Below are 144,179 nucleotides of genomic sequence, written 5' to 3'. Positions count from 1 at the left end.
GTCATTACTTGCAATTAAAAAGGAGCTGTACAACAAAGTTGTGCCAAGAGGTCAAAATTTTGATATTAGTAGTTCATCAAAGGTTGTGTTTAATCTTTACAAACTAGGAAAACTTTATACTGTAGAGGTTGACAAAAAATTTCCTTCTGACGGAAGTGAACTAAAATATTGCACAAGTTGTAACAATAATCTAATAGGACCATCACTAGAAAAAGCTCTTGTCAAATTACATTTTGATGGGAATTATGAATCAGCAGATGTTGTTCCTGCTTCTTTTGTTATGTCAAGCCTGTCAAACAACTTTTTTGAAGATATTTTTTTTCCTGCAAACAGAAATATTTATGATATTAATAAACTTATCAGTTATGGTTTAAAAACTAAATCTCAAATGACAGTGTCATTTAAAGACCCGCAAGCGTCACAGTTAAATTTAAAAACTAATCATTGTCATTCTTTACTTGATGTAGAAAAGTGTGAAACTAATTTAGTAAAACTTTATAACCCTCATGGTAAGACTATGTCAATCTCGAAAAAGGATTTTGTAAAATCAATAGAAATATTTGAAATATGTTACTTTGATAACAAAATTTTCGGGATACCAGAAATAAAAACAAACGTAAATTTTATTCATAAGTGGGCTACATTAAAAAGTAAGGAAAATATACATTTATTTCATTACGACGTGATAGTTAGGGAAGATGAAACGGAAATTTTGGTAAATGTCATTTTAAAAGAAATTAATGATAAAATAGAACCAATAATATTTATTTTTACCAATTATGACAAAATTACAATGTTAAAAAATTCATTTTCTTTTGTAAAAGAAAAGAATAAAACAAAATGTTTTTTTGCGAAGTCTTTAAGAAAAAGTTTAAAGTCTGGAGAATACAAAATAGTGATTGTAATGTCAAAATGGGACGCATTAGAAAGTTGTGAAGAATGTAGAAAGTATTTAGAAAATGGTGGAAATGAATTTCTTTTTCGACTTGCGGCTTCGAAAAAATGCATAGCTGCAGACTCTATGAAAATAGAAACTGATAAAATTGAAAAAGTTCTATTTGACTGGCGTGATAAATTGAGAAAAATCAAATCACAAGGAAAATTTGTATAACATATTATAACTTTTATTGAGTCGTTTGATCTAATTTTGTAAACTATTCAAAAAGTATTTGTTTTTGTAGTTGTTAAAGTTGTTAGTTTTCTGATATGTGTCGTTTTAAGTTTGAATGTTGTTTCTAAATTTTGTCAATTTTTTTTTTTGTTTTTGTTATCTTAATAGATTCAAAATAAACTAGAAGATGTATTTGAACTAAACTAAATATTTTTTGTATAATTTAATTTTTTTGGCATGCATGTTATTCTTTTATATCAAAAGGCTTAACTTACAAAACTAAAGTTTTTATGATTTTATAGTTAATATTAATTATTTAATAAATTACTGCAACATTAACGTGATTTGACTTATTTTTTGTAAGACCCTTAGAAATTGAAAAAATTTGATAAAAACAAAATTAAGTATACTTTTATTTTGTGTGTTTTACTTAAAATTCATACCAATAAGTTGAGATTTATAAAAAACAAATTTTGGGTCAAATACTTTAAATAAATTACTTCAAAACTTACTTGGTTTTATAAGTGTTTTGTAGAAAAAATCACATTAACTAAAAAGAAATTGTAAAAATATGTTAATTTTACATTTGAAAGATGAAATTTTTTATTTTAAGCTAGCTAACCAAATGTATTTTAACAAACTAGTTTTGAACGTTTTTAAAACTAAAAGGGTTTCATTTGTATTTTAGAAACTTTTGACTAAATTACTTATTGTTTTTAATTAGATAAATTAAAAAATACCGTGTTTTCATTTAGATTTGATAAACTTGTACAAAAAGGTTCACGTCAAGAATCGTTTTGTTTTAAAATTATTATTGGTTTTTGATATTAAATTAATTTTTAACTACAATGTTTTTTAACTAGAGCTGTTAATCTTAGTAATTTTATTACATATCATTGAACATGTCTTTCTCCTATTTTAACAAATAAATTAACAGTTTTGACTAGGCGTTTCTTATTAGCTTCTTATGCATAGAAAATGTTTTATTGATGATAATTTTACAATATAATGTTTGATTTTCACGTCGTAAATAAAAAATATCTTAGGTTTATTTCAAATGTTTTATTGAAATAAAGTAAGTGTATTACTAATTAAGAACTTTCATTCTTTCATACAGGTAACTTAAATTGCTATAATTTTAAAGATTTTTATATACTTGTGATAGTTTTATGTACCGGATTACTGTTATGTAGTAAGCAGTAATGTAATTTTCTAATGTGCGAAACTAAAACGTACTAAACAAGCTACTCTATTATTAAACAGAAAATTATGTAACCTCACTTAAAAAACATTTTGCCATGCACTTGTATTGCAACTAATTTATTTTTGTATCCTTCTTTTACTACATTATAAAATCTATTTCTAAATACGTTCTGTCTCACATATAAAACAAATGACTGTTATCACTAAACTGTTTCCCATATAAGCATAAAAGTTATGTATATTAAGGTAAAACTCGTGTATTTCAGTAAAGAACTGCGCTTAGTTTAATATCTTGAAAGCATAAATACTTTTATAGTTGGTCGTATACATACACTGAAATATTTTTAGAAGATTTATTTTGAATATTTTACTATTAACCAAGTTTTACAAGTTAGTTATAGTTTTTTTTTATCTTTAATCTCATATATAACTAGATTTCTAAGTTTAAAATGTTAAATTAACTTCAAAACTTGTTCAAAGATAGTTTCTACAGTAGGAAAGAGCTAAGTGTCTTCTAATTTTAATAAACACTAATTAACCTTCCATAATTAGACAATCAAAAAGTAATTGATTTTCAACAAAACAAATTGTGCTTAACAATTTAAAAACAATATGCAACTATTTTTATAAAAAACATTTTTTGTTTGTTTAAGTAGTTTTATTTATAACTAAATATGTTTAAAACAATTGTAAACCTTTTTGTTGATATTACTGTAGCTTTAAACTTTGTGTTTATACTTCGTTATAGTTTTTTGGTTTTTAATAAACATATAACTAAGAAAATTTAAAATTGTTTTAAACATAAAAAAAATATAAGGTTTACTTATCCTAAGGGAACAGGAATAATTTAAAACTTAGAAGAGGAAGTTAGCAGTTTAAAATAAAATTCATTATAAATATTAGTGATTATTCTGAAAATTACTGTTTTTTTATTCAAACACATAGTTTATCTATGCTTTTTTATAAGGAAAGTAAAAATTTCAATACAAGTTATTTTATTAAAAGAAAGTATAAGAGAGTTTTAATTTTGTTTGTTTATGTATTGAACAAGCTAGTTTTGGTTTAAATTATATGGTTGTTCATTACTTAAATGTTATTTTATACTCATCATATTAATGTTTATTTATCATAATGTTATTATTAAAAAGATAATGTTTTCTTTAAAATAACTAGTAGATTTTATTTTAACACAAACTTTGAGTTGAAGCTTTTTGTTGTAAGTTAATTAAAGCTTTTAACTTATAGTCTACATGTTGAATACTTTATTTTTTAACTTTTAAACATAATAGTATAGATGTTATGTGAGCATGAAAAAATGTCGGTCCATGTTAAAGTGACGCCGTGCAAAAAGGTCACTTCGTACAAAAGTGTTACTCTGTACTAAAGTGTCACTTCGTGCTAAATTGACGCCGTGCTAAAGTGTCAGTCTGTGCTTAAATTTCATTCCGTGCTAAATTGTCATCCCTTGCTAAAGAGTCATAAGGTACAAAGTGTCAATCAGTGTTTTAGTGCTCTCATTGCTAAAGTGAAGCTGTGCTTTTCAGACAATTACCCCTACATTAACTTCTTGTATTTGTATTTTTATATCCTTGTATTCATATTCTAAATCAGGGGTCGGCAGGCAGTTGGTGCTCGCGGGCCAAATTTCAAGTTCCTAAAATCTTTGCAGGCCGTAGTTTTAGTTTTAGTGAAAAATTAATAATATTTTCGTTTTAGTTTTAGTGACTAAACAGAAAGTTTTTACTATTAATTACTTTATTATTTTAAATTGAATTTTAGTTACTCATAGTTTAAATTTAAAATATGAATATTTATTGAAATAAATTTACATTGACTAAACAGAAAGTTTTTACTATTAATTACTTTATTATTTTAAATTGAATTTTAGTTACTCATAGTTTAAATTTAAAATATGAATATTTATTGAAATAAATTTACATTGACAAATGTACTTTAGTTTTAATAAAATAATAACTTTCTTAAAGACCTAATAAGCTTAATGTTTTTCTTATTTTACTCTCAACCTAACTATCCGTTATAACCGAGCTTAAAATAAACATTTTTGGGACAATTTTATACATTTTTTATACTATGAACCATTTTTTCATATTCTATAAATATTAAAATTTAAAAATAATTTTTGTATCTAAAACAACGCGTTTTCACTTTTTTTTAAATCGGTATTTACTTAATCGAAAAAAAATAATACCTATTTGTGTTATAGAAAAGCTGAAACAAATTCTAAAAAATAGTTAATTGTCAAATACTTTAGTAAAAACGTTATTATTTACTGGTTAGTCTTTTTCATGGTTACTACTTTAAAAGCAAAAAAATGTCTGAATTATATTAAACCAGCTTAAATTTATTAAAGTTAAACAAGCTAAAAACTTGCTTTTAATCAAGGTTAAATACCTAACCTAAATATAATCATTATAAAATAATACATAATACTTAAGAAGACAAGAGAAAAAAGTTATTAGCAAACTATACTACAGACATAAAAAATATTCTGAGATTTCGAAGATTTATTCAAAGTGTTTGAAATTAATGTTTAACACTCACCTGAGTTAAAAACAAAATAAATTTTTTAGGTTTAAAATTGTCTTAGTTTTTTTAATTTAAAAACTAGCCTGTTTGTTTGGCAACGCTGTTTAATAAAAGTTCTGAAAATAAATAAATTACAAAGTTTATTAATATTAAAATAAAAGTATAGCAAAAAATTTAATTTAAGTCAGCTTGGATGGATAATTAAGTTTCTTAAAAAATTTAACATAAATATAAAAGATTATTATTAAGCATTAATAAAGCAAAAACAAAATTTTTAAGCATTATAGCAATCTTTATCTGCAATAAAAATATTGCACTTAAAAAAAGTAATTGTGAAATATAAAACGAGCTACAAGAATTTAAAAACGTTAGTTAGGAGTTTTCGGAGAAACAAAAAAAAAACGCTCAAGTCAGTTCCAACAAAGCACATGATTATTTTCAGTAATTACAGACTGATAAGAAAAAAAAATCAGACGAAGTATAAAGCAGCTAATTTAACTTTTAAGATTTTTAAACTTTTTTAAAAAATTTGTGTTGGTGGTAGCAATATATTTTTGTTTACTTATTCAATGACAACAAGAAGTTGTGTTTAATACTTCTGAAAATTATAAAGCTTATAAATCAAATTAGGACTTTAATCAATCTTTTAAGATAACAGCACTGATATAACAAAAATTGTTCATTTGATTCTAAGTTCTACTAAAATACCTAAATTCTACTTAGGGTGTTTTTACTAACTTTGACATTTTAGAAAAACGTCTAGGTTTAGTTCACTGCAAAGCACAGCAATAGGCTAAGAAGTTAAAAAGCAAAGGTGCTATGCATAAATATAAAGTTTTTGAAAGTACAATTTTTTACTTCTATTATCAGTATAAAATAAAGTGAAATGTAAAATAAACTGTCTTAAATAACAAAACAATATCAAAAAATACTGTTAAGCTACTTAAGATGTGTTTTTTAATAAAAAAAATATTTGTATGGTAGATTTTATGTGCCTAACTGAAAATTCACTACTTTATATGTATAACATGTTTAAAATTCAAGGTTTTTTCAATAAAACTCTCAAATTCAAGGTTTTTCTAGATTTGGTAAGCACAAATTGTCAAATTTCAAGCTTTTCAAGGTTTAAGTTTTTTAGCAACACTGATTTTAACACCTATGTGTATACAATTAATTCAATAATATTTCAAATTATGTATATCAGTTGCAAGATTTTAAATTCAACTTATATTATAATGAAAACGAACACTTTAAATCGAACGAAAAAAACATCATTAGTTTGATTTACCACTCTTTAAAGCAAAAAGCCAGCTCAAGTTACAAAAAACTAGCCTGATATTTTATTATACAAAAAGAAAATCAGTCCAAAAGCTAAAAAAATTACAAACTGGCATGAGATTTGAAGTCTTCAAAAAGTCATAGTGTGAGTGTTTTGCAATGTTTAGTTGTTTGCTTGCTTGAATTTGAACTATTTTGACTAACAATGTACAAACTTGATAAGCTTACCATCCCTATATCTACTTTGTACTAAATAGGTATTTCCAAAAAACAGCAACTGTGTATATCAGTATGCAACGCATAAAAATTAACTTAGTTTGCAAAAAAACATTATTTGTACAATAAAAATATAAACCAGACAAAAAACATTTTTACTTTATGTCTTATATATTGTTTATAAACTGTTTGTACACAATTAGATATTACATATAGAAACAATTATCTTAGAAAGTTGAGCATATACTAAACTTAGTCTAGCTTAGTTATTTAATAAAAAGTTATTTTAGTTATTTTTAGTTATTTATTTATTAAATATTAGCACCTTTGTACATTGGTGTGCATAGGAGTTTATTTAAATTGCACAGAAATTTTTTAAAAAACCTAAACGTGTCAAAACCAAAAAAATAAACTCTTTATTTTATTGAAATTTAATTTTAACTATTTTTGTGCTATCTCAAGTATAACATTTAGTAAAAAAAACATCTATTAAATAGACTTAGGAATAAAAAACTTTAAAAAAATACCTTAACTGTAAATAAATGACATCGTAGTTAATTGCTGCTCATTACTTTTGTACAATATTGATAACATGCATGTAGCTTTTTTACTAAATACGTATTATATAAACAGTTTACTATATCCAAGCACTCTTAACATTGTTTTTTTCAGATAATAACTTGCTGTTGTGAGAAGAAAGTTATTACAATATATAGAAAAAAACTCTGATGGAATGCTTATCTGTCTTTTTCACATTTTTAAACTAAAGTAGTAAAGTGTTTTAATTTTCAAAAAATGTTATACAGGCGCTAAAACGAGATTAAACAAACAATACCATATAACAAAAAAAAATTACTTAAAACTTTTTTTTGCTCAGTGGGCCACATTTACATGCTCGCGGGCCGCAAAATTTTCTTTCGAGGGCCGCATTCCATTTAAAAAAATAACGTGGTCGAGGGCCGCAGTTGGCCGCCGTTTGCCGACCTCCTTCTAAATCAAGGTTTCAAAAACGATTTATTATTTGGCCCCATCCGAAAAATTACATAAAGCAATGGCCCTCTCTGACAAGAGTTATTTGAAAACTGCCGTTATACAGTAGTACACTGTATTTTTATTTAGGTTGTTTAACAAAAAAAATCTAATTAGTAAAATTTTAAGCTTTTGAAAAATATCTATTATAATTAGTTTAAAACTGTTCTTTTTGTGTAATTTTGTAAAGTTGGTGACATTTTATTTATGCAAGTACATATAACATCTTATTTTAATAATTACGAAGCAAATAACTATATTCGTATTATCAAAGCAATACATGTTATATGCACCAAACTAATACAGTAGACAAATCAACTAATATACACACATAAATGTATAACTAAACTAGTTTACGAATGTTGGTAAAATAGTTATGCCTAAATAATATTTTTTATAGGATTTGAATGAAAAAGTTTGTATAGCATTTTTATATGTTTTACTGTTTATTGTTTCATAGTTTATTGTAAATATATAAAACAGTAAAAAAAATAATTTGACCATATTTTTAAAAAATTATTAAAGAATAAAGTTGTTGAAGTTTTGGAATATAAGTTTATGTACTTTAATAAGAAAAAAAAACTTTATAATTCAATAGATCTCCTAAAAGCCTAAGTTATCTATTAATTTAAACACTAATTATTCAGGAAAAAATATTTTTTATAAGCATATTTCTAAATATCTTGTTAAATATAAACTAACGTTTACGTAAATTAAAGCTAAGTTTACCACACGTAACAGAGTAGTAGACAACTTATTCTAAAATTATTTTTAGATACTAAATTTTATTTAATATTATATAAAAACTCCAACTTTGAAGAAGCACTTTAACAACACGCGTCTTTAAAAAGTCTTAATATTTTAAACATAGTTGATTCTCCAATTTTACAAAAAAATGCTAATCAACTGTTTATTTTAGTATTTATTATCCAATGAAAAATTTTATTTAGTACAACTCATGTACTTTATAAAATATATACAGTTTAGAAGTTATTAGGTATAAAAAAAGTGTGTAAAAATTTGTAACTAAGTTCTAAACAAAATAAAGACTTACTTAGTTTGCAGACCTTCATTTAGATTTTATATAGATCTTACTATGAAGGAAATGAAAATTAATAAAAAATAACCTTAAGTTGAATTATTTTTAGTTTTTTTAAAACAAGTAATGACGTAGTATAAATTTTTAGTAATTTTTTTTCTAACATTTTTCAAAAGTTCTTAAAATGACTTATTGATATTCTACAAAGACTTCATTAGGTATACTTGTCGTCTACAATCAATTGTTAGACAAATGTTCAGAAACCAAATTTTGTAAAAAGAAGAGTCGTATAGCGCCTATTGTTAAAGAAAAAAATAAGGCAGCCATAACAAAATTGCTTGTCCCTGATTGTGAGATACTTAAAGGAAACAGATTGTAGCATCTAGGATTTGACATAACCCCTTATGGATACAACCAAAATATAGTATTCACAAATAGCCTAAAGTATGATAAGAGTGTTCGTGGTTATTTGTATAATTACAGCAATACACATGAAAGAAAATGCCCATTTGGTGTATATGCACAACTTTTACAAAACAAACAGGCTCTAAATTGCTATAAAAGCTGGCTGTAAACAACATAAATTGAACTATTTAAACCATATCTGTAACATTTAACATAAAAGTTCATATTTTAAGAAAAAGTCAGCAGACACAAGACGTTGACAAATTTCATTTAAATGTTGGAAGGCCGCCTTTGTAGTTTTAATTTTAGTTATCATAACATACAAGTAACGCGACACGTACAAAATACACCCAATCAAATTTAAGAATTGCTTACCGAACGAGGAAAAGGGTAAGGGATAACAGTGGTAGTGAAAAATAAACAAAAAATAAAAAAAAAAATTAGTAAATAAAGAAAATGTAAAAAAATCGGGTAAATTTTGAACGCTAGATAGTTAACCACAGGTTAATTGGGATTATTAGTTTGTCGATATGTGTTTTTGCTTTGAATTATTAGAAAACTGATACAATTTTCAAAAAAAGCAGTCTAACTTAATCCTGTAAAAACATTTTAATAAATATCAACATACAAGTTGTTTAGTTTTCAACATAATAGATACTAGCTCGCTAAATTTCTGATTATTAAAATTTAAATCATGCAAACAAAGTAATCAAATGTTTGAGATAATCTTAGTCCAATGAAACTTATTATTTTAGGTTATTTAAGAAGTCTGTAGGCAAAAAAAAAGTTTAAAATAAGAACTTATAAAAATTAAATTTTTTGAAATGTTTGTAAATTCTAAGTATTAAAGATTATATTTATGAGACTTTTCATCTACATCTTGTAAATAGCTTTAACATTAATTTACTTAGGCTGTTACTAAGACTAGACTTTTAGCTATAAATATAAGCAACCATGATAAAAATGTTATAAGGTAGTTATATTTTAATGATATTAAAAAGTAAAAATTATTATTTTTTTTGTTAAAATTGGTTTGAATCCAGCCTAGTTTGTATTGAATTTTTGTTTTTTGTATTTGTTTTTATAGAACATTTAAAAACTTTTCTCTAAATCTTAAAGCCTAAAGTTTTTTTTTTTTATTTAAACTTTCATCACAGTTATTATCTTTTAATATATTCAACTTTGATTTTTTTACATCAATTTGTTGTAACGCAGAGTCTGACTATTAGACTGCTCTTTTTTGTTTCAAGTGTTAGCAACCTTCTTAATATATAAAAAAAAAAATCATGCCAAGTCTGGCTGGTTTTTATTAAAGTATAAAACCAAGCCTACTCATGATACTTAAAAACTTACTTTTATTAAAAATTCAGATTGAGGATACTTGTAATTCAAGTCAAAATGAATTATTCCTAAATTCAGAGGAAAACCTAGTATGATTTAAGGAAAGTTATATAGTTCAAACTTTTTAATTAAAAATAATACATAGTTGTAAAAGCTTTATTATTAACTTTAAAATTTGAGCTTACAAATTTGTTTGGTTATCAAAGTAAAATATAGGCCAAATCAATACAATCAATCTTTTTAGTAAACCACATTCCAATGTAATGAAGTTTAAGTGTTTTTCAGGTACTTTGAGGATATTTGTAAGTCACAAAATTTTTTGCGCTCACATGTTTGAAAATCTGTTATCATTTTAGCAAAAATCAGACTAACTTAATACAGTTTTAAACTTCTTTTAAATAATTAAACATTGTTACTTAAACTTAATTTATGATATATAAATTCAACTTAACTTAGTTTTATGATTAATAAAAACAACTCAACAAACTTTAGATAACTAGATGTCTTAGTGAAACCGAGTCCATTTTAAATTTGTTGAATTATTTTTAGGTTTATTCAAAAATATGTATGTAAAACTTCTCTTTTTCCTTAAAACTTAAGTTTATAGATCTTAGTATCTTAGTTATTTCAATAAAAGTCTTAGTTTCTTAAACTTTTTTATCGAGATTTTTTGGTTAAGTTTAGACTTTTTTACTTCATGAGCCATATTGTAGCTCAACCACCAGGCACCTATTATAGTCGTAAATTTAAATTATTTTATTAGGGAGAAAAGTTTTAAACGTATAACTAGTAATTTATAAATACTTTTTAAGGGACAAAAACTTAGTTTACTTAGGACTATATTAGTAGTTAACTATTAAGAATTAATTATTAAGATAAATCAAAAACTAAGAATGTGAGTATTAAATAAAAATTTATGATACTATTATAAGATTACTATATTGTAAAAGAATATAAAATTGCACTATATTTTTGCACTATATATTTAATTTATTGTATGTTTCGAGCTAAAATAATTTGTTATTCAACCGTTTAACAGAAAGCTTGCAAGATCAAGAATAATTCTGATGCAAGTTTAGATAAAGAGAAAACAAAGAGCTGATAAGAAGTTCACGTTGTAATTGCTATATAAAGCTATAACAGAGAGTAAAAGAGGCATTCTAGCAACAGCCTGCTGCAGTAAACATGCTATTTTAGAATGAACATTTATGATGTTTACTTTTTTATTTAAAGTCTTCTTTATTTTTTATATTAGTTTGTATTTAAGTCTTAAGCATTTATTATTTATTTTTTTATACAATCTTGCAGTATATTCCTGTTAGACTGATTCTTTTGTAAAAATTTGATTATAAAAAATTAACAAAATATGTTACTGTGTTAAATTATTGGTCAATAAACATTAATGACCATTTAAATTTATTTTATTAATAAAACTTTAATACCTAGCAATTTTACACAATAAAAGAAATAAGTTTATTTCTCTTTGAATTAAACAATACTTTAAGAAAAATTTAACAAACTTTGACAACACAATAATTATAGTATTGGCAGTTTTTGAAAAAATACTAAAATTGTTTATCTTACTGAGACAAATAACTGCTAAACTTGTATTTTATAAAAATAACATTTAACAGTTATTTATAAAAGCATTAGAAAAATTATTTACAACTTTTTAGAATTCTTTATAAGATTTATACCCTTTATAAACACTATTAATTTAACGATTAAATAAACTTTATAACTGGCTGAAAAACTTTTACTTCTTAGAAACTAAAGACAAGTAAAAAAAGTAATTATATAATAAAAAATGACCACACAGTCGAGGATTGGTTTTGCTGTTTACTTATGTGTGTTCTTCACCTTCATTCTCTAACAAATAGTTCCAGGGATCACCGAACATAGACTCTTTGAAATAACTACTAGCATTACTGTTGTGTTGATAGTTTTTGTTGCTCCTAGATGAACTTGCTGAGTTGTTGAAACATCCTTTGCTACTATTGAAGCTAGGGTAAGGGGTTTTTGAGATTTGGTACACTTGTTGGGGACTTTTGTATCTCTGTTGAGGACTTTGATATCTTGATTGAGAATTTTGGTTCACTTTTTTAGGACTTTTACACCTTGGTTAAAAACTTTCATGCTCTTTATAATTGGCTTGAGGACCTTGATATCTTTGTTGAGGACTTTGATATCTTTGTTGAGGATTTGATACATTTGTTGAGGACTTTGATACCTTTGTTGAGGAATTTGATACCTTTGTTGAGGAATTTGATACCTTAGTTGAGGACTTTGACAACTTCGTTGAGGGCTTTGATACCTTTGTTTAGGACTTTGGTACCATTATTTAGGACTTTGATACCTCTGTTTAGGACTTTGGTACCTTGCTTGAGAATTTTGGTACCTCTGCTGACTACTTTGGTTTAAACTACTAAAATTTTGGTTTAGTTGATTCCGACCTCTTGTTTTGTTATTCCCATCTTTCGGTGTACTGTGTGCTTTGAAATTATTATGATTGTCCCGCTTAGAATTAGGACTTTGTTATTGTGATTGTTAGACATATCAGTGAGTGATAAAACTAGAACTCTAATAACATAATAGAACAAAAGAAGAACATTTTATAAAGATTTTAGATTCAAATTTCTTAATAAAAACTATAACTTTACTTTTAAGAAAAACTGTGAAAAATAAAACTATAAATATGTATTAAACTAAGTAAATATAAAAAACCTTTGAAAAGTTCTCTTTTTCTAAAAACTCACCTGAAATAAAACATTAAGAACAAACTATTTCAATATATCAAGTATACCTAGCTCTGAAGTTTGTTATTTTACAGTTAAATCTTAGTAAAAATTGCAACACCTCTAGGAAACACCATAACATTTAAATATCATCATTTAAAAATCACCTTTAAAATTGCTTTTTTAGCATTAACAAATTTCTAAAAAAACAAGTTTCAAACCTCTTGAATTATATTCTTTGGTAAAAAAAGAATCTAGTGTGGGTCTGCTGTTATATAATTTGAACTTTTTTATTTCGGACAAATAAATATATTTAAGGTTTTCAGATCTTAAAATATCCAACCACTAACATTAGTAGTATTTTTCATACCAGTCTAAACAATCCAAAAAGTAGTCAATCTCCTTAAACCTATGTATACTTGTTACAAAAGTGCATGAACAAGGGCATTCAAGTAGACCAACTAAAGTAACAAAATAAATTTTAAACTAAATATAATTCATTTATATAATTTTTGAATTTGGTTTTTAAACAGAGTTTGATAATACTGTTTAATTTTTCGAGGTGATTAACGAAACTAAAGTTGAATTTTTTCTAAAATTATTTCATTAGAACAGCATTTAAATGTATTTAGATAACTTTTGTTGCATGTTTTACTTAAATATGCTTTGAATAACTTTTACTGGTTTTTAATTTAGGTAACATTTACAGTTTATAATAACAAGCTTTATTGTATAAAAAACTGTTACTTGGTTAAACCCATTCGTATTACAAGACTCGTAAAAAAAGTTTCAAAACGATTAAAATCAAAACTAATCATATATAATATTGTGATAGGTTTAGAAAACAAAAATTGCAAAACTAAGTAAAAAATTAAATCTTTCTACTAAATAAATAGAAAAAAATTAATTAAGTTTAAAAAAAAAATTCAACGCCTAACAAACAAAACCAACATGACATAATGTTAATAGACTTGATATCTAAAAATAGTTACCATTTTTCGATGCTTACCAAAATAGCTGATTTTGCTATGGTATATGTAGCCTCATCAGCAAAAACTAAAAATTGTTTACAGTTAATGTCTTTTATAAGTTTTTTTTGCACATTAGCATGAGAACACTCTTCACTACTGCAGTACATTTTGTTCTTGCAGATGTGCAGACTGAACGTCCTCGTGCTTTAAACAAATTTTTAAGCACTTTATAAGACATGTACGAGTGGCCATGTTTCTATGTATAGCATTGTGCAATGCAATATTAGCTTCAATTACAGCTGTTTGCAGATACTGTGTATCTTCAACTGATGTTGTAGAAGTAGAAGGAACCTGTTATAGATGTATTAAGATTTCTTTAAGCAGAAATTTAAAGTAAGTAAAATTTTATTTTAATGGGACCTATATTTCCCCTTGCAACACAGAATGTTTAGTTTACAGTTTATGTTAAAAAAAAAGCAAACGTCAATTTTTGTCATTTAAGCACAGGAATTTTTAATACCTAAATAAAAACAATATATAGTTAATTCAATATTAAAAAACTGTTACAATTTGTTAAAAACTTTCATTTTTATTTTTTTTTTCAGAAATTTAACAAAAAACGACTTGTTTTTTTGAAGTGATCTAAATAAATTAACAAATAAAATTTTCAAAAAGTTTTCCTGATATTTAAAAATTGAATTATGTTTTAAGTGGTGTACTAAGTGAAACTAAAATTAAAACAATGTCTAGATAGTAACGTAATCTAATTTGCTAAATGTTTGGAAGATTTTGCAAGAGGTTTTAAGCAAAGTGTTTTTTTGCTTTAAGGCATTTTATACAAAACTTACATTTTGCAGAATAAATGTTTTTTGGATCCGGTAAAATCAACCTTGGATGAAAAATAAGTATAGTATGTATATAAAAAATTATTAGAGTCAATAACTATGATTCCTTGTAAACTCTCGGTTACTGTTTCAGTTATAATGATTTTTTATTTTGGTTTTTGGTTCAGCTAGGTTCAATTATTTGTACAGTTATCATTTTACAACAAAAATGAACTATAAAAAGGTATGACTGTAAAAAGTACCAAAGTCTTTAAGTTTATGTTTATTTTATTTATGATTATTATGTATTTTAAAGTTTTAAATTTGTAATCCCATTTATTCTTTTTTTTATTCAATTATAACGTTGAAGATGTTTTATATTGTTTTTAAACTTCATTAGCTGCTAACTTTCTGATTATTTTATTCACGTGCTTACTTTTGTTAAAACTAAGCTACTTTAAGAAAATAAATCTTAATAAAAAATTCATCTATCATCAACAATAATTCAGTATACTTTTTTTCTTTGGGAAAATAATTATCTAGTCTAGATTTATCAGCTGAAGTGGGTGCTATATATATATATATATATTTATAAAATACATTTTTATTTCTTTAGTGTAGATATTTTAACTTTAAATAAAGTTGTTTAATTTTTTAAAATAACTTAAAGTTTATTGTATTGTTACTGAAATTGAAATTATTCTATTGCAATATATCTTTTCAATCTTGGTCAATTGAGTAAATGGTTTATGTTTATGCTGTAGTGGAGTTGTTCTTATATATGCTGTTTCATTGCTTTAGTGTTAATTGTTAAAATAATGAATATTGAGTTTACATTATAAGTCCAACTGTTAAAGCATGTAGGAACTAAATACACTCTATCGAATACTGCACTTATACATAACAGATATAAGGTTATTTTTGATATCAAACTTTGATTTAAATTATAGTAACTTTAAGAAATGAAAGTTGTTTTATAGTCAGTTGTTTTTTAGTTTAGTATTAAGAGTTGTTATTTTAAAAGTATTTTAACTATTCTAAGTATTCGTGAGTTAGATTCAAATAATTTTTAGTTCCTACACTAGTTTAAGCTAATAAAATATTTTTTTACTAAAACCTGAAATATTATCAAATTTATTTCTCCCAATATATTTATAACAGTATATTTATATTATTATTAATAAAATAAAAACAAATATTGTATTAGTGTTTTGTGTTTCTTTTTATAAAAGATACATTATTTATTTTTTCATTTCTGACCTGAACAATGCAGTTTCAAACAGAATCTGGTATTTGTAAATTAGTAAGTCAAAAAGATAGGACGTTGTAATGCATTGTATGTTTCATATACTATTTCGTTGTTATAATACAAATTGTTTAAATATTGAATGTTGAGTTTTACTATATAAGCCCATCCAATGGTGCATGTAACTCCGCTTATACATTACAAAGATATAGGACTTGTTCTATTATTAATGTAATGTTGTTATTGATTTCTAATAAAATAATAATAACTAAATTTAGAACAGAAAGCAGCTTTATTGTTGTATTTTTATTATCATTATTATGAGTATTATTTTAAAATACTTTAATTGTTCTCAGTACTTTAAAGTTAGAAATAAGTACTTTATAGTTTCTACATTAGTTTTAGTTTTTTAAGTAATTTTTTTAATTAAAACCATACTCTTAATTAGTTTAATTTTAATATATTTCAAGTCGATATTTAAAAAAAAAATTAAATTAATAACAATACTAATAAAATATAAAGTTTTTGTGTAAGTAATTTTCAGTTCTTATTTGTAATAGATACATTGTTAAACTTTTTATGTCTGATTTAAACAAAATAGTTTTAAAAAGAATTTAGTGTTTAAGAAGAGATAGTAACTAAATAAGGTACATCCATAATTTAAAATGCTTAAAAATTTTTTTGTTTAATTTGTGTACTTAATATTATTTCTGAAAAACCACAGAAAATAGTTTACCTAATTTACTGTAACTTAACATTTTTAATAGATAAAAAATGTTGTAATTTTTTTCAAAATATACGGCTAATATTTCTTGTATTTATTTAAATCACTCCCTTAGGGAAACCCAGGTTTTTCTTAGAATAAAATTATGAAAAGAAGTTGAGTAATAGTAATATAACCAGCTAGTGCTAGGCAATAGAAACTACATAACCCTTTTTTTTATTAACAAATAGTGATTGTACATATGACTAAATACATATATAAACTGATGGACTGTTTTAATTTTGATTACTAAATTAGATAACATTTGCAATTTAACTTAAAATAAAAGGTAATGTCAGATAGTCATGTTAAAATATAATTTATAAAGAAATTTATTCTAAATTATATTTCATCTGTAAAGTAAACTACTGTAAAATTAGGTTTCATAATTAAAAAACAGTTACTTTATATTTTCTAAAAATAGTAAATTGATATTGAAAAATTGAAAAACTCAGACTAGGTTAAACCTCTTTAAGACATTTTTTAAAGCCTTAGGTATGTGTTAAACTTTAATTTCAAACACTTTGGACAAATATTCGAAATCTCAGAGGACTTTTTATGGCTGTAGTAGAATTTACTAATTGTTTTTTTTTTTCTTTTTTTCTTAAATATTGTATAACTTTTTTAAATGATGATATTTTACTTAGGTTTAAAATTTAATTTACAGAAAGTTATTAGCTTTTTGAACTTAGACTGGTTCGACATAACTCTAGCATTTTTTGCTTTTTAAGTGGCAACCATGTAAAAGACTAATTAATTACTACAAATGTATTTTATTAAAGTATTTTAGCATTTATTATGTTAAAGAATTAGTTTTAGTTTATCTACAATACAAAAAGATATTAGTTTTGTTTAGTTTACTAATTACTAAATTTTTAAAGTAGTGAAAAATATTTAAGATCCAAAAATTAATATCAAATGTTATTACTTCTAAAAGTATGAAAAAGTAGTTTATAATATGAAAAATATTTGAAGTTGGTCGAAAATTGTTTTTCAAGCTCAGTTTTTGTAGAAAGTTTGGCTGTAAGTAAAACAAACAAATCTTAAGTTCAGCTTATTAAGTGTTTAAGAAAGTAATCGTTTATAAAAAAATAGGTTTAATAGTCAACGTAAGTTTTGTTTCAAAAAATATTTATAGTTTAAGTTTAAATTATGTGTAGCTAAAAGTCATTTAAAGTAATAAAGTGAATAAAAGTAAAACTATCTCTAGTGTGACTAAAACTGAAACCAAAAGATTCTTCAAATTTCACTTAGATTAAAACTTCAGCCTGCGAAGACTTTGGAAACTTGAAATTTGGCCTGCGAGAATTAATTGCCTGCCGATCCCTCGTCTAATGTAACTTAATCTTCAATATTTCAGATTATTTAAAAAGCTTGTATGCAAAACTTTTCATTGAAGTTAGAGTTTAGAGAATTTATTTTATTTTTTTTTCCAATATTCCAAATATTCATGATTATGTTTAGAAGACTTTTTATCTACAACTTATAATCAGTTTTAAAAAAAACTGACTTTAGCTGTTACCGAGGCTAGATTTTTGGCTTTAAATATTAGCAACCAAAATAAAATTGTTTTATGGTTGTTTGATTCAGATGATTAAAAAAAAAAGGTTATTATTCATAAATTTTTTTTTAATGCTTTAAATCCAACCAAGTTTTGCTGTGCTTACAGTGGTTTTAATTTATTTTTGTTTTCTACATATTATTTTGAAATTTGTCTCTAAATCTTAGAGCCTAACTAAGACATTTTTTATATATTTAAACTTAAATCACAATTATTTTTTTATATACATTAAACTTTAAATGCCTCATATCAGTTTGTTGTAACTGAGAAACTGATTGAAATTTTTGCTTCAAATATTAGCAACCTTGTTAGTATATAAGAAAAACCATGCCTAACTCTTGCTCGTTTTAACTATATTAAAAATCCAAGTCTTCTAATCATACTTAAACACTTAGTTTTATTAAAATTTAGTATGAGTATACTTGTAAGTCAGGTCAAAATGTAATTTTCCTTTAAAAAGTGGAAAACCTGTTACTTTTTTATAAAAAAGTATTTTATTTTAAATTTTTTTAATAATTAGTAACACATAGTTGTAAAGCTTTATATTTAACTTTTAAATTTAAGCTTTCAAAATTATTTTGTTGTTAAAGTAAAATACAGGTCAACCTGAAACATTTAATTATTTTAGTAAAACTCAGTCCCATGTAATAAAGTTTCTTTTTTTTTTCAGATTGTTTGGGATTTTTGTAAGTCGTAATGTATATTTATTAAATATTAGAAAATCTTATGTCATTTATGTAAAATCAGGCTTATTTTATCTAATTTAAATTTTTTGTTAATTATAAAACATAGGTACTAAAGCTTTATTATGACATGTAAGTTAAAGTTAATATTTTATGATAAATAAAAATAACTCAATCAAGTTTAGATAATAAGATGTCTTAGTAAAACCCAGTCTATTTTAATTTTGTTGAAATATTTTCAGGTTCGTTAAAATGGTTGTATGCAAAATTTTTCTTTTCTTTAAAATTTGAGTTTGTAGGTATAACCTTTGGATATCTTTTAAAAAATTACACACAAAAAAAAAGTTTAAAAATTGATCAAGCTATTGCGTTTGCGTTTGAATATTTTTTTACTGTAATAGCAATCGTTTAACTTGATCAATGGGAAGCTAATATAGCTATGAAATTTAAATTATTCAAATAGTGAGGTTAAATTTAAAACGTATAATTAGTAAAATTTAAATATCTTTACATATTTAAAAACTAAGTTTGCTTAGGACTAGATTAGTTATTAAATATTAAGCGTGAACTATTACAATAAATTAAAAACCATGAATTTAAACAATTTATAAAAGTTCACGAATGCCTTATAAAGTAGGTATATTGTAAAAGAATATGAAATTGCACTTGATAACTTTTAAAATTTATTGTAAAGTTTCGATCTAGAATTCTTGTTTATCCAAGCGTTTAACAGAAAGCTCACAGGATCAAGTGTCATACTGATGCAAGTTAAGATAAGGAGAAAATAAAGAGCTGATAAGAAGTTCGTGTTGTAATGATGATTATTGCTATATATACCATCAACAGAGAGTGGTGGGTCATTTTAGCAACAGCCTGCTGCAGAAAACATGTTGTTCTAGAATAGATATGTTGCTTCCTTTTTTAGTTAAAGTATTTTTTTTATAATAATTTGTACTTAAATTCTAAGCAGCTATTATTAATTTTATTTTATACAATCTTAAATTATATTTCTGTTAGATTGATTTGTTTACAAAAGTTTGACAACATTAAAAGTATTTTTCAAAGTATGATAGTCTTTATATATTACTTATTATTTCCAATTGTTTTTCTATATAATATGTTCATTTACTGCAATGCCTAGTTTGTCATAGAGTAGCTGTAAGTAGTATTTAATATTAGATTTTAGCATAGGTTAATTATAGTTCTAAGTGAAAAAACTTGTGTAGGCTTGTTATATATTATAAATACTAAAGTAGCTATACAAGTTATTATTTAAGTATCTTACCTCCATAGGTTACATTATGTTATTAAAAGATATTGTAGATGTTCACAAATATTTGTTATATTAGGCAAATTTGAGACACTTTGCTTTATTTACCATATTTTTTGTACTTAACACGATTCTCATTTTTTTTCATATTTTATCATATTTGGCTTTTTTCCAAAAAAAAAAATACCATAAATTGTTTCAATAAATATTATTTTTAACATATACATTTCTACTTTTTGTCCCTCAAATACTTTACAATTATATATTGCTAATATATTACTTATACTTAAATCTTTCAAAAGAGTTTTGCTTGAGTTATCAAAGGACACTTATTACTTAGTACAAAAGTGGCTGAAATTGAAAATACTAAATTGGTATATTAAACAGGAGTCCGATTGAAACGTTAAAGTCTTTCCCCTTACACTTTTTTGTCAGCTTTTTTTTCAATCTTTTTTGTTATACCCATACCCCAAGCCTACTTTACCCAAACATTTTAAAAATTAAAAAAAGTAAAAATTATATAACTTTAGAGAAAAAAATCATGAAAAAAATATTTTTTTTTGCAGAATCAGCAATATTAAGGAAAACACCTTAACGTTTCAAAATGACTCATTAAACAGATATTGATGATTTATTTTAAAATAAATATTAATGTGGAGAGAATTGAAACGCTAGAAAAACACTAAAAGCCATTATAAATTAAATGATAAATAAGAGAAAATTATATCATAGCTTTTAACAAAAAATATGTTTTTTTAAAACTTGATATCTTAATTTTGAAAGTAGGTAAATAATTGCATAATGACATTATAAATATTTGTTCACAAAGAAATTCAATAAGTAATGAATATTAAAATATTTTTTTTTAACACATGAATCTTCATTTTTAATAGATTTCTTTCTTAATTCAATTTATTTTATATTTAGGTTTTTTTTTGTTATACTACTTATGTTAAGTTTTAACATAAACAGACACTAGCGGAAATTTTTTAGCAAAGAGTATAGCAACTATATTATTTAAATTTGATTTCAAATTTATTATAAAAATTATTTATTTGATTATTATTGGCATAAGGTTTGTTTTAATGTGTTCTAGGTGATGGCATTTTTGATTTAGATATATATGTATAATCTTATTTATAAGAAAACATAATTTTACTTAAGTAATTTTATTATTGTGATTGTTTTCTATTATTTACAATGATAATAAAATTAAATTCACGTAAACAATATTTAAAAAATTATATTTTTTTTAAAAATAACATTTTAAAATTATTGAAACATCAAGATTATAGTACGTGGAGTTTAAATATTTAAATTTTTTTTAGCATATTTACAAAATCTAACTAAAAATCAAGCTATCATTAGTCAAAAATGGAAAGAAAAATGAATATTGATCAAATTAACCTAGATATATATTATTGCAACGAAAAGTATATTGAAAATATCACTGTTTATAACTTCAAACAAGGTTATCTAGGAAATTGTGGTATGATATCTTCAATGTCAACATTGGCAATCAACAAAGATCTATACAACAAAGTTGTGCCAAGAGGTCAGAACTTTGACAGTAAGAGTTCATCTAAAGTCGTGTTTAATCTTTATAAACTAGGAAAACTTCATACAGTAGAGGTCGACAAAAAACTACCTACTAAAGATAATGAATTAATATATAGTCGTAGTTCAAATGATTTTTTTGTCGGACCATTATTAGAAAAAGCTCTTGTTCAGCTACATTTCGATGGGAATTATGAATTATCACAAGGTGTTTGTCCAACTGTTGTTATGTCGAGTTTAACAAATAACTTTTTTGAAGATTTGCTGTTTTTGCCAAACAAAAACTTTTTAAATTTAGAACAAGTTTTAAAACATTGTTTAAAAACCAAATCCCAAATGGTTGTAAGTTTTAAAGAATCAGTACCTAAATTACATCTAAAAACTAATCATTACTATAATTTACTTGAAGTAGAAAAAAGTTATAATAATGATTTGGTAAAACTTTACAATCCTCACGGGGAAATTTTATCAATTCAAAAAAATTATTTAATTGACAGTAATTTAAATTGGGTAGAAATATGTTATTTTGATAACAAGATTTATGGAATACCAGAAATCAAAACTTCAGTAACTTTTACTGGTAAATGGCCGAGATTAAAAAGTAATGAAAATATTCATTTGGTATATTACAATTTGATAATTAAAGAAGATGGTACAAAAATTTTAATGAATATAAACGTGAATAATAACTTAAATGATGAAATAGAACCAACAATTTTCATTATAACCGATAATGAAAGCATGAACGTTGTAGAACATTCACTGTCTGAAGTTACAGAAGATGACGAATACGTACTGATTCATAGAAAATCTTTAAGAGCAAATTTAAGAGGAGGAAAATACAAAATAGTAGTTGCTATGTCAAAATGGGACGAGCTAAAAAGTTGTGAAGAAAGTAAAAAGTATTTAGAAAATGAAGAAAATAAGTTTCTATTTAGACTTGCTGCTTCAAAACAATGCTTAGTTGAAATACCTACGAAGAAAGAGACTTATAAAATTGATAAAGCACTATTTAAATGGTTTTATAAGAATGAAAAACCAACTAGTTATATAAGAAATATTATTTTTGTTTTACTTGTTTTACTGTGTTTGTACTTGTTGTTTAAATATTGTCTACTTTAATAAATCGTATTCATAAAATTTTTCTGTTTACCAATATTTCCATGTTTTTGTTAAAAATAAACAAAGTAGACATTAGTTGTGAGCATTAACTTAACATTTAGATTATAAACTACTTATTTCTAAATAAAAAGATTATGTTTTGAATGGAGTTCTCTTACATTGTTTAAGGAAGTGCTAAATATAGTTATTGAAATATGTTCACAAAACAAAACTGTTCAGTGTATTTTAGGATCTGAAAAGTACCACAAAAGACTAAAAAAAATCTGCTAATCAAATTCAAACAACTCAAATTCTGACATATCAAATTCTAAAAAAAAATTTTTAAGGGCCAAAACTCAAATCTTTATGTGTAAACAAATAAAATAAAAATATGTAAGTTATGATGATGTATAAAAGCTTTTTTTTGGTTTTTTAAATTATCTGTTATTTTTTCTTAAATATAGCAAAAATAAGTTTGGTCGTTAAGTATTTTTTTGTAATATTTTAATATGTAAATAACTATTTAATATTATGCGTAATTAAAAAATGGCTGGTTTATATTGATAAGACCTGCATATTTATATTAAACTTATTTAAATATAAATATAATTTTAATTATGGTTTCTTAGCTATTTAAAAATAATTAACGCTAAAATTTGAGTTTTTTCGAATTCAAATCGCATGTAACTATAGATTTTTATTTTGTTAATTATATTTCATTGCAAACAAACTTAATTTCTTTGTATTGCATACTTATATACGGATATGCCCTTTTTTAAACTATCTTTTTAATATATACTTGATTTAGATATGTTGAGTTTATCAGGTTGTAATGAGATCTTTGTAAAGTTAGCCAAGATATTCAGGGGTCTATGACCAGCAAAAGGGCCAAAGGGCATTAGCAGTAAACATAGGCATGATCAGTAAAATAGCCACACGGTGTCCATAAGGTCGTAATTTGAAACTTAAAACAAATATTCTTGAGTTGTAGATCAAGAGAAAAAAAAAGTCTTTTGTGATTTAATGAAAATTTTAAAGAAACTTACACTAAATATACTGGAATTGCTGATAAAAAGCAAAAAAGGTTTACGGAGTAATTATTGTTCTTTTTTTTTATAAATTTGTAAGAGAGGGCCATAACTTTTTTAATTTCTTTAAAGCGGCCTTTTTAAAAAAGTTTAGAAAACCCTGGTGTATAAAAATAAGTAAAGTAGTTTATATTATTTTTTTAAAATTGACGATAAAGCAATGAAAAAGTGCCACAAAGTTTAGTAAAAATATTTTTTTTTATTATTAATAGCTAGAAAACTGTAATACTTAAGAAAAATATTTTAAAAACTTAATTTGTCGTTTCAAAGCTAACTTATAGTATTTAGATTTTTGTGTACTCTCTGTATTTATTTATTATACTTCTAATAAACTTCATTAATACTTTATTTTCTGAATTTAAATTACTTTAAAGAACTCAAGTGTTTTTGAAATTTCTATTCATATTACGTTAGATAAATATCTGACTTCTGAAATTTATAAAAACACTGACAGTTATAAAGTGTAATTATTTTCTAAACGTACCTATTATGTATTTTTTATGACAACTGTTTTTAGGTATTTAAGCTCGGTTAACAGAAAGTATTTTACTTTGAGTTTAGAAAACAAAATAACAAACTTAGGCTGGTTTGAGGAATATTTAATGGCAACCATTTATAAGACTGTACTGATAATAAAAAAAAAGTGTTTTGCTTAGAGTATTTAAACATAATCTATCTTTATAGTTGTTTTAAATTTTATCATACAAACAAGTATGAATTCATTTTACTTAACTAGATAAAAGATTACTATTTTTTTTAAGTAGTGCAAACTATTAAGCTGGTAAAGATTATTTTAATAACTGACATTTAAATCATACATAAATATATTTTTGCTTGTTACAATTTTTGTATGCAAAAATGACACATAACTCGGTTTTTTTTTTTTAAAAGTTAGGATGTAACTAAAAAATAAATTTTTTATGATATAGTTATCAAATATTTTTATAGTAAACATTTTTAAGACTTAAATATAAAGTTAAACGTAAATTTTTTCGAATAATGTTTTCTATATGTCCCTAAAAATCACTATATTTTAAATGATGATAAAATTAAATTTTCTTTTTTGTGTGACTAAAACTGAAACCAATAGATTGTCAAACGTCGTTAAAACTAACCTGAAAAACTTAAAACTTTAAAACTTGGCCAGCGAGCACTAATTCTTACTAAGTCTTGCTCTAGAGCAGGGGTCGGCAAACTGCGGCCCGCGAGCACGATTTATTTTTTGAATTTAATGCGGCCGGTAAATGAATGTTTTGCAGCCCGAAAGCATGTAAATGTGGCCCACTAAGCAAAATTATGTTTACACTATTCTTTTTTTGGTAATTTGGTTTATGTTAATTAATTCCGTTATAAGTCTTTGTATAACATTTAACACTTTTTGAATACTTTACTGCTTTAACTTATAACTGTTTTAAATACGGATTAACATTATACTAGGATTTTTTCTCAGTTTATAATTTTTTTTTCTCTTTCATCAGCAAGTGATTATCTTCAGAAAGAGTGCTTGGATTTAGTAAGTTTTATAATACCGATTAAGAAACAATCTAAACTGAAATGTTTTCATTTTGTACAAAACTAATGCACAGTAATCAACTAAAATGTAAATTCTTTACAGAAAATTCTAATTTTAAATGTATATCTTAATTTCTTCATAGATGTTTAATTTCTAAATTTTATATTTTAGCGTGCAAAAAAACATAAAATAACACAATAAAAAGAAATAAAGTTTATTAAAATTCATACCAATATGTTAAGATTTATAAAAAACAAATTTTGGGTCAAATACTTAAAGAAAACTACTTCAAAATTTACTTAGTTTTATAAGTTTTTTGTAGAAAAAATCCATTAACTATAAAGAAATTGTAAAAATATGTTAGTTTTACATTTGAAAGATGAAATTTTTCGTTTTAAGCTAGCCAACCAAATTCGTTTTAACAAACTAGTTTTGAACGTTTTTAAAACTTAAAGGGTTTCATTTATATTTTAGAAACTTTTGACCAAAATACTTATTGTTTTTAATTAGTTAAATTGAACAAATATCGTGTTTTAATTTTAATTAAATAAAATTGTACAAAAAAGTTCACGTCAAGAATCGTTTTGTTTTAAAAAATATTATTGGTTTTTGATTTTAAATTAGTTTTAAACTACACTTTTTTTAACTAGAGCTGTTAAAGTTATTAATTTAGTTACATATCATTGAATAAGTCGTTCTCCTATTATTACAAATAAATTAACAGTTTTGACTAGGCGTTTCTCATTAGCTTCTTATGCATAGAAAATGTTTTTATTGATGATAATTTAACAATTTAATGTTTTATTTTCACGTCATAAATAAAAAATATTTTAGGTTTATATTTCAAATGTTTTATTAAAATAAAGTAACTGGATTACTAATTAAGAACTTGCATTCATTTATACAGGTATTTCAAATTGCTTCAAGTTTAAAACTTTTTATATACTTGTGATAGCTTTATGTACTTGTTTACTGTTATGTAGTAAGCAGTTATGTAATTTTCTAAAGTGCGAAACTAAAACGTACTAGACAAGCTACTCCATTATTAAACAGAAAATTGTGCAACCTCACTTAAAAAACGTTTTGCCATGCACTTGTATTAAAACTAATTTAATTGTGTATCCTTCTCTTACTACGTTATAAAATCTTTTTCTAAATACGTTATGTCTCAATTGTAAAACAAATGGCTGTTATCACTAAACTTCCCACATAAGCATAAAAGTTATGTATATTGACGTGAGACTCGTGTATTTTAGTAAAGAAATGCGCTTAGTTTAATATCATGAAAGCATATTTTTTTTAGTTGGTCGTATACATACACTTAAGCATTTTTAGAAAGGTTTATTTTGAATATTTTACTATCAACCAAGTTCTACAAGTTAGTTTTAGGTTTTATTTCACCTTAATCTTAAATACAATTAGATTTCTAAGTTAAAAATGTTAAATAAACTTCAAAATTTGTTCAAAGATAGTTTCTACAGTAGGAAAGAGCAAAGTTTCTTCTATTTTTTAAGGAACAGTAATTAACCTTCCTTTAATACACAATCAAAAAGCAATTGATGTTCAACAAAACAAATTTTGCTTAATACATTAATAACAATATGCAATTATTTTTATAAAAATATTTTTTTTGTTTGTTTAAGTAGTTTTATTAATGTTATAAGTTTCTGTAGAAATTAATTTTGATAGAGAAAAATGTGTAAGTTTTTTTAATTGTTGTTTAAAAAATAGAATAATTAAATATTACTATTTTATATTTAATGGTAAAAAGTCTTTACTGCAATAAGGACAAATACTTGATGTGAAAACGGTTTAAAAAATGTTTATTACAAAAAGTATGTCAACATTTTAGTTTGTTTTGTAAAATTAATTTTACCTTTTTGTTCTTTTAAGCAAACTTAGCAGTTTTAAAACTCATTTGATTATCTGAATTTTAAATTAATTTTTAAATTTTTTAAATAAATTTACTCTACAGTCCTTTTTAAAGTCAAGCATCAATTTTTTTTACTATCAACTTAAAGTTTTCATACTCATAAATGTGAATAATTTTCAATATTTTATTAAACCTTATCAATAAGCATTTAAAAACTTCTATGTCTACATTAACACCTTGTAAGTGTATTTTTATATCGTTAAGCGCATTATATCAACGTTTTCCATATATGTTAACAAGGCCCTAGTCAACAAACACTAAAAAAAGCTATGGCCTGCTCTGAAAAGATTAATTTAAAAGTAAGTGGGATTAGAGATGGTAACAAGGTATTTTAGGTGACTTTGAATCAAAAAAATCAACTACAATAAGTTTGAAATCAAAGCAGTTTGAAAGCTTGCCTTGTTTGAAATTTTTTTTTTATGTTTTTAGTCTCTTTTTTTAAGTTAAAATTGCTTGGTTAACGAACGTTTTGATATGGTTAAATTTACTTTTTGCTTTTAACTGTTTTGTAGGTATTTTATAATTAAAATTTGAAAAAAAGCAGTTAAAAAATTTAATTATTGAGTTGTTAAATTAATTGAAAGATCTTACGTCAAGCTTAGATTTTTATTTGTTTTAAGTATTTTATGTACAACAAGTTAATTTAAGATTTTTAGCTTAACTATGAATATATTTTATTTAAAATAGTAAAGTAATTATGTCTGAAATTGTCTTAATTTTTTATTTTCAGTACTAACTGAAATATATAAACATATCTAACTTCAAATAATTTCAAATGTTTAAAAAAATATTTTCTTCAAGTTTTAAATGGATGAAACAAACTAATAAAAATTTACTTATATTACAAGTTGTAATTTACATTGTAACACTGATTGTTTATATAGTAAAGTATATATCAGTTTCATTAAGGTTTATTCTTTAAATATCTTATTTAATAGTTTTTCAATTTTTTATAGAAACAAAAGAATTATTAACCAGATTTATATACGTATAAACTTTTTGAATGTTTGACCTAAGTGAAATTTAAAAATATTATGTTATATAAAAAATTACAATAACGACTCATTATAATTATGAAGCACTTATATTTTATATAGTTTTACGTTTTTAAAGTTGTGTAAACATTGACCCCGAATTATTTATATTATGAACTAATAAGCTTCATTAAACTTAGCTCTGCTTTTGTTTCTTAATTTGAAATTTTATTGACATTTGTAGTTATTAAGTATATGAATATAAAAATTTAGTTTAGTAGTGACTAAACAAGTAAAAAAAGTGCCTTTATTTAATTTTTTTTTAATTTTGTTCATTGCCTGTGATAATTAGATATTTTTAGAGTTAAAGTTAGAAACTTAGGTAATTAAATTGATAATATCTCAATACATTTTAGTTACTTAGAAGTTTAAGAAATTAACTTTAGTTTGCAAGTTTAGGTTGTCTAGTTAGTACTTTAAAAGACACTTTAAATCAGGGTTTCCCAAAGTGGGCGATATCGCCCCCCTGGGGGCGATTTTAGTATTTTGGGGGTGCGATAATTAGTAAAGGGCGAAAGGGTGGGCGATAACTAGTAAGGGGGCGAAAAGGGGGCGATTTTAAAATTTTGGGTTGTCATAAGATTTTTACTTTTTTGCTTGCTATTTTAGTATTTTTAGCTTGCTATTAATTATTTGACCCTGAGGTAAAACTTAAACAAAAAAGTTTATTTTATTTATGAAAAAAAAAAAGAAAAAAATCTAGTGCTTATGACTCCTACTTTCAAGTAAATACTTATTTTCATTTATATATTTCCATATTTAACATTTACATATATCATAGACGATTGGAATCCCTCTCACTATTTTATAACCTGACATATATGTTATTTGGGGTTATAAATGGTTTGTAAAAATCTATGTTATTTATTACTATCTATCACCTCATGATATTTCCAGTTGCTTTTTGAAAAGTCACTAAGTTAGAATAAGAAAACTATACAGGGTTGCCAATTTACCAAGAAACCTGGAAAAACCTAGAATTTGACAATTTAAGCAAAAAAAAACCTGGAAAAAATCTGGAATTTTTAACAATTTTAACATACTAAGTAGTAATATTTAGATTTGACACAAAAAAGCTATCATATAGATAAAAGTATGGATCCCTTGAGGCAAATACTTTTGAAGTAAACGACTTACAGGAAACCTTCTCAGACTTACAAACTGACCTTGAACTTAAAGTAAATTCTTCCAAAGAACGATATGAAAGCTTTTGGAATCAACAAAAACTAAGGCAAAAGTATCCAATCATTTTAGAGGAATTTAGATTGTTGTTTATAGCTTTTCCTTCTAGCTATGTTGTTGAGAAAGCTTTCAGTTCAGTTATCAACATCTTGAGCAAAAGGTCTAATCTAGATATTTATAAAGGAGGTGACTTAAGGCTCTATTTTACTAATTAAGAATCAGATTAGAAAAACTTGCAAGCAGTCATATTCCTCATCCTCCACATTATATTAGACTTCAGTAGCAGACATTATTTTATGAAAGTTTTTTAATTTTATTTGATCTTTTGAAGTATTTCTTATTTCACCTGGTTTGTATTGTATTTAAGTAGTTTTTTTATAATAACAACTTTATTAAGCTATTATTCTACAACAGGTTTGCATAATGTCTAATAAATATTATTTACGGTAGACTTCCTCTTGAGTTCGCACTTTTTACCCATAAAAAAGTGCAAATTTATTTTTTATTAAATTTAACTAAAGTAAAGTCTATTACTAACTAAATATTAATAAAACAAAATATATATAATATTTAATAGCTTATATAGGTCTTTTTTTTATGAAAGTTTGTTTTATGTTTTAATGGATTTCATGTTTATTCATAACATCATTGCATATAACATATTGAAATTTGTCATTTTGTAAAAAAAAATATGGTAATAATTTTTTGATTTTGCACTTTTTGATTTTTTTCAAAGTGCGAACTCAAGCGGAAGTCTACTATATTTATTAAATGGTTTATGTTTTAAAGATTTTAATAATTTTATTTTGACCTGGTTAATTTTGTAGTTGATATTCGTTGTTTTACATTACACTAAAAGTTTTTATAGCATAGTGATTAATTTATTTGTTTGAAAGACCTTTATTTGACAGGTTTTTGTTATTACTAGTATAATATGTAAGCAACTTATATCACTATAAAACTATTATCTGATTGTAATATTTTGACACATTAAAGTTTTTATTTCTAATAAGATTTTTTTGGTTTTAAAAGAGTATAAATTTGAGGTTTCTATTTGAAATGACTTCTACTTTTTCATTTAAAAGTATCTTTAACACAATTTTATTTTCTAACTTGATTTATTATTGTTCAAAAGTTTATTATAATATAAGGAGTTTTAAACTATTAATACAACTATTTTTTTGTTTTATCTTAATTCAATATATACAAGCAATTAGAATATACTTAGTTTATTTTAATACTTGAACACTAGCTTTTAGTTTTTCACTATTTTCCTCTGTTAAATTATTGTGGGCTAATAGCTAGAAAAAAACTTTTTAAACAGAATTAAATAAGCCATCAAAAAGACTGCTACAATTACAAAACAAAATTTAAACCTAGTTAAAAGTTTTTTTTAATTGATTACTTTCTGTTCACAGAATTAACTGTAAAACATTGGATTTTTTTTTGAATTTAAATAAAGAAAAAAAAATTGTTAGAATTAAGGTTCAGTTCCCTAAAGATTATTCCAAGTCGAATGCTATTTCGTGGTATTCTACTACGAAACAAATAGTTTAAAAAGTTAAAAATTATTTTTTTAACTTTACAACTAACTTGCTTACAATATATCTTAGCATTGAAATTAGTAAATTTACTGCATTAACTGAAGCTGTTGATGAAACCACTTTTCATGTGAGATAATCAACCAGTCGGTCAAACTTCCTTTAACTAGATCAGAAATAATGTTTTAATATTTATTTCATTTAGTGTAAAATAAACTGTTAATTCTTTTATAGTTTTTTAATCTCTGGTTTAGATATTAAAAAAAAGCCTATTTATAAATTAATCTAAGTATTTTGTGCGGCTTAAATAAGTTACTTAGTATTAACTTCTAAATGTCCGAAATTTGTTATATGAGATATTATTAAAATGTCAGGTTTAAGTTAAGATTTCAGGTGGGTAACGTACGGCTCAGATCTAGTCGAATTTCGACCCGCTAAGTAAATTGAAAACTACTTGTGCAAAATAAATAAAATTTAGTTTTTTGATATTTAATATTTTGATATACGCTTTCATTTCGTTTTCAGTTCACAAATGTATTTCCTAGATCACAATAATACTAAATCATTTTATTACAATTTTGCTCGAGTTTTTCAACTTTCTTATTTGTAATTTTTCTAAATCATGCAGCTCGCAATTACATTTTCTAACGAGTTGAAAACAGAAAATATTTTTTAGTAAATATGAATTGCTGACTACAAAAGTTGTCCACCACTGACCTAAAAGTTTCAATAGTTTCAAAACAGATCATATTTAAACAGGATTGATTACAGATTACTCAAGGCTTTTTAATAATTAAGTATTTTAATACACTTTACTGGGCTTCTAAGAAAATAACTGTAAATTATTTTCTCAAGCCCTGTAAACTATTTTGAAGACAAAAGTGCGTGCATAAGAAGTACAAGACTTAATTACATTTCGAACACAACTTTTTTTAGCTCAAAAGTTTGTACTCAAAAGAAAAACTACTTTGTAAAATCGTGGGAGGCGATTTTTTTTTCAAGTTACTGAAAAGGGGGCGATTTAGTAAATGAGTTTGGGAAACCCTGCTTTAAATAGTAAAAACAATATAATTTTTTACATATAATTTTGTTAAGTAGTTTATATGTTTCTTAATGTAAATAATTTTGTAATTTACTACATTCAGGTTCCTAATATGAATGTCCGACATGCTGTTATATTATTAGCTGAATAACTTTTTTTTTTTCTACGTTAAAAACAATGTTAAATATAAGTAATGAAACAAAGTTTGGATAAAGTGCTAAAACTGTAGATTTATACTGCAAAGAGTATATGATAGAATGTGATACTAGCTTTAGGTAAATTTATTTAAAGTAAATGAAACTGTTAAATATTTAAATAAGTATCTAAAGTATACTTATTATTCTCAGTACTTTTATAGAGTGAGTATAAATTGTTAGTTGTAACAAAGGCCGTTCTAAAGTAATTTCTTTTATTATTTCATAATTTTTACTTACTTAAAGTTATTTATTGTTTTCTTAGTTTTAGTAGAAGTAATATACTATCTCTAAAATTAACTTTTATACTTTAGATATTTAGTTTTTAAAATATTAAATTGTAAATTGTAAAATACGAAGTGTATAAAATTGGTCGAAGTATTCTAGCTAGATGTATTTTCCTGAAAACGCTAGAGTACTGTAGGGATAACAAAAGTATCTTCACGTATAAATACAACAAATTAAAGATTGCTCCGATACCAATCGGATTCAATAAAGATGTAAATGTATTTTGTACTTTTGATGATAATTATTCCAGAAGCAACAGTAACGACAGTTTATCTGTTTTTAATTTACAACAAGGTAAATTAGGAAACTGTAGTATTATATCTTCAATGTCAACACTGGCAATCAACAAGGATCTTTTACAATAAAATTGTTCTATCAGGTCAGAATTTTAATAGCAAGAATCCATCAAAAGTTATTTTTATCTTTATAAACTAGGAGAATTTTATAAAGTTATAGTTGATAAAAAACTATTATATGATGGTTTCGAACTAAGTTTTTGCAGTAATTCAAATTGTAACTATTTACGACCATTATTAGAAAAAGCACTAGTCCTTTTACACTTTGATGGACATTATGAATCAGCTAAAAGTGTTCGTGCATCTTTTGTTTTATCAAGTTTGTTTGTCAAATTATCAAAGTTAAATTTAAGAATTCATCATTACTATTCTTTATTTGATGTAGAAAATAGTGAAAATAACTTAGTGAAGCTTTATAATCCTCATAGTAAAAATATTTCAATTCGGAAAATGATTTTGTTTATACTAGAAAATAGTTGAAATATGTTACTTTGAGAACAAAATATTTGGAATACCAGATATAAAAGCTTTGATGAGTTTTAGTGTTGAAATAAACCCATTAGTTTTAATTATTAACAAAAACAACGAATTGGAAGTTCTAAATAGTTCACTTTTCGTCCGTAAAGTTTGATAATACAAATACATATCATTGGCGTGTTTTGACTGGTTTTCTGTTTCCTGTGAACCCCCTGAAAAAAAAAGAAATAAAAAGATTCTTAGAATATCACAGGATTATAATTCTTTCACTATTAGAAACCCTGGTGTATAAAAATAAGTAAAGTAGTTTATATTAATCTTTTTCAACAATGACGATAAAGCAATGAAAAATTGCCATAAAGTTTAGTAAAAAATGATTTTTTAAATTTATTAATGGCTATAAAACTGTAATACTCAAGAAAAATATTTTAGAAACTTAATTTGTCATTTCAAAGCTAACTTATGATGTTTAAAGTGTTGTGTACTCTCTGTATATATTTATTATACTGCTAATAAACTTCATTAATACTTTATTATATAAAATTTTAAGTTACTTTAAAGAACTCAATTGTTTGTGAAATTTCTATTTATACTAATTTAAATAAGTATCTGAAGTCTGAAATTTATAAAAACATTGATGGTTATAAAATGTAATTATTTTTAAACGAGCAGCTACCTTTTATGTATCTTTTATGACTATTGTTTTTAGGTATCTAAGCTCGGTTAACAGAAATTCTTTTACTTTGAGTATGAAAAATATTTTATAAACTTATGCTGGTTTGAGAAATATTTAATGGCAACCATTTATAAGACTGTATTAAATATCATAAAAGTATTTTGCTTATAGTATTTAAACATATCCCATCTTTTAAGTTGTTTTAATTTTTATCATACAAGCAAGTATGAATTCATTTTACTTAACTAGATAAAAGATTATTGATTTTTTCAAGTAGTGCAAACTATTAAGCTCGAAAAGATTATTTCAATAACTCATATTTAAATTAAGACATAAAATAAGAGTAGGGAATACAGCACATTTTTTTGGTCATGTTGTAAAATCCATATAAAAAGTCTTGATTTGGATGTGTTTTGGTATCATTAAGAAGAATTTAAAAAAAAAATTTAAAAATTCCTAAAAAAAAAACTGCAACCCAAAAAACTGATCTGGACCCCGAAAATCACATAATTTTTGATTTTTTGACTTAAATAGTAATAAAGTCACTCATACACGTCCTAGACTTATATTTTATATCTTAAATTTAAGTTAATAATTATAGGCATACACTTAATGACATTTCAACTGCTTTTTAAATATTATGACGTCATAATCACACAAGATGTGTAAATTTTATATGTAAAATGGTGCGTTTGGAAAAATTAAGAAGCATAGCTGGTTGTCTAATCTAATTAAAACAAAATATTTAAAAAAATTTTTTTGTAGATTTACTTACTTACCTTTAAAATTTAGGTGATGTTGTATATATATTAATGGGATATTTGATGTCATAATTCATTTAGCTATAAGTATTTAAAAATAACCTAAGAATGTTATTCAATTTGCATTACAACAACATAACGAAATACAAAAAAGTTATAATTTATTATAGGCAACATAATGTTGTATGGCATTAAACATTAAGTTAATGATTGCAAAATAAATAGAGACTAGTATAATAAAGAAATAAAGAACATTGCATAATAAAACGAACATTGCACTGTATCATTTAGTATTAACACTTAAGATTACTGCAAAATTGCTGATACTTTTAAAAATACTAGTATAAAATAACTGTCAAATGATTGATAAAAATATAACTGACTATATGTACATAATACTCATAAAAATACATAAAAACTACTTTTTAACTTTATGTAAAAGACATCTGTTCTACTATTAAATCTATTTGGCCATGGTTTCTCAGTGAAAAAGTAATAGATCTTTCATTAGAAACATCCCATTCCCCATCAACTTTACAATCAACAATAGAATCTAAATGCAAGTTTAGCAAATCACGTTTAGGTGGGTGTTTCCACTTCGAATTGTGGAAACTGGAGGTTCAACTTCAACTTCCAAAATTTATGACTCCTCACTCCTGTCTCGATTCAGAGCTGCTTCTGCTGATTCCAACTCAGTTTGCTATTCAGCTACATATTTTAAATCAACATCTTCACTTATACGACAACAACGGGAACTTAGTTGATCAGTATAAAACGATACTTCATCTCCAGTAAGAGAATCCATATTTTTGCCTATGTCAAACAATTTGTCAACAATTAGAGTTACCTTCTTTTGTCTACCTTTAAGCATAGAAGATTTTCTCCATTCTTTGTTGAGCTGCCTCAAACTCTTTTTGACAAAAGGGACACCTTATTTTTTGATTTCTTTCGGGACTGCTCCAAATACACTTTACTATAGTAATCATTTTCTACTAATAACAAGTTTGATTTTACTTGTTTTGTTGTTTAAACATATTCTTCACCAAATGCTTTGGTCCACTGTAAAATGAGTGCTTCTGAATATGCAAAAACACAATTGTTCATCCTTTCTGATTTTGGTGTACAACAAATGCTAAAGATATCTATAGCAACATCATAAGTTGTTGGTAGGCGATCTCCCAGAATTATATTAAAACTTTTATTACTATTATTCATCTGAAAAAACAAACATTGAATATTACATACTTAAACTTAACAAAAAAAATACAAACAAATAATTTTTGTTTTTTAACTAAATGATAAATCTTTCAGGGTTGCCACTTATTTAAAAAAAAAAATTTCCAGGTTTTTTAAAATTTCTTCCAGGTTTTAAAGGAACACATTTTGGGTCTATTTTTTGTTTAAAATAAAAAATTAATTAAATTTAATGTAAAAAACTGTGTTAAATAGTATAAAATCATTTAAAAGATACTGTAAAAATACTTTAAATAAAATTTCTGATATAAAAATTTTTTGATGATGACAAAAAAATCCTATTTAATTTATGATAGATTTTTTGTGTCAGATTGAAATTTTACTACTGAACATGTTAAAATTGTTAAAAATTCTAGGTTTTACCTGGTTTTTTTTTTCAAAATTTATCAAATTTAAGGTTTTTCCATGATTTAGGTAAAGTGGCAACCCTGCTTTATAATGAAAAAATAAAATAACACTAATTTTAATAAATTTTCATGTAGTTCTTATAATATATTTCTAATTCTTTTACTTTTACTCAGATGCTCTCAATAAACATAATATCTAAAAATGGTTTTTATATCTTTATCAACAAACAATTAAATGACTTAGTAATATCTTTCTGGTTGATTGACTTCAGAAATCGTCATTCAAAATCATAGAAACTAAAAGTAAAACCAGCAGAAGAACTTGCTTTTTATAATAGAAAAAATTCCATTTTACAGACAAAGTTTGCGTATTTTGTGTAATTATGACGTCATAATATATCAAAAGCAGCTGAAATGTCAATAAAGGTATGCCTAAAATTTTTAGCTTTCATTTAAGATATAATATATAAGTCTAGGACATGTATGAGTGACTTTATCACTATTTAAGTCGAAAAATCAAAAATTATGTGATTTTTGGGGTCCAGATCAGTTTTTTGGGGTGCAGTTTATTTTTTTAGAAATTTTATTTATTTTTTTTTTAAATTCTTCTTACTTAGACCAAAGCATATCCAAATCAAGACTCTTCATGTGTCTAGCAAACATCACCCAAGTACTCCCTACCCCTACATAAAAGAACTTTTGCTTATATGAAATTTGTAGAAAAATAACCTATAACTTTCAATTATTTCTATTTGTTAAAAACTGAATCTAACAGTAACTGAAGTAAGATCTTGACTGATGAGGTAGCAATAATGTATATAGGTGTTGATTTTAAGTTTTTATAGGTTGATATCCAACATATCAAGTGAAAAAAATTTCAATGAATTACTAGCTAGATTTTCTAGTTTTAGAGATTTAAATTACTTTAAATAAATTAAAATATAAGTACTGATAATGCTTGAATAGCTTAGATTTTATTTTATTTTTATTGAAGAAGTTAATAGTTAAATGTTTATATGAGATAAAGAAACCTCAAATAAAGTTATTTAAATTCAAACACATTTAGTAAACTGAATTTTGTTAAAAAAGCTTATCAGTGCCTTGAATAAACATTTCTTATAAACATAAATATATTTATATTATCAATATGAAGTATATACAATAATTTATTTATTAACAACTAAACCTTTAACTAGAATACTGTTACCTATTTGTATAATTTTTTTAGTAAAATAAAATAAATATCAAGTCTAAACTTAGGATATATTTTGTTCTGGTTGTATTACAATTTTGTACAAACAATTATTTATAAAACAATTAAATACCATAAAATCAAATACCTAAATATAGAAGTTTAGAAAATCCAGCACGTTTAAATTTTAGCAAACATAATTTTATAAAACAATTTAGAACTACCTGATATTGAAAATCTTTATCTTTTTTTCAATTATTTTATTCTGTTTTTCAAAACTTTAACCAATAAAGAATAAAATATAGAGTTTTGAACTTTTTTCAAAGTATTTTAATTAATGCTTTTTATTTGTGTTGTCATAACATTTTTAGCTATTTTAAAATGGAAAACAAATAATGTCATAATAAGAAAATAACTTAAAATGAAAAATATGTATTTAGAGGTAAATTGAATTAAACAAAAATATATTTTAAAATGTCTTCAAAAAAAAGTTATCTTAATTAAATCTATGTGTTAAAAATCTATTTCCGTATGACATTACAATAAAGTGTTAGTTATACATTTGTTTTAGCTTTTTTGCTTATTCTTTGTAATGCATAAACAAAAGGCTAACTTACTAATATTTCTATGTAAAAATGTATCAAATGTAACATTTAAAATGTTTTGCAAATAAGAAAACTAAAGTTATAAACTTCTTTTAGTTTTCCATTTATCTTTTTTTTAGGGGTTGCAAAAGAAACGAATCAAAACACGCCTTTATAGACCACTAAACTTAAAGACACACAATAAGAAGCATAAAATAGAAATAAATTAGACATGATCATTTCTGTTTAGCTAGTATATATAAAAAATAATAAACAATGAGCTTCGACGCACGACCAACAATGACAGCATTCTACGACCGGTTTTGTCCTTTTGAGGACTATACAGGCAGGACTATAGTCGCGAGAAACCGCTGTTTTGATCTTAACCAAGCGGGCTTAAGTGCAAATATTTCCGAAAAATAGTCCGTTTTGGGGAAATTTCGAAAAATTGACACTAGATATTTAGCTAGAAAATTTTTGTTCAAATTAACAATAAATTTTATGAAAATTAAACATAGTAAAAGATTAAATTTTAATAAATCTTTTTTATAGTTAGAAAAATATAAAATATCAGAAATATGAACAGGACAGTGGTAAAATTCTTAATAAAAAATAAATATTTCAATGATTATTTTACCGTGTCGGCCGGAAATTTTATCCTTGCAGGTAGTCAAACTAATAGTTTCAAAATTTTTTTGGCTGTAGTTTTAGTTTAAATAAATTTTTATCTTATGTTTGTTTTACTTTAAGTGATTTTTAGCTACACGTAGAAATACTTAGAACAGTTTAGGTAGTTTACATAGTGATTACTATAAAAAAAATGCAATAGTGGGCTGAAATGAAGAAATTAATAATTATTTTTAAAAGGAACTTAAGGCCAATGCTTTCCAAAAATTATTGAAGACTTTAACCTATACGGTCGAAAAGAATTATACTCAAATATGTTAACCTTTTCTACATCATTTATTCAGATACATTACTAGAGTAAAATTGTTTATTTAGGTAGAACTAAGGTATTAATAATCACTTTTTAGAAAATTAAGCTCTTTAAGTACTAAATTAATAAATATATGTCTTATTATAGCCAAGTTTATATCTACAATACTACCTCCTATTACAAAAAGCCGCTCATTATATTCAAGGTTAGTAGGTATGGTTGCTACATGTTTGCTTAGTCAAGCTTTTATGAAATTAAAAAAAAAATGTATTAAAACATTAAATCCGGAATATTATTTCAATAATTTTAAAGTTAGTTATTTGTCTAATCATGATTACATTCACTTTTTCTTTTTTTTTTTTTTAGTTATAACAAATAATATTAACATGAGTTAAATATTTTGATTTTGGCATAACATATATTCTGTTTGTGTGTGTGTCAAGAATAGTGTTTTCTTATTTTTTTATTTTTTTATAATTACTTTTAAAGTTATAAGTAAAATCTTTTTAAAACCCAAAGTATTAAACTATTACAAAGAGTTGTTAAATTGTGTTAGTCGATTTAGTCAAGGTTAACAAAAAAACCCATACTAGTTTAAAAACGAGATAAAATTTATGTAAAATAATAAACTTAGTTTGTTTAATCTTAAAACGTTTAAATCTATATTTTCTTTTTGTAATAAACATATATAAAAGTTTTTTTAATTCTATTTTTAACTAATTTTATAAAGTTTGTTTCTAATTTTTAGTACAATATTTAAATTTTTACCAATTAAAAACAAAATTACTAAATGGGCGTTATAAAAACTATAACAACAAAAAAGATATTAAGTACTAATTAAGTAAAACTAAAATTTTTTAGCAATTCTTATTCTGTATCAGAAATGGCCTACTAAGACATGAAGTCTATAATTGAAACAGTACAGAAACAGTACAGTTTGTGAAGTACATTTGCAAAGTCATGATATTTAAAAAATTAAAAAAACTCTTAGTAAAAACAATAAATACTAAAAAATTTCCCAAAATTTTAATATTAACTTTAAAGTAAACTATTGATTACCTAATAAATAAGTTTACTATACTTTTTAAAACTGAAACACTTCGTTTATTAACTTGTGTTCAATATTCAGATTTATTTTTTCATGTGTTCTGTTAGTATTGTTAAGAGTGACTATTTCTTAACTCGATGTTTTATTTTTTAGTCATTATATAAGCTTGTAAGTTGATAAAGCCAAAATGTTAACTAATTTTAGACAGGCCAAAAAATCTTAGTCAGTTTAGAGACAAATAAAAAAAATTCAAGTTGTTAGTTTATTATTGTGTTAATTTGCTTAAATTACTGGAGAACTTTTTACATTACTAGTAAAATTAAAGCTGTCTAAATCTAGTTTAGTAATTATTAACAATAAATTTATTTAAGTTTAATTTATAAATATTAAGGCTTGAGCTCACTAAATCCATAACTATTAAAGTCTGACCAACATAATATAATTTCATAAATTAGTATAACTCATTTAAAAGAAATCTTTTCGACTTTTTTATTTTACCTGATTAGATTTAATGCAAAACTATTTATATTTATGATTGAAGTTTTTACATATGTAACATCTTTAGATTTTTATAACATTTAGAATCCAAGATTATGATGAAATATTCTTCCTACATTTTATTTTATCATAACTAATATTAGCTGTATCTCCGGTCATATTTTTTAAATTAACAAAATGATAAAGTAAGTATTAATTATCTTCTAAGCTTGATAGGGAGAATTTTCTAGAAGTTATATTTAAAGGTCATTGTGAGCTGTAAAAACTTGAAAATAAAGCAGAGTCAGCAGTTGTTTTAATTTTTTTTTTTTATTGATTTTTATATATACCCTGATCTTTAGCTCACCTACCAAAACATATTAAAAATTAGTTTAAAAAAATAGGAATTTTAATTTTCATTATACTCAATAAAAATTTATTAAGCCATAAGTTAAATTATGTAATTTTTAATAGTTTAAGACAAAAAAATTCACATTACATGAGTATTGATGAATTTTAGATTATTTTTCTACAAGACATTTATAACCTATCTCTCATTCTCTTAGTCAAAACTTAACAAAAATGGTGTAAATAAATTGTTTATATAAATTATTTTTTAGTTATTTAAAAAAGTAGTCTGTGTTAATTTTTATACTTCATTACATTAAAAACATTTATTACTAGTTTTGTCAAAGTGTTGTTTAAGCACAGTTAACTTATACAATAATTATTATACGTTTTGATTTTTAGGAAACAAATAAAGAGATCTTAATTACTGGAGAAGAAATAATGAATTTGTTATTAATTTTACCAATGCTTGTAAAATAAAGTCTTAAAAGAATAAATTCATGTCATATATGAGGTTGAGTTGGTAATAGTGAAGTTGGTATAATTATCTATGTAAGCAGATATTCCATACTAACTAACTTATAGTAAGAAAAATGTCAGAAAACTGCTGATTACTCAGTGCAGCTTAAACTTTCTTTAGTTATTTAAAAGTATTTGGCTTTTCTACATTATTTTTTTTATCCTAGCCTGATTTCTTTATAAGAACCTGGCTACTAACAATTTGCGTCTGGTTTATACTTTACAAGCTTTTCCTTCTTAAAATGTTGTACTTTTATTATATAGTTCAAGCTTTATTATCAGTTTAGTTTTTGTTCATACTCTTTTTTATATAATTTTGAATACCTCAGTACAATTTATCGTAAATATATTTGTATTCTTGTATTTTAAATATTAGTACCTTGTTGTTAATATTGTCAACCTTGACTAGTTTTAAAATACTGTAAAAATTATACATACACAGAAAATCAGAATATTTCAACAAATCTCAGGCCAATGGAATTTTCATTGAAAATATAAAGTTATATGTAAGTCAAGATTTATTTGTGTGGTGAAGGTAAGTAAGCAGGGTTGCCATTCATACTATCTAACTTAAAATAATAAGAAATAATTAAGAAAAACTTTTTTAAAATCATGCTTGATTTAATCTCGTTTATTTAAGAACATAAATTAAGTTTAAACCAGATTTTAAAGTCAGGGTGATTTATTTTACATGCTACTAATTATTTAGCTTTTAGTTTATTATTTTCTTTTGTCATGATTTTCTTTAGGGAATGTCTGATTAATATTTTATCTGAACTTTTTAAAAAACTCAACTTTGAAAATTATTTTATAACATGTTTATATTTATTAAACTTTGATTTCCACAGATCAGTTTGGTGAAGCACTGTCTTTATTAACTAATTCTGTCTAGTTTTAAACTAGAGTAAATATAAACCAACACAGGATAGTTAAACAATTTACTAAAACTCAGACAAGTATGATCTCTACAAAATAATCAGCGTATTTGAGGTTATTTATTTCAAATAAAAGATATAATTAAAACAGAAAAACCCTAAAAAAAACTGTTCTGTACTCAGTGTACTGTTCTGTCACCTATGTTTTTGATTTTAAGGTATTCTAACTGTCACAATACTTATGATTTTTCACTTAGATAAATGCAAATATTTAGGCAAATATTTAGTTTTAAGAAATTTTAACTACTTTTGATATACATATTATGACACCATCATCACACGTAATATACATTTTTTTCTGAAAGTATATATTTTTTACTACCCTAAAAGCCAATTTTTCTGTTTTTATTTTAAATTTCTATGATTTTGAATGTCAAATGTGTGAAATCGAAAGATATTATTAATTTTATGTCGTTTTAATTGCATGTTATTAGGTAGGTCTTATTAATAGAATATATGTAAAGGAAACGAAATGATAAACTGCTATGAGTTTAAATCTTAAAAGTATCTAAATCAAAGCTTTTGAGCTAAAAAATTAAATTAAGCACTTAGTCAGGTGCTATCAATAATCATAATATGTAATAAATGTTAAAATTTATAATTAATTTTTATCCATATCAACATACATTCATTAGTAATATTTTTCTGGCTAATTAACTCTACACATTTGACATTCGAAATCAGAGAAACTAAAATTAAAAACAGCAGAAGAGTTTAATTTTTATATTAGAAAAAAGTAAAATTTCACATACAAAATTTGCAAATTTTTGTAATATAACGTCATAATTCATCAAAAATTGTTGAAATATTATTATATGAATACCTGTAGCTACAAGCTTTCTTTTAAGATATAAATTATAAGTCGAGGACATGTATTAGTGAATTTTTCACAGTTAAAGTCGAAAAATAAAGATATATGTTATATTTTAGATTCAAATCATTTTATAAATTAAAACTTTTTTTTGTAAATTATTTTTTTATTTATTTGTTACATAAAAGCCAAACACCTCAAAATTCATATGTGTTCAGATGCGTTCTACAAACATCTCCCACATGCTATATACCTCTGGCTAAATAAATAATAAAGTCAGGAAGAGTGATCAAGCACAGTTATCATAAATTAAGGGAATTTTTGCTGGTTGAAGTCTATTTGAAATTTTTATGAAGTCCTGGCCAAATTTGTGATAAAATAAACCAATGTTTAGAGCTTGCTAATTTCCATTGTGTGGTACTCACGAAGAAATGATAAATTTTATAAATCAACTTCGACAAAGTAGTCTATACTTTTTTTAAAAACACCGACTTGACACTAAGTAGAGTTAAATAAATCATGATCACGGAATAGGATTAATGTTTACAACTTATTCAAAACTAATGATAATAATAACAAGCTCTATAAAACTAGATTTGCAACGTTATATATACTATGACAAAGAGATAATATCTAAAATATTTAAAGTCTGATTTTATTAATAATTGTATAATATAATCAGTATTAAGTAACCATAACTTACAAAAGACTCAATCACAAGTTTAAATTGTATAAAATATCTAAAAGAATTATAAAATAATGAAAGATTATCAAATAACGAATCAAAAATTATATATCATTCTTTCGATTTATTATAAAATTTTTTAAAAATTAATGTCATTTTAAACATTTATAAATAGATAAATATATGGTAGACTAAAAAACTACACCGAAAATGTTTGAAATATAAATTGTTTATTAAAGTTTGATATTGTAATAATTTATTTGTAAAAGAAACATAGCGTTTATTAAAAATTTTTGCTAAATTGTCTTATTGAAGAAGATTTGTTTGATTAAAACTTATAACTTGAGATCGTATTTTAATGTAAAAAAAGATTTTAAAGGTGAAGATAACTCCTTACGATTACAAATAACTCAACCTACTAATTAACAAGTGATAGCTTAAGTTTTATAGCAGAGTTCCTGGAAATGCAGGCAGACTGTAAACAGTTTTTCCTCTTAATCAAAATAATCTTTTTGTAAACATGAGGAACTCTATATTTTCTAAAATAGAAGTTTTGCAAATGTTATGTATGTCTTTAATTTCCTCTATGATTCAGGATGCTTCATTTTATTTCGTAATTGATTTTGTTGTTTTTAATATCCAAATGTGCATTGCTAGTTCAGACGCGATGTATTTTTTGTTTTAAAGCTGTAATTGTGACTGTACTATATACTATTACAAATGTTTTTTTGATGTACCAATAGTGTTCCTGGTTTCCTTTACAAATGATATAGTGGCTTTATAAATTAAATTTCATTCTAAATATTCATTATTCAGTGGGCATAGATTTTTCTAGTGGCAGTTATAGGGTGAAGTATTAGTGGTATTGTTTTTTTTGGGGTTTTCTTATTATATTTGAAGTTCTCTTTTGTGTTTTTGTCTTACGACATTAATGTTGCCCATCCAACTATAAGTATCGAGCTATTTTGTTTAATTTTTCACTTCGAACTTCTTTTTTCTTGTTTTAATAGCAATTTAAAAAACTACTTTGCTGATATAAATATTTACAGATTGGCAGAAGGGGAAGTTAAAGTAAATGGTTTTCCTCGGTCGATTAGTTTTCTTTTTAGTTTAAGTCGGTTATTTTTCTGTGTATTTTAGTGTGTGCCTAATGTTAGCATTATTTAGCGTTTTGGTATGTGGCCACAGAGTTGTTAAATACTTATTCATTTTTTAAATGACGAGTAATTCTCATCTCAATCATCGCTGAAAGGAATCTTTATATGCTAACAAAAGTGTAGTTTTATTCATACATATTGTTATTACAAAACAGTTTAAGAGAAACGAGTGAGTGATACACAATTTTTAAGTTCATAATTTTTTTCTAATTAATCTATCTAAATTAAATATAGTATAAAAAAAAAAATTTGGTATTTTTCTTTTGCTACTTATTTGTTTTTATTTTTACTAAGCAGAAAAAAAGCACTTTTAACACAGAGTTTTTCGGCTAAATATTGCGTACTTAACTGGCAGTGCATACCTAAGAAACGCGGCAAATTAAGAACAAAAAACTGTGAACCCCCTTTGAAAAAAGTCTAGACACGCCCTGTACTAATGTAAAGTTTGAAATATTTATCACAAGATACTAAAGTTATTTTTATGTATAATATGACGTTAAATAAAAAATTAAATTATATTTATTTTTTTTATAAAAAACAATTTTTAGTTAGTTAAGCTATAAATACTAATCACTTATACAGTGTTATTTTTTTGTAACCTATAAAATCGCATGAAATTTGTTCTTTATATCAACTTGATCATAGTTTTTAAAAGTCACAGTATGTTTTTTTATTTTACAGAAAATATTTAAAATTTTAAAGAAAATAGAGTAGCACAATGGATAAGTTTTTATCATCAAATAAACAAAGTAATGCGTATGCTTGGCTAAAAGAGTTAAGTCTGCGTTTAAAAAAATTAAATGTTCATGACAATGTATCTGTATACAATTTTATACAAGGTAAGTTAGGAAATTGTGGTATGATATCTTCAATGTCAACACTGGCAATTAACAAGGATCTTTACAAAAAAGTTGTTCCAAAGGATCAGAACTTTGACATTTACAATTCATCAAAGGCTGTCTTTAATCTCTACAAACTAGGCAAACTTTATACTGTAGAGGTTGACAAAAAATTTCCTACTGAAGGAAGTAAACTAAAATATTGCACAAGTTTTAACAATAAACTGATAGGACCATTACTAGAAAAAGCTCTTGTCAAATTACATTTTGATGGTAATTATGAATTAGCAGAAAGTGTACCTGCATCTTTTGTTTTGTCAAGCCTGACAAACAACTTTTTTGAAGAAATTTCAATTGTGTCAAACGACAAAATGTCAAAGTTTAATGAAGTTATCTATCATGGTTTGAAAACTAAATCTCCAATGGTTGTATCTTTTTATAATAGTGTATCTAATGAAAATATATACATTAATCATTATTATAGTTTATTAAAAACTGAAACCGATTTAAAGGAGTTTACACTTTACAACCCTCATGGTGTAGAAGTAATTATTAAAAAAAAGGATTTTATAAAAAATAGTTTTTCCTTAGATATCTGTTATTTTGAAAACAAAATTTTTGGAATACCAGAAATAAAAACTTACAGAACCTTTACTGATAAATGGCAAGTATTAAAAAGCGGTGAAAATATACATATTGTTGACTATAAGTTATTAGTTGAGGAAGATAAAACGGAAGTTCTAACGAATTTAAATATTAAGCATGATAAGGTAGTGAAACCAATGCTGTTTATTATTACTAATAATGACAAAATGACAGTGATAAAAGACTCACTTACCCTTGTTTCTATAAAAAATTCAATAAAAAAGGAAAACAGAAGATCTTTAAGAGCAAATCTAAGAAGAGGAAATTACAACATAGTAGTTGCAATGTCAACATTTAACAGATTAGAAAGTAGTGAAGATTGTAGAAAGTTTGTAAAGAATAGTGAAAATGAATTTTCCTTGCGATTTGCTGCTTCAAAACAATGCATAATTGCAAAATCATTGAAAAAAGAAACTGATAAAATTGAAAAAGCACTATTTGAATGGCAGGCAACACCTAAGAATGTAAGTTGTATCGATTTATAGAAAAATGCTTAATGATAGTTTCTTAAGGTTACTTTAGCATTAAAAAAGACTTTTTTTAGTCTCAATTTAGTTAGTCTTTTTACATTGTGAGCATTTCAAATTTTCCGACTTTTATAAACTAATGCGCAATATAGTTTTTTTGTTTTTCTTTTATTATCATGTTATAGATTTTATTTAGTGAAAAACTTAGATGGTGTTTATAATTAACTGTTCAAGTTTTGCATTAAAACTATATGTAATTAAAAAGTTTGTACGTAAATTTTACAAATTTTGAATTTATTATGATACTTTGATTTTTTTTTTGAGATTGTTTAAGTTTTGCTGGTTTTTATTGTTTGGTCATTGATTTAAATATTTTAAATGTTTTTTTATGCATAGTATAAACTTACTTTATTTTTTATATTAAGTTAAATTAGGGATTCCTAAAATTAGCAATATCTTCTCTTTAATGAAGTTTTTAAGCTATTTTGGGTCCTTAATTAGCTAATCGATAGAATTTAAATTGGTGATTAACAGTAAAAAAATAGCCACACTTGTAATGAAGTGCTGCGTTTAATTGCACTATTCATTGTTTCGAACTCTGAGTATGTAGAGCCAGATTACAATGACCATATATGGAATAGAACTCTTAAAATTTCTAACCACAATCTAATGAGCCAAACAGAATAATGGTTGGTGAGGTGTGAAGATGCTAACGAAATTCAATATAAAAATAATAAATACAAAAACTTGTACTATAAGTTGTGTGTGCTGAGAGAAAGAAATAACTCTAATCTAGAACTTTATTTGATTGTGCGGTTATTGTAGGTATTGTTTAAATAGAAAATTAATATTTAAAACTGTTTGTTTGTTGACTTTAAAAATTTGACTTGAAATTAGGTGTTTAATAATTTATTGATCTCTGAAAGTTTTTATTTAAGCTATATTTAATTACTTTAAGTCAATTAAATTAGAATTTTTAAATTAGCAGTTCTTTAGTTGTTTCACAGTTTACTGCACTAAAATTTGGTTAATTAATAAGTTTTATTTTGAAATAGAAATTTTGTAAAGTGTTTTTGTGGTTCTTTTTATAATAAATAGATTACTGACAATGTTTGTATGATTTGTATTAAGTAGACTAAAATAGCATCTAGTAGTTATAAAATAACAATTTAATAATGTGGGATGATGAGTACCAGTATATTAAGTGTAAAAACATCTAGACTTTACACACTGAATTATTAGAAGCAAAAAAAATTGGTTAAATACGATTGAGCGATTTTAAAAAAAAGACATTTGAAAACCGTTGTTTAGATCCTTTAATGTGAAATTTATTCAGAATGAAAAAATCAACTGTTGTTTTATTATTGTACATTGTTATTTAACATGATGTCTATGTTAACTACTTTTTTTTAACAAAATTTACTAAAAAACTAATAAAATAATGTTTGTTTTATTAGTTTTTATGATAGTAAAACTTATTTAGATATCTTAATCACATTCATTGAGATTAAAGGTTTATAATTTTCAATTTCAATTAGTTTTCATCCTTTTTTCAATTTATATCAGTTATGCTCGAAAAAATTTGAATTTATTACTATTATTATGAAAACCATATAGTTTTTTGTTGGACAATGATTTGAGAGAAGTATCTTTAAGTTTTGCAATAACTTATTTGAAATTTTTCACGATAACTGAGTAAATTTTTATATTGGTTTTTTTTTTCTTTTAAGAAATTAATGTTTAATTTTTTAGTTTAGCTTTTCAAAAATTAGCAAACTCTAGTCATTCTGATGTAGCCTGATGAAGTACTAAAATAATTTTATTAACATTAATGAAGATATATACGGTATAGTTTCTAAAGTGATATCAGCTATCACAGATCAATAGAAAATAAAGAGGCGGAACATTAAACGGGAAACTGGCCATTAAAAGAGCACTATTTTATTTAAAAGAAAAGTTAAATAATATTTGTGATAATGCCAAGTTAGACCATTATGAAAGTAAGTGACAAAAACTAGATTGTATAAAAAAAATAAATATTAAAAACTTGTGCCGGAGGCATGCACTTTTAAAAGTTTTGAAAAATTAAATTATTTTAAAATCAGAAATATATAAAACATTAACCATTATATGAAGTGTTCTAAGTCTAAACACTAAACAAAGGGTGCACGACTATTCAAATTCAAATAATTAAAATTCTTTAAAAAAAAATTGAAACGGCTAAAAAAAAAAAGTAATGTATATTTGTCTAAAATAAAAAATACATACGTTAATCATACTGATATCTACAGGCCATTCTTTTCTTTTTGCAAAAAATTAAATATTTTTTGAGATATGGCTTCATTAATGTAAAAATATAAATATTTTTAGTAATTTTGAAAAACCTTAAATATATTTTAGGTTTAAAAAAAAAAATGGCTTGTAAACATTAATCAGAATTACATACGCATTTTTATCTTTTTCAAACTAATAATACTTTTTGAGATTTTTTTTAAAACTTTTTTTAAGAATTTGAATTGTCGGAATTTGAGTTGTCTAAATTTGAAATGTTATGTAAACACCGAACAAATAAACAAACTTTTTATTAAAAGGATTTTAATTCTTTTAATTACTCAAAAAATGTAACCTGACTTGCGGAACGCGCACTTTGTAATAAACAGATGTCGCAACGTTCAATGACGATGGTTTACAATCATTTTTAACCCGCAATCATTTCTAACCCGATTATTTCTAATCCGATCTTTTCTAACTCGATCATTTGTAACCCGACCTTTTCTAACCCGTTTTTTTTTCTAACATCGATTATTTCTAACCCGTGATAATTTCTAACCCGATCATTTCTTACCTGATCATTTCTAACCCGATTATTTCTATACTAATCATTTCTAACCCAATCTAAACCAATTAATTCTAACTCGATCACTTCTAACCTGATCATATCTTACCCCTACATTTCTAACCCGATCACTTTTTACATGATCATTTCTAACCCGATCATATCTAACCCGATCTATATTCTATCTATCTATTAAATGGGTAGCTGCCTAAATTGCACGATCGTACAAAAAAGCACAAGTTTACAAAATTGCACAAAGATACTTTTGCCAGAGAGTCACTGTTGCACGAAGTTACTTTTGCACGAGCAGACAATTTTTCACTGAGACAATTTTGCACGGGATATTTCTTTTTATTTTTAAATAATTTTGTTTTATTTATTTATTTTTCTATCACTGTTACCCCTAACCTTTACCCTCAGTCGGTGAGTTATTTATTTTATTTTGTTTATTTATTTTTTACTCTCACTGTTACCTCTAACCCTTACCCTCGGTCGGTTGCTTTTTTTCTAAATTGTTATTTATTTATTTCAATTATTTTAAATTATTGTTATTATTGTTGGTATTAGTTATTTTTTTTGTTTTTTTACTATCACTGTTACCCCTAACCTTTACCCCCGGTCAGTAACTTTTTATTTTTGTAGTTTTTTTTTCAGTTTTTTCTATTTTATTTTTATGCTCGTGCAAAAATGTAATTGGTGCAAAATTTACCCTTAGTGCAAAATCGTCTTCGTGCTATTTTGTTCCCTCGCGCAATTTTTTGCGCTGGTGAAAATTTGGCTTGATGCAATTTTGTACTTTCGTGCAGTTTTTTCTCGTGCAATTTAGTCTCCTCTTGAAATTTAGTACCTTCGTGAAATTTTATCTTTGTGCAACTCAGATGCGTTTCCCTATTAAATATCTATATTTCGATATAAAATGTTTTTCCTATAAATTTATTTATATATATTAATTAAAATCGAACGTTTGTTTAAAACAGCTTGACAATAAAAATATATTTTAATTTCAATCTAATCTTAACATTTTCATAGGGTAATATGCAGCTCATAATATACAATTTTTTGAATGATTTTAATAAAAGCTAGGGATTTTCTTTACCTTACGTTTAACTAACAATAATATGTATTGATCCGTTAAAATTTCTGCTTCAAAAGTCAAAAGTTCTGCTTTTCAACCCAGAAGGTATTAACAAAAATAATTTTAAGAAGCAAACAAAAACTTTACCTTTCAGATTATATCAGGTGTGCTTCATAAACATAGAAAAATAAAAGAAATGCTTAAACTTAACAGGTCTTTGATTTTGCAGGCCTTTGCAGAATGTAAATTTTGAAGTTTAGGTAGCACTGTGTTTAAATTGTTGTTCAATAAGTATTAATGATCATATAGATCTAAAGCTCATTAAATAATATTTGTTGGGAGAGTTATATTTTGTTTTTACAAAAAATGTTTTAGCTGAAATTAGGTGCGTTCTGGAGATTTAAGCTTGGCTTGCTGGATACGGGTCTCAGGCCGTGCATTTCTTATCAATTAAACTTATTAGTAACAATTCATAGTTATGCTACCAAATTAAAGAACTTTATAAATTTTATAAATGTAGTTAACCAACTAAGAGCTTGTAATTTGGTTGTTTTATTTTAACTAATAGTTTGTTTACTTATATTAAAGATACTTAGCACCAAGTAAACATTACACAAATAAGGAAAACAGTTTATTGCTTTTTAAATTAAACTATGAGAAAAAATGCTCATAAACTTTGACATCATGATGATAATATTATTGGCAGTTGTTTTTTTATTTTACTTAGACAAATAACTGCTATGTTTTGTTTTATAGTTAATTACAAAAACATTGTAAAAACTAGTTTTCAAATTTTTTAAGAAACTTTTATAAGATTTATACTTTCAATAAAAACTATTAATTTTACGACTAGCTAAACATTTTAACAGGCTGACAAACTTATACTTCTTAGAAACTAAGGACAAGTGAAAATACTATTTATATAACAAAAAATTTACAGTTAGGGATTTGTTTTGCTATTCAGTTATGTTTCTTTTTCACCTTCCTTCTCACACAAATCCTTCCACGGATCACCAAACATAGACTCTTTGAAATATCCACTCGCATTACTGTTGTGTTGATAGTCTTTGTTGCTATAAGATGAACTTGTTGAATTGTTGAAACTCTTTTGGCTAATATTGAAGCTAGGGTAAGGAGTTTTTGAGATTTGGTACATTTGTTGTGGACTTTTGTATCTCTGTTGAGGACTTTGATATCTTGATTGATAACTTTGGTTCACTTTTTTAGGACTTTTACACCTTGGTTGAAAACTTTTATGACTTTGATAACTAGCTTGAGGACTTTGATATCTTTGTTGAGGACTTTGACACCTTTGTTGAGGACTTTGAAACCTTTGTTGAGGGCCTTGATAGATTGGTTGAGGACTTTGATATCTTTGTTTAGGACTTTGATATCTTTGTTGTTGACTTTTATATTTTGGTTGAGGACTTTGATACTTTGGTTGAGGACTTTGATATCTTTGTTGAGGACTTTGATACCTGTGTTGAGAACTTTGATACCTTTGTTGAGGACTTTGATATTTTTCTTGAGGGCCTTGATACCTTTGTTGAGGGCTTTGATAACTTGGTTGAGGACTTTGATACCTTTGGTGAGGACTTTGATACCTTTGTTTAGGACTTTGATACCTTTGTTGAGGACTTTGATATTTTGGTTGAGGACTTTGATACCTTTGTTGAGGGCGATGAAACCTTTGATTAGGACTTTGATATCTCTGTTTAGGACTTTGGTATCTTGCTTGAGGACTTTGGTACATCTGATGACTACTTGGGTTTAAACTACTAAAATGTTGGTTTAGTTGATTTCGATCTCTTGTTTTCTTATTCCCATCTTTCGGTGTACTGCGTGCTTTGGAATTATCATGGTTGTCCCGCTTAGCACTAGGGCTTTGATTGAAATTATCACTACTCATTTTGCTTGATACTAAAACAACTGTGTGAAATTTTTTAAAAGTTATATTGTAAGTATCCTCATTCATATAAGCTCTTTAAAATACTGCTATTTAAACTATGTATAGTTTGATTTATATATTTGCATATATGTGAAGTTAGTTAATACAACAAAAACTTATCGGTTTATAAAAATATTCATATTCAAAAGGTTCAGGCTAATATTGAGCTAGTTAGTTTCACTAACAATTTTTTTTATCAAAAACTTAGTTTCAAATTTGTTATTTTTTTACTGTTGTTGGACCTTGTTGAATTTTTTTTTCATTCTTGTAAAAACTAGCTTATCTTAAAACTGTAAAACTTATAAAAGTATAGATTACTTTACTAATTAGTAATTTTAGTTAAATGAATCCTAATAAGCTTTTAAATTTGAATAAATAATACATTTTATACATATCATACACTTTTAAGATTTTCAAGAATTTTAAAATAAGCTTTTTTTATGGTTTTAATTCCTGTTGAAGTAAATATAAGGCTTAAACAACTAGTAAAAATAATTTTACTATAGTTCTTAGACAACTTTAATAATTAATGTAATAGTAAAGAATATTTGCTTGATTATTTCGTCGAAACTTAAGCATTCATTTTTAATTTCTAAAAGAGATACTATAATTATTTACGATAATGGACAAAAAATAAATCTAAGCATAAACAGTATTACTTAAATTTATAAGTTAACTTTAAATTCTAAAATGATTAGTTGTAAGTTGTAAGAAAACCTACTTTTTACCTAAATTTATAAACTTTTAAACTCTATAAGCAACAAAAACTAACAAAATAAAGTACATAAGTTTTTTAGTAGTGGTAAAAATAAAAACTCTCAAAATTAAAATCAAAAGGCTAAGTTTGATTTTTTTATGTTAAAAACAAGACCAAAATTGGTTAAAATTATTTTTGTTCAAGAAAATCAATATTATGACATTAGAAAGAACAATAACAAACTGCTATTAAAAACTTAACAGATTTACACTTACTCAACAAAAGTATACATAATTTTTAGATTCTGTATTTTTTTTTTTAATTTTATTCTTATGTTATCCTAAATAAATTTTACATTCCCTAAGCTGTTACTCCTACCTTTTTTAGCTGTAACTAGATTATTTACTGCTTTCGGTTTTTTTTTTTTTTTCTCTAAATTTTCTTTATAAATGTTATTATTACTTCCGATTAATAACTAACTGGAAATACTAAATTATACTTAGGAGTTAATTACAGTTAGTAAAACTTTGTTATACTTTAAAAAAAAGGTTGAAATTTGAAAAATTATGTAGTATGTGCTCACAGCAACACAGTATTTATTTATTGCTTTAAAAATTTGGTAAACTTTAACTGAGTTTAGTTAAACAGGAAAAAATTTAGTTTAAGTATAAGAACTATTTTTTGGCAACTATTCTACAAAATAATAACGTTATATTTAAACAAAATTTTAAAATCAATTTGAAGTAAACTCATTTGAAAGCTAGTTTTAATAACTTTTTTATTTTATTATACTGTAAGTCAGTTTATATGATTTTAAAACTTTTACGTGTGAACTATTAATAAAGTTTTGTACGCTAAATTTAAAGAAATTAAGTTTATCCAAATTTAATAATAAGATTTAGCCAATTTAAATAACTAAATTTTGTTGTATATCAGGTTTTACTAGATGAGTTTATATGAAAAAGTTATTGTATATTTATATAAAATATTTTGTTGAAATGTTTTATAAAATATATTTATCATATTTTAAAGTAAATTTTGTTCAATTTATTCACAATGTATTTTAAACAGTTAACCTTAAATAAAAATTAGATAAGTCGATGACAGATAGTTAATAATTACGTTAAGTTTCAGGTACACAATTATTCTTTTAGTTTTATATTTATCCATTATATATTATTATTTACTATCTAAAAATAAAAAATTATTATTTTACGTAAAAAACATTTAATTTTATTGTCACATTATTAATATTTTTAATTGACCTAAACGTTTTAGCTTTTTTTTTAAATAAAAAAATAAACAAATAACGAATTTAAGGTAAAAACCTATATAGTTGTTATGATACTATAAAACGAAAGAAGAAACAAATAAAATTTCTTAAATTTTTATTTATTCAAGTTGAATTAGGTTTTGAATTGGTCAAAGTTAATCTTTAGCTTACAAAATAAAAACTTTGTTTAACAAAGCTTTTAGTTAAAAGTGAAATTACAAAACTTAAAAGCTAATTAATCGTTTTTATCGGTGCTAGTGAATTTGAGAGATATGGTGGTGTAAAAATCTAACTTTATTTAAAAGTATTAGAAACTTTTTCTTCTTTTACTAGTAATACTATCTTAAATGTTTGGTAAGATAGTAATTAAAAATAAACATTTATTAATTACAAAGAATTTAGATATTTTTGAGTCTAAATTTTGAACGTCTGTATATTCTTAATTGTAACATTTATTTAAAGGTTTCAAACTTTAAAAAAATTTAATTTTTATTACTTTAAAATTTGTTATAAATTTAATCAGCAACATTTTTATTGACTTTGTTAGTTTTTAAATAATATGAATAAGTTACTGTTACAGTTGACAAATTTAAAATAATAAACTACCAAACAGCCTAAATGCCGATTTTAAAATCTTTTCAGCAAAATAATATTGTCCATAAAATTTTTAAAAACCTCTATAAAATAAGAGAACGATTGTAAATTTATACATAGCAGAAAAAGTAAACTTTATTACTATTATCTAGAAAATAAAATTAATACATAAGTTTGATCGGTTAAAAGTCATCATTACAAAAAGTATTTTTTGAATGAAACTAATCTGTCTAATTTCTTTGATATAAACTTATATAAAAACTTATAGAAATTTATATAAATATTTTAATTTTGCTTGAAAAGGTCGCAATCTCTTGCCACCGAAACCGGTCGCGAATAAAATATACAATTTGCATAAATCTATTTATTTTGATATAAACTTTTAAAAATTTTAGTTGTTACATTTTTTAGCCTTTACTACCTTTTTGTCAATTTTGAAATCTTAAAATTAACAATTAATAAAATGTTTAAATGCATATTAACTTTGTTCAAAAATTCCTTTTAAAATTAATTATTTTTTATACTTACTATGCATTACTTTTTATTTTTAGCAGAAGTTCATATTTACTTTGTTTTGAATATTTTTTATTTTTAAATAAAGCTTTAAGTCAGTATCGGTAAAAATATTATTAACTTAGTATTAGTATCAGTAATGTTTAACTTAATTCCATGAATTATATCAAACACAGTAGAATTTATTTAGTTAAGCTTCTCATTGTAATGATTATAAATTAAACCATTGTTTTAGATATTTTTTATTAAAAAAAACTTTTAACCTATAAATTAATTTTAGATTTTCTAAAATTCATAAAATAAAATAAATATCATATCAAAAATTGATTGTTTCCTAATTTTTAGAATTAATGCAATAATATCTGTTTACAGAAACTAAATTTTTTTAACGATCATATTAAGTTATCGAAGTTATAGCTAAATTTAGCTTAAGGATACGAAAACTAAATGTTTTAGAAACTCCTATCGCTAACAATTGTAAAGTTAATAAGATTTCAAACTAAAAACCTAGCATCTGTAATGTTTTCGTTGACAGCAAATATTGGTCAAGACTATTTATTCTTGTATTACTTTTGAAACTGACGCAATTAAATAAAGTGCTGTACACTTAACCTTAAGGTAAACCTAGTTTGTCCAATTTAATATATAATCATTTGTTGTTTATTAAATTTTACTAGACTTTTATAAGTTAAGATGCAAAAAAAATGTATATAAATATAACAAACTTAGGTTTAAGATGTTTTAAGAAAACTTTAAAGTTTAAATAATACTCAGTGTAAGTTAAAAAGATTAAACTGGCGAGCTTATGTTTTTTTCACTTGTGTCGGCTATAGTGCTTTTTAGAGAATTCGTGACGTAATAATCGATTTTGTGCTTAAGTTTTACAAAAGTCATTGTAAGTTTTTCATTCTATAGATATTCTGGGTTCCATTCTTAATTCGTCAAATATTTTTCAAAAGCTTGTAAAGGCTTAAGTTCAGTGTTTATTTAAAAAATAAAACTTTCAATTTTAAATAATATTTTTTAGCTGCTGTAATACTTATAAACCGGCAACGCAAAATATTTTCATTTAGTTTTACTTTTAACTACTAGAAAAAACTATTTTTTAAACAGCTTGAAGTAAAAAAGTAAATTAACTAATATTTTTATTAAATAATCACTTATATAATAATTATTAAATAATATAGTTATCTTATAAATATAAACAATTGTTCAATAACTATAAGGTAGTGTTTTTGTTGTATAATCCTTAATGTGATTATTTAATAACTTTTGTTTCTAAAGAAATATTAATTTTGAAAATGTTTTAAGCTTTTTAAAGTGATTTTTTTGAGTTTTACAAAACATTTTTTTTGTTTAACATTTTCGATAACTAACTAAAAAGTGTTTAAGTCACGATACTTAATTATAATTAAATGTTTATATTTATCTTATTGCTATTTATTGTACAAATTGATTTGTTATTAACCTTTACGTAGAAAAAAAATTTAAACATAACTCACTAATTACCGAAAAAAGTTTATTAATTAATTTCGTTTAGCTCTTCTTCAGAAAAATACTGCGTAAAACTGTTAATATTATAGTTTAATTTTAGTCATATACAATGAATTTGAAAACTCTAACTAAAATAAGTTACATCATTAATTATAAAAGTCTGTTTAGAAAAATTTTGAAAAATAGAATTGAGTTGTATTAAGCTAATTTGAAGTAATTTATAAGACAAAATTGCTAAAACAAAAACATTTAAAATAGTAAAAATTTTTTACCTGAAACTAAATTGTTGTCGTTTTTGTCGTATTATTTAATGTGCTTTTTATTTAACTTAGTTTCAGGCATAACATTTCTACTAATTTAAATGTTTTTGTTATAGCAATTTTTGTTGTATATAGAGGAGTGTCTTTAAAAAAAACATTTTTGTTTATAAAACTACAAAGACTCTTATTAATGATACTTTAAGTAATTAATTCTTAATTAAAATACTTATATAATTGTAGAAAATTAAAATTAAGTTGTTATTGCTTGTAATATTAGATTAAAAAACCAAACATTAAAAATATTTTTGACGAACAGTTTAGTTAGTTCAACAACTTTAAACCATAAAGTATAAAACGCATTTTAGACTGATTGTTATGATTTTTTCCAAATGCGCCAAATTTAAGCTTTTCAACTATTGCAAAACTTACCAACCAAAAAGCAGATGGAACTGAAAATTTTTGACTTCATTTAACACTTTTCACTGAAATATATACTTTTCGAACAAATTCTACTTCTTGGTAGAAAATCCATGATGAAAAAAACCTAACCTTAAAAACCAGGTTGGCCAACTTGAAATCAAAAAAAAAATTAAGTTTGATAATTTAAGCAAAACAATCCAAGAAAAGTCCTGAGTTTGGTACTTTGTATAATAGTACATTTGAAACCACATAATCTAAGTGAATTTTTTATAAGTTTGCTAATTACAAATCAATATTAAAGTTAACATTACAGTATAGTATTAATGTTGTTTTTTTGAATTGACTTAAATCTAACATTAAGTCCTTTACTTAAACTCTTAATTGAAAACTGCTAGAATTAAACCTAGTGGTTAACACATATACAAAAATGACATAATTTTATTAACTTTAAATAATTAGATATGATAAATGTAAAATTTCAAGTTAAAAGTTGAAATGTCACTTTAGAAATGTTGTGAGCTACAAATATTTAAACTGCTTTTGGATATTCAATATATTTGTATCACTGTTAACAGCAAAACACTAGAACAAGCTGAAAAAACCCTGAAACTTGAAAATTTTGACTAAGAAAGCTGAAACCTGAGAAATTAAAAAAAAAACCAAAATAACCTGAAATTTTTAACAATTTCAACATGTTTGGTAGTGAAATTTCTATTTGAATTATAAAATCCATCAAATGAAAGAAAAAATTTTTTCACCATTAAGAACATTTTTATTAAAAAATACATTTCAAGTAGCTTTGCAGTATCTTTTCAATGTTTTCATACTATTTAATACAGTTTTTTACCTTAAACTTAACTTCGAACTAAAAATAGACCCAAAAATGAGTACTTTTAAAAACCTGGAGGAAATTTTGAAAACCTGGAGAAAATTTGTCAAAAACATTTAGCACCCCTGTCATATTTTTTCTTTCATCTATGTTCTCGATTGAAGAAAAACTAGTAAAAAAGTGTTGGTTATAAAATAAAATGCATAAATAGTTTCCTCCTAGTCTAGCTTTAAAAAGACTTAGACCAACATGGCTGATTTGAATTTTTACAAAACTTTTTTATGGACTTTTAATCATCATTTTTTTGTTATCTAATACAAAAATTATTATTTTTGCTATTTTATGATTCATTTAAGTACTTAACTAACCACAGAGTTGGTTTGTTAGTGTAGTTTTTAGTAAACACTTGCTTTGGGAACTGAGCTTTAAGATTCTCTAACAATTTATACTTAATGGGTGTTTTAAAAGTTGCCTTTGTTTAGATCCCATTAATCTTTTATGATAAATTGTTTCTTAAATAATCACCTCAATAGGTGTCTTATGGAAAGCACAAACCAAAAACGCAAAAAAAGACTATTTCATTAAAAATCTATCTTCATCTTCATTTTTTAACCAGTTTTCAAATTTTTGCCAAAACTATAATTTTCATAGACTATCTATTTTTAAATTTAAAAAAGAATGAATGCAGAGATTTTTTAACTTTAAAAAATATTTTTTAAAAATATCTGTTTTTTTTTTAATTTTTAAGTTTTTTAAATTTCTAAAATCATAACATTCAAAGTCTTTCAAACTATAAAAGGATCGTTTTCTGAAAGTTTGAGGTCTCTAGTTAAAAAAATTAAGGAAAAGATAGATTTTAAGTGATTTTAGCAAAAATTTTGTGGTCCATATTTTGTATCTGAAAATTTACAAAAAATACTATATCTGAAAGTTAAATAAGCTTTTTTTATATATAAAAACTGGCTTGTAGTTTGTAATTAATACTTTTATATAACAGCCAATGTTATTTACAGTAAAAAAAAATGCTGACCCACCTATGCCCTTAACAAAGTTTAATTACACATACTTTACAACTTTGCTTTGAAAAGTATGTAGTATATATTTAAAATAAGTTATAGGCTACTTATATGTTAATGAAATTTTATTAGGTTTCTTCAAAAAAATTATACATTTTTTAAGTTTAAAAACCAAGTGCACTGTCTATTTTTAATTGTTTATTTAATTTATTATTATCATTATATTATTTATTGTGCAATGTTGGACTCAGGCATCAAAACCTGAGCCACTTAAACAGGACACACAAAAAGAGAAAATGAAAATGAAAATAAACTAATATTCAAAACTTTAAGATAAATTATATATATATATATAAACACAATTTAAATGAAAACACAAAGTTAAACACAATATGATATACAAATAAACTAAATTAATAATTCAATTCAAAAAATTCAAACTTACATATTACTTGGTACACACGATTAAGAAGTTTGTCTAAAATCATCGCTTATAAAACAAAATTCATAATTACAAAATAAATAAGTAAACTAATAGTTTGTAGGGGGAAGGCGTTGGGAAAAGAGTATTTTTTCTTTTGTTTATAGTGGAAAATTAGTGAATTTTACTGGTATTTATTGTATTTAAATCAAATCTTTTTAGCTTTAAACAAAATTGTTCAACCCCCTTACAAGATACTATATCCTGAGGTATCTGTTCCACATAGCTTTTGCTCTGTGAAAAAATGTCCTTTGCCACTGACTGTTTTGAAAATCATGTTTACATTTTATTTTCAAATTATTTCCTCTTTGTTGATATTTATTTTGGGAAAAACTAAAAAACTGGTTAAAATAACTTTGTATATATATATGATTTGTATCTATATATATTTGTTTCCTATTAAAGAGATAGTATTAAAGTTATTTATTATTTAGTTATTGTGTAACTTAGTTATGAATGTTTAATGGTGAAACTAAACTATTTTATTTTTGATAGAAAGTTTTATAAAACCAATATTTTTTTTAGTTGAATCTTTGTACATTTTATAAAAATATAAAATGGACTCAACAAATGAAAAGGAAGGTAAGAAATTTAAAATGCAAATATATGATTGCAGTTTAGAAAACTATAGAAACTGTTAAAATATTTTCAATTAATAATATGGAAATCTTTACGTCAATTTTAGTTTTATCAAAGATGTTAAATAAAAAAACAAGAAGTTAACAACAAGATACCAATTGCAACTAAAATATTTTGCTTTTAAGCATATAAATTTAAGTTTTAGCCCTAATTCAAATCTCAATCTTTAAACATTAAATAAATATTGCTTTTTTGTTTTGTTTTTTGTTAAATGCAGCAAAACAACGTAAGGACATAACAAATTTGCTAGGCAGCACATTGGGGTCTAACTACGATGAATTTGACTGCTCTTTGAACTCAACAGAGAACAGTGTAAGTTATTTCGTATATGAATTTGTTAAAATTTAAAATAATTACTAAGGTTGCCACACACTCTGAATAACCAAGGATGATATAAACTTTTTTTATAAAATCAGGCTGAATCAGGATAGCTTTTATTTTACAAAATACTATGATAGTTTTAAGGTTTTAAAAACCTCTGGACAGGTTTTTTATAGGTTTGAATGTGTAATAGTTGCAATATTTTATTATTTTATTCTCAGTTTGTTGAAAAACTTGATTTTTTTAATAAAAAAAGTGACAAAAAAGACATTAATGATATAAAAATTCAGGACGTTTTAGGAAAGTTTAAATTCACTCAGAACACATTTTTAGACTTAAAGAGTGAGTAAAAATAAAACTTTGGTTGTAATTTATAAAAAGGTGCATTAAAAAAAAAGACTACCATAATGTGAACTTTAATTTTTCTTTATACTTGAATTATAAAAGTTTTGCTTTTATTAAATAAAGTTTACAATTTGTATTAATAATAAATACTTTTTACTTGTGACCGAAATCACTTTAAAGGTATTGTAAAGCTTTTAAATGTTTAAATGTTAGTGAACCTGCACTGTACATTAGGGTGCATCTGTTGCGTCAAAAATAAACGTTTTTGAATTTTGCATAGTTTAATATTTTGTAGGTGGGAAATTACATAATTAGACAGCACAAAAAAATCTTTCTAGCTTTAAGCATGTTGAAGCTAATTACTTTTGAAAATTTCGCTTTGTATCAGTATAATTAGATAAAAAAAGACTATTACACTAAAAATCTATTTTTCCTACATTTTTTGAGATAATTACTTCAAACGTTTAGGAAATGTTTCTTACCATGTTTAGAAAAATCTGTTGTAACAAGATTAAAGTTAAGTTAAAAAAAAATTATGCAAAAAAAGTTAAAAAAACTGAGTTTTACTTTTATTCTTTAATTTTTTAGTAATTTTTAATTTATAAAAGGTTGTTACAACAAAATCTTTTAAGTATGGCAAAGAAAATTTTCTATATGTTTAAGTAATTATCTCAAAAAAGTAGAAGAAAATAGATTTATTGTGAAATATTCTTTTTTTTGTCTTTTCTAAATATGCCAATATCAGGCAAATTTTTAAAAGTAATTAGCTTAACAGGCTTGAAGCTAGGAAGCTAGTTTTTCTTGTGCTGTCTCTTTGTTTGATTTCCCACCTATAAAAAATTAAACTATGCGAAATTCCAAGGGCTGGGCAATATATGCACCCTACTGTACATTAAACTTATTTCTTATAGTTAAATGTAATTAATTATGTAAAGAGACTTGTTTGTTTAAAGCCATATAAGGTATAAAAAGTTCAAGTATTTGGGTAATTTATTTTAGATATTTTAAGTTTGAAAAACATTTAATAGGGTGTATTGTACGCTTTTATAAAAAACAGTAACCAGCAAAAACAGCTTACCCAGTAAGAGATTTAGCTACACATTATTTATATACTAACCACTAAGCCTGCTAAATAACTTTGTTTATCATTATTTAATAAAACAAACTAAATAGTTAGTAAAAGTATTTTGAAAGCTTTGACTCTCGGATGAACACTTTTAACATGCTAAACAGGTGAACTTTTGAATAAAAAAATTTCTGCCCTACTAAAAGGATTGACAAGCATTTAAAAAATATTACTTTTAGATTTGGACAAATAATGTAATTTGTAAATAAAAATTATTTTTGCAGGCTCTTGACACTTCCACTGTAGGTGAGCTGCTTTCCCCACAGCAGAATGTGAAACAAGCAAGCAAAAGTTCCATGTATGCCAGTAAGTCATTAAGATACTACTAATTTCCTCACGATTAAAATTGTTCAAAATTAGATGCACCATGTAGTTTTTTATAGTTAAAAAAGTTTGAATTTAGCTGCACATTTTGCTTGTAAATCAGAACTTGATGTGTATATTTGAAAAGAAATAAAAAAATATAACTTGTATGAAAAAAGTCCAATTTGAATTTAAATTCAGTAAATACTACCTTAAGGAAGTAAAGATTTTATTGACTAAAAACTAATGTTATTCAACTGAAAGCAATCAGTTATTTTATATTTATGTTATAAATTAGTTTTATGACAATAAATATACAAATAATAAGTATATGTTATAAAATAAAAACTGTTTAAACTTTAAACAGTTTTTATCTTCTAAACAAAACATCACATAATTACTATAAGAACTATCACATTGAAATACTTAATTTGTTCATACCAGCTTACTCGAATTCATTATCAACAGTCTCTACACCTTTCACCAAGCAAAATTTTTTAATCTATGAAATATTGAGTAAATTAAATCAAGTTTAAACAAAACATATATAACTTCATAAGAACTAATATATACAATAACATTTGCGGATACCTGCTAATTCATTAAAATTTTTAACAGTCTCAACACCTTTTATCAAGCAAAACAAATTGTCGAGGACTCCGAAGTTTAGCACAGGTCAGTAACGAAACACCATTAATTTGTTAACCATTGTTTTTTTTTATATGTAAGTGTTTTTTAAATGTTAGCAGTTTTTTAGTTTCAGTACCTTAAAAAGATTTTAATGTATATGTTCTGCTTTTTTTTGTAGTTTAAGTTGTTAAAAAATCGTATAAAGGTGTTGAGTTTTTTTTGTATACAATGTTTTTAAATTTTTTCTTTTTTAAAACTAGCCTCACAAAAAATAAATCTAAATTGAACTGATGTTATGCACAGCAGTCATATTTTGTTTTAAATTCAAAAGTAAACTGCTGTATTTATTTATATTTGAATTTATTTTTTTCAGTTTGTAAATGTTACTCAGTTTTTAATGTACACTAAACAAATGTATTTTTTGATTTTGCTTTTCTTGAAATTTTCTGTTTTGATAACTAAAAGTTATTTCTACTTTTAGTTATTTTGTCGACTATTAGTTACAATATTTTTTTCCTAACTCAATAAGATAACATTATAAAGTTTTGATCTTTTATAAATGCACAGTTAAAAAAAAAGGTGCGATCTAGCTTTTTCAGTAATCTTATTTTAAATCACATCATATTTTTATTCTATCAGTTTTTATAATATGTATAATAATACTTGTTTAGGACAACACATAAAATTCCATTATCCTTTTAGGCCAATTTAATACATTTAAATTTATGAATACTAAATTTAAAGCAATCCAAGATGTTGTTGGAAATTTTATTTTACATCAAAAATGATGGTCATATGTTTTGATTTTTAGATACAAATAAAGAGATCTCAGCTACTAGAGGAGAAATAACATATTTGTTCTTTCAATACTTTATTATGCAACTTAAATTTATTTAACTAGAAAAATGTTTTTAAGTATTCAAACATTTTGAAAGACAAAGATGTTGTTATGATAAATATTTAACAACAAATAAGACTTTTCTTAAAAGTATGTTTTTACTATTTCACCAGGACTAAAAAATTAAATGTTAATTTTATTATTCGTTTTTAAACTTATTTTTAAGTATTTTTTTGTCCAGGATTGAGCCCAATCGCACTGCAAAAAGGAGACCAAAAATCCCCTAGTTTGAAAGTGGATTCTCCTCTGATAAAAGTGAACGAGTTGCATGGTTTGTTTTAATTAATCTGGCAAAAAGTAAAAACTTATAAAAAGTATAATTTGGCTTGAATTAAACTTAACATTTAAATTTTGCAGATAGTTAGGATTGTTTTCAAAAATATTTCAATAAATGTCTAAGCTTTATTAAATAGCTTACAACTTAAAAATAAGTAGAAATGTAAATGTTTCAGAATAATTTTGATGAAAACTAAGCATTGTTTATATTAATAAGTCTTATATTAGTATTAAATAATAAATTTTATTGATATTTCAAGAACAAACAAATCAGTTTTTGTAAACATTTTTTGAAATAACTGTTTTTTTTTTGCACTAGTTTAAAACAATGTCATAAGAGGTATACTTTTGATTTGCCAGACTACAAGGTTTTAATTTTGTAGATAAAAAATCAATCAACAATTATTTAAGATGAAATAAATTAACAATCAGAATACTTCATTCATAAAAAACAAAATTTTTTCAAGACAATTAGATTACAAGTCTCTATTTTTTTGCTTAATAACCAAAACGTCATTACCAGGCAACCTCTCTTCCTGCCCTCAGACCCCGTTGGACCACAAACCGTTGTCGGGGTCACCGTTCGCCATGGAGTCCAGTGGCGGTCAGGACTTCAAGGTGGCATCCAAATACTTGAAGGCTTCTGAGCAGACGACTTTTCAGAGGACATCAGCAGCACTCACTCTCAAGTCGCCTCCATCAGTGGTTCGAGGTAATAGCTTTAATTTGAAAAAAATATTATTATGATAATGACACGATAGTTTTGTGCAAACCTGTTGTTTTTGAACTTGTTGATTTTTTTTAAAATTCTTTGAAATTTTATAAAAAAGATATGTTCATCATTCATATAAGGAATAAAAAGTTAAATTTAAAGTAAAAAAAAAATTCTGTAATAAATTTAAAATATGTTTGCCAATGGTTTTAAGAATATTTTTGATTTTCAAATACTAGTTTTTATATATATTTTTGTTTTTTACATTAAAATTGAACAACTATAAGTATGTTATTATTATTATTATATTGTTTATTGTGCAATGTTGGACTCAGGCATCAAAACCTGAGCCACTTAAACAGGACACACAAAAAGAGAAAAAGAAAATAAACTTATATTCAAAACTTTAAGATAAATTATACATATATATACAAACATAATTTAAATGGAAACACAAAGTTAAACACAATATGATAAACAAATGAACTAAATTGAAAATTCAGTTCAAGAAATTCAAATTTATATATTACTTAGTACACACAGTAAAGAAGTTTGTCTAAAATCATGGCTTATAAAACAATATTCATAACTACAAAATATATAAGTAAACTAATAGTTTGTAGGGGGGAGGCGTAGGGAAACGAATATTTTTCCTTTTGTTACAGTGGAAAATTAGTGAATTTTACTGGTGTTTATCGTATTTAAGTCAAATCTTTTTAGCTTTAAACGAAATTGTTCTACCCTCTCACAAGATACTATATCCTGAGGTAGTCTGTTCCACATAGCTTTTGCTCTGTGAAAAAATGCGCCTTGCCACTGACTGTTTTGAAAATCATGTTTACATTTTATTTTTAAATTATTTCCTCTTAGTTGATATTTATTTTGGGAAAAGTTAAAAAACTGGTCAAAAAAACTTTTATATTTGCCATTGATAATTTTGTAAAGAATTAATAAATCAAATTCCCATCTTCTATATTCCAGTGATTTCAATCCAAATTTAATCATTCTATCATTATATGACGTGTAAGATATGTTGCAACGATTACAAATATGACGGGTAAAACTCCTTTGCACAGACTCAATTTTGTTAATATCCTTTTTTAAATGGGGTGACCAAATTTGGGTACTAAACTCAAGTTTAGGGCGAACGTATGTTTTAAATAGTTTTGTCAGAATTGAAGCAGAATTAGTTTTAAAAGTTTTCAATATTTGATAACATGTAGTTTTTGCAATCTTATATAAATAGTTGATATGTTCATTCCATTTCAAATCTTTGGAAATATGAATTCCTAAATCTTTAAAAACTTTAATTTCTGGTAACTTGATGTTATTGATTAAGAGGTCAGTTGGAGAAAATTCTTTTTTGTTAATGGTTAGAATTTTACATTTGCTAGGATTTAAGTTTAGTTTTCTTGTTTTTAACCATATGTAAATATTATCTAAAGATAGTTGTAATGAAGTATTTAACTGACTAAAGATTTTGGCATCATCTGCAAATAAGCTTAACTCACTTTTAATATCAATGTTTGAACAAATATCATTAATATAAATTAAAAAGAGAAGGGGACCATCTACACCACCTTGTGGTACTCCACTGTAGATTGTTAAAGAGTCAGAAAGCGTATTATTGATGAGTACTCTTTGTGATCTATTATTTAAAAAGTTATCAAACCAATCAATTAAGCTTTCATGTAGCCCATACTGATTTAAAATTTTTAATAATCTTTTGTGTGATACTGAATCAAAGGCTTTTTGAATATCCGTATAAACTACTTTAGTAAATTCATTTTTGAGATAAGGAACTAACCAAGAATGTAAGCATGTTAACAGTTGAATGGTTGATGAGCGGTTTGGAACAAAACCAAACTGTTTGTTAGTTAATAATTTGTTATCAAAGAGGTGATTGAGAATTTTTACAGATACAATATGTTCATAAATTCTTGAAAAGCCACTTGTTAGAGATATTGGTCTGTAATTTAATGCATTGTGTATATTACCTTTCTTGTGCACAGGAATAATAAAAGATGTTTTCCATTGTTTAGGAACATCAGATAGTTCTAGAGAGCAATTAAATATTAATGAAAGTGGAAATATTATTGATTGGATAACATGCTTGATATAATAGGGTGGAATGTTTTCTGGCGTTCTTATGATTTTATCTTTTAAGTGGTTAATTGAACTTATAATGTCTTCATAGGTTATGAAAAAATTTTGCATCTTACTACAATTCTTTTGGGGTAGCTTAAAAGACTGGTAACTCTCGTCTTTTTTAAAAACTTTTTGAAAATTTATGTTAAAAAGTGTTGCTATTTCAAAATCTGAGGTTACTGTTTTGTTTTTATCATTATCATATAAGAGATGTATGGAATTATTTAACTTAAGTTTAGATTATTAATTTGATTTTATAAGATATCTAACTTTTCTGTACCTTTTATCATTCAACAATATTTTCAGAAAAAAAAATATTTATGATAATTACTTGTTTCTTTTTAATTTTTTTTGCAGTCCCCTACTGTAATTCATCATTTAATACAAACTATTTTTTTTTCTTTGGAATATACTATTTTATCCTATAAGCACAACTTGGGAAATATTTTAAATTTAAAATGCTAATACCCACAGAAGAGGAACAGTTTGAGAAGGTTTTCGACGCCGATTCGAAATTCGGAGAGTCGAGAGACTCGCTGATACTGCAGGACATTTCAACTGAAGACGAACTCGTGTTGTCACCAGTTGAACAGGTCAGTATATTAAGTGAAACTGATTAAATTTTACTACCATACAGTTTTTCTATTTTTTATGTGTTTTTAATCATGAATTTTGAGACAAATTTGGCGTTTAAGACTTTCTGAATGGTTTATAAGTAGACTGTTTGGTAAGCTAACTACAGCTGTACGTAAAGAGATATCTATAAATATATTACACAAAAGTTTTGATAACAGTCTTTAACAATTTACCATACATTGAATTTGTATTGAATGGAAATAAAATATATCAATGTATGGTTAAACTTACATATAATGCATAGCTCTTAGCTATGTACACTGACCTAATATTTTTTTGTTTGACTTGTTCGTAAAATAATTGTAACTGTGTTAATAAAATGCTTAAAATAAACTAAACAATTAAATCTTAATGTGTTTGGAAGCTCAAAATTTTGTCAATAAAAGAAATAACTGTTTTGTATTTGTATCTATTTCTCATCCAGTAAAAATAGATTTATATCCAGTGAATGTTTATGACCTTATGTTAATTATCAATATGCAATTAGCTTTATGAACCATATGTACTAGTATTTTTATAATCGTATATTTTTAATAAATTTATATATGTATATATATACAACTCCTTGATATTAGCCCTAATTCATAACAGACTCATCAGCAAACCTTTGATGTCCTTCAAGACGGAACCTTTGATGTGAATAATACTTATGACGTAAATGGAACTTATGACGTTAACCAAGGTTTGTTTTAATATTCTTCGTTAGTGATTGTGATTCAATGCTACCTATTAATTGCTATCTATGTTGTTATAATATTTAATAACTGACTTCTACAATTCAATTAAGTTAAAATCTTGGAGATATTTTAGTTTTATTTCACTTAATATTTACATAGTTTTGACTTTTTTGCTACCATTAAAACAAACTTGATCTTTTAAAAGTTTAAATGAAAATTTTATTAATAATTTAAAAAAAAATAAAAATAGGGTGAACAAAATGTATACTCTATTGTACAAAGAGGTATTTTAAATACGTTTAAGTTTTAAATTTAATGTTAAAACTTTAGTAAGCAGATCTAGTAGTTTCACAAATATTCAGTAATTTAAAATTAAAATATTTATTTTGTTTATACTAAGTAAATCAATGCTTTAACCCTACAATTTGTAACAATTATAACGCCTTAAAGTAACAAAACAAATGTTCAAAAAGAAATGTGTATTGTAAACTTAAGTCTAACATTAAACTGAGCGTTAAAAGTTCTACTCGGTAGAAATTGTTTAAATCCAGTATGCAGCTAATTTTTATTTTGCAAACAAACTAAGTTATATTTTTAATTTAAATATTTAAAGCTTTTCGGCATTGACCAACGGCGGTAGTTGAGTTAATTAATTATTTATGATGTTTTTAACTGACAATAACTGGCTTTGTTAGAAACTAATAAGAAATAAGTAAACAACTCCAACTGAATAGTTTACTAGAATTTATGTGGGTGTTTCTGTAGTTTACAGCTTAGAAAAAATATTAAAATATGCCTTTAGTTGTACATTTTACAACTTTATAATTATCTTACAAATAATTTCAGTAAAAGTTTTTTCTAAAAACTTATAAACGCTTAATTGTTTTTAATTAACTAAAATATTGTGTTTGCCAAAGATAATTCTAAAATTAAAATATTTTAATTAATTTTTGGAAGTCATTGTACTTAATACATGTTCAAAAAACGTGTGTGTTTGTGATAAAGCAATTAGTTCTTCTTATTTTCAACTAATTAAAGTAGTTTAATTAAAAGCAAATTACAGTATCATAATACAATACATTTTTTTTTGCAGGAAATTTGACGCGCAACATGACAAGAAGCAGAATTCTTAGTGACACAAGAAACATGAACCAAACCCACAACTTGAACAATGTCACCCAAAATATGACCCACAACTTGAACAATGTTACCCAAAATATAAACAATGTCACCCATAATATGACCCAAAATTTAAACAATGTCACACAAAGTATGACCCAAAATTTAAACAATGTCACACAAAGTATGAACAATGTAACCCACAATATGAATAATTTAACCCACGATGTAAAGAATCTCACCCATGATGTTAATAACCTGACCCATAATGTTACCCGTGATGTGAACAATGTGACCCAAAATATGGCTAATACGACCCATAACATGACTCACAACCTGACCCGTGATGTGAATCCCAATGCCACCCACAACCTGACACAAAATGTAGACAGCAACCTGACGCGCGAAATCAACTGCACAGACACGACAAAACACGTCCTGCCTTCAAACTACACCGGAATTGGAAATGTCACCTACGATCAAAACAACCAAAATGTCACCTACGACAACAATATCAACAACCAAACTCACAATATTGATGACAATCAGGCTGAACAAGATTTTTTGAACCTCACTCAAAATTATACCAGCACCAGCGTTGAAATGAACGGTGAAAATACTGAAGACAAAAAATCCCCTGACTCGCAACTCAACATCACGAAAGACATCAACCAGAACCTGCTGGTCGACCAAAAAGTGACCTGCCAAGAACCGGACAATGGTAAAATGACCTGCCAAAATGAAGAAACAAACCTGGATGAACTCGTACAAGACATTGTGAACGAGATCGTCAACAATGAGACAAAAGAAGATAACTATGACGTAACAGGGGTGTTGAACGAGACGACTGAAGTTGTGAACACGACGCAGGCTGTTGAGGAAAAGTTTGAGAAAAGCAAACCGTCAAACGGTGAGTTGTTTGGTGTGTAAATATATTCTAATGATTTAAATTTATATTTGTTTTGTGTAAGTAGTTTGGAAATGTAGATAATGTTAGTGATTTAATATTATAATTTTAAAATTTAAGCTAAGTAAAGTTTTACAAAAAAAAAAACTTGAGTAAACTATAAACATTCGAAATTTAACCTAATTATATGAAATTAATCTTAAACTGCCGTCAGAATAATACGAAGTCGGTGTGGTTATAAAAACTTGAATATATTTTTTGCAGTTATTGTTTTTAAACGTAAAGCTTAATTATAATTTTTTATATAGAATATTAATAGAGACAAAAATATTAACACAAGCCAAATACAACAAGTGCGTAACATCATTATCTATAAATAATCACGGCTACGGTTTAGCTACTAAGTTATCAAATAAGTAGTAGAGAAAGTTATTTAGTTGGATAAAATAATAAAAACTTATAAGAAGCTAATAATCTATTTTGTTTTTAGATTTAAGTAAATCGTAATTAATTAACTTTTTATTATTAGCATTAACTTTTTTTTTTGTCAGTAATGAGAATGACCAACTACATATACTAGATAATCTGGAACAAAGTTATTTTGGATAAGCTTGCATTTATTACACTTAAAATATAGTTTCAGTTTTTGTTTAATTATTTTGACCATTTATAACAAATCAAAACTAAAAATATTTTATTTTCTTTCAAACTGATTAAAGACAAAAAAACTAATGAAATTAATAGATTATTGCATTCTTTTTTGGAATTTTCTACCAACTTTTTTAAATTAAAGTTCTAATAAAATTCTTAAAACAAACATAACAGAAACAAGTGATAGACATAATAAAATTCCAAATAAACACCATTATTTACTTGTATTGTAATTAAAAAGACAAGTTTAAACCTGTACCAGTAAAAATGTGTGTTTTTATTGCACAAGCCTTCTATAAGTACTACTTATCTGAGTATTGTTGTAAATGTATATTATAAAAAAACATTTATTTATTGTTGTTTTTATTTTTAGTTTACAAAATAATTTGCAAAACGTTTTATTTTGTAGGTTTTATATAGATATTTTAGTTTAAGTACAAAATTAATATATACCATTTAAATTAATAGAAAATATTTTACTATAAACATAAAAATCAAAATTTATAAAGTTTTCTTTTTTAGTTACTTGTAAAAACTTTGAAACTAAGTCATTTTTAATTTAAACTTGATTTAATAAGCTAAAAAAATGTTTGATAATTCGATTTGTGCATAAAATATTTAATATTGTTTTGGTACTTAGTAGAATTATGCTCTTATAGTGCATTATAAGTACCACTTAGAATTGCCGCATTGAACCAAGTTAAAAAAATTAATGCAAAAAATTATTTTTATGAAACATGTTTTTATAGTGAACGTAGTTTATTTTAAGAAATTTTAAATTATTTTTTTTGTTTGTTTTATGAAGTTTCATTCACTATTTAAGTAAAATTAATAAAACTTTTTTTAATATAATTTTCTATCTATTTTAATTGAAAACTATTTTGTTTTAATCTACCTTTGATTTATGAAAGATTTAGCTTAATTAGTAGTTTTTTACATAAAATTATTAAAATGTTTAAGTATTTAAATGAGAAATTGAATAAGTTCTACGTTTAATTTTACAACAATTTTCGCTTAAAAAAATTTAATTCAAAAATTTGTACGGTCAATACACGTACAGTAAATTAAAATAACACAATAAAATAGGTGCAGTTAATTAAATAAATATTTGCTTATTGTCAATTTAATCTACTCGTACTTATAACTGAATAAACAATAACATCTGGTAATGTTTTATACTCATAATTTTTATTTTTCTATGTGTAAAATATATATATATTAATAGATATTTTTTTATTATCATCTACATGTAATTATAAAACTTACTAAATATTATATAAGTTGAATAAAACAACTACAAATTTTATATTTTATACTTACATAAATATTACCTGCCTTTTTTAAAGATTAAATAAGGACTTAAATTTAAATCATAGTATTTCTAAATATAAATCCAATTTTTACTGTTAAACGAATTAAAAAAAAAAGTATCATAGTATACCGTCTTTTACACTGAATAATAATTATTTCCAGTTAAATTAAGACCCTAAAGAAACCTTGAAAAGTTGTATTGGATAAAAGTATATTTTGTTATCCTTATATCAACTGTAAGATAAAGTTAAGTTTTATACTTCTGTTTAATTTCAAAGTCTAACATGTTGATTGTCACGTTACTGTATTTACGTGTAAATTTAAAACTGTTAATTACATTTGTTGGTTATTTGTTGTTAAACTAGTAAATTAGTTGGTGTTTAGTTTAGTTTAAGTTTATCTGTTTGTCCAAAGTGTATTTTAGAAGGTTGTCAAAATTGCTTGATTAAAGATAATGCGTAAGTTAATTAGTTAGTTTATTTTCTTATTTTTACAAAAATAAAGTTTCTTAGTGTTATGTATAATAAAAAAAAGCTACTATTTATATTTTAAACAGTTAAATTTATAAGTAATTTCTAGTTAATTGGTGTTAGAACATTACATGATAACAAACCATTTCTTAATAACACTACTTCTGTATGACTTTTAATTAATTAAAAGTAACTAAATTGTATAAAAAACTTTGAAACGTGACTGTTATAGATTTAATTGAAACTACCTATTTGTTTAACAAGTGTTTATCTTTTTACAAGCTTCTTATTTAAAAAGTATTTCATAGGCCATATAATTTTTAACAATAAATGCAATAAAAACATAATGAAAAATCAGCTATTGTTTACCACTTTTTTATTGTCCCAACACCAATAAACTGCATATTTACGACCGGTTATGTTGCATGCGTTTGCTGTTATGTAACTTTTATAAATAGTTGAGGTAAGTTAATAAGTTTTAATAGACAATACTTAAATGGGAAACAAGTGCAATTTTTTAAAATAATTTGCGCGCTATATATAAAACTAAATAGGGGTTTCAAGTTTTATATTATATGTTTCTACCTTTCAACTTTTTGTAGAAAAAATAGTTTGTTGTTTTCTGAAGTATAAACTCTTTCGTTCTATATTTACAATGTTATTGAAATGTACTATATATTTTATTTTTTACGAGAATAATTGTATATAAATTTAAAATAAGCAAAAATTTAAAATTAGAAGTTAAATTATTATTATTCTAACATAAAAAGTTAAAAATACTTAACATGTTTTTAATTAAAGAATAATTTTTAAGTTTTATAGTAAGTGTTCATTGCTTAGGTTAAAAAGTCCAGTGATTTTAAACTTTTGTAAAAAATGACAAAAAATAAGTTTTGTATCAGTGTAAATATTTTGAAACACATCATTTAACATATTAAATTATCAGTATCGTATCTTATTTATTTTTCTTATTTATTAGCTCGAATGACTGGAATATTTTTTTATATTTTAACCTAAGACTTTTTTATTTTTATTAATACCTAAAAGTCGTTTTAATTTATTATCATCCTGTAATTTGTTTCAATGAGTTTTGAAAAAATTCGTTTTCAAAACTTTTTTCAAAACTTGTTTCTTCAAAGGATGTTGTTAAATTCTTTTTAAGTTGTAATGTGTCTTAATAACTTATGCAAACTTGTTAACATTTTAATAAAAAAATTATATTCACATTTCTTAATTTCAATCTATTAATTTACACAGTTTTATGCAAGCTTTCTTTTCCCGCTTTGTATTATTTTTAGCACACTGTGTAACTGGGTCAAAATATTAAGAATTAAAAAAGTTGTTTAATACTAGGGATTAATAGCAAAGCTCTTTTCTGTGCCAGACGTCTAGCAATTAATCGTGTAGTGACGTGTCTTTTGAAAAAAAAAAATTAAAAGTATTTATCATTGTTATTTAAAATATGAATAGCTAAATTTCGTGGATAATCTAAATCGATCTGCGATCATTTTTTTCTAAATTTTTTGTTAGTTTTATATATTTAAAACAGTAATCAAGATATAGAATCACATTAAAAACCAACTTTAGAGAGTTTTTCTCTTTGTTCATCTAAAGTGTTGTTAGAAACCATGTAAACATATCTTCAGTAGTTTGTTTATAACCTAACTGGTTTGTTTATTATATACAGTTAAGTAACCAGTAGCAACAAAACACTTGGCTCTGTAGCGCCACGTATATTTCAGCGGTGGAAATAATTACTACTTTTATTCACGGTTGACTTAACACACGCGTATAGGAATATTCATGACAATAAGTCGTATTGTAAGCTGGTATCTGTAGCAGGGGATGTTTAAGAATTGTTATTTTATCACGTAATATTTATTGAGTTTTTATTGTTAGTTTTTCTTTGAACTTGTTTTTACTTTAGGTGTGTGTAATGTTTTATGTGGTTTTATTACTTTACTTGTGTTATTTTAATCTTAATAATATTTTTTATGTAGTTTGTATGTATTAAAGTGTAAGTTTTGAAAATTGTAAACAAACCTTTTTTAATTTGTTTTGGTACTGTTTATTTAAACCATTACATTTTATTGGTCTTATGTTATTAAAAGCAGACTGTGATTTCAATTATATTATATTTAATTCATTATTAAAATACCAAAGTTAATTTTAAATTCGTTTGTAAATACAAATTACTTTAATAAATTGCTCAAGTTACAGTTTTAGAAGAACTCGATTTTTTTATAGTTTTTGCAAAGACGTGTTCTAGAAGCTAATGATCAAAATATTAGTCGACAGACTTAAAAAGAAAATTTAAAATTGTACAACAAGTAAACTCAATAAATTGTATTAGTTGGTCAGAACTTATTACAATTGATGTGTTTTTTTTATTTGAAAAAATACAAATAACACTTAATGACATTTAACTTCTACGTTACAAGTTATTCAAATTAACCACAATTGCTCAAGTATGTCAATTTAAAAAACATTTTTGTACAAATGTATATATAATACAAGGTAAAAAACATTAAATGAGTTATCACATAACTTTAAATTGTATTTATATTTTGTTGAAATTCTTTCTTTCTTTTAAAGTTCGTAAATTTAAATTTAAGACATAAAATAAAAAAAACTAATTAATAACTGAAGTATAACTTACAGTTTAGTAGATGGAAAAAGTTATGATAACAAAAAAAAAGGATTTATATAAATAAACTTCTATATCAAATGTATCAAAATATTAATAATAAAAACAAACATTACAGATGTAGAGAAGTCAAAGTTAGCAACCAAATCGCCTAAAGCAGATAAAGAAGTTTTCAAAGTTAGTTTTTTTTCATTTGCTGAATTTGTTTTTCATCCGTAAAATTGCTGTTCATCGTATAATCCTTTAAAAGTCGGTTTACGTTTTATACATTATCCTTTAAAAATGTATTTTTTGATTTTCCACTCTCAACTGGTTTTTATAACCGTAAAAAGTTTATTTATCTTCTTAATTGAAATTAATTTTTTGCAGGATATATAGAAATAAGATTTGTTTTTTTAACCATAAAATTTGTTTATCCTTTATGTCTTTTAAATTTGATACATATATATAGAATATTATTTACACCTGGGAAAAAATGTAAAATGGTTTTTAACCGTGAAATTTGATGTTTACCTTATAATACTTTAGGTAAGCTGAAATAAAAACTTAATAATCTATATAGTTTTTCAAAAGTTGTTTTTTTTTACGATAAACTTTTGTTTTTCTGCCTTATAGTTTTCTTTTTATGAGATCAGACTTAGTAACTAGTATTGCATCAATAAATTTGATGTCTACTATAATTATTTTTAGACATATTTAAAAAAAAATTAAAATAGTTTTATTATTATAGTATAGTTTACTTAAAGATTCCACTTTTATTTTTGTTTTAGCGTGAAATAGTTTTAAGTATTTAAAACAAAAAGATAGTTTTGGAAGAGTTAAATTTGATTTTATTGTTTTTATTTTACTTAACATGTATGTTAATAAAATAATAACTTTATTTTCTAAATATTTTGTATTTTAATATTTGTTTAAACTAAGAAAAAAAGTCTTTATAATGATTTAAATTATGAATATACAATCATAGTAAATCATAATTTCGACAAAGATATATTCAATTTTTCAGAATTTTATCGCGTATTTATCACAGAAACCGGCCAGTCTTCAAAAGAAAGGATTGGTGAAACCATCGCTTGCAAGAACCAACTTGACGTCCAAACCAGGTCTCAAGAAACCTGAGATTCAGAAACCTGAAATACAGAAACCAGGACTCAAGAAACCTGAAATACAGAAACCAGGTCTCAAGAAACCTGAAATACAGAAACCAGGTCTCAAGAAACCTTCTGGTGTTTTGAAAAAACCTGCATCCGGGTTACAAAGACCTAGCGGAGGGCTGCTAAAACCATCGGCCGGTACTGTTAAGGTTTGATAATGAACATGTTTTTAAAAATTAATTTTGATTACTTTCAATTGGTTTTTATAACAAAAGTTAGTTTTTTAAAAACTTAAGTTTGAGTAATTGTTAATTTTTGTTGCATAAACCCAAATAAATATTATTTCTTAGACATTCAGTTTTAAATTTAAGTATTACGTGGTGTGTGTACAATGTGTATGGATAGTTTAGTATCAAATCAAATGCTTTTAAACAGTTTGATGTTTTTAAAGTTTACAATTAAAGATTGATATAGATATTCAGCTAGTATACGAGCTCTCAAATTGCTTTTATATTTAAATGCAGGAAAATAATAAGTCGCGAATAACTGGTAACTGTTAAAAAACGATCAAAAGTATAAATTTAAATAGCCTAGTAGATAAAAATTTTATAAATCGATTAATAAGTTTCATATATCTAACCTAACTTTCAAAAAGTAGTAAAACACATTATTATTTTTTGTTGATTTACTAACTTTATTGATAGGTTAAAATATCTACAATAATAATGATAGTTCAAGTATAATTTTTTTTTTTTGATGAAACTAGCTAACTCTTGAAAATTTTGAATAGACACATATTTTCATTACGATTGTTGTTTTTTTGCAAGTAGGGTTTATATTTTAATTTAAAAGCTGTAGAAAGTAAAAAAAATCGATTGTTTTCACAGTCAACCGTAGTTGATTGTTTTTGTTTGCTTTGTCTGAGTGCGAAAAACTTTTTATCAGTTTTATCACCTGATTTGCCAGTTTTAAAACTTTATTTTTATAGAAAATAATCATGCTTAATTATTGTTATAAACTATTAAAGATTTCAAAGTAAATCAAGTTAAGCTTACATAGAAAACTTAATTCAAAAATGAAATAAAATATTTTGGTCTTAAACCAATGTTCATTAAAATAAAAATATGGATTTAAACTTATAAAATAACTAGTGCCCAAAATTATTACCGAGAAATAAAACACCAAACAAATCTAGTTTATATTCACAAAAAATATAAAAAGTGCAAATATTAATTTTAGTAGTAAAGTTTTTGTACGAAAACGGTCGGAACTGACTTATTATATATAAATCCATGTAAAATTAATAACAAAAACTAATTAATTTTAGTCTTTCACATTAACATGATTATCAATAAAGTACCAAAACAAATAAATTTGCAGCCGAAACCAAAGATGGCAGTGCCAAACAAGACGAGCTTGCTTAAGCCACCTGGCGGACAAAATAACGCGGCGAGTAATGTGAAAACATTGAAGAAACCTGCAAGCGGCTTGAAAGCGCCCACTACCGGTTTGAAGAATCCAACTTTGATGAAAAGCACTAAAACGCTCACGCTCAAAAAGCCCGCAGTCGGTTAGTTTGTGAAATTGTTGTGAAAAAATTAAACTGTTTTTTAACTTATAAAAGCTTGAAGATTCTTAATCAAAACTAGACATATACAATTAATAATGTATTTTCTTATTTGTATATTTTCTAATGTTTGTTTTCGTTGATTAATTATCGGTTTTTAAATGGTAAACAATCAAGTGTTTTTTTGATATAAAATAGGGTATGCATTAGATTTTTCTGATATTTTGTACAGTGAATGATAAAAAAAAATCTTTATAAAAAAAAGTCACTTTATTGACGTTATTTTTTTATATGATAAATATGTAAAATAGAATTAATAAGAAATACTTTTTACAAAACTTTAAATGAACAAACTCACCAAAGTCATATTAGAGAAAAATATAACACATAATAAAACATTTGTTTTTATTGTTGTGTACAAGCAGTAAATAAAAGAAAACCACTAAAATCAAAACTAGCCTCAACAACCTCAACAAATAGAAGAAACACTACATTCAACAAGAGCACAATAAGCAGAAGCAACACTTCAATAAAGAGTGATGGAAATAAATCCATTATCAGCAATGCTTCTATTAGATCTAATGGAAAAGATACTAGTGGTCAGTATAATTGTACAGTTTAATTAAATTAATTAAATATGTTGGACTATAATTAGGAAAATGTTTGTTTATTAAAACTTTTTCAGTATATAAAGAAATAACTAGATAATTAAATAAATAAAAAAGTTAGCTTGATTAGTTAAAAATTAAAGTTGAACATTTTATATAATATTTTTATGTTTAAAATGTTTTTGGTTTTTGTATGATGTATCAGGAAATAACATCAGCAAAAGTTTAAATACTCAAATATAATATTATAATAACCATCGCGACACTATCTCTCTCATCAATCACCGTTGTGACGCAACAACCAGCATGTTTATGACGTCATAATCCATCGCAGTCTGCCTTTAATACATACTAGACATCAATTAGTCGGTGCAACTAGCAAGATGTTCAGTGTAGAATTGTTTTTGATGTTTTGTTTCAATTTCCTTTTTATTTTGATTGCAGTGGCGAAGGGTCCTACCACCAACGGCGCTAGAGTGAACAGGAGGACCACTTTGGCGGGAAGCAAGCCGATGACAAAACCCCAAACAACCGTTACTAAGAAAACAACAAGTTAGTAAAATATTATTTTATTTCTGTTATGTATAAAGTTTTTCACTTATGTAGTTTTTTATAATTAACAGCTAGTTTTTTATCCAAGGGAGTAAATAACATTTAAATAACTTAAGTATTGTTCAGATCTTTACTTATCTTTTTAAGTCATCTATTAAATTAATTTAGCATAAAATTACAAAATAAAAGTTAAGTTATAATAACAAAGCTGTTTTGTTGAGAAAGCTTAGTTATTATTTCTAATTGTTTTACGCCAGTTGAATTTACTGAATAATAAATAGTAGAGTTGTACTAGAAAAAAACTAGCATCAGTATAATACTTAGTTCATTCAACTAGTTAGTGTATTTAATAAACTTTATGTAAGTTTAATGCATTAGTTCACTAAAGATTGTTTAATATTTAAGGCATTTATATTTGTACTTTTTATTGCAGAAATTAAAAAATGAGTTATTAAAAATTTATTTTTTATATAAAGTTGATTCTAAATTATGACTTATTCCATAATAAGTTTCAATATGTTAACTCAGTATGATATGATAATAAAGAGTTGAAAATTAAGCACATTACAACTTAAATTCACTTAAGCTTGTAAAGAGCAGTGTTAAAAGCACTTACAATATGAAAATTTAAAATATTTTCAACTGCATATGTCTTAACATATAAATAATTCATGAAAAAGAACTTATATATGTTTACACAAGTCTAAAGAGTTTATTTTGTGTCCTAGCATTGCTCATAAATGCCTGAAATGAAGATATTTTTTGAAGTTTTTGTTTCATAATATTATTTTAAATGTTTTTTGACTTTAGTTCACAAACTTAGCTTTTTTATCAAAACTGAGTTGTATTTTGCATTACGACAATAGATTTGAGTCAGTTATATATATATATATAACTATTTTAAAAGTTCAAGTAATGTGCTTTATTTGTCTGCATATAAATATATATGTAGTAAAGGTATTAGTTATTGGCAAGGTAGGAAACTGAGGTAATGTGTTAATTACGCACCTATTAACTCTATTAACCAATGCTTGAACCAACACTATGACAAAGTTTTATATGTGGTTAATTTTGTTGGAATAATCAAATATTGAAATACTGTATTACAAGAATTATTAATTTATTTCTATATTTTATGAAAACATCCTTGAATTTGTCATTTAGTATGTTTTTGATTTTTTTGTGAAGTTATTTTTAGGGAGCTTAGCTTAATAAAAACAAAGTCAATGAAAGAATTTATTTTATCAAACCTTTTTTTGTCATTATTTTGTTATCATAGCACTTTCCTAATAGTGAGCCCAGCCTAATTTACCCTAACCAAAACCTTTGAGTTAACCTTGTAACACAAATGTTTGGTCAAGAAAACAAAATACACCACCATCATAAATAATACATCAAATGCGTTCCAAAGTAAAATAAACACGTCTTCGGTATTACGTCATAAAAGCTACGAGAGAATTCGGAAAATGTTTCTTTCTCTGCAAAGTACGGAAGTCATTATGTGTTGTTACAACTTTGTTTTATTTTACGACTGAAGGTTTGATATTTTCACTTTTTCTTGTGTTGTTTTCACTTTGGAGACATCATCATTGTTGTGATGGATGAAAAACTGCTTGACAGAAACTTGGTCATTTTGAAAAACAAGTTCAAAATGAAAAGGAGCGCTTCCGACCTGATTAAGCATTACGAGTGTTTTAAACTGGGTACTTTATTATTATTATTGTTTTTGAATAGTTTTCGTTTTGTTTGTTGCTTTAAACTTTAGTTATTTTTTAGTTATGAGTAGTAGTTTTATCAGTGGATTCATATACAAACAAATTGTTTTAAATTATTACTGTGTGGAAGTAACAGAAGTATTTATTTTCTTTGTTATTGCTAGTAATGGGCGGAAGTTTTGGAAATAATATTTTCTATAAGTAGTACTTATTTTGTAAATAAATCCAGTAGCTGTTACCAAATGAATATAGTTTTAAGAAAAATTATGTTGTTTGCCAATGGTTAGTTGAGAGTTTGTTTAAGCGACGATAAACGAAGTAGTTCAAGTTTGTATTGATAAAGTTTGACAAAAATAATTATAACAACTCAAAACACATTGTTGTATTAGTAGGCTATTTTAAGTTAGTATTTTCTTTTCTATGTGATTTTGCTTGGTTGTTTTGTTTTTTAAAGTTTAAAAGTTTTCATGTATTTGTTTTTTGTTAGAATATATGTTATATAGTATTTGTTTATTTAGTTTTTTATATTTTGTTGATAATTAATGTTTTATTACAGAAAACTCTCAGCGCATTTTAGGATATTTTGAACTGAATAGTTTGTTGTAAGTTAGGTTAAAAAAAATAATGTTATAGTGTCAAGTTATTAAAATTTACATGTTTGTTTTTATCTTAAAGCTAACTATATTTTTCTTTATTCATAAACGTTTTTTCTCTAGGCTTTTCTTAAAAATTAGTTATTTATTAACTCATCATAACAAATAAGAAATGAACTTTAAGAATAGTTTTCTGTGTAATATATTCAGAAATACTTGTGTTTGGATAGGTAATTTAAATTGAACTATATATTTAGTAACAGTTAATAGTGTTTTTTGATATTTTTTTAGCACTGCTGTATATTTTAATTGATATTAGTGTATAATGTACGAATATTTATAAGCTCTTTAAATTTAAGTTATTTTAAGTAAAAATCGAGAATTATAATTCCGAAATATTTTTACAGCAACTTCACTGAAAGCCCCTCAAGCTCAGTCCAAGTTGACTCAACAAAAATCACAGATAAACAGGAGAATAAGCACAATTTCATCCAACAAAAACTGTGAGTTGTTTTATTAAGTATTTATTTTAATAAGCACAAATTCATCCAACAAAAACTGTGAGTTGTTTTTTTTCTGAACTTTATAGTTAACCTCAGTATCATCTTATACAATATGTTAGTTGCTTTTAATTACATAAGCACTAAAATAATTTATTTTGAAACGTTGCAGTCTTGTGTAGTAAAATACTAAGGAATAACTTAAGGTCTGTATAGTAGTTAGTTTAAAAAAATAAAAAAAAAACGTTGATGGTTTTTTTGTTTTTGTTGGATCGAAAAAAGAGTTGACTGCTCAAAAATCTTACAAAAAAAAACTTATAAAAAAGTTACTTGTTAATGGTGTTGCTCTTAGTTTTTAAAATTTGTTTCCAATTTTTAAACTACTTCATGTTTGCTAGAATTTTTATTTTGATTCCTAGCGATGTCAAGTTGTTGCCGATATAGTTGAAATACATTATGATCCTAACAATAAAATAATGTAAGATCCCGTGAATATTACAACAAAAACTTAACTATTGAATTACAAACTGGTTTTGTTTTGAAAACTTGAATAACAATTTGAAAATTGATCCTTTATTTTTTACATTATGTATGATGTATTTTATAGTCGACAACTTATTGAATACTAATAACAGTTAATTACGTTTTGTTCTAAAGTTAAATCATTTATTAAATTTTTTTTTAATCAATTGTTATATTTAAAGTAAATATTTTAAATACAATCTTTTTGTTGTTTGTTCTAGCCACAGTTCAAATAATTTTGCTTTAAAAGTTGACAAATATTATTTAGATAATTTTTATAAAAGTACTTTTAACAGATTGCAGAAATAATTTTTAAAGTAGCTGTAAGTATATGTTTAAAGTAAGTATTAGATTTTCTTAATGTTTAATAATGATATAAATCTAAACTGAGTTTCATTGTTTTCCTTTAGCATAGTAACTTGAAGTATTTTGGATTAAATTTTATTTTTTGATCATCAGTAATCTATAAGTAGTTTTACTAATGACAAATCAAAAAACTAAAATGATTTTTAGTTTTTTTAACTATATGCCTATTTTTATTCTATAAATAAATTTAAAAATATACATAAATAAAACTCCACAATAAATTTAACTAATACAGTAACCTCTCGGATCTTTACGCACTCGTGACGTTACGCACTCTCGTTTAGTTACGCATTTCAGAATTCTATAAAATTCAGAAAACAATTTTTTTTTTTTTGATATTGCACAAATACGTTTAATGTATATTTTTAAATTAAAATACGTTTTTGAATGCTAAAACACTTCTCTATATCTTTAGACTTTGTAAATCTATGTTCCTTGAGTAATTGATAAACATTTAGTTAAACCTCAGTATATCAGAAATTTTGTTAACAATAAGAGATTAAATCAAAATTCTGAAATAAACATGACAGTGTTTAATAATGAAAGTATAATGAAATAATCAGAGTTTAAAACACAAAGAAATAATACAGCAGTTTTGCCCTATATATTAATAAACACCATTTTATAATTGTAAAGAAATGCTTAATTATAAATTGAGTTTGCTAAGTAGAATAGACGATAAATGTTACATATAAATAAAGATTAAGATAATTTTTACTTATTATTAAAATAGTAAAATTACTTCTACTCATATTATTATTATTTTAGAGAATATTAAACCCTTTTTTTAATATATGTATAGTTCGATCTGTTGTTTTCATATTTGTAAATGAAAGTGCCCAGTCTACTTTTAACTAGAAGCAATATTAAAAAAACACCCATTATAGTAAGTATATTTGGTACCTCTCGTTTCTTTACGATCTCTCATATCTTTGCGCACTTTTTCTGTGGACACAATGTGCGTAAATAAGCGAGAGGTTACTGTAATCAATGGATTAGATTAATTTTAGCTTATTTGTTTTAAAACTTAATTGTTTATTATTTTGCTAAAAGATAAGAAATTAATATGAGAGAACACTAGAAAGGAAAGTATATTGTTGATTTTTTCTCATTAAAACTTAAATTCTCTCATACTCATTGGCGCTTTTTTGATAAATTTTGTAGTTAACAATAAAACTTACTGTTGAAAATATGATATAATAATAAATAGAATAAGTTTAAAGCATAATTACTAAAAGTTTTTATAATAAAATTATACTTTAGTTTTCTAAAAAGTGTAACATTTTAGTATATAATACTTATTTTTTCAAAAGTTTAATGTTAGTTTTTACCAAAAGGTTTTACTACTCATTTGACATGTAACGTTTTTGGTACTTTTGTTAAATTTTTAATTAATACTAAAATTTCATTTGTATTTCTTAAAATATTTTTTCTATAAACACGTTTATATAAAATTCAAACCTGTTCAAAACTACATCATAAGTAGAAACGTAATTATTTAAGCAATTATTTTTCTTTGAGATTCAAAAGTGTTTTATAGTAGTTTCAATTTAAATGATTAAGTTTTGACCGTTTAATATTTTGTCTTAACTATCAACGGTCGATTAACAAAACTACCAAAATTTTAAATTGAATTATTTTAATTTAATTCACGCGAAAAGTGTCGGATGTTGGTACATCGCTTTTACATTGATATAACAAAATAATAGAAAAGTTATACATTGTAGGGAGATTTTTAAGGTACACACTTTTGCCTGGGTTCAAGAGTTTAGAGAAAGTTCAAAGTAAATTATAGCATATATCAAGTTATTTATGTTATAAATAAGGTCTATTTTTGATTTAAAAACAACAGTTTATGTTAAAAAACTAGTTTTGTCATCACTGTTCAAAATAAAAAATTAATCGTTTGCTAACAAAAGATCCTAGTGAAACAAGTTCACTGGAATATAAATAAAAACAAATTATGCAGTAATCTTCCTTTGTTGTACCAACATATGTTTCTGTGTGTTAACGAATCAACACACTTCAACTGGGTTCTGTAAAAAATAATTACTGTAATGAAAGAATAGAAGCATAAAATAAAGTATGTGTATACATGTTTTTCATTAAAATTACAATAAAATAATTTCTACAGATATGTCACTTTCTATTCTCCGACAATTTATATATTCACTTTACCATCCGACTAAAATTCTTCACATCTTTATGTTTAAGTTCCGAGTTTAATTGGAAGCATGTATTAAAATCACAGATAAACCGTGATTTTTTACCTACTACGCCCAATAGAGCTAGAGATTTTTTACTGCAGGTTTATACTTAGCATATGTCCATCTTGTTATTTTACATTTTAACTTTCATATATAACACAGTTTACTTATTAAATATTTAAAATATCTGTATGGGATCTTTAAGTTAAACATCCGACTGCTACTTTATAAAACAACAATCAATTATTTTAATAACTGTTATATACAATATAGATGTAGTTTAAGTCATTGTGATTTTATGTATGTCGCTGTAACTTAATTATCGGTAAGTGCTTTGTAAGCTTAATAACAATTTTGTTTTTGTGCTTTGTTTTCTTAAATTTTAAATTCTTACATTTTTAGTTTTTACATTTAAACTAAATCTGCTTCCTAATTGTATCTAACTTTGATTTTGTTTTAATTTTAGATTTAATCATTAAAAAAATATAATATAAAAAACACACTTTATATCAAGTTTCTGTGACTTTTATTGTCTTTACCGTTGTTAAATTTTATTGATTCACTAATTAATGGTTGTTGTTTCATTTTTGTTCAAAATAGATTACATACTACTTTTCATATTAAAGCGCTTTACTGCTTTCCCAAACATAAAGACTAAATTAACTAACTTTACAATACAAATTTAATAGCTGTCTTATTCTTCATATATATTGTGGTGTAAGTATTGGATGTATTTTGTTCAATCATTGACAACGGTAATATAAATTCGAATCAGTTATTCTTTCCATTAAAGTAAGTGATTTGTTTATATTAAGATTTGTGGTTTTGTTGTGTATTTTAGTTTACTTTACTTTAATTATTTTAGACTTAATAATTACAAATATTATATAGTTTTATAACAGTCGGATTTAAGGCCATAGAGGAGGGGGTCCGACATTTTTTTTTAATTAACTTTGGCTTTTATATAAAAGCTTTAAATACAAACTACAAGCCTGTTTTTGTAGAATTAAAATATTATTTAACTTTTGAGATATTTAATTTTTTGTAAAAAGTTTCCGATACAAACGTATGGACCGAAAATTTTTCGGGGTCAATTTTCTCGGAAATTTAAAAAATCACTAAAAATCCATCTTCTCCATAATTTTTCAAGCAATCTTCTTCAAATTTTCAGAAATGTTCCTTATATTAAAAGCAAAAAACGTTACTTTAGAATTTTGTAATGTAAAAAATTAAAAATTTTATCACAAAAATTAAAAAAAAAAGTACTTTTTCAAAAAAATTTTTTTTAATTTTTTTTTAAATTTTAAAGTAACGTTTTTTTGTTATTGTATAAAGATTAGACTGTGAAAATTTAAAAAAGATTGCTTGGAAAATGTAGGAGATAGGTTTTAAATAATTTTTTTTGCTGTTTTAGTTTTCCCTTTCCATAGGGAATCTACTATGCGGCCCGACTTTGACTAGTCATATCTCAAAAAATAATTTGAATTTTTTGAAACGATAAAAAGCATCTTCAAGCTTATAAAAAACTCTTTGAAATAAGATCAACTTGTAAAATACATCGTTCCCCCCTATGGCCTTAACATTGAATATTTTACCTACTATTGACTATTAACCTGTAAAAATCTGTAGAAATTATTTTATTGTAATTTTAATGAAAACATGTATACACCTACTTTATTCTATGCTTCTATTCTTACATTACAGTAATATTTTTTTACAAAACCCAGTTGAAGTGTGTTGATTCGTTAACACACAGAAACATATGTTTGTACAATAAAGGAAGATTACGGTATAATTTGTTTATAATTTTTAATTGTGTTATCGTCATATTAACATAAGATTTTTCGTTCATTTAGTATGGTTTTTATGGATTAGTGCGCACCTTATAAATTTCCCTGCTGTAAATCGAGATTACAAAGTTTTTCGTTACATTGTACTTGTCTGTGATTTAGCGAAATAAAATATAATTTAAAAATACGGTAGTGTAAACTGGATAGAATTTAAATACTACTGTGTTAGTCTTAAACTTTTAAGCGTTGTATTTGTGTAAAAATATAAGAATTGAATTATAATAAAAACGTATTTATATTTTACATAAAAAGTGCGGAATTGTAAATTTTATTTACTTGTACAAAACAAGCTTATAGTTTCACTAAAGTTGTCTGTAATTTAGCGAAGGGAAATACAATATAATTTCAAAGTTTGGGAGTCTAAAGCATTCGCGCTGTGAAACGTTTAATTACGTCATGTGCAAAAAATCAAAAGAAACGTTTCGCTGACAATTATACAAATCTCCTACGTATGACAATTAAACTTAAAGGTATCGTACACTCGTGGTCTCCATTGTATCATTTTTATAAGTCATTTATTAATGATTATAATGTTTAAAACCATATGTTATGGTAGGATGTTAGTTGTTGCCGATAAAGTTAAAATGGACGATATTTAACTGCTGTAATTAAAACATTTATAACTTAGTATTTTTTTTTCAAAACATTATTTTCCATATGATGTACACGAAAAACCGGACATTTATGACTTAAAAAATGTTGCTCTGTGCATTTCAGACACCTACCCAGATAATAAAATTATAGTTCTACTAACTACATAAATTATGTTACATTAGATAGAGCTTTAAAAGTGTTTCAAAAATTATGTTCTCTGTTAGATTCATAGTGACGTCATCTTGATGACAAGCGTCAAAAAAAATATTTAAAATTTTTATATCAATACAATTTCCTAGCCTATACTTGTTTTGAACTGATACATATTATGCTATTAGATACTACACATACTTAACTAGTTTCTTTTTCTTCATAGTTCCGTTGAAGTTTAAACCGTTAACACACAGAAACATGTGTTATTGTAGGAAAAAAAAATACCGTTAAATTTTTATTAATATATATATTTAAAAGAACTTGTTTCGCTTGGATCTTTGTTAACAAACGCTTGAATTTATAGAATTTGAGCAGTTAGTTTGAATTTATACAATTGATAGTGTACTTTCAAACTATCAAAAGCAAGAAAAAATTGTCTCTAGAGTTTTAAAATTATGTAATACAGTTTGTTAAGTTTTTAGGTTTGTCAAGTTTATACGTGTTTTTAAAAAGTAATCTAAATAAATACTTAATTTTTAAAATTTAAAAAAAATTAAGTTTATTTACTATTCATCAAAAATACAGCACTTTTGATGCATTTGTATACTTTTAAAATAAAATTATTATTTTATTTGTATTTGATAAAGCCTTTTTATATTAAACAAGTTTGTTTAAATTTAAAGCTGTTTGAAACTACAACATAAATAGAAACTTATTTTTTTAAGCAATTAGTTATCATTGAGGTTAGAAAGTGTATTATATTAGTTTCAATTAATATGAAATAGGTTTCTACCAGTTAAACTTCTCATAGTAAATTATAGAAAGTCGGTTATTTTTCTATTCAATGTTTAAGTGTATAGTGACGTATCAATACTTATAAATGTAGAAATTAATTAGTATTAATTAAAATTAAACTGTAGCGTGTGGGATGTTGGTTCAAAGCTATCAATTTTACGTTGTAACCAACTTAATATTAATAATATTAAGTTAAATATTAGAAAATAATAATATTTTAGTTGTTGCGTGTAAGTTAACATAAACCTAAAAAACAGTAAAAGTGCATTTCTTAAGATAATGCTCGAATATTTTGAATTTTTCAAGTTTTGTATCATTATAAGACTCGATAAGAAGTTATTTTTGAGGAAGTAAAAGTTTTACTTTTTGTTATTTTCCTAACGCGTAAAACACTCATTTTTGTCAAAAGTCACTATGAAAAATAAAATACATTATTGTGGTAGTTTTTATTCATCTTCAACTTTTAGCCTTTAACGACAGTATTGTAAGTAATTTTATTATTATTTTGTTAAATTTGTTTTGATGTTGTCTCCTAGACTTATCTTATTAGCTGTATTACTTAGTTGATTTGTTATATATGTAATAAAAATACTAAAAACTACTTTTTTTATTCATTGAATTTCAAAATCAGTCCATTTTTTTTAAGTTGTTTGAGCAATTTTCAATACTTAAGGTTGATAATTAACTTTTTTTTAAACTTGAAATTGTTAATAATATTGTAGGAAAATTTTTAAGGTACCCAGGTTTAACCCATCCAAAAGTGCGTACCTTACAGTTTTAGTGAGTTCATTTTTGTTTTAAGAAAATATAATAGTATAGTATTAGGTGTTTGTTTTAAATAAAAACTATACCTACATTTGATTATTTAAAAAAAAAGTATGTCTTTTCATAAAGAAAATTGTTGTGTTCTTGTTAAAAGCGTGTCTTTTGTGTTTGTTTTATTTATGATACCACTCACTTTTAAGATTCAGCGCGTACACTATCGACTTTGCCGACAGTTTTATGAATTTGTCGCCGCGTAAAAATCGTCTGTTCTTTAGCGAAGGAAATCATGTTTTTTAAATTTGGGAGTTTGTAACATTTGCGCTCTGAAACGCCTCGTTACGTCACGCGCGTAAAAATCGAGGAAATGTTTGCTGCTTGTTTTTATTAAGCTCCTGAAGGCGTGATAGATTAGTGGGTTTACGAACCTGAGGACGCCATTGTTACATTTTTATAAGTCTTTAAATAATGACTGTTATATAAAAAAATAAAGAATAAAGTTTATAAAACGATTAATTACGTTTTAAAAGTGTGAAATATGCTGTTTTGTATAGTTATGAAAATGAAATAAGTTAAAAAAAATAATATTTTTTATACAAAACAGTCAGTATAACTTGTATTTTTTTCATTGACTATTTCAGCCTTTTTACGTTTTTAAATTACCAAGTCGTACTATGAAAATTTTTATCACGTTAAGTTAAGTGCATAGAAAGGTCAAACATTTTTTGTAAAAATTAAATTTTTCTCTTATATTAAAGCTTAAAGAATCAACTCTTAGATGCATTTTATAGAACAAAAAATCTTACTTGTAAGATATTACCAGTTTCGTAAAAAAATCTGATACAACCGTATAGAATAAAAAAGTTCATAGTCAATTTTCATGGAATTTTCTAAGGTACACTATTAATCTATCTCCTCCTTAATATTTAAAGTAATTTACTTTATATTTTCAGGATATTTTCTTTTTACTAATACAAATATAACATCTGTAGTAAGCAGAGTTCTGAAAAATAATAAAAAATATTATGACCAACGTAAATAAGAAAGTCAGTATTTTTTTTTGTAAAAAAAAAATTTATAAAAAAAAAATAAGTCTGTTTCCTACAAGCTTTTCAAAATTCATAAAAGGTTAAAATAAAATTTTTTAAAACAATTGCTCAAAAACTGATAGAAAATAAAGCTTTTTAGTGAAATAGTCTATTTTTGCCTTTTTAGTTTCCAAACTAATTAAACTAAAGAAACTAATTATCTCATTATACTTTATTCGCGCTCTGATGCGCTTTTTTACGTAGGTACAAAAAAGATAATAAATTGTTTCTGTTGCTTACTTATATGAAACTACTGCACACGTAATTGAAGGTTATGTATTCTACGGTTCAAGCTCACTATTATTTAGAAGTCAATTTTAAATATGGCTAAAATTTTTAAATCATTTCCTCATTCTATATAATTAGTACAACTTACACTCTCTTTTTCATAGTTCAACATTGGTTTCACACTGCTTTAAACTCTTAGTTTATAAGTTGGCAATCTACTTAAGCATTGATTGTTTGCGCTTTGAGTTTAAATTTTTATTTTTAAGCTTAAATGTGTCAGAATTGTAACTTTTACACAGCTTTCCATTTATTTATAAAAATTAGTACTTTAAAAGCGCGTTTTAATTCGATAGTTTAAAATCGAGAGTTTGCGCTCTGAAACGTTTAATTACGTCATGTAGATAAGTACCAAGAAAAAATTCAATTTTTTTAATTTTTATATTTTTCAAGCTCCTGCCGCTTTCATCGTTGGTCTTGGAGGTTCTAGTATCAAAGGCATAATTTAAAAGTCATTGCGAAATGATTACACAATTTAAAACTAAGTTTATTGTTTATTTATTAGTTTAATAAAGTTTTTAAATGTGTGAAGTCAGTAAATCTTTCAAAGATGTCGTGATAATGCATAGAATAGATTTTTAATCACGTTTATGGATTATAGAGATTACCGTTTTCGTTTAGTTTATAAAATTTAAGTTAATGAAAACTTACTTAGTTGTATAAAAGAATCATTATAAGTTTTACTATTTAATCTTTTTTTTATAAAATAATTCAGTTTCAGGAAAAAAAAAACTACTTTTTGAATTTTTTTTACATTTTGAAAATACCAAGTTATGTAATGATTTTTTTATTACATTAAGTTAACTGTTATTGAATTACTTTTTTGTAGTGTAAAAATAGTTGTTTTTGTGAATTATTTTAACTGAAAGTGAGTTTAAAACTAACCTTTTAATCAAAATGAATAATTCAACTTATAATACCTAATTATTTTTCATGCTCTATTTCAGCTTTGAGTATGAATTTTTACCTTAAAAAGTAAAAGTTTATATCTGTAATTTAATAAAGAGTTTTTATTTTAAACCCTAAAAGTTTAAATATATTTCTACCCTTTGAAAATACCAAGTCATACTATCGCATTGATCTAATTATACTTTACAAGCAGCCTTCGTTTTGAAACTGAAAGTTTTTACGCGTTCACGCTCTAAAGCGCTTAATTACGTAGTGCAGAAAAAAAAGCGAAACAAATTGTTTCTGTAGATTACTTATTACAAGCTACTTACAGCTGCGGTTAAAGGTTTTCCGGGTCACCATGTCAATTTAGAAGTCATAAAATATTGACTATTAACCATGTCGTGTACATTAGTTTATGTAAGCAACTACGGTTGTATGTGTAAATATGCTATTTCACGGTGTTTTATTTTTGTATAAGTTTTTGAATAACTTTTTGAGACTTTAAAAAATATTGTTGTTTTTAATTTAAAAATTAACAGTAGGTTTATATTTTTATATTAATTCTCATAAGAGTTGTAACAATTAACAATTATTATATTCGTATTTAACCCAGTTGAAAGTGATTACTCTGTGTAAAATATCTACCTTACAGTTTAAAGCAAATTTTATGCCTATATACAGCATAAAATCTAATATCTGTACGTGTGTAATAAAAAAAAAGTCTAATTTCGTGAACATTTAAAAAATTTAAAATGATTGTATAACATTAATAATCATAATATTTAACCATGTAATTGTTCATATAGTTCCAATCAATTTTCGATACTACTCATTTGTCTTGTAGTTTAGCGAAGGGGAACATGATTATAAATTTTGCGAGTTTTAAGTGTTTTCGCTCTGAAAAGCTTAATTTCGTCATGCGCATAAAAATCGATGAGAATCAATTTTGTTGAATATTTATACGCAGCTCCTGATAGTGTGAAAGGATTGATGTTCGATCGCCGTAGATGGACGCCATTATTTATTTACAAGACCTTAAATAATGACTGTTATAAATAAAACTAAATTATATGGAGTAGCATAAAGATTTATACTACTACGATAGGGTGTAATAATTAGCATTTTTTGTTAATTTTTAAATTCAAAGTAGTTCAAACAAAATTTGTAAGTAACAATAAAAATACAATATGTATCTTTTTTTCATGCACTAATTCAGCTTTAAGTAAAAAAAAAATTTTAAATTACTTAGAATACCAAGTTATGTTGTGAAATTTTTATCATATTGAGTTGGCTGTAATTCGACAAAAAGTTTTTGTTTTAAATAATGAAATTTTTTTAATTTTTGCTTTTTGATACACTTTGTTTGGTATGTAGAAAAATAATGAATACTGTTGTTTCTGTTGATTATTTGTTTCAAGCTACCGAAGTTATGATCTATTCCTTAGAGTTTTTAGTTCTCGAGTTACCATTACTCAGAAGTCATATAATATCGACTGTAATATATTTAATAAGCCAGTACGTGTTTCAATTAATTTAAACAGCTATTCTCGTATCTTTCAAAAAACTATTCAAAGGTGCTTTACTTTTGTCGATAAAAAAATTGAATTGCTTTTCTAGTTTGTAGAAAATAGTGTTTTTCTTTAACTTTTCATTTTAAGGTGAGTAAAACATATTTTTTATCTTGAAGTTTTTCAGCATTTATTATGTACTAATATACATTAGGCTAAAGCAAGCTTTAAACTTATAGATTTATAAGAATACTTGAAAATTTCCGGTAATAAACTGGAGCATCAGTTTTTTAACAGAAAAAATTTCTTAATAAATTGGTTACCTATTTAAGTATTTGTACTTGGTAATTGATCGAAATATTATGTTTTAAAAGTTTAAGAATAAAAAGAGTAAAGAAAAGTTTAATTACACTTTAAAAATATTAAATTTTACCAGTTATAAAGTTTTATTCAAAGAAAAGTATAAGCAAGAGCTTTTTGAAAGGCATTCATTAATGGCTTCAATATAAATTCATTTAATACTGAATATTTAATTTGTCGACACATGAGAGGTGTCTGTAGTTCAGCGAAATATTTTTAAATTTCGAGAGTTTAAAGCACTCGCGCTCAAAAACGTTTGCTTGCGTCATGTGCATAAAAATCGAGAAAAAATATTTTTGTTGCTTATCTATACCAAGCTCCTGAGTGAAAGATTTACGGTTGGTGGAAATCGTTCTTTGGAAGACGCCATTATTGAATTTTTATAAGTCATCATACAATGACTATACGATTAATATTTATTAGTTTAAAAATGAATGAATTTTTGACGATGTATAAAATTATGTTTTTGTAAAGTTTTCAAGTTGAGTTTTAAATTTTAAGATTTAAAAATTAACTTTTGTTCAAAAGAAATAGTTTAACTTATATTATATGACATATTAGAATAACTAATTTGGCTTAATAACGAGTTTATTCAAAATTAAGAAAAAGCGCGTCTAAGTTCCGTAAGTTTAAAATGTTCGCGATTCAAAACGTTCAGTTACGTCATGTGGACAAATATTTAGAGGAAAATTCAATTATGTAGATTATTTATTTCAAGCTCTTACTTCCACAAGTGTTGTTGATAGAGGCTCAGCTTGATTGCTACAACTTAGAAGTTATTTCCTTATGACTATACTATTTGAAACTAAGTTTTCTTTAGTTTAATTTGTTCAATGAATTTGTTTAAATGTGTCAAGTCAGTAAACCATTCAAAGATGTCATGATAATGAATAAGAAATTGAATTACTTTGTTATGCTTAAAAAGCATAAAATTAGTCTAGTTTATAAATGTACAGTAAGTAAAAATTAACTATTTATTTAAAAAAGGAATAACTTGCACTATTATACATTTTTCGTACAAAAATTCAGCTTTGGGCATAAAACAATTTTTGTATTTTTTCTAATATTTTAAAAGAACTAAATTATATTTTTAGAGTTTTCATTTAAAACCAACGGCGTAGCGTGGGGAGGGACACTGGCGCATGCGTGCCACACAAAAAAAGAAAATAAGTAAAAAAAGAATGTAATATTTTTATAATCTTTAAATTTATTATCTTATTGTTTATTATTCTGCGTAGTTTGCCTTTTATCGACTATGGTTATCTAATTCGAAAAATTAAACGTAATTTTGAATACCAACTAGTGACAAGTTAGGGAATTTACATAATATACAGATTCGGTGCGCAAGCGAAAGTGCGCACCGATGTTGATGAAAAATAAGGAAAAATTTTATAACTTCATGAACTTCATAAGAATTTATACTCAAAAAGCACGAAATTAATGTAGTGCGCCGCAGTAGTATAACCTTAACAATTATATCGATTTTTTTAACATCAAGTAAGTATCTGCATTTCAATCGATTGGTGACGTAAGAAGCCGAATGTTGAATTTCATGTTTCGCTAAACTCACATAAGAGTCGCAGGCATAAAAGTTTAAAATCGTAATCAATTTGTATATCGTACACTTATTTGAATATTTTAAGCCATGCTTAAATGGCTATGCTCTTTAGTACGGAATATATAACGTTGTTTTGAAGTGTATTTTAATCAGCCAAAAATAGTACTAATTTTTTGTCATGAAAAAGTAATAAAATACTTAATTTAGTTGTTATTTTATACAGGCTTGCCACTTTACCTGGAAACCTTGAAAAACCTGGAATTCGACAATTTAGACAAAAATAACCTGGAAAAACCTGGAACTTTGATCAAAAAACCTGGAAAAATCTGGAATTTTTAATAATTTTAACATTTTCAGTACTAAAATTTCAGTTTGACACAAAAAATATATCATATAAATAAGATTATTTTGTCGTCATCAGTTTTTTTTTTATTAAAAACACATTTAAAATAACTTTAAAGTTTTTTTTTAAATGTTTTTGTACTATTTAACACAGTTTCTTTTATAGAAATTAACTTTAAACTAAAAATAGACCCAAAAATGTTTTATTTTAAAAACCTGGAAGAAATTTGGAAAACCTGGAAAAAAATTTGAAAAAAAATTGGAAAAAACGAGTGGCAACCCTGTTAATAAGATATTCAAAAGCAGTCTCACAAATTAAATCTTTTAACTATTTATCTTATGCTAAATCAGCACTAAGATTAAAAACTAAAAAAAATAATAGAATAATTAGAAATTGGTATTTTATTTTTGCACTGTAATGTTAATACTGACGTAATGTAGTTTTAAAGTGTAGAAAATTAGATTATTTTCACTCAAATTGCACCAATTTGTATGTGGGTAGTTGGAACAAAGTTACAGATTTTGTGTCGGAACCAATTTGAATTTGAATCTATCTCAAATGACTGATTGAATGTGAATGTAAAAATGATAACATTATAGTAAATTTACATTTTTTGTGTTGTAACTAATTTTATATTTGTTTTTATTTATTAAAATATATAAACTATTTAATTTTACATAGTTGAAGTTTTTTTTATTTAATTGAAAAATTTAAAGTTATTCAACTTAATCATTCAAAAATCCATTTTAACCTGTTTATTCAAGTTTTAAAAATTTCATATGCTCTTTTAACATCAAGTAACTTTTGTAGTTTAAGTTAATTGTGACGTAAGAGAGATAAAAAATGTGGAATTTGGTTTCACTTTACACTCAATCTACATAATGTTTTATGATAAAATACTTTCGAACTGTAGGTACCGTAGATTGTATTCCCAATATTTAAAGTCATCGTGAAGTGACTATACAAATTAATTTAGAAATGAAAATTTTAAGGAACTTTAGTACAGTATTGTTTAGAGAAAGAACAAATTCTGTTTGTTATACATCAAATAAAGTTAAATTTTAGCTTTTATACAAATTTTTCTTAACAGATATACTTGATCTTTACTTGTTTAAAATTAAAGCGTCATTGTTATGACCTTAAGTATATTACATTGATAAATTTATGTATTAATCTTTATTTTTTCAATTATGAATGATGTTTGTTTGAACGACCTTTTGCTTTTTTGTTATTAGTAATTTTTCATTTTCAACTTTTGTTTATCTATCCAAAACTTGAAACTGTTTTTATTTAAGAAATATTAGTATATATACCTCAAATTTACACGTTACTCTTTCTTTATTAAACTAATAGGATCTTTATTAGCAAACGATTAACTTTATATTTTGAATATATGTTTCATTTATTCTAAACAGTAGTATAATATACAAAAAGTTTATTTTATTCAAATGTATTTCAATTTGTCTCAGTTGAGTTATATAATATACTAAATATTTTAAGTCAATTACCTGTCTAAAAATACCTAGTCGTAAATTTAGAAATAATTCACTAGGAATAGAGATATTTATTAGTAACCTATGTATTTTAGCCTTTTTATATAAATCTAAGTTTCTAAAAACTTAAAATTTGATTATGAATCGCCAAAGTTAAAAATAATTGAGACTGAACATATAAAAGAAATAAGGTTAAATCGTGTTTAAACTTGTGTGTTTTATGCTTTTATTTTTTAAACCTAAGTATTTATTTTACTTAAATATATCAGCGACATAAAGTATTTTTTAACCAAAAAATGTAGTTGTATCTTTTATATAAATAAAAAAAAATATTCTTTAGTATTCCTTATTTTTATGTAAAAACTTAAATACTTGTATTTGCAGTCATTAGAACGTGATTGAATGATATATTTCTAATTTGAAATCAAATTTGTTACAACTTTCATACAGAAATTAATAAAAAGTAAATAATGAATATTGTTAATTCTTATATTGAAAGCGTTTCAATGGCTTCGATACAAGCTTTAATAGTTATAAAGCCATTTTATTCTTTTAACTATTTTGTTTTACTTCATACAATTGTTTAAAAAAAGAAATAAATTAATTTTTTTATAGTTTATTTATTAATTTTTACATAACATTAGTTTAGTTAATATGGTATGTTAAACGAATTTATTAAACTGTTTTATGTTGGTAATATTTTTTATTTTTTCGTAAAAAATACTTTATCAAAACTTTTGCAGCTTTTTTAATAACTTTCTAAACGCATAAATAAACTGAAAGCACTATAAATTACTCAGTTTATTCAATCAAAATAAAAGGACGCACTTACTCAATTAAGCGATATTATAAAGTTAAACTTACAAACATTGAAATGTTGCGCTCAGAAGCCCTTTGTGACGTATTAATGCTGAAAATTTCGAAAAATTCAGTTTTTGGTTGCTCAATTTGAAACGCGCAGTTTGCAACAATATTGAACCGTTTTGTTACGGTGTTATATTCTTCAATCGTAATTTTGAAGTTATCAAAAGATGATACATATTTATATTTAACAAAATGTTCTGTAATCCCTACCCCTAAATTTTACAGACAAATTTTGGATTTTAGGGTGATTATGACGTCATAATACATCACAAGCAGTTAATATGTCTTTAAATATATGTCAATAAGTATAAGCTTTTATTTAAGACATGAATTATACGTTTAGGACATGTATAAGTGATTTTATTACTGTCCAATTCAAAAAATCGAAAAGTATGTGATTTTTGGGGGCGAAATTAGTTTTTTTGGCGACAAACTTTATTTTTAATTTTTTTTCCTTTAGATTCTTCTTAATGAAGCAAAAACACATCCGAGTCAAATGTATTCTTATGAATTTTACAATATGACCAAAAAATGTGCAGTACTCCCTACCCCTAGCTAAAACAAGCTTTAAACTTATAGTTTTATGAGAGTACTTAACTAGTATTTATTTGATAGAAAATTAATGAACAAAAATATATTGCTTGAAATTAACCCAATAAAGTATTTGTACTTGAATTATTTATCAAAATGTTCTGTTTTGAAAGTTTAAGAATAGAAAAAATAATGAAAAGTTTATTAAACTATAAAAAATATCGAACTTTACCAGGTTTAAAGTTTTGTTCATAGAAAAATAAAAGTAAAGTTATATCAATCTATGAATGAATTCACATGAAATATTTTTAATACCGTTTTCTTATCACGTTCAATAATTACGCATTCTAAGTTATCAGTGACGTAAAGTAGACTGTTATAGTAAAATTTTGTTCAAGTTTTCACTCAAATCACTTAATGACTATCACATAAACTTGTTGTGTATTCATTATATAATCTTGTGTTATATAATTAAAGCCTCAATGAAGTGGCCAATCTCATGTGAAAATATGAATACGCATCTCTAAAAAATATTCATAACTTAAGCCTTTGCTTATATCTTATTTAAATACAAATAGTTCAGATGTTTATGTATTATCTTGGGAACGTTTTTGTATTGTTAAAATACAATTAGCAACATAATATAAAGAAACTGAGTTCACTGCATTTCAACATGTTTAAAATATTTGCACTCTGACAGGCTTAGTGACGTCATGTGCATAAAAAGTTATGATTTTTTTATCTCATATTATAGCCTCTTAATATGATAATAAGTGTTTATAGAACACGCTTCGCTAGATTAATATTCTATGTCAGTTTTTTGAATATGACTTTAAAACTAACTAAATAAACATGTTTTTAAGTAGCTAAGTTGATTCAATATGGAAAGTTTGCAAACGCTACTTATGAAGTGATTTTAGACTGTAAAAACGCATTTTATTATTTTTTGTTTGACAGTAATGAAATACAATTTTTCCCTTATGATACAAATTAAACTATAAATTTTATTTCTCACGACAATTCAGCACCAAGTTATACGTTTTGAATCACAAATTCTATAGAATAAATTAAAATAAATATTTTATTACGTTTTAATTTGCTGCACTGTAAGTTTGATACAGACGTAACTAAACTTTAAATTGTAATAAACTGAGTTATATCCACTCTCATTACACAAAATTGTGCGTGGGATGTTGGTACAAAGCTACACATTTTTTGTTGTGACCATTTTAAATTTGAAGTTATTTCAAATAAATTTTTACGAACTTATAAAAATGTAAGTTGATGGTAAAGTTAAAGATGATTTTTTCTTTTGTTTTCCTTAGTTCTATGAACTGAACCAATAAGTTGAATTTAAAGTGGTCTGTACTATTAGTATGAGAAAAATTAAGAAACAAAAGAATATAATAAAATAATAAGTTTTACTCGTGAAATAACAGTATTGACTTATTGAAATTCCATACTGACGATAAATTAATCTACCAAGAAAAAAATTCATGAGAAAAAGCAATTTCAATATTTATGTTGTTGTACAAAATAGCCTTTTGATACTTAAGACTTTTTAGACTGGTTTAATTTGTGTGCTTGTTAATTATTTTTAAGCTGCGAGTAAACATAAAAAAGTTTCGAAGCTTGTATACGTTTTTATCAATTAAATTTTTTTATTTTAAATTTAGGGCATTCAAAACTAAATGAAATACGTTTGTTTATTAGTAGCATAACGCTACTCTTTCATTGTTTTTGACACTCAACTTTAAATAAATATACAAAATAACTGGTCCAAAGTGTTATGTTTTAAATTTTTCAAAAATTCAAAGAAAAGTTATTTTTTATTGTTTGAAATATTGAGTTTTACAAGGTATTAAGAATATTTTAGTTTTTAAAAGGAACAAAGCAACCTTGAACTTTTTCCTGAAAATTTTGATCAGATTAGTACTTGGTTTAAACAATTATTTCGAGTTTTTTAACATAAAGTAAGTATCTGCATTTCAACCGATTGGTGACGTAAGAAGCTGAATGTTAAATTTTATGATTCGCTAAACTCACATAAAATTCGCAGGCATAAGGGTTTAAAATCATATATAATTTGAATGTTGTATACTTCTTGGGATATTTTAAGCCATTATTAAATGGCTATGCTCTTTAGTACGGAATAAATTACGTTGTTTTGAAGTGTATTTTTGACAGCCATAAAGTGTATTCATTTTTAGTCATGAAACAGTAATAAAACACTTAATTTAGTTGTTCTTTTAGAAGATATTCAAAAGCAATTTCAAAAAATAAATCTTTAAACTATTTATCTTATGATAATTCAGCACTAAGTTTAAAAATGATTTAAACTAAAAGTTTATAGAATAATTAGTAATTAATAATTTATTTTTTGCGCTGTAATTTTAATACTGACGTAATGTAGTTTTAAAGTGTATAAAATTAGATTATTTTCATTCATTTTGCACCAATTTGTATGTGGGTAGTCGGGACAAAGTTATATATTTCGGGTTGTAACCATTATTTAATTTGAATTTATCTCAAATAACTGAATGAATGTAAATGTAAAAATGATAACATTAAAATAAAGTTAGATCTTTTCTGCTGTAACTAGTTTCATATTTGATGTTATTATTTACAATATTAAAATATTTGATTTTACATAGTTGAAGTTTTTAATTAATTAAGGGTTTTGAGTTATTCAAATTAATCCATTCAAAAATCCATTTTAACCTGAATGAATGTAAATGTAAAAATGATAACATTAAAGTAAAGTTAGATATTTTGTGCTGTAACTAATTTCATATTTGATGTTATTATTTACAATATTAAGCTATTTGATTTTACATAGTTGAAGTTTTTAATTAATTAAGGGTTTTGAGTTTTTCAAATTAATCATTCAAAAATCCATTTTAACCTGTTCATTCATGTTTTTACAATTTTCATATGCTCTTTTAATATCAAGTAACTTTTGTATTTGAAGTTATCTGTGACGTAAGTAAGATAAAAAATGTGGAATTTTGTTTCACTTTACACTCAATGTACATAAAGTTTCATGATAAAATGCTTTCGAACTGTAGGTACCGTAGATTGTATTCCCAATATTTAAAGTCATCGTGAAATGACTATACAAATTAATTTTCAAATGAAAGTTTTAAGGAATTTAGTACAGTATTGTTTAGAGAAAGAACAAATTATGTTTGTTATACATGAAATAAAGTTAAATTTTAGCTTTTATACAATTTTTTTGAAACTAATATAGTTGGTGTAAATTTGTTTTTGATATAGCCTCATTGTTTTAACTTTAGGTATATTACTTTAATAAACTTATGTATTAATGCTTTTTTTCTATTGTTTTTAGCAACTGTTTGAAGTTTTTTAATTTAAATCGGTATTAAATATATACATTGTTTTTATAAAATCTTATTTGAGTTTCAAAAGTTATAAACAAAACAAAATAGATAAATTTATGAATATGGTTTTGTTTGAAAGACCTTTTGCTGTTTTGTTATTGGTAAGTTTTTATTTTCAAATTTTATTTATCTATCCAAAACTTGATACAGTTTTTATTTAAGAAATATTAGTATGTATTATATACTTCAAATTTACACAGTACTCTTTGTTTATTAAACTCATATGATCTTTATTAGCAAACGATTAACTTTATATTTTGAATATATGTTTCATTTATTCTAAACAGTAGTATAATAAACAAAAAAATTATTTAAATTAAATGTATTTTAAATTGTTTTAGTTGAGTTAAATATTTAATACCTAGCTAAAAATACCAAGTTGAAATTTAGAAATAATTTATTATAAATATAGTTACAGTAGACTACCGCTTAAGTACGCAAATTGAACCCGACCAAAAAGTGCGTACTTAGCACGGGTAGTGCGTACTTTTTGACAACATAGTATAATATGAAATTTAGTTGTTTGTTTTCTTTCTTACAACTAGCCACCTAATAATTAAGCCAAATAAACAAGTCTTTTTTTATTTTAAATAACGTTTAATACATAATTCTAATCTGAAATTTTTTATAATAGATTTTATAATTATTTGCCTTAACTAAAAAAGAATGCTCAATTTACTGGGATGTAAAGAGCTTATATAAATAGATTTATGCAAATTTTATATTTTATTCGCGACCGGTTTCGGTGGCAAGAGATTGCGACCTTTTTAAGCAAAAATAAAATATGAAACTGCATGTAACAATGTTAGTTAATTATACTGTTGTTTAAAAACTTATTCATGCGTGAAGAATATAAACAAAAACGAAAACGTTGCATATTCGAAAATTCAAGCAATTTATAATAATATAATATAATAAAATAATAAAAATAATAAAAATATAATAGATTTTAAAATAATTTATTTTTTCTATAAAAAGTTTCTACATAATTACATAATATATACATTTAATATAGAAAGTCAATGTCAGTCAATGATATGAAAAAGAATATTAAGCCATAATTTCCATACTTTGTTTTGTTTGAGGGAAAGTACCAAACTACATTGTGTTTACCAAACATTTTCAAAATATCAATGTGTGTACATTTAAATTAAATTATGACTTAACTATGTTGTATTTGTAGATTTTTTTTGAACTTTGTCATCTAGATTTATTTATTTTATAGCATTACAGCTCAAATATCATTATTCTTTTCACTTTTCTGCAACCACTACATAAGTATTTAGTTTATTAACATTTAATAACAGGACTGTCACAATCTCAGGCCACTTAGACTACTTTTTTATAAAATCATTTGATATAAATATATTAAAAAAATATAAAAAATATATATAAAGTTTAGATATTTTTTTGTTTTTCTGGATAAGTGCGTACTTAAGGCAAGGTGCGTACCAAAAAAAGTGCGTACTTAAGCGGTAGTCTACTGTATTTATTAGTAACCAATGTATTTTGGCCTCTTATATAAATCTAAGTTTCTAAAAACTTAAAATTTGATTGTGTTTTGCAAAAGTTAAAAATAACTGAGACTGAACGTATAAAAGAAATAAGTTAAATTGTGTATAAACTTGTGTGTTTTATACTTTTATTTTTTAAACCCAATTATTTTTTTATTTAAATATATCAGTGACATAAAATGCTTTTTAAATCAGAAAATATAGTATATCTTTTATATAAATAACAAAAGTTATTCTTTAGTATTCCTTAATTTTATGTAAAAACATAAATACTTATATTTGCAGTCATTAGAACGTGACTGAATGATATATTTTTAATTTGAAATTATATTTGTTACAACTTACATACAGAAATTAATAAAAAGTAAATAATGAATATTGTTAATTCTTATATTAAATGTGTTTCAATTACTTTGATACAAGCTTTAATAGTTATAAAGCTATTTTATTTATTTAACTATTTTGTTTTACTTTGTACAGTTGTTTAATAAAAGAAATAAATTAATTTTTTCTCTAGTTGACTTATTAACTTTAACATAAAATTAGTTAAGTTGTAATTGTATGTTAAACGAATTAATTTAAACTGTTTTATGTTAGTAATATTTTATATTTTTTCGTAAAAAATACTTTATCAAAACTTTTTCAGCTTTTTCAATAACTTTTTAAACGCATAAATAAACTAAAAGCACTATAAATTACTCAGTTACTTTTTTTTTATCAAAATAAAAGGACAAATTTACTCAATTAAGCGATATTATAAAATTAAACTTACAAACATTGAAATGTTGCGCTCAGAAGACCTTTGTGACGTATTAATGCTCAAAATTTCGAAAAACTCAGTTTTTGTTTGCTCAATTTGAAACGCGCAGTTTGCAACAATATTGAACCGTTTTGTTACGGTGTTATATTCTTCAATGGTAATTTTGAAGTCATCAAAAGATGATACATATTTTCATTTAACACAAATTGTTTTTGAAACTTTGTAATATTTTAGTTTGCTTAATGAATAGAAATGTTATTTTTTGTTGTTGAGATCTAGCGTTAACTAAATAAATGTTACCAGCGACCAAATGTTCAATTATTTGAAATTTAAACAGTTATTTTTGGCTAATATTTATGTTCAAAAGTTTGTAGTTATAGATTATTTATATTTTACTTTATTTTTAACTACTTAATAAACTTGTTCGTGGTTTATTTTATAAGAGTATATATTTCATTTAAAACTGTTATTATTTCTGTTTAAATTAATTTTGTAATAAAGTATTTTAATCTTATTGGGGACTTGAAAAAAGTTTAAAGAATATCTTTTATGAACTGAGTCTATATAATGTATTTTTTCAATTTGCTTTTTTTTTTAACAGTCAATTAATGTTTTATTTGTTTTTATAAAGGTTCGAATTAGTATTATAAGACAAAACGATGAAAATTAATTAATTTGATAAAAAAACTTAAGTTATAAAAAAAAATTATTGAATTTAAAATTGTCTATCTACCGCCGCAGTTTCCTATATAGTTAACAAAAAGTTTTCTAACTATTTTACTTTTTTTTTTATTTATTCGGTAGCTTAGGCGATATTCACGTTTTAGTAAAAAAAATATAACGTTTATGTTGCCGTATATAATTGCTAAAATAATTTTGTACTTCATCTGCGAAAACATATATAATAAAGAAATAATTTTCTAAGCGTTAAGTATTGTGTTCATCAATTTTTTAATGAGCTTTTCCAAAAAAATATAGATAGATTTGGCTCATTATTCAAATGGTAGTTTCTACTTAAACGCAACTTATAACTCTCACTTTTTTTTATTTTTCTTAATGGTAAAACTAAGTAAAACCACTGGTAAATTTTATAGAACTGAATTTTATTAGTTATTTGTGTGATGTGTTATAGATGTTTCACTAAAAAGTAAATGTAAAACAAAAAATATATATATAATTTGGACGGTCGTTCTAAAGCTAGTTGTGACGTTGTTAAGCCAAATAACTGTTTTTCTCTTTTTTACTTACATTATTTCAGGTTTATTTTTTATTGATAAAAAAGTCATCAAATATTTTTAAAGATTGCTTTTGGTTTGTTCTATGCTTTTTCCGAGCACTTGACAAAATATATTTTTTATCACAAGTTCGAACAACTATATTTTTTTTACTTAACTTTAACCAATACGTAAATTGTTTTTTGATGTTCTTGAAACAAAAAATAAATAGAAAATAATTTCTATATTAATAATATAATATAATATTTTTATTCTGATTTTACATTCTAAAATATTATAAAACATTAAATCAAACACATCAAAGTTTAACAATGTAATTTTCTTTTAGTTCTTTGTCTATGATTTTATTTCATATTTATTTATTTATTTTATTTCAATTAGTTTTTGCGAGTTTAAACTAGAGATACTAATAAGATTTACTATTTGAAAAACTTTTGAAAGACAGACTTTTAAAACATACTTTACCTTAAAACTTGATTTATAGTTACGTAATAATATCCTTTTTTGAACTTTTATATGCATGAAAATTTTGAATTAATCAGTTCTAATTGTCTACTGAAGAAGATTTTGAAAGTACTTTAGGCAATATAACGTTTACTAATAAATTTGTAGATTTTTTTGATAAATAAAAATAACTTTTTTATTTAAAACGATCGATAAAGGCAAAAAAAATCACAAAGAACTTCACACAACCAAGGGAAGATTTGAGGCACTTAAAACTAAAATATTCTTACTGTTAATAATATAAGTAAAACTAATTTTTATTCAATATATATATGCTACGTTTTTCACAATTTTCACTAAAATATTTAAATCGCGGAATCGTTCTGAAGGTCTTTATGACGTAGTAAAGGTAAACAAAAGCATTTTGGTTTTTTACTTCCTTTAAATTGAAAATTAAATTTATTTGATTGGATTGGCAACAATAAACATCATTAAGCCATTTTGAAGTCAACAACTATTGACTATGTATTGTTTACAATTTAAAATATTTTGTTGGTTTACGTTTTTGAATACTGTTTAAATCTTATTTCTACTCTTCGACATTTACTTCCGATAAAAAGGAGTAAATTAGATGCTTATTTGTATATATATATTTTTAAATTGGTATTGTTTTCAGCGTATATGCGACCAAAATCCACTAAGAAATTGTCGATTTGCTGCGTCGATTTATATTTTATAAATTTTAATATTATTTCAAACGTGCAATAAAGTTTTTAAATGTATAGTAAACCTTTGTAATTGCAATAAAACGATTTCATTTAAAATAATAGTTTGTGTAACAATTTTATACTATTAATACAGTTTTTTTATTAAAAAAGTATATTTTTATGCTGACTCGGCATTTTTCAACTTTGACTGTAAAAGCCGTAAAGCCGTCACGCATGTTTTTTCGGTAAAACTGTTGTTGTTGGATTTTATATTTATTTGTTTTAATTTCTCACCTCCTATGATCAATGCTTCATGATTTTCAAATTGTTTGATAGTCACAAGAATGTGACTGATTCAATTTTAATTTTAACATTTTGCTAAAAAGAGTAAAATAAAGTTTGAAAATGTTGGTTGATCATTATAAAAAAAAAGACTAAATGTGATTATTTTCTATAGTTTATTTGACAAGCCGCAATTATTCCTGCTTAAAATGAAAGATAACAGTCAAAGTAAAAGTGGAAATTTACAAGTATTTTATGAATATATGATTTTTTTGTCATTATAGTTAAGATCAAAATCGATTGAGAAATCGTTTAAATTTTTATATATTTAAAATTCACCATATTTTTCAAGTTTTGCAATATTTATAAATGAGAAAACTTATTAAAAAAAGCAATTTTGTTCAATACATAATTTTTAAAATAATAAATCAGTAAACAACTGATATGTCGCTGCATTTTCACGCTGACTCAGCACTTTTCCATCTTCGCGCTGTGAAAGCCGCAGTGACGTGGTGTGCGCTTCTTGCGCAAAAATAAAATTTTGTTGAATTTTATTTAAAATTATTTGGCGCAGCTCGCTTCCACCGAACACGAACGTTTATTTTTACTTTTTCAGAGTCACAAGGATGTGACTGACATAAATTAAATTTTGAATATTTTTGTTTAATCAAGGTTAAAATGTTGCGGAAGTAGTTTTAGTTGGACAAAAGTTGTTTGATCCTAGAGCAGGGTTTCCCAAACTTTTTTGCTAATGGCCCACTTTAAAGAGTTTGAAAAAGTAATGGCCCCCTTCAACATATAGATTACTCAAAAACTACGATAAAATACACATAAGAGCTTTTTTTTTTTTTTTTGCTCTTCATCTGCAACTCAAGAATATCTAGTGTAAGTTTCAAGTCATGGCCATGGCCCCCCCTCTTCCCCCTTTGCTGCTCATGGCCCCCTGAGTATCTGTCATGGCCCCCTAGAGGGCCACTTGGCCCACTTTGGTAAACCCTGTCCTAGAGCTTTTGCAGTTTTTCGATTATATGCCTTAATTTAGTTATTGTAGTTTTTATTCAAAGTTGGTTGGTATAAGTTTACTGTATATTTCAAGACAGCTAGTGTAAACAAACTTAATGCTAATTGCAGTATTTAAACAATAAAATCAATCAAGTTCACCAATAAACTCAAAACTAATTAAGGTTTAAATAAAAGCTCTTTTTAAATATATTGTACGTAAAATTTATTAAATGTTTTTCCAAAGTTTATGAAACAAAAAAAAATTTAATGACAAACTTATTTATTGTTACGTCATAACAGCTTCAACTGACGTGAGCAGAAGGCAAACATTGGCGGGAAGTAAATTGAACTCAACGAGAACTACCAGTAGTAAAAGTTTGTTTTATTACTTGTTTTTTGAAGCGTTAGTGAAGAAATATGATTTGTTTATTTTTATCTGTTTGGTTTATTTTAACCAAAATGATTAAGAAAAAATACCATGTCTAATGTAAAAGCTTTTAATTTTAATACAGTTTATCTATTGTGTAAGTCCAACTTAATAAACTTGTAATATTCCAAACAAAACAGTTGGAAGCAAATTGAAGAAAACAAGTGCAATTCAGCCTGCAAAAATATTAAATGACAGCAAACACGCACAAACTGAAGATTACGATTTTGTTAGTTTTTTTATTGTTTATTAGTTGGTTTTTAATTTGTAAGTAAAACTTTGTGCCAGTTTTCGAGTTCTGTTATTGTTTAATAAAAACATCGCTGAAGTAAATTTTTGTAGTGTCATATAAGTTTTAATTCGAAATGAATTAATTGTGTTTCTGTTTTCTTCTTTGACACTTATTTGTATTGAAAAATATATGAGTAATTATATTAACAATTTGTTCTCTTCATACATAATTTACAAGCCCTTCGCATCTCTTGCAATTTTTTTAGTTCTACAATTAAAAAGTTTCATCCACTAGTATCGCTAAAGGGCAAATTAATTACAATTTGTAAAATTTGGAGCGATATTCGAACTAGATATATGTATATAGGAGTGGTTATTCAAATATTTAATTTATTTCATCCTGATCTTTTTTCGTGTTGTACATAAGAACAATTGTGTTTTTCATGTTTCAGTTTTATTTTGTAACAACAGTTGAGATAGGAGTTGTTTTTTATTATAAGAGTTTTATAAATATCTTAATGTTTTTTAATGAAAATTGAAAAAGTTTTCTAAAATAGTTAACTAAACTATTAACCAAAATAAAAATCTTTGTTTAGGAATTGTTTATTTTTATGTATTTTGTTGAGTTTATAATATTGTTTACAGTTTAGCAAATTTTAAGTGAAATTAAAAATAAAATACTAAGGTTTTTTTACCAAAATTATGTTTTCAATAGCTCTTGTAAGGCCATAAGTTTTAAAGTAAATAAAAAGATTGATGATAATTCTATTTTAAATATTTACTTTTGTTACTTTGCTGTAACTATGTCAATAAAAATATTTGCTTTTTAACTTATGTAAAGGTACCATGATAATATTTAACATTTATTTTAAATAGTCAATATCGCCAGATTTTATTTTACCCCTTTTCAGTTTATAAAATACAATTAAAAAGCTTAAAATTACATTTTTGTATTAAATTAACTTAGTGTGTTAAACTATAGCAGAGTAGTTTACAATTCGACTTTAAATTTAGTTTTGTTTTCAACTTTTTATTAGCCTATAAAGACAAAACAATAGTGTTTATAACTACTTGAATCGAGTATAATAGTGTCAATTATATGAGATTATTAATGTCAGCTATTGTTCTTATTGAGTTTATCACATATGAACTTATATGTTTGTCACTGACAACAACACCCTAGTTTTTTATGTTTTTTTTTATAAATAGTTTATAAACACTTTAAACAAAAAACTAGTATATTAAAAATTACAAATAAACATACAGAAGTATCTTGAATAACAAAAAGTTTAGCAAATATGCCAAGTTATTAAAAGTTCTTATATACTTTTATTAGTTTTACTGACGCCTAACTGAAGTTTATTTGTTTTTGTTTCTTTTGTGTACTTGTTATAATAATATTTATATGAATTTTTAGTTTGTGTACATTTTAGTTAGGTTCCATAAATAGTTTTAATATTAAACACTTATTTTTTTTGTTTTTTTATTTTCAAGTTAAAAATTTTTTTAAACAAAAAAATTGACGTTAATTCTGTATAAATTCACACAGCAAGTATATTCAAATTAATTGCTGTTTATGCAACAAATATTTTTATAAATAAAATGCCTTCTGTAATAAGAAACATATTATTTTGTGGATGTTTGAGAAAAAACAAAAAAGAATCAACCGAAGTAGTTGAAAATGTAGCTTTCGATACAATACAAAAAAATAAAAAGGTTCAAGAAAATGTTCGTGTTAAAACCAATTATGTTCTATTTTGTATTTATAAATTTTTTAACCCAATCCGATACCATTAAAGAATAATTATGACGTCATTTTCAAATAATCTGTTCTAAATCACTTTAATGAAATTTTCAAATGTAAATTTAATCTATATCTCAAGATATCGTATCACGATTTTATCATGTTTGTAATCTATATATACAAGTTTCAATGTGACCTACTTATTAATGTCGTGTGTTGGATTATGTTATGAACGGTTTATTTGCAGTGTTTATTTGTATTAAAATATATGCACGTTAAACATGAATTTTATTTTAATTTACATAACTTGTTTTATATCTATATATATTTGCTTGTAATTTTACTTTAGGATAAAATATTGTTTATACTGTTTATAATTCTTACAAAAATTTTTATTTTATTAACAGCTACCCGGAGACGAAGCTAACAAATTACGTGAAGAAAATGATGTTTTGCAACAGAAATTAGGTTTGTTTATCAACTTTTCAAATTTTATTATGTGTTACATAGTATAAAAGGTTTGATAAATTCTCAAAGTGCTTAATCAATGTACCTGTATTGTTGGACATAATTGTTTTCAAAAAATCAGGTATTTGATATGTTTTACATAATAGTTTTGAATATTACGTTGTTCTCCGAATAAATCAGTTGTTCTCACAATTTTAAAACATTTAAATGTATTTTTGTTAATCGTAATAAAATTTTAGGAGAAGCTGAAAGGAAAAATCAGCAGTATCAGGAAGAAATTAAAGTTTTACAGCAGAAACTCGAAGCTGCTGTTAGTTTTAATATAAAATGTTTAATACCTTTTTCATGTAATAAATATTTTCACACTTGTTCTTTAATATAACTTTTCGGAAAGTTTTACTTTAAAATTGTTTTGCTGTAAAATGTTAATACATTTAAATAATTCTTTTAGATGAATATGGTAAATTTTGGACTAAATATGTAAAGTTTTCAGTTTTATATTTTCATATAAACACAGTTTTAAGTTTAGCGCTAGAAATTGGAACTTTATACATACTTTATGTTGATATATTTTATTTTTTTACAGGAAGCCCACTACACAAAACAAATTGAAGGTTTGAAAATTTTATTTTATTATTAAAACTGTTTATTGCGCATCGCTTATATTATTTTGTTTTAAAGGTTTGTTACCGAAATTAATTATTTTTAACATGTTTTTTTTGATATATCTAATCTTTAAGAATATTTAAAATGTGTTCAAAAAACTATTTGAAAGAGTTCAAAAAAATTAATTTAGTAGTTTTAAAGATTGTTTTATGGTTCAATTTTCAAAACTTTTTTTGACAGTTTATTTAGGTATAAGTAAAAGTAAAACGTTTCCCAGTAATTAGTTAAAGTATTCTGTATTATTTTTTTCATTAGGTTACTATATATTTTGTTGTTGCTATTTGAAAATACCTTTAAAATACATAATCACATTATAAGAATGTACAAATAAGAAACGTGTTCAATATCATGTGATTTCTAAAGTAAACAAATCATAAGGTTATAATATTTTAATGCATAAGTTTAAAGGTCAACAATCATCAATTATGTTCTAATTAAAACAAACTAGTTGTTGAACTTTTTATACACATTGGCTGTATCAAAAATATTTAAAATTTTATATGTAGTTTAATAAATCTTTTTTTTAAGAAACTTTCTTTTATTAACTTTTTTTATAATCAAACATGAGTGTTTAGATTGTCATATGATTTGAAAAGTACACATATTGTATTAATTATGAAATGTTTAAACTAATTTTTTTTTAATGTTAAGCAAGTTTAAAACTGCTAAAAATTATTTGGTTAAGAGTTTATTTACAGTTTAATTTAGTTCAATATTTTAAAAAACAACAAAGTACAACGTTTAAATAACTAAAAACAACATACTCGACATTGAAAACAGTGTTTATATTATTACTTGTATTTCTGTTTAAATGTTAATTTAAATGTTTTTTTTTTACTAATTGTATAATGTTTTTATAACATATAATATTACTTGTTTTTCTAATTATGTCATTATACGTTTTCGGATTGTTCAACAAACTTAGTTACATAATTATTTTTTTTTGATAACAAACAATTTTTTTTTACTTTCTGTGCATTTTTTGATGTATTGTTAGAATTAGCTTTTAATCTACTAATTAAAAATTATTTCTAATTATTTTAATGCTGGTCTTGCAAAACATTTAGTTTTTATTTCTTCAGAACTGACAGTAAAACAACTTGAAAATAATGAACAATAAATTCAATTAAATTTTATAAAATTAATTTATATTGTTCTGTTGTTAAACAAATACTAACATGCTTAAAACCTCTTCACTCTAAACATAAACGCTTTCACAGCTTATCAATTATTTTCTCCCCTCAACAGAACTGACAAGGGAACAGAAGGAAACGAAGCAGCAACTTGAACTGACCACCGACGAGCTGTATATTGCACAACAAGATAATCAGAAGAAAGATGAACAGTTAGAAGATTGCAACAAGAAGATTGAAGAGTTTGAAAACAACCTGGAAGAAATGTTGGAACCCAAGCTGCAGGAAATGATCAAACCTTATAAGGTGAGATATTGTGTTTTATATAGATTGTTTTGATTCCACATGAAAAAGTGTTTAGATAAGTAAAAGTATTTTGTGAAGCTGTTTGTGTGACAAACTTTATAAGATGAGATATGAAATAATAACATAAATAATGTTTTCTGCTTTGAAATTGTTTTTTTATATTAAAATATTTTTTTCACTGTAATGTAAAACTTGATAAAGTTATTTATAAAGTGTTTATTTAGCCTTATAAAAAGTTTAAGTTTTTGTAAATTAAGCATATAAGACTTTATAAAGTGAAAATTATTTGTTATAAAGTTTAAAAAATAAGTAATTTATTTTGTTATAAAACACAAAGTATAAAAAAAAATCTTCAGGAGACCTTCTACAAACTTTGGATATTTATTTATTTTATATAATTTATTTAATAGCAATTATAATTAATTTAGCAATTTGGTAATAGTTTAATACTGTTCAACTGAATAAACTTTTATTAGATTTTTTATGAAAATGTACTGTTCAAATAATCTTAAAAACACCACTATTAACTACTTTTTATCATAAAGTTATGTTTGTAGTAGATAAAATAGCTGAATAACTTTAACAGTACTTTTTAAATTTTTTTATTACAAATATTTTTTTAACAGAATGCCCATGAAGAATGCAGTTCACTTAACACTGTTCTTCAAATTAAGAGCGATGAAAATAGAAACCTCAAATTGCAGGTCTGTTGTCTTTTTTATGACTTAACTCAAACTTGTACGATTTTAAACTATTTTTTGCAATGACGAAATCATTAATTTAAAAAATAGTTTTACAGATTATGTGTAACTAAAATTTGGTTTTCTTAAAGTTTGAGCTAAAAGGTTTTAAAATACTCACTTTCTGTAATAAAATAAAAATATTGCATTAGATATCATTTAGTGCTACTTGATTACTAGCAAAATAGTAGTTAGTTGTACACTTTAGTAACATAGCATTATTAGGTATATGTTTAATCAAAACATAATCCTCCTCATACAACATAGGCAACTTAGTAGATACTAAGGTATAAGGTATAACATTTTTTTGTTTGCTCAATTTTTTTGTTACACTTTTAGTGGTGTTGCTTGCTTTATGTAATAAATAAAACAACTAATTTTTTGTTTGGTTTAAAATTTAGTTTTCAAAATCAATATACTAATAAAAGAAATTATAAAAAAATAAATATTTTTAAAAGCTGTTTTCTTAAAGTAAATTTAAGTTTATTTTTGGTAAACATTTTTTTCTTTAATTGTATTCAATAATGATCAGTATTTCTGGTTATTTATAAGTTTCTGAATATGTATTTTAATCTGACAGCCCGAACCGACAGAAGACAATTCAGCGGATCTAATTAAATTTTAATATTGAAATTTTTCTTTGGTGAATAATATGCTGCTTGCCATTTTTTTTTATAAATTGACTAAAACTCAAAATGTTCATGTAAACTAATTTATTTCCAACTTGTTGTTGTTCTGGTTTGTATAATTACTTATATTTGTCGTAATTTTTAAAAACAGTTAACTGAAGCATTTATTTTGTTTATTCATTATAAAGCTGCTGACTAAGTTGCGTAATTTTTCAGCTAAGTTAATTTTGAATTCTAATTTTAATTATTGATATAAGAATTAGCTGAAACTATTTTTAGAAATGCTTGAAATGTTGCTATATGTGCTGTTGGTTTTTGTTGAACTAAATATTTATGTTTGCTTTGTCTATTAATACGATTTTGTGTTTAGGAAATTGAAAATATAGCTACTAAAGTTTTTGTCCTTTTTTCAAACATACACCCCAAAAAAAAATAACATAACAAATTGTTGTCGTTTACTCTAAAAACAATTTATATTACAAATTAAATTACGACTAGTAGTTTTATAAAGAAAAGTTCTAAAACGTTTAAACTGTTTTAATAAAATACTGAATTGTTTAAAAGTCTCATATATTTCTTTTCACTGCTTAACATACAGTTTATTTTTTCGTTTTTTTTAATTTGTCGACAATAAACTAGTTTGACTAATTATATTTTATGTATGCGTGTTTATATAAGTTTGGCATGTTTAACTAAAATTTGTGTTTTGTATTTAAGTTAACAGAAAAAATAATTTAGGTAATTCAATATTATATGTACAAACTTAATTTATTAATAAAGCAATGAAGGTTAGGTCTAAGTTAGAGAGTTCTGATGTTTAAGGTAGTTTTATCATATCAAAATTAACAAGTTCAATATTTTAGTTAATTAAAGTTTCCTAATTAAAGTAGGAAAAGCATAATATTTTGAAAAGACTGTTTTTGCTAAGCTTAAGACACTAAGGTAACAATTAAACATCAAAACAACTAATTTTATTATGTGTATCATGTTTCTACTAATTTGGTGATTGATGTTCTGTTTGCTAGCATGAATCTTATGTCAGTTTTTAATTATTTAACAGTTGATCACTTGTAGATGGTTAGAATTTTTACTGGTTATTGTAGCAAGCAGTAAAAAACTTAGCACATAGTGTATTTTAAGCACTAAAATTTCTCGTATAAGTCAGCATAGCTTTGTAGGAATTATCATTGGAAATTGTGGCTAGCAGCATAAGGTATAAGGAAACATACATTTTTTAAATTAAGATATAATACATTAGTTAGCGTAGCATTTTAGTACTAAAATCAGTTGGAACAGCCTAGTGTAGCTTCAACATTTTTGTTTAAAATAAACTAACAAACTACTAATAGAGTTATACATAAAACACACTTTTTAATAAACTTAGTGTTTGAAATTTTGTTTTTTAACATGAATATAATATTTATGTCTTAATTTATACTGTTGCTCACCTAAATATAGATAGAATAGTCTAATTTTGACCAGTAATTGTAAGAAGCGATAAAATGTAAAAAGTAGTTTGTTTCATGCAATACAGTAGTTTTAAGACTAAAAATTGTTAGTTAGCTTAGCTTTTCAGCATATAGTTAGTACAAGTATAAGGTAGTTTTAAAGATTTTTATTTTTAATAAACAAACTAACAGTTGCAAGAACTGCAAATGAGGTTTACGGGCAGCCGCAATTTAGAGGAGAAAATTGCGGTGTTACGTCATAAGAACGAGGAATTGCATCAGCGGCTCGATTTGAAAAATAACGAAATTTTGTGAGTTTATTCTGTGTGATTTGAAAATTTCATAAGTTAATATGATTAAATAAGAATTTATTGAATTACCAACGTCTCTGTTAAAAATGTAGACATAATTTACCATAATGAAGAAATAAGGTTTTTGTTAAACAAATTTTCTCTAGCGTTCAACAATGCGTTCATTAAATAGTTTAGCAAACTTTTTTGGTAGGGGCCAAATTTCAGCTAAACCATTATTTAGTATTTAAATATATATGTTTTTTTTGTTCTTAAGTTCATTTAGTTTCTCTCGAAAAGTTCTTACTCAGGTAGAATGATATAAGTTTTTTTTATAAAAATAGTAAATATACTTGTGGTCTAGTTTAAAGTAAAGACCAAATTGTTTCTTTAACAATCAAATCTATAGTATACTTTATTTATGTCATAAAAGTTATTTAAAAATAATTATGTATTTAAAGATGAATATCAACTCTAATTTGAGGGAGATTTACTGAAAACATTTTTAAGAAAGCTTTATATTATTTCGAATATACGTACGTGATTTGCAGCTCAAAAATTATACAGTTGTTACCATCATAATTTGTCTCAATTAATATTTTTATAAAGTTTAAATTGTTTTATAAACACTATAAACTAACTTAAGCTCCCAAACTCACTTTAACAATTATCCCCTTGGCATATTTTCAATAAATAATCACCCTAATTATTAGATATTGTCCTTTTTCTAGTTAATTACCGACTTAATAATTCGCCCTTTTAGAAATTATAAATATAACTCACATGAAACCTTGCTTTAAAGATAGTAAAAGTTTTCAGCCAAGTTTTAAGTTAAAAATTAACTTTTCAGAAAGGGAAACACCAAAATTATTTGATGTCACTTTAAATATGCCTTTAAAACTTTTACTTATAAAGTTAAACAAAAAGACTCTAAAGAAAACAAAGCATGAACAGTTGTCTAAAAAAATGGTTTTAGCGGCATTAAATTAAGATTGTTAACTTCAATTGAAACAATTTTACAAATTAATAAACCTCAAATTTTTGTTTGCGATGTACTTTTTTAAATATTGCTCGAGATGAAATCTAAGATGTTTAGTATATTGCTCAAATCAAAGGTCTATTTTTTTCAAAAAATTAAAAAGTATTTATTCTGAATTTTTCATTAGAATATCAATTTCCTATTTCAAAGTTGTTTACTGTGAAACATATCATCGGAAAATAAATTATGAAACTTAAATATAATAAAAACAGTTTAAAGGTGCATTTTAACATGCTAAGATGTAATCTTTAAAGATTCAGATAAAATAAGGCCAATTATCATTCCAAATGATAAAGAAACTGTTATTTTATACTTCAATATTTTTATTTAAAGTTTGTGAAAACTCTTCATACAAGCTTATAAAAGACATTTTTTAAGGTCCAATGTTTTTCTATCTTGACCCAAAAACTAATATTTTTTAACTTTGATATTTTTATTTTGGATAAGCTTCTTTAAAAAAGTAGTGTTCAATTTAAAAAATAAAAGTTTTTATGTAGTTGTAGCAAATGTTCTTTGACCAAATTATTACTGTATAATTGTATACTATCAAGTAACTAATTTTAATATAATACAAAAGTCCCAGTCGAAAACAACACACTCTAGAACCTGCTGAGAAATATAAAAAATTAAGTAAACCAAATAAGAATTGTTTTAAAAGTTAGAAAAAAAATTATCATTAAGTATTTCCTGTGAACATTTTTAACTCACACTACTGTGCTAAAATTGGAAACACTTTTAAAAAATTTATGAATAAGAACGATAAATTAATACTTGAAAACTACTCGAATGTTCAAATTAACGTAAATTATTTTATTTTTTCATTTGACTTTTTTTAATATTAAACATAAAAACTTTAGAGATTTAAAAGAATATCCTTAAATTTTTTTTTTAAAAGCGTTTAACAAATTTTAGTTCTTTTTTTTTTCTAAAAAAGTTTGAAATCATATGTTACCGAAACTGTGAAGATTAATCTTAGATTAAAATTCCCTTTTATTTCTAACTAAACGTTATTTTCTTTTTATTTTTTGCACATTTTATGTGCTTTTAAATAAATAAATGCACAGTTCTTTGAGAGACGATCTTGACAAGTCTAATTTGTGTCTTGAGGAAAATAAAAGAAAACTGAACTCCACAATAAGGGAAAATGAAATGTTGGAATATAAACTGAACAACTCACAAAACTTCGAAGATTCAAATAGTGTGGTTTGTGTGTTTAATAACTTATATTATATAATTCTGATACAAGATTTTATTTTATATGTACATAGCTATTGAAATTATTCTACTAAAGTCCGTCTGTTGTAAATTAGACTTTTTTATATAAATTCGTTTTTTTGTTTTCTTAGTTAATAAAAAAGTAATTAGTAATGATTTAAAAAATAACATTACATTAATAAAATAAATATTATTATATAAATACCTGAACTTCAAACTCAGTTAGATATTCAATTAAATTATTTTTAATTTTATTAGACATAATTTTTTTAGACATAACTAAAATTTACAATTTCTACTTGTATGTATAATGCCTTACAAAGATAACATTATTTAACTTGTAAATATAAAAAACTTTATTTCAGTCCAGGCATACCAGTTATGTTGGTTCTCCTAAAAATTTCAATCCGGTATTCAGCCAATCATTTTCAGAAGAAAATAACAATTTCGACTGATAATTAAATATTTATTTAACATATTCAATTGAGAAAAAGTTCCAAGAGTGTGAAACGGTAGGGAAGAGTGCATTTAAAAAGGAGGGTACTTTTTTTGTTTTTTATTAATTTTTTCAATGTTGTCATTTAAGTTGTTTTATTGTGAAATCGTTTTCATTTGTGTTTTTTTTTGTTTCTCAAAGTTTAGAGCTTAAAACTGTTTTATATAAGTTCCAACAATGGATTGTGATACGTTTTAAGTATTATTTATTATAAAAGCAATAATTTTTGTTCATTAAACTTTTAAAGTGTCATTTAATTAATTTTACAAAGTTGTCTTTTTGTTTATTTATTCAAGGTGCTTTAAACTGCTTGTTATTTTTGTTTAAGGTTGACTTATTTGTTTTAAAAGCTCGAAAAAATTGTGTATATGTTTGATTATATAAATTATGCAAGTTAAGCAAAAAAACCCGACCTAACTATCAATATTTATTCTGCCATTTTACTCAGAATTTTGTTTTTTTTTTTTGCTTTTTATTTAATAAAATACCCTGCAAAATAATTTTAGTAAGTATTATTAACTTTAAACTTATAGAATAAACTATTTTGTTTAAGTATTTTAACCAAAAAAAATGTTTAGCTACAATTTAAGACACATAAGTATACAAATTAAAGCACTTTGATATAATTAAAAAATAAACTACACAATTTAAAAATGGAAAAGTTTAGAAGCAATTAAAGTAACAGAAGTTATAACTTAATAGGAATTCTTTTATTGTGTAAAAGTTTTATTTATAAAAAAAAGTGTCTAGTATTAAAAAACAATACTAAACTAAACAAACTTTTACATTTTTATTTTATTATTATGTTTTAATGACAATTACTATGTTTATAATAAGTTTGTAGTTATGAATTGATGAAGGCGCTACATGATAATAGTCTACCTAATTGTCTGTTTTAGTAATTGTTTGATTTCTTAAGTACTGACTGCATTACACGTTTTTTCACTTTCAAAGATTTTTAGACAAATATCACACGATACGGAAATAATAAGTTGATATTTATTAGATATTAAAGTCAATAATAAAGTTGTTAAAATAATTTTAATGTCTTTTAAATTAAAGTGAATCTAAACTTAAAACTGAGTTTATTTCCATATAGTTTAAGTAAATATATATTTCTTTAATTAGTCATTGTTTTTAATATACACAAACTAAATTTTATAAAAAAAGTTTTCCAATCATTAAGAGTTCTGGATATATTTTTAAGAAATAACATTTATAAAAACAAGTCATTTTTAGAATAAAACTATTGTAATAGCTTTCTACGTAATGTTAATTGTAGGTTTATAAAAAAAAAACAAACGTAATTTTTATTCATAAACGATAAAGTAATTAAAAAAAAGATTTGCAAATTATATAAGCAATTTAAAAGTATTCTTATAATTAAATAAAAAAAATATTGTCAAAAAATATCTTTCACACTTGTTACATTTAACTTTTTGTTTACAAAAATACTATCAACCTTTATTTTAGTTTTTTTCTATATTACTTAAATTTTTTTGAAATTTAAACTAATGAAAATATCGTTAATGCCATTAACAACGAGGCAGCACAGATCCTAAATAAACAAATAAGTTTATTTAGGAACAAAAGAGTTCCAAAATATGAAATCAACGAAGCATTTCTTTCTGTCAAAGACCATAAAGCGAACTATCCACATGATAGCAGCTGTAGAATAATTAATTCATCTAAAACTCACTTAAGTGAACCATCTAGAACCATTCTACAAATACACATCACAATCATAAAAAACAAATATATGCTTAGGCAATGGAAAAACTTTGACGAAGTGATAGATTGGTTCGAAAAAATCAACCACAAAAATTGCAAGTGCTTCGTGAACTTTGACATAAAGAACTTCTACCCAACCATCAAAAGAAAACACCTGGTAGATGCCATTAACTTTTCCAACTCTTAAACAAAGTTCACAGAATTTGAAATTAATTAAAATTATGCACACATGCGAATCAGTCATGTTCTATGATGTTACTATGTGGAAAATACCAACAACAACAAAAACAGAAAACTTCGACGTACCTATGAGCCCATTTCACGGCGATGAAGTATGTGATCTTGTAGGTTTATACATATTACACCTTTTGTCTACGATAGTAAATACTGAGTCAATTGGACTCTATAGAGATGATGGACTTGCCATTTTAAAACAAACAAGTAACAGTAATATTTGCAAAATAAAAAACAAAGTAACAAGAAAATTATCAGACGTAGGATTCGATATTATAATTAGCGCTGGTTAAATATACTAACTTCTTGGAAATACATTTAAACCTACTAACTGATGACTATTGCCCATATATAAAGCCAAACGCAAAGAATATTTGTATTGACAAAGATTCTAACCATTCTAGGACAATTAAGAAAAATATCCCAAAAATGATTGAAAGTAGATTTTCAAAATTAAAAAAAAGCAAAGTATCATTTAATAACGCAAAACAAATTTACCAAAACGCTTTAAACAAAAGCAGCTTTTATTATAAGCCCGAATATAATCCGACAAATGATAACAACAAAGCAAAAAGCAAAAAACAGAAAAAGAAAGTGTATATTTCACAACCCACCTTTTTGTGAATCAGTGAAAACGAAATTCGGAAACCTATTTTTTAAAACTGCTGGACAAAAACTTCCCGAAATCAACAGAACTACACAAAATCTTTAATAGAAGTTTCACCAAGATATCATACTTTTGTTCCCAAAACATATAAGTAATAACAAATGGACACAATAAAAAGCTGCTCGAAAAACCACCAACAGATCCGAAACTGTGCAACTGCAAAAACAGAAAGTTATGTCCAGTCATTAACAAATGTAAATTTGAAAAAGTAATCTACGAAGCAATTGACTTATGAGAAAAATGTCATATATTGGATCCACCCGAAGACCTTTCAAAAATAAATTATACGAACATAGAGCATCATTTCCAAAACCCAACAAGAAGAAGCCCACCAACTGTACACAACTCGCCAACTACATATGGAAGTTGTATGAAAAAGACGAAAAATACACAATTGAATAGAAAATACTCTGACAGACCAACAGCAGATTCAAACTAAACTTTATGTGCTACTTATGTAACCAAGAAAAACTGTATATAGCAAACGCTAACCAAAGAAAAATCCTTAATACGAGAAATGAACTGGTCACGCAATGCCCTCATTACCCAAGCGAATATTTTATTTTTATTTTTAATCGCATTAACTTTGTTTATTTTGTTCTATTAAATTTAATTGTTCCATTGCATTTATGTTTGTAATGTGTATATATTTTTGTTTTTGAGTTACAACCTTTTCGTAAAAAGACCATTTCTGTTTTCATAAAATCCCCATAAGTCTTAATATTTGCGTTTTTTCAAAGCTTAATATATAAAATGTTTAGTTAATATACTATTAAAATACTATCCGTATCATTTCGTTTTTTCTGCTTTTTTTAGCGTCTGATAAACTGCTCTGCAGAGAAACGGCGTAACGCAATAAAAGTTAGACAATCATTTTTTATAAGTTTGTTTTACCATGTTTTAATTACAATAAATGTTTTAAAACTTCATTTAACCGTTGATGAAACAAAAAGTTACATTGAAGTTTTAAGTCTCAAATGCAGATAGTTAGAAACTCCGATCACACTTTTTCTCAACAAGATTCTTTGTCTCAACAGGCTAAAGAGGTTATTGACAATATAATGTCAAGGTTTACGTTTACAGGGCATTTGTTAATGCACCAGCTTCTTGGTCGAGAAAAATTTAGTTTGTATAAACATAGTTTTCCAAAAAGTTTAGTAGGCATTGTTAAAGCTGCTTATCCTTTTATAAATAGTGAAAAATTGGTGAGTTAACTTCATTTTACCCAATAGTAGATATTACTGGTTTTAATAACTGTTAGGAACTACTTTTAGTTCTGCTAGCTTATGATTTAGATAAAATATTTGATGAAATTAGAGTAGTTGTAAAAATTATAAACGCAATATCGCTAACAACCTGTACTGGTGAAATATGTTTCTCATCTTTAATTAGAATTAAAGATTATTTAAGAAATACTTTGAATCAAAACAAGTTAAATAGTTTAGCTGTTATTTCTTGTAATAAAAAAATTACAAGTTTTTTTTATGTTTTTTTGTTTTAACTTAAAATGTAATACTTGAATAAGTTATTTTAATCAGTTTAGTTTAATTGACATGGCAACTCTGGCCTAAGATATTGTAGTAAACTTTAGAGAACTCATTTCAAGTTTGTAGAGTTACCTAGTTTATTTTATTCAGTACATTTATTAATATATTATTACATTTACCTATTGTGACAGAAAAAAGTTATAACTAAAAGAAAACTTTTAAAGACAACTAGAATCCGTCCCTTTCTCATCTGTATACATAAGGTATTTATAAAATAACAATAAGAAACTTACAAAAAGAAAAAAAAATGCTGAAACATCTATCCCAAATAGATTGTTTAGTAAAGATTAAACTAAAAATGTACTTGTTCAGTTTTGCAAGCTGGGTCGAAATTTAGCAAATTAATACAATTTTTTTTCGATTATGACGTTTTTCAAACCTTGCGTTTTATGCTTTGCAAAAATAAAAGAAATTTACCGTAAAAAATTCGCCAACGACGATGATCTTGACGAGGCTGGCAGCGGTTTTCGTTCTGTTCCGCCTGTCTTCGTGCCAGGTCGGCAGGGACGTCGGAAGAGCCGCCGACGGAGAGTACCCTCACCAGGTGTTGGTCGTCGTGACGCTTGAAAAGGACGGAAATTACAAGTGCATTTGGGGCAGCGGAACTTTGATAAGCGACCAGTGGGTCCTGACCGCCGCCCACCTTTTCGACAGCGACAAGCGCCTCGGGAGAGCGTGGGGGGCCGAAGCGCGCGTTCCGGCGAAGGGCTACAAAGCGGAAGTCGCGAACTGGTACCCGCACCCGACTTACGACGTCGACCAGGCTTTGAAGGACGATGACGGCGTTTACCGCAGCGAGATGATCGACGTCGCCCTCGTCAGGCTGAGCGCGCCGTTCATGGACGGGAACCGGCCGGCCAGGATCGAAACCGCCGCCCTTCCCAAACCGAACGAAGAGATCGAAGACTTCAGCGACGTCAGGTTCGCGGGCTACGGCAGGCACGACCACGGGAACGAGAAGGCTCTTTTCAAGGGGACGTCGGTGAAGCTGCCGTTTTACTACTACGCGATGATAACGAATCACGTGGAAGAGGACGAAGACCACACCGTGGAGGCGGCGGAAAAAATATACGACTACCTGGAGAACGAGCTCGGCGATCGGGACAAGGAAGACTTGAAGGAGGCGATGAAGGACGAGCGCGGGTACAAAACTCACATTTGCACGGGGGTCAGGAATCCGCGCGAGATCGGGCCGCACATAGCGAGCGGGGATTCCGGGTGCGGACTTTTCAAGCCGCAAGGTTCGACGGTTTACGGCGTGCTGTCGGTTTCCGATTACGAGAAGAAGTACGACCAGCAGTTCACGGCGCCGATGATGTGGGTGAAGGTGTCCGGGTGCTTGGGCTTTATAGGGGAGACGATGGAGAAATACTCGGACGAGAACTTCGGTCGGCAGGAGGGAAGCTGGAATTTTGCGTTTGTTTTGACCGCGATGCTGAGCGCTTACTTTCTGTGACAGTGCGACGAATGTAGTAAAAAATATCATGAAAGTAAAAGTTGTTTTTTAAATGTTCTTTAAAAGTAAACTACAAGAAAAATACGACTTTGAAGTTGTTAAGGTTAATACTTTTATACCCAAAAAGTGTAAGAAGTTATTTTGTGAAAGTTTTCACTGACAAATTTGTTTACTAAAAGTGTTAGAAGTTTTAAAATATCTTTATCAAAAATTTTAAAAAGACTTTTTCTTTTTTTTAATGTATAACTTGTCACATTCATAAAAAATTAGATAATTATAAAACAGTTAAATTAACATTCAAAAACTAAATAAGCTTTAAAATGTTTATGTTTTTATACTAAATTAGTTATTTAAAGATCTAACTAAGTTTAATTTTTTTTAATAACTTAAATAATTACAATAAACTTAAAAGAATATAAGTTTTGTTGCATATATTCTTTCAGTATAAAATAAACATAATTTTAAACAAATTATTTTTTACTTTGTTTTCAAGCAATGAGACTTTTCATGTTTTGACAAATTCCCTTTTCTATCAGCTTTGAAAACACAATGACTGCAAGAAATTGTAGGTTCATAATGAAAGACTTGGTGTTGATTAATTGTTTTTTAGTTTTGAAACATCGACCTTCTGGACAAATGGAACATTTGTAATTTCTAACATAACTGTGAGTAGCTTGATAATGATCTAGGTTACTTTTTCGTGTAAACTTTTTATCACAAACTTGACAAGCTGTAACAAAATTAACATTTCATTTTAACATTTTAAAGCGTGTGGATAAATATGGAACTTTTTGTAACAATAAATGCATTTTATAAGTTTTCTCAAAACTATTTTCCTAATTCCGAAAAAAACTTTGTTTGTTTATTCAAAGGAGTTAATTTATTTTTAAAAGAATACGTAAGTAATTGTCCTTTAAATAATGTTCTTTAAACACGTTAGATTTAAGAACTAATTTTTTCATGTGTGTTTAACTGTAGTTTTAGTAAAGCGTCATTTAGTTATAATGTATCTTTGCGTTTTTTTAGTTTATGTAAATAAAAGATAAGTTTTGTTTCGATTGGTGTATTAATCTACTTTACTATTCCCTATTAGCCCTTAAAAACTTCTATTAACGAAATAAAGCAAATGGTTTTGAACCACTGAATTACTTGATCTTTTTGAGCAGCAAAACTTGGCAGGTGACCCTAGGCTAATGGCTAAGTCTGAATAATATGTTGTTAAACTGATGGAGTTAATTGCAGTCATAAACGATGCAACTTGGGTCATTAGAGCAGAACTTATGAGTTTGCGTCTAGACCACGATGAACTAATTAACGATAGCAACCCGTGTTTGTAGCAAAGCAGAAACTTGTGGTTTCACAACAGTCAGTGAGTGTGAATGTGGAAAAAAAAGTGACAAATTATACTGAAGAAGCAACAAATGATGTGATGCTTGCAACTGTAGGTGATGACGACATTAGAAGAGATGTTCTTAGAAATGAAAATATTTTGTCTAGGTTGTCGGTTGATATAATTTCCTTTACTGAAAGCAATGAAATGGCTGGGCATGTAAAGGAGAACTCACGTACTGAATCAGCGGTATCTTCCTTTCAACGTCAGAAAAAGCAAAGCTTTAATGAAGGAGATAGATCCAAGTATGTCCCTTGCCAGGTTTTTAAACATTTTTTTTCTACTAAAAAGTTAGAAACTCGTAATGTAAAAGCTTGCAAATATTGCTAATGTGCAACCAGTCAAAGAAGGTTATATGCTCTTCAGACCCAAAATTATAGTTCCTGTTTTATGGAACAGGATACCCAGATAATATCATTACGTGCTAATGAAGCGAGTTATGTTGAACAATACTGTATTTACAATAAGTTACACAAGATACACACTTTCAAAAACTCTAAACATATTTCAAGCTATATTTGTACTCTACTGAAGAGAATTGCTTGAAATATATTTAGTATTTTTAAAAGTGTGTGTCTTGTGTATCTTATTGTAATTAACTGGTCACTTAAGTTCCAATACTATATTTAACAATAAAATTTTACAAAAAGCCAAATCCTTAGACAATCCAAGGTTGAAATGTATATGAAGAAGTTTAAATGTTTTTGTGAGAAATAATTGTTATTTTTATCTTTAAAATGGTTTTCTTTAAACTTATTTAAAGAAGGCGAAGCAGGTTTAAATGAGAATTTAGAGTTTTTTTGTAGCTACGAAGAAAACAGGACATTTATAGACAGATATAATAAGAACAAAGTCGCTAAAGTTAATAATATATGTTAAATACGCTGGTATATACGTTAAAGTTAGCTTTTTAGTTACTATCAAGCAGAACAACAAAGGTTTGATCATGTCAATTCGATCATCAGACCACAAGCTTTCGATAGACTGAGACCGGTTTCGTCCTTATTAGGAATACGAAAATGCCAATGCTCACGTCACTTAATTGCAAGCAAATGGTTGCTTCATGTGAAAACGTGATAATCTGTTTGCAAAATGACGAATTGTAAGTTTTTTGGTTGTGACTGACTGATGAGTCCTAATAAGGACAAAACTAGTCTCAGTCTACCGACAGCTTGTGGTCAGAGATGTTAAATCGCAGAGCACAAAATCCCCGCAGTAGAATAAAAATATAAAATCCCCGGCAATAGAATTAAAATTTCTTATGAAAGAAAAAGCTGTATTTTACAAGTTGAGAACATAAAAGTTTCATATAACAATTACACCAACATATTTAAAACCATATTGTTTTTATAAATATGAATGCCTTAAATGTAAGTTTATGTTTTTTATTTTCATAAGGTTAATTTTAGTCACTTTATTGTTAATTTAATCATAACTACCTTTTAACCTTATAGTTGTAGGTAATGTTTGGTTAGAAAAATTAAAGAAAAGTATCTTCCACTTATTTAAATGGTTAGTAAACTAAAAACATTGAAGCTTTGGAACTAATTGATGTTAAGTTAATTTATTATTTGATTTTTTTTTTCCAAAAATTAGATGAAATAGACAAAATTTTTTTTCTTATATCCTACTTTTATCAAATTATTTTAATTTTTAAACTTGAAAATAAAGTTTGATTATTATAATTTTTTAAGATTCATTATAAATTATTTTATTAAGACATAGATTTCTCTTAAAAGTAATTTGAATATAATTTATTATTTTTGTTTACAAACTTAAAACTACTATTTGCTAAGTAGAAATCTATTTAAAATTTTTAATGTGGCAAATTTATTGAGTCTTTTTTTATTATAATTAGGTAATTTATCTAAAAAAAAATTATACCTGAAAGTTTTAGTGTACAACTCAAGGTTTTTACAACTAGTTTTGTAAATTAAGCAGAGTTGAAACAAGGTCAGGAAAAGTCAGAAAACTCAGGAAAAGCAGAAAAAAAAGACAAATAACAAGAATAGTAAGGTTTTTTTTAACAGTCAGGAAGTTTAACTAAATATTAAAAAATACCAGATTTTGTCAGTTTAAATTTACTGAATTCCTTATATTCAAAAACAAGTCTTTGAATGGTAAACAATTAATTAAAATTCTTTAAAGTGTGATTAAAATTGAAAAAATTTCCAAGAATTTTACAAAATTACTTAATTATCAATGCCTTCATCTTGTAAAATTAAATGAATATCCTTTATAAAACTACAAAATGTTTCTATTAAAATTTTGTTAAACTACCCTACTTGAACAGACAGTTTTTGTAGGCAGTATGATAATCTGTAGCATTTTTTAGTAAAACAATGATAATACACAAGAGTTTATCTAGCATACTTTAGAATTGAATTGTTTTTTGTTTAAGTAAATAAATAATTTCATTTTAATTAAACACTAGGTTTAGTGTTTTGGGTAATAAGTTTTATGTTTATAATTTACCTCATTACAATTTTTTCAAAATTGTTTAAATTTTTTAAATAAATTATAAAAGAGGTGAATTTCATGGTTAAGTTTAATTATTTATAGTTTATTGTAGAATAGTTGTTTTTAAATATTTTTTACATAAATAAGGGTAAAATATTTACTACTAATTTTATAATTATTGATAAGATGAAATATAAAATTGAAAGCTTTATTAATTCCTTTTAATAATATAATTTAATATTTTTATTAACAAACTTGAAACTACTATTTGCTTAGATGAATTCTATTTTAAATTTTTGATATGGCAAATTCATTGAGTCTTTTTTTATTATAATTAGGTAATTTATTAAAAAAAAAAATTATATTTGAAAGTTTTAGTATACAACTCAAGGTTTTTACAACTAGTTTTGTAAATAAAGCAGACTTGCAACAAGGTCAGGAAAAGTCAGAAAACTCAGGAAATAAAAAATAAAAACAAGTAACAGGAATAGTAAAGTAAATCTTTTTTTTAAAACAGTCAGGAAATTTGACTAAATTAAAAAAAAATATCAGATTTTGTCAGTTTAAATTTACTAAATTCCTTATATTTAAAAACAAGTCTTTGAATGGTAAAAGGTTAATTAAAATTCTTTAAAGTGTGATTAAAATTGAAAAAATTTCCAAGAATTTTACAAAATTACTTAATTATCAATGCCTTCATCTTGTAAAATTAAATGAATATCCTTTGTAAAACTGCTAAATGTTTCTATTAAAATATTCTAAAACTACCCTACTTGAACAAGCAGTTTTTGTATGCAGTTTGATAATCTGTAGCATTTCTTAGTAAAACAATGATAATACACATAAGTTTATCTAGCATATTTTAAAATTTAATTGTTTTTTTTAGGTGAATGAATTATTTCATTTTAATTTAACACTAGGTTTAGTGTTTTGGGTAATAAATTTATGTGTATAATTTACCTGTTTATAATTTTTTCAAAATTGTTTATATTTAAAAAAAAATTATAAAAGAGGTGAATTTCATAGTTAAGTTTAATTATTTATAGTATATTGTAGAATAGCTGTCTTTTAATATTTTTACATAAATAAGGGTAAAATATTCACCTCAATATGTTACATGCAATGTTTAATCTTTTCTCTAATAAATAGAACTGTTCTAGATTTTAAAATGTAGTTTAAAAAAAAATTAATTTAAATTAAAAATTAATAATTTGCCAAGGTTTATGTTGCACTAATAACAAGGATGAAAAATAGTTTTACCATTATATTGAAAATTTTATTTATAAAAATAATATATATTATTAAATTTTAACTACATTTAAAAATCTAAAAACAATTTTTCATTAACAATAAACTTGTTTTTAAAGCCTGGCGTTGGTTTAATTGTTCTATTTTTATAGATTGAATTTAACCAAAATTATTATGGCCCATTAAAAATTGTTGTTAATGAGAAATAAAAGAAAAAAAAATTGATTTTTAAGATCATAGGAGGATGAATATATTTTTTAACATTTTAATATTAATTTTTTTTTTATTAAGTATAACCATATCATTAATATTTCAAAGAACTTTTCCTGATAATTTTATAAATTTAAAATTTAAAAACTTTTATAAATATATTAAGATGTTGAAACATTTAAATTTGTGGTACCTTGAAGAAATTATGTATTTTTTTTAAACACATGATACAAAAAATTATAGTCAATAAACAAAAATGTTAATTAAAACTTAAAGTCACAGAAAATTTTTTTTTGTACTTTATAAGTTTTTTTTTTAAAGCATTAAGCTAAAAAACTTTATTTTTGTTATAAAAGAAAGAGCTTATGTATAAAATTAATATGATATACTGTTTTAATTTTACAAACAAAATGTTATATTAATAAAGTACAATGTAAATTAAAAATTTTAAAAGTTAACTTTTTACTAATTTTATTAAAACAAAAGTAAAAAAAAAAATAACTAATGAAATTTTAATATAAGGTAAAAAATGTGAAAAAGTTAGCTACAAATTGTTACTTTAGCATTTTAGTTGCTATAGTTAACAGCTGATATTAACAGCTGTAATTAACTGGCATCTTGATTATAACATGACTGCTTGTGGTCTAATGATTTAATTGTACAAGATCAACCCTTTGTTAAACTTGAGCTTGTCTCACGGCAAACGAAAGTCCAGTCTTCTGCTCTGCACACTTTCACCGTTGTTTTAATAAAGCAAGATAAAGACTTTAAAAAAGGTAAGAACGACATAAAAGAATTAGAGAAAAACTATATAAAAATATTTCAAACTCTAAAAAGTTAGAACCAGTAGTACATAGTTTGTTTCAGTTTTCCACAAACTATAGAACTAAAGAACACCGCGATGAATTACTAGTTTGATGGTATAAAATATATAGAAAATGTCTTAAGTATACAAATAAGTTTTTATACAAGAGCGTATTAAAACAACAAACCATTTTTGTTCATGAAGAAGCTTCCAATTAAGCAGCGGATTGTTTATATGAATTTAAAGAGCAAGCTAAGTTAAAAAATTAAAATTTAAACATTCATTTTCAGTGAGTGTATTGTAAAACGGTCGTCAAATTCTATAACTTGTCCTTGTTGCAGAAAGAATCTAGAATTTTAATAATAAACAAACAAAAATATTTTTTTTCAAGGTTTTGTAATTTTTTTAATGTTAAGTTACATAATCAGCTTTTATAGTTCAGAAAATAATTCAACTAGAATAATTCTTATTCAATAATTCTTATTGATTAGAATAAAAGTTTTTGCATCGCTACAGCAATTATTTTGACGTTTTTATATCTTTATTTACATTTACCATGTGATAAAGTTGTAACTATTACTTGTGATAAACTTTTATTCATGTTTGAAACACATATTTTCCCAAGTATTTATTTAGATTACGAACAAGTAAAACAAAATTAGAAACGAGTAAGAAGAGTTATTAAATACCATTAAAAGAAACATGTAAGAACAATTAACTAATTTAATAACTAATAAACTAAATTTCTATTTAGTTTATTAATAAAAAAGTATATATATAAACTTACAAAAAATGATTAAATAGTGTACACTTCTGTGTAAGTACTTCACAACTAGCTACACTAATAGTTTATTAATTAGATAAAACAACAAAAACAAATTTATTTGTTTAACATGATTTTTTAAGTTGGTGTTTTTCATACGATAAAAATCTTTAAGAATCATTTCATTTTTTATACAAATATAGTATAACATTCATTTATTGTATACATTGTAACTTTCCTTTTTCAGTGGAAGACAATAGATTGTTAAACTATTTATAAATTTAAAAGCTAATTTTTAAGATTAATAATTCATGTTTTAGCTATCTTAAAATAATCGTTTTAGTTTACAACTAAAAACAAAAATTGTATTCGTAGTTATTTCAACACATTTAATACAACTTAAAAAGCCTCAAATGCTGCTACTGAAATTGCTAGGTTTACTCATTATTTAATTCCTACTGAAACAAATAATAAATATTATGAATAAAACAATCTAATCTGAATACTATTTTAAAATAATTTACAATTTAATATTTTACACAATCTTAATTTAATCTTAATTAGCATCGGATAAATTAAAATAAAGAAGCCTTAACAACTATATTTTAACTTCTTATTCTAGTAAGAGTACTTTCTTTAAACCTATATTATACTAAAAGTAATTAATTTAGTTTTTAACACACAATTAATTTACAAAGTAAAATGTTTTTTATCTCATTAAACAACAAATAAATTTAGAATAAACTAAAAAACAATTAAGATTTAAAAAAAACTTATTTGTTATAACTACTTCCTTTAAACTAAAAAATACTAAAAATTACTTAGTTAGTTCAGATACTTAGATAAAAGTATTAATAACTTAATTTTATGAGAACACATTGAAAATTATTATATAATGCTGGTTTATACGTGTTTCAATTAAATACATTAAAATCTGATATGCTTTTATATTTGTATTATATTCTACTTTTTTTTTTTATTTAGTATTAACAATCCGTAGTTCTTTAAACAAAACTAAAAATAAATTCTTAATTTTGTAAATTCTTTTGGTATTTGTGATGTTTAATTAGGTCTTTATTATAAGTATTTAGTCTTTGAAAAGTTGAAACGTAACCGCTTAATTGATTTATAAGTTTGATTTATATACAAATGTTGCAAAAGTTTAGTACCTAAAAAAAAGAATGAACACTGAAGAAACTACAGAATTTAATGACATTAAAAACAGTTTTGAGATCATAAAAAAAACGGTAGCGTCTTTTGAATATAAAATCAATAAAATTTTCCATGATCATTTTAATTTATTAAACTCACTGGCCATTTATATTTTTTACAATGTTGATGACACAGAAATTTTGAAGTCTAAGTTTGATCGTTATTTGAAATGTTGTAAAATTTTTTGTAAGAAATATTCAAAGTTTATAATTTTCATAGAGGCTTGCTTATCGCTTTCTTTAGAAGATAAAACAGATTTAAACGAAAAGATGGATTTTGTTTTTAATTATAAAGAAAGTTATGAGATCATAGATAGACATAAAATAAACGAGTTCGTCAAAATACTTGATAACTATGGTAAAAGTGTTGTAGTTAATTTTGTTATTACTATTGAATATGAAGAAGATTATGGAAAATTTAAAAATGCTATGGATGAACTAAGTGAAAAACTAAAAAAAGATTGTGTAGACTCTAGTGAATTATACGAATTAAAACCAGTAGTAAAACAATTAGTTGATACTTTTTCTACTTATAAAATTATGAAACGCAGCGATAATTTAGGAGTCTATGGAACCACTTTAAAAAACAAACAAAAAAGGTTAACAAAAAAATATTTATACCAGTGTGTATTTAAACAACAAACTAATTTTGTTTATGAGGGATCTGCAAATCAAGCAAAGGATTGCGCTGTGTGTTTAGAAGAATTTAAAAATGGAACTAATGTTATAAAGTTGAAATGTGGACATGTATTTTGCAGTGAATGCATTGAAAAGTGGTTGTCACATTCTATAACTTGCCCTTATTGCAGACAGAACCCAAGATTTTGATGATAATAGAGCTGAAATATAACTTGTGTTCAGCAAGTTTTTGTTCAGTAGTCAATTTTATTTTGCTAAAATAGTTATAATGCAGCGTAGATTTACCTTTGTGCTGTAATAAAAAAAAATGTTTCTAATTAAAGAAATAAAACGAGTTTATATAGATTAAAGCAAACGTTATGTTTAAATACTAAAATAATATTAATGGTTTTGAATTTTTTCAAAGTTTTAATACCTTAAGGTACGTTAACAGCAATATGTTACTTGAAGTTTTATTTAAAACTTCCACATATAATATCCTAGGTTTTTATGAAAAATATTATTAAAAATAAAAAAGGATAACTTACGAGCGCAACTGAGAAAATTATGTAAAAACAATTTAATGAAATAAGTGAGAAAAATCGTTGACAACTACTACTTTCGCAACATAATCAATACTTACAACTATTTTTTTTATAAAAACTCTTGTACTTAACTTTGAAAAATGTTGATATGTGAAGTTCATGATGTTTGCTCCTTGAATGTAACTTGTTTGAAACGACTACTAGAATTTTTGATTTTAAAATTAAAATGCTAACTAAATACGGCAGCTTCAAGATGAAATAAGCTTTGGAAAAATAAAAGTAAATCTGGTTGCTGTTTGTGACGTAAATTAGAAAAAAATGGTTAAGATATTTTTAAAGCTACAAGTGTGCAAAAGACTACGTTTTACTTAAAGTACCTCAAGTTTAAATTTTTTTATGAATATAAAGAGTCAAGAGCTGATAAACTTTTGTTTGACTTTTTTAAATGTTTTGTAAGGGTTCATTCTACTATGGCAACAATACAATACTTTTATATATATGTAGATGTAATAGCTAAACATTTAATTGCATATTTTCGCATAGTGTGTTTTGAAAATTTAGAGATTTTTTAATGTATAAAATAATACTGCTTTACGACACAAACTTAATTGTTTTTAAACTTTAATAAATTAGTTTAATTTTTGTGAAATCTTACAAAAGTACATTTGTCAGAAATAAACTAAATTAGTTTTAAAAAGTTAAAATGTTTCCAGTTCTAAGGCCTTACTTGAAATTAGAAGATTTTTTAATTGTGGCTCTAAAGTATTTTTGGTTATGTATAAGTTTACTTATTTATTCTATGCATTAACATTTTATTAAAAACTATTGTATATATAATTTTAAGATATTTCTTTAAATACAATATTATTAAAACATTTAGGTTGGCTTTAATTTGGTTTTAATTAGTTTTTTACTAATAAAAGATTTAGCTGTAAATATAACCGCTCGACCAATAACAATAGTTCATATAAATTTATGCAACCTAGTTTTGTCCTCATTAGGACTTATCAGGTAGACATATTCACTATTATCATTGTATCAGTCAAAAGGAAACTCGCGTAAGTTCTTTCGCACCATAAAAAATATACGTAAGTAGCTTTATACCATCGTTGAAAAAGTATACTTTTATATACTAAAAATAATATCATGATGTTCAAAATTATTTTAATAAAACAGTTTTAAATATTTACATAAGGATATTAGTTGGTAAAAACCTTGAAGTTGGTGCTAAAATAGAAAATTGTACAATAGTGTTTTTTCTCTTCGTTATGAATTTTTAAGTTCAAGTGACCCAAGTATCGATGACTTGGTCCAGTGTAGGGCAATGAATTTACAATAATAAAAAATAATTTATAATAAACATTAAAAATTGAACAAGTAAGAAGGAAATAATCATAGAGAACCGGATATAAGTTTTTATACTATTTACGGTTATAAGCAAACTAATTAAAAGTTTTAAAATTTTTGTAACGGTTAATTAAAATTTTGTCTTACTTGTAAAACTATTATTTTTACTTTGAGTATAAGTTTATTGTTCGCGAGTAAAATTTGAGGAATAAGAAAACAACTTACTTTTGAAAAATCACTATGAATTTTTCTTGTAAATAGTTTTATAAATAGTTTATTAAAACATTTTTTTTTGCTCTTTGAAGTATGTGTGGAACTGAAGATGTAGTAGCGGAATGTAAAAAAAAGCAAAACTAGTTGTCGAAAATGAGACCAGGATTTACTTAAGTCATGCAAAGTAAACTTAACTTTTATTTTTTAGTTAAGTTTTTCGTAACAGTGAATGCGATAAAAACTTAAAAATATTGGTAAAAATATGATATACAAAAATACAAAAAAAGAAATTTAATATTAATAAAATACTTTTATGCTTATAAGTCTCAGGGTTATTTAAAAGTAATGTTCTAATTTCTAATGTTTTACTGTTCTTTTAGTTGTTTTGAGGTTGATTTTGTCTATGACAAAGTCTCAACAACACAAGCTAGCAAGGTTTCTTATCTTATTACTTGAACCAGTACTAAATCATTATTCACATTTTGATTTCAAAGATTCCTTTGAAGTAATTGAGGTGAGTAGGAATATTAATCAAGAAACACATTCTTATCCTCCTTTGATGTTAAAAACTCATTACAAATGTACCATTGGATGAGGTTATATAAACTTGTAATAAAAAGTTATAAAGCTTACTAAAATCAAGAACCAAAAAAGAATATTTAAATTAATGAATATATTCAAAAGTGACGTCCAGTTTAGCTTTGAAAATAAAATTTATATTCAATTAGACGAAGTGGCTAATGGGTCTCCTCTTGGATTAACTCTAGCAAATATCTTTATAGAACACTTAAAGTCTAATTTAGTTAATGAATTATCATCCCAAGTTCTTCACTTTATATTTGTTTCACAAACCAAAAAAGTTAATAAGACTTTCCTTTTAAGTTAAACGTTTTACGAGAAAAATTTTCAATCACTAAGAAAGTAGAAATCAACAACCAAATTCCTTATTTAGATATTTTAATTACAAAAAGTAAAGCTAAATTCTTTACTAGTGTGTATAAAAAACCTTAATTTACAGGGTACAATTTGCATTTTCAATCTTTTTGTACCAAAATAAGAAAAAATAAATCTGATAAGAACCTTTTACCATCGGGCATGGATTATTTGATCTCCTGATTTGTTTAATAATAGAAAATAAAAAATTAAGGAAATTCTAGTGGGTAATGGTTATCCAACAAAGCTGATAAAAAAGTCATAAAATTAAATGATGACAACCGTTGGCAGCTTAAGTTGTTGGACCAGAGACGGTTCTTAAACTACCATGATTGGGTAACGTGTCACGTTAATTTGAGAAGAAAGTGCAAGAAATAACACAGTCGACTTATAACCAAGTAAAGTCTAGAGCGGTGGTCGGCACGACAATTCGAATCCGTGAACCCTAAATCACAAAATTAAAACTCTGTGCACCCCAATTTGCATTCTTTAGCACCGCTATTGGTTAAGAATATGTAAACACTTTTAATCGTTTTTTTACTAATAATTCGGTAACACCCAGTTAATTTTTACACGCTTACTTTAAATTTACCAGTTTACCCTATCCATTTCAATAAAATTTTAATATCAATGATCTAATTTTTACAACAACCAGAGTTTTAGTATTTAAAATTTGACACTATTACATGTTAACCGCTTTTTAAGTCAGAAAAAAGACTGAGTGACTAAAGACTGGACTTAGTACACAAGCTAATCTTAAAGAGTGGTATATAAGCAATGAAACTAGTTTAAACAACAATGGAAATTAGACATTTATAGATATTGATTTATTCAAATACTAATTATTAAATACAAATTAAAAAAATTTAAGTAAAGCAAATTAGATAAAAGATATCAAAATAAACCCAAGATTTTTAATAAATTTATAACTTGTCTCAGTCAAGCTGAGTTTTTGTAAATATATTATAACTAGCCTCAGTTGGTCTAGGTTTTTCATGATCTAAAACTAGACTTAATTATTCTTAGAGAGCTAAGTACGTGACAGCCCTGGTATTATTGACCCTTCCTATGCTTTAATTTTATTTTAAGTAAACATAATTGAACTTTTTTGGCCTAACTAGTTTTTTGTTAAATATCAGCTGATTAATATAGTGATTTTTAATGTAGCAAAACGCTCTTAAACAATAATAGTTAATAAAACTAAACATTAATAGAGTACTAACCGTTTTATTTTGTTTTAAGAATCTATGAGATTTGCTCACTTCGGTTTTTCTTTGGGCAACTAAGGGTGGAAAAATTTTTACACAAGGTAACAGAATAGAACTAGGAGAGTACAATAATGGCTGTTTTATTAACAACGAATTGGTCAATTATATATCATGGTTGAATATATCTTAAATGTAGAAAGATTAAGAAACATTTTTAATTTAGTTTCTACGCGAAAAAAAAACTCATGTACCACAAAATAAGTTTCATGAACACCAAAATTATCGTGCACCATAAAAGAAATTTAATGTACACTAGTGTGCACCAGTGTACATCGTGCCGACCACTGGCCTAGAGTAATATTTGTTTCTAAACCAGTTGTTAGATTGGAACTAATGGAATCAATATCATACCTTGATAAAATTGTGTTATTTACAAATTTAATTGCTTCTACAGAAGATGTTTTTTTTTGCAAAAATATAGACATCTAAATACGAAAGTGAATGAACATATACCTAAATGTGTATTAAGTTTTTTAAAAGAAAAGACTAATAAGGAAACGAAAGCTGTTATAAATGCGACAAAATGATCTTTGATAGCAGAACATCTAATTAATAACGTCGATTGAGCAAACAACTATGATTTATCGAGATTTGAGTTCATAACAATTGTAGAAATCGCATTCTTTTGGTTAGATTAAAAGCAATCTCAATATTTTTAAAATACCTTAGCTATAGAGTTTTTAATAAACTAAAAGTATGCATAATTTAAGTAAACTTTGTGGTTTTAAAACAAAAAGTACCTATTTAATTGATTGTATTTTTTATTGTATACTTCTATTTTTTTACTAGTCAAAAGAATTAGATTATTAAGTAATTGTAAATTTTATAAACACTAATTTAGTTCATTTGAGCTTATACAGATTGCTTTAATAATGTTTTTACTTTTTAATTAAAAAAAAGTATTTGTACATACTAATAATTTAAATCATTATTATACTCAATTTTAAAAAATCAAAAGTTGTTACTTTAAAACTAGTACAATGGTAAATGTTTGTTTAACTCACGGAATCTAGTTATTGAAATTAAAACAGATTCACAAGAAATGTTATTAAAATAATGCTTATCTTAAAAAGCTTTTGACATAGTTAAAAAGTTAGTATTTTTAGTAATCGTTAACTTAATTTACATAGGCAGCGTATAAAATTAAAATTAATGAAAACTTGATACTAAAAATTTAACTTCGTAGTCTTATAATAGTATTTAGTTTAATTCATAATACACTGAGTATAATTAACTTCCATGCAACCACTTAGTACAGTTTTATAAAAGTATTAAATAGTTATTTCTAATTACACAAATATGTAAAACAAATTTCATGCAACCACTTAATACAGTTTTATAAAAGTATTAAATAGTTATTTCTAATTAAACAAATATGTAAAACAAATTAGTTGTTTATAAACTACAAGTTAATATGTAACAAATAAATACTTCTCAAATTGTCTTGATAAGGATTTTATGCTCTGTGGTGTTATTTTGCTTCTTTCTGATAATAAGTATTTTTAATTGAGAGTGCTTAAGAAAACAATTCAACAAAAAAAACCATAACTATTAAATTATGTGGTAAAGGTATTCGGACATTCGGTATTCGGTATTAATAGTATTCGGACTTTGTAAGAAGTAATTAATCTCTAAAACATTAAACGTAACTCCTTATTTTTTTTTTAAAAACGGTATAACCAGTAAATTTATTTAAGTTTGATAGAAAAAATTTAAGTATGAACAGCATAGAAACTGGTGAATTTAATGGTATTAAAAGCGTTTCTGAAGGCATAAAATACACATTGAACTCTTTCGAATTTGTAAGACTTTTTGTAATAAATATGCAAAATTTTTAGATTTTAAAAAAATTTCTGTGTTTCTATCACAAGAAGATAACACAAATTTAAATGAACACATAAAGTTTGTTTCAATTATGAAGAAAATGGTGAAATTATCGATAGACATTAAAAACAAAATCGTCGAAGCGATAGGAAAATATAGTTGAAGTCTTTAAATTAGATATGTATTCCGTATTGAAGTCTACAAGGATTTTGAAAAACTTAAAAACGATGTGATTGTATTAAACAGAAAAATGAATAAAAATCTTGTAGACATTAGTAAACTAAATGCATTAAAAAAGATAAAAAAAAAATTTCGGATTACTTCGAGGATTAAGCAAAATTTTGAAACACTTTAAATGGCAAAAGTTTTAAGTGTACAAAAACGTAATTATACAAATGTGTATTGAAACAACAAACTAACTTTGGTTAAGAGAAAACTACAAATCAAAAAACGGATTGCGCTGTGTGTTTAGTAGAAAATAGAAATGGAACTAATGTTACAAAGCTGAAATGTAGACATTTATTCTGCAGTGAATGCATTAAAAAATGGTTGTCAAATTCTATCATTTGTCCTTGTTGCACACAGAACCCAGAACTTCTATAAAAATAGTAGGACAAGGTTATTACATCAACTAATTTACTTTTAAATTTTGTTGTGAAATTTTTTTTTGCTCAAGTTGTGTAGATTTATCATTTACAAAAGTAATTTTTAGGTTTTTTTACTTAAAAGCAAATAAATGTTAATGAGTAACTATAGATTGTTTATTATAATGTTTATTTATAACTTTTATAGAAATTATAAATATTTAAAATCATTTATTCAATAGTAAGTGTAACTAGTTCAACATTTAAGTTTATTTTTGTTTAACATAAGTCTTTATAATATCTTTTTAGTTGTTAAATTTTGATGCAATATGAAAAAGGGTTTATAAAATAAGAATATATGAAATTATTATAAAGTAATAAACTTGAGAAAAATAGTCATATCTATATATTGTTTAAAAAATTTTTCTTGGAACCTGGTTTACGAAAAAACCTTTCCGTTATCAAATCGCATACCACTTAGATACCTTTTAACGTGTTTTCAATGAGGATAATATTAAATAGTAGTGTTTAATATTTAACTTCAGGAAGATAGTTATATAAATTTAAATAAAAAGAGTTAGTAGATACTTTTAAAGTTTTAAAGATTTAACTGAAAAGGACTTATCAGCACAGTTATAAAAACACGTTAAACGCATCGACAAAAAAAAAACAATTCCCTCGCGGCAATACAAACAGTGTAATGAATACTTTTATGTATTTATCTGGTGAAAATAATCTGTAATTAATGTATTTAAAAGTTTAAAATATTTGCAAAAATCTATGTAAGTTTATCGCAACAAACTACTTTCTTAATTCTATAAGTAAACTAAATTACGTGAATAAAGAAGCAATAAATAAAATAATAAAAGTTTTGCTTAAAATATATATCAATACTTTAAAAGGTAAAAAATAATTTTATAATCGCAACATTTTTACTTAAAACATCTTTAAATAGAAGTGTGCCAAATAGCTGTTTTGTTTACGATCCGGTTTCGGTAACAGAAAAATTGCGATCTCTTCAAGTATAATAAAATATCAAACATCTTTAAAAATAATGGAATTTTTAAATATGATAGATAAGTTTAAGTAAGCAAATATAACTAGTTATTACAAAGATATACTTGTATGTATGTGTAAAATAATTTTTTTATACTATTTTTGGCCTTATAGTAAATAATTGTTGTTGCATAGCTGTAACGCTAGCAACTATATTTAAGTTTCGTGTATTAATTTAATCAGTACTTAATTATACATATGTTACAAAAAGCAACAAAATAAGTTTTGTAAAACTTTAAACACTTATTTTTCAAAATAAATCTAATTGAAATCAGTTAGTAGAAAACTATAACACTTAAGCAATTTTTTTTTGTTTTTATAAGTTTTCATTAAATAAAGAATCAAAACCTTTTTGTTATTTATGTGTGAGAGAATTTTACAATAGTTATAGTTTTAACTGTATTTTATGATTCGTTTTTTGTTTTAGACAAAAAGTATGAATTTGTTTACTTTTTATCTCAACTTATCAAACTGAATATCAATTGATTATATCCAATTTATAAAGCTAGATAAGTATTATGATTAAACTAACTAAAAAGATAAAAATCAGACCTTTTTTACCTTAAGGTAAGTCTTAAGAAATTTATTTTAATCGAAATTATATACAAACAAGCATGGTTGCAATTAAAAATTATTTTACGATTTTTTACACTTTGCCCTGAGTTTAAGATAAAAAAACATTTATTGCATATACAAAATACACCACTTTTGTTAGCTTCAAAGCTATTTTTGATAAGAATTTGATAAGAAGCCTTTTTATTAATCAACTAAAGTGAGTCCTACCAACTTAGACTATAGGACCATATTAAACCTCCCGAAACAAATATTTGTTTGTTATAATTTTTCTTATAATGTTTCGTACATCATAACTATAATTCAAAGTAGTCTAACTAATGTTTTTTAGAGTTTTTATTATAGTAGATATGATCTTAGTTACCTCAGTTTTCAACTTTTTTTTAACTTTGTTTGTTTTATCGTAATACTTTAAACATTTTTGTATTAAAATTTTGTTTACAACTCAGAATACAGGCTTAAATTTTTTTAAAGAGTGTGGTAGGTATAAATATTATTGATTTTTGTAATTATTTGTTAAAAAATGGTGTAATTAACTTGAACAGGCTATTTTGTAGTTTGAATGTCGAGTAATATGAAGTCAGTCAACCGGAAATGATGAAATAATGTGCCAAATACATTTACTTTGGATAAATTTTAGCTATACAAACCTTAAAAAAATAAATACGTTTATTTTATTAACAACTTTCAGCTGTTGGTTTTAGCGTAACTTTGTAGTTCCAGTTAATAAAATTTTACTGTTATTACATTTTTTTTCTTGGTTTTTGATACTAACTTTTTTTTACAGTTTTTATTCATGTAAGTAGATTTTTGATTTAAAGATCTAAAAAAAATATTTTATTTTAGTTTATACATACTTGTTAAAGTATATTTATTTAATGAATTTTTGATTCAATTTATCTTATAAACTCTAAAATATTGTCGTATTTAAGTAGTATAATTTTCATAATACTACTTTGTGGTGCTTTTAGAATAAAATATGTACAATTTTTTTGTTGTACATGTTATCTGTAGAATATAACAAGTACCACTTAGTATTAGTAAGATTTAAATTTAATTATGGTTAGTAGTGTGCATGTGATATCTCATAACTAATCCTTTATCTCTGTAGGGTAAAACTGCTTTTACATTAAATATTCATAGCTTTATATAATAATTGAACATAATAGCAGTCTTTTTTATATAATAGTTATACTCTATAATTATTAAAATTGGTTTAATTCTTTACTCCATTTAACATTCATGGTTTTATGTAACTCTGTTTTCACTAAAGTCTTTGACTTGTATATTTTTTATAATACATACTGTATAAATGTTAATACAGTTAATGGTTATTTTCTTCTTTATTTGAAAAATTGTACACTTGAACTTTTTTATCTGTTTTTTGATAAAACAACTTTCATAATTGAATAGTACCAATTATACAGTATTTTTTATTTATTTTTAGTCTGATGTTTGTTTAAATTAATGATAATTATAAAAGTTAAACCTATTTTGGTTAAAACAGAAATATAGAAACTTTACATTTTTTTTTATTATCTTGGTTTTTGATATTAAGTTTTTTAAAAGTTTGTACTAATGTAGGTAAATTTTGATATAAATATCTAAAAGATAATTTTTATTTTAGTTTATACATACTTGTTAAAGTATATTTGTTTAATGAATTTTTGATTCAATTTATCTTATAAACTCTAAAATATTGTGGTATTTAAGTAGTATAATTTCCATAATACAATTTTGTGGTGCTTTTAGAATAAATATACAAAATTTTTTTGATGTACATGTTATCTGTAAAATATAAAAAGCACCATCTAGTATTAGTATTGTTTAAGTTTAACTATGGTTATTAGTGTGGATGTGATATCTCATAACTAATCCTTTATCTCTGTGGGGTAAATCTGCTTTTACTTTAAATATGCATAGCTTTATATAATGATTGTACAATAAAGCAGTTTTTTTTCATAATAGTTATATTCTACAATTATTATAAATGGCTTAACTCTCTACTTCATTTTAACATTCATGGTTTTATGTAACTCTGTTTTCACTAAAGTCTTTGGCTGGTAATTTTTTTTATAATACATACTGTATAACTGTTTATACAATTAATGGTTATTT

At 24.7% G+C, this 144,179-nt stretch overlaps 2 protein-coding genes across 2 annotated transcripts; both read left to right on the top strand.

Annotated features, from left to right (window-relative positions):
- Positions 1 to 61,110: 61,110 nt before the first annotated feature.
- LOC145840274 (uncharacterized) lies at positions 61,111 to 119,940 on the top strand. The gene is made up of 25 exons (XM_082947473.1): positions 61,111 to 61,168; positions 61,476 to 61,537; positions 63,242 to 63,323; positions 63,939 to 63,995; positions 65,030 to 65,119; positions 65,648 to 65,836; positions 68,459 to 68,577; positions 69,212 to 69,302; positions 70,391 to 71,326; positions 76,521 to 76,579; positions 77,433 to 77,705; positions 78,877 to 79,066; positions 79,522 to 79,662; positions 80,116 to 80,223; positions 82,939 to 83,034; positions 108,847 to 108,921; positions 109,114 to 109,202; positions 111,356 to 111,416; positions 111,656 to 111,726; positions 112,003 to 112,030; positions 113,331 to 113,521; positions 114,148 to 114,225; positions 116,531 to 116,649; positions 118,732 to 118,870; positions 119,248 to 119,940. Exons 1-25 carry the CDS (start codon positions 61,144 to 61,146, stop codon positions 119,335 to 119,337), a joined length of 3,459 nt encoding a protein of 1,152 aa, XP_082803599.1. The 5' UTR covers positions 61,111 to 61,143; the 3' UTR covers positions 119,338 to 119,940.
- Positions 119,941 to 123,996: 4,056 nt separating this feature from the next.
- On the top strand, positions 123,997 to 125,013 carry LOC145841160 (salivary plasminogen activator gamma-like). The gene has a single exon (XM_082948530.1). It carries the CDS (start codon positions 123,997 to 123,999, stop codon positions 125,011 to 125,013), a length of 1,017 nt encoding a protein of 338 aa, XP_082804656.1.
- The last annotated feature ends 19,166 nt before the right edge of the window (positions 125,014 to 144,179 follow it).

Source organism: Thalia democratica, chromosome 7 (genome assembly GCF_965202585.1).
Source record: "Thalia democratica chromosome 7, ktThaDemo2.hap1.1, whole genome shotgun sequence".
Lineage (NCBI taxonomy): Eukaryota > Metazoa > Chordata > Thaliacea > Salpida > Salpidae > Thalia > Thalia democratica.
The sequence above is the reverse complement of the archived record's forward strand: the minus strand, read 5'-3'. Positions and strand labels throughout refer to the sequence as shown.

Bases quoted from the DNA above. Each gene is read 5' to 3' on its own strand.
- LOC145841160 (XM_082948530.1), top strand. From the start codon at position 123,997: ATGATCTTGACGAGGCTGGCAGCGGTTTTCGTTCTGTTCCGCCTGTCT.
- LOC145840274 (XM_082947473.1), top strand. From the start codon at position 61,144: ATGGACTCAACAAATGAAAAGGAAG. The intron at 61,538-63,241 runs GTAAGTTATTTC...TTATTTTTGCAG, and splicing joins TGAACTCAACAGAGAACAGT to GCTCTTGACACTTCCACTGT. The intron at 79,663-80,115 runs GTCAGTATAATT...TTTTGATTGCAG, and splicing joins TAATGGAAAAGATACTAGTG to TGGCGAAGGGTCCTACCACC.